The 144,179-nt window shown below is 38.0% G+C and overlaps 1 long non-coding RNA gene across 1 annotated transcript; it reads right to left on the bottom strand.

Moving 5' to 3' along the window:
• Positions 1–56,902: 56,902 nt before the first annotated feature.
• On the bottom strand, positions 56,903–143,893 carry LOC132654548 (uncharacterized). The gene is made up of 3 exons (XR_009592176.1): positions 143,809–143,893; positions 143,460–143,544; positions 56,903–56,989 (listed from the first exon to the last, which is right to left on the bottom strand). It is a non-coding gene; the product is annotated as an uncharacterized LOC132654548 (long non-coding RNA).
• Between the last annotated feature and the right edge of the window lie 286 nt (positions 143,894–144,179).

Genomic DNA, 144,179 nt, shown 5'->3' with positions numbered 1-144,179 from the left:
TTATGTGCTCAAGTTTACCCCTTACTCCAGTTATGGAGGGATGCAGCCCTTATTCTGTAGAGTGTAAGCCTTGGTCCTTAATAAATTTCCTCAGTGTCCTTCCCATAGACAGTGGCTACTTGCATTCCCTCTCCCAACAGCCATCTCCGAAGCTGGCACGTAAGCCATAGACAGTAACAACCTTCACATTCTGGGATCCAAACCAAGTTGATTTTCTTTTCTTTTTTTTCTTTTTATTATTATTATTATTAATTACACTTTATTCATTTTGTATCCCCCCATAAGCCCCTCCCTCCTCCCCTCCCAATCCCACCCTTCCTCCCCTTTCTGCATGCATGCTCCTCCCCAAGTCCACTGATAGGGGAGGTCCTCCTCTCCTTCCTTCTGATCTTAGTCTATCAGATCACATCAGGAATGGCTGCATTGTCTTCTTCTGTGGCCTGGTAAGGCTGCTCCCCCCTCAGGGGGAGGTGATCAAAGAGCAGGCCAATCAGTTTATGTCAGAGGCAGTCCCTCTTCTCATCACTATGTAACCCACTTGGACACTGAACTGCCATGGGCTACATCTGTGCAGGGGTTCTAGGTTATCTCCATGAATAGTCCTTGGTTGGAGTATGAGTTTCTGGGAAGTTCCCTGTGTTCAAATTTTCTTGTTCTGTTGCTCTCCTTGTGGAGACCCTGTCCTCTCCAGCTCTTACTATTTACCAGTTCTTACCTAAAATTCCATTCACTCTGCCCAACAGTTGACCATCAGGCTCAGCATCTGCTTTGATAGTCTGCAGGGCAGAGGCTTTCAGAGGCCCTCTGTGGCAGGTTCCTAGGTTGTTTCCTGTTTCAACTTAGGTATATAGGCTTATGTACATCCCCTGTCCATGGAGTTGACAAAATAGTTCTAAAACCAAAACAGAAAAGAAATTACAAGTTTCTCAACATTTTTCAAATTCCCCAGGCTTCTTGTTTGAACCACCTTCTCAACTTCACAGCCTTCCCCTTGGCAATGCCAGTGCTTTCAGGTGTGGCCTATTGCCTAACTCAAATATAGGAAATTAAAATGGCTGTCAATAACAAAGAGTAATCTCTGTTTGCTCTCTGATTTCTCAAGCCTTCTCTTCTTTTTGTAAGCAGTTTAGTTTAGCCAAGCACAGCAATAATTTTTTTTTTGGGGGGGGGAGGAAGAGGTCTTGCCAAATCTTTTTTCTTTTGTCTACACTGTAAAAAGTAAACATCTTGACCTCTGACCAAAGAAATAAGAGTCATACTGAATTGTTCTCCCTTGGGAACAGTTGTTTGATGGAGTCTCTTTGTGGGGGACAAAAAGGATATAAATTCACCCTAAGAGTTTTTAGAGCAAGCTCAGACACTATGCTTGAGCTTAATTTTTCTTTTTGTCTTGAATGCTCAGCAATTATTCATTGCTTCCAACCATTCTAGCAAGCACATCACGCCAGAATCCCAGGACTGCGGATGTTTTATTTCCCTATTTAGACACCCTACCTAAGCTACTGCTAAGGAAATGCACTCTTTCTTGTCATTTTGGTGAGTCTCTGATTTCTTTTCCTTGACAAAATTTTCATGTGCCCCAGAGTGAAAGGAACCACAGAGATTCCACATTGTGTTTGGGTCCCCAGCCAAAACAAAAAGAAAAACAAAAACAGATACGTTAAACAGGCTGTTTCTATCTGGCACTTTTTTCCCCCCTTGAACCTTACAATATTATTTCCCTCCACCCAGTAGCATTTTAGAATCCTCTTCAGGAGTTTAAGTTTACATTTTATTGTCATCTGCCTGGCACAGACCCTGCAGGTGGCAAACAAGGTTGGGGTGGCAAGAGTTTGGTAGCTGGGTTAATTGCTGGATGAAGGTTTAGACTGTTATCAAACTGCTTAGGTAAATGTATTAGCAATTAACCAGTACCTGCTATTTCTAGTCAGTGGTGAATGGCCTTTTACACTATCTCTCAAGTCCTCCATCAACATTTTAATGGTGAGTGTTTATTAAAATAGAGATTACACACCCATCCGAAGGTTATCATTGTATCCAGTAGATGTTAGAAGACAGAAATGACCTTTCTTTTTCTACTCATTTCTTAAACAATGGTTGTGAGCCAATATATATATATATATATTTTTAACTGGGAACCTCCTCCCTAGATCCTGCCACACTTAGTGGCTTTATGGCGAGGCCTCACCCCACTCCCGCGATGTATTGTTATTAAAAGTGTACTACATTTCTACCACGTTCACTCAGATGAAGTAAACGGAAGCAGATACACTCGATGCCTGTAAATTACCTGTGTTTTGTTTGGCTTTTCAGCCATGGACTCACTCTGTCATCCAAGTTGACCTGGGACTCCTGGCATTTACTGCTACCTGGACTCAGAGGGCTCCTCTGCAGGGGTTCCAGATTTTGTATCCCCAGCAACCAATTGGACAGATACAGATAGCAGCAAGGAAAGCAAGATCGTTTATCAAGAAAGGATACACCCCCACAAAAGAGGGAGAGGACAAGAGCAAAGAGGGTACCCAGTACAAGTGACCCAGCTACAAAAAGGAGTGGGCTTTCGGTCACAGAGTATGGGCTGTCTGTCTGCTCTGCTCCGTGTGGGCTTTCTGTCTGATTTGTATAAGTGCAAATTTTCTGTACACATCCTCTATATGTTTCACACAAGTCTACTACGGCCTCCTGAGTAGATGTCACATTTGGGGTGTGATTTTAGGACTATAGCAAGGCATAGGTCACCTTTGGATACTCGGGATCCCCTCTACATGGACACCAGTGATGCACACTGGTATTGGCCTCGGGAGATGTTCTGTCTTTTTTCTTTGCCAAATTTAATTTCATAAACTAGTTCAGAAGCTTTTGTCCAATGTCTCCAGGACCTGACTCTCCACGATAACCCTAGCTTCATTTTCGCAAATACACAAAGATAGAGATAACCGAGTCTTCAATTAAAATTAAAGTGGCTGGCTTTTTGACCACCCCCACACACACACACTGATGGGGGGGAGCAGCCTTACCAGGCCACAGAGGAAGACAATGCAGCCAGTCCTGATGAGACCTGACAGGGTAGGGTCAGAGGGAAGAGGAGGAGGACCTCCCCATACGTGCACTGGGGGAGGGGCATGGAGGTTGGAAAACAAGGTGTTAGCTTGACAAACCAGCCCGCTCTTTGGAATGCCTTTATCTACTTAAAACTTTCTGTCACACTGACGCATCTATGCTATTCAGTTCGCGGGCAGATCCAGAAGCAGGCTCCATGGCTGTACAGAGATGAGTAATGAGGGGAACAGCCCAAAGCCTTTACTGTAACTTGTTTTCAGTATTTGCTTATTTCACTACATATTTCTGTTTTTCAGTGCATTAACGATATAGGTGCATTATATCAGATGAATTATTTTCAAATATATGTATATATATTATATACATATACAATAAAATATAAATCGCCATCTTTATGTACATGTTTTTATGTAATGTTTATATATAATTAAATACACATTATATAATGCATGTATTAAGTATGACATACATACAATGAAATCAGTGAATGACTTGTTTTTAAGCATAGAAATTGAAACCAGGTTTGAAGTCTATGGAAGAAAGCATGTGGCTTAAAGACAATGTCCAATTTGATGTGTTAAAGATAGGCTTGTTGGCTGTCCTTGAGGAATTGACAATTTATAATAAATAAGCAAACTAATAAACAAAGAAAAAAAACTGGTTCTCTAACTTTAATACAGACAGGACTTTCCTGAAGGTCTTATTAAGATGTAGATTTCTGGGGCAGCGTCTAAGGTCTGAGAGTTCGCTTTGCCGCTGGGATTCCAGGATTACCCTGTATCTGGCAGCGCACCACCCGTGAGAAGCAGCTACCGGCAGAGCGAACAAAGCGCTCGGCAAGCATGGAGCTGCAAATTGCGATGCCTGGGTCTAGACTACAGCTTTGCTGGGGGAGAGTGCAGTAATTCAGGAGCCGGTGAATGGCTGCGGCATGCTGCTCAATAATTTTCAGAATGTGTGTCAAATTTGAGCAAGATTAGCATCCTCCCACCCCCGCCTTAAACATCTGGATTTGAATAAATACCTCTTTTAGAAATAGAAATGTCACAAAATAGGAATAGGAATCGGCCACAAAAAAAAGACAAAAATTATAGAATTCAAATTTCACCTAAGTAAATTATTTTAATTGAAATCCCAGAAAGCAACAGAGCTGAATTTTAGATTAAACTATAAAAGGGCGATGTAGGGTCCTAGTAGTTATTCTAGAGTGAATAAATGTATCATAATTTCAAGTTTTATATGAAAGGCGTTCAGGACAAATATAAGGAAAGTTATATGGCGAAGGTTTTATTCTTTTTGTTTTTCTCCCTCTAATAAACATGGAAAGAAGCAAGGAGAAAGCAGAAGGCTGTTTTTAAAGATCAGGCTGCAGGGCAGAAGGAGAACCTGGTGAGCCTGAGGTCACCAGGCCTCTGCTGGCTGGAGGACTGCAAGAAAGAGAATTAAAGTTAATTAACCCAGCAGTAGCTTTCACATAGAGGAGAATTCAAGCAAACTGGAAATGGCTGGAAGTGGAGCCAGCTTTGCTAAACTATGTGTGGGCCTCTAAGCTCTCAGATGGAAAGTAGACCTGACGTGAAATGAAGCAGCAATGGGCACTGGGCACGGGCTAAAGCAAAAGCCATTGGATGATACTGTACAGTAATATTATCCTTACGGTGTCCTCTAACCTATTGGCCATTTTTGTACATTAACACGTACATAGCAACAATTCTTTAATCAGTCTGAGCAAAATCGCACGTGCAGATCTATATGTGCATGTGCATAAGGACAAACGTTTGTGGTTGATTCTATTTTTGTTTCTTCCAAATCACGGCTTTTTTGAAAGCCCTCTATGGAGGGTCAGAAGCACAGATGCTGAGTCTGCTGAAAATGGCCTAGAAAGCAAAGCACTCGCCTTAATCTGATGTCTAGGCTGCCGTTTTAAAAATTGGATTGAAAAGGATTAGATTAGATTAGACCTTCTGGATTTAAAAATGTTAAAGCTCCATTTATGCTTCAACATAATCTCTTTCTACTCTCTGGAGCCATCAAGCAGAACACAGTCTTGGGCAGCGTTTTTATTATTATTAAATTTCAGACCATCTCTCGAAGCACTCCCCCCCCCACTTCCATATTTGTAATAAAGAGAAACCCTTAGAGACCGAGCTAAAATTTCCTTATGACCTGCTGCTAAAGGGTGGCCTGGGTGTGTGAGCCTTCTGGTTGTTAGTGGCTTTCGTGTCTCTGAACACAGCTACATTCCCCCATGAATATGAATAACCACTTTTATATTCAAATGCCAACACACAAGCCTCCAAATACTGAGCATCTCCTGAAGTGGTAGCCACTCATATAACAATTCATTATAAAGCTTAGAGAAAACACCTTGATAAGACTTTTTAAACCGGATGCCAATTTGACATACCCATTAGTTTCCATCACCATAAATAAAAAGACAAACAACCATACACCATTTTCCAAACTACTGAGGTGCTGCATACAAATAGAGCTGTGCTGTAGCTCGAATGTTTAGGCTTCACAAAACGGAAAATTCAGAAAATCTGAGATTACATATTCTGAGGTAGAAAGCTGAAAAAAATCTTTATAATAAATTGTTAGCAGATTGTTTTCGTATTTGTCAACATTTAATTACTCATCCTTAAGTGTTTTTATTTTGGCTTGGGGGAGGTTATTTTGTTTTGTTTGTATTGATGCTTTTGGGCTGACATGTCTCAAAATGATCAGGATTACAAATTATCCGTTTTGTTCATGAGGCACCAATGATGCAAGCTTTCTGGCTGATATCATTTGTCTAAAACAGTAACATTTCTGTTGTCTAACCAGAGAGTCCTGGGCTATTACAAAAGCATTTTTGACTTGAATGGATTGTTTGTAACTACATTTCTTTAAACTACAAAATACAGTACTGGAAACATGAGCAATGGCTTCCTCTTTGGGCTTGATGTAAAGCTTGATAGCCATGCTGTGATGGACAGTTTAATGGCAGGCCTCAATCCAGATACCGAGCCAGGGAAAACCAAACTCCCAGAGCAGGACTATCAAGAAGTGCAGCAGAATTGAAAACATGAGCAAAATTAAAAACTCCACTCAGGACAGAGCTTTTCAGAGGCCCTCTGTGTCAGGCTCCTGACTTGGTCCCTCTTTTCTCCTTCTTCTGATGTCCATCCTCTTTGCCTTTCTGGATAGGAATTGAGCATTTTAGCAAGAGTCCTCCCTGTTGATTAGTTTCTTTAGGTGTACAGATTTTAGTAGGTTTAATGCAGATGCTGAGACTTATGAGCAACCTTTGGGCAGAGTGCAGGGAATCTTAGGAAAGAATTGGGAAGCAGTAAGATCTGAAGAGGACAGGAACTCCATAAGGAGAGCAACAGAACCAAAAATCTGATCACAGGGATCTTTCCTGAGACTGATACTCCAAACAAGGACTGTGCATGGAGATAGCCTAAGACCCCTGCACAGATATAGCCCATGGCAGTTCAATATCCAAGTGGGTTCCATTGTAATAGGAACAGGGACTGTCTCTGACATGAACTGATTGGCCTGCTCATTAATTACCTCCCCCTGAGGAGGGAGCAGCCTTACCAGGCCACAGAAGACAATGCAGCCACTCCTGATGAGACCTAATTGACTAGGATCAGAAGGAAGGAAAAGAAGACCTCCCCTATCAGTGGACTTGGGGAGGGGCATGCATGCAGAGGATGGAGGAAGGGAGAGATTGGGACGACAGAAGGAGGGAGGGAACCACAGGGGGGATACAAAGTGAATAAAGTGTAATTAATAAGGAATAAAAAAATAGAAATACAAATAAATAAAAACTAAGAAAAAACAAACAAAAAATCCACTCAGTTTCAACTTCCAGAGTTAGTGTTTAGGGTTTTGGTGAATTTTTAAAATTAATTTTTAATTATAGGAAATGAAACATTATAGAAAACATCTTTTCAATTTAAAAAGAAGCAACTGGCATTTTGTCAATCAACTTTGAATTTTGACTAACTGTAATAAATAAACTAACATTTGTACTTTCTTTTTCCACCAAAACTGTTTCCATGAATAACCAAACAATTCCCTACAGTTTGTTCAAGAAGAAGAAGGAGAGAAGAAGAAGAAGAAGAAGAAGAAGAAGAAGAAGAAGAAGAAGAAGAAGAAGAAGGAGAAGAAGAGGAAGAAGAAGAAGGAGTAGGGAGGGTAGTGGAATAACTGGAGAGAGATAGGGGAGATAGGGAAAGGGTGAAAGATAAAGAATGACTATAACTTAGAAGCCAAAAGATCGATCATCCAACTATATTGACCCTCTTAGCAGGTACACTATTTCCTCAACTGATGAATTTTAAGGTTACAACATTCATTTGATTTTGATAAAATAACAACACCATTTTGACAGCTTAAGAAAATGGAGCGCAGTATATAAGAATTTTTATTTTTTGTCTCCAGGAAAAAAAATGTAACATATTTAATGAGGTCTTAGGCTCATCCAGAATACATATTTGTCAAGTTTCAGAGAATCACAATTCTCCCAAGCTAATGTGACAGTCACTTTCACAAGCCCAGTCCTAGTCACTTAGTTAGCGTTGGGAAACAAATACATGTAAACTGAGCACCATTTATCGGCAAAGAACGGCCAAAAAAAAATGTCTAGAAAAACTAATTTAGCCTTTCACAAAATGAACTTTTTGTTTTACATGTATGACTGAATGACAATCTAATATTCAAAACTATAATTAGACTCCAAATCTTAAAAGACAAATAAGGAAATAAAACTCTAAAGTGAGGCACTATTAAAACTTGACATTAATAAATACATGGTAAAACAAAAAAATATTATTAAGATATAATTTGTAACATATAGAAAGTAAAACCCACAATAAAAACAAGAGGAGAAATCTCTTAAAAGCAAGGGGAAATGAAATACTCCCACAACACATTATGCTAAAAGGTACTTATTTCATTTGCAACTTGTATTTATATTTTTTAAATGGAAAAAGAACAGCAAGTGACACATTATGTTAGAAGGTACTTATTTCTTTGTTATTTCTATTTAAAGAAGTAACAGCTTACTTGAAATGCATATGGATTGAATATGAATATCTATTATTAAATTGTACTTTTTTGGGTGAAACAGTTCACTTTTTAAAAGAAACTTAGATAAAAAGAACTGCAATTATTTTGCACTTTTTTAAAAAATGTTAATATGTGAGACATTTTATATAGTTTATAAAGCATCTGCTTCTAATGTTTCAAGGAATTTATTGAATTTACAATTAATTATTTATCAGAGTGTCAAGAGATCACTATGCCAAAACTATAGATAGATCTGTTTATGTCTTTTTGCCATGTCAGAATTTATTGACTAATGGTGAATTGAGAAGTTACATGGCACTTGTGGCTAATTATTATTTGCCAAATAGTCCTGATTTCCAGGGATAGCCAGACTGGGTGAACAAAGGTCCTTTAGTTCCATTCTTAACCACAACATTCACCCCTCCTATCTGACACATCACATGGTAAGAATATCTATGTACCTGTAAATATACAAGATGTAGAATGATTGGAAAAGGGATAAAGAACCACACACCCCCCCCCGGAAAAAAAAGCACTAGAGAGCATTAAAAAGTCAATGGAACAAAAAGGGGGTTTCTGGAATTAAAAAATGAACTACCTTCCCTCTCCTTTCTCATTCTCCTCTCCCACTAGGTCCCTTTGGTCTCCTGGACAATTTTGATTCTACTTTCTTGTCACATTGATATAGGTGCTTTTAGGTATTTTTATAAAATTTAGGAAACACAAATTAGAGGAAACAAGGCATACTTGACTTTCTGAGACTGACTTCTGTGACCCATCCTCAACTAGGCAGAGAACAGTAGTCTTTGGTGCTCACCCATTTGGGTCGTTGCATTTCTCAGTTTTAAAATTACATACTTTTTATATTTATCTGTATGTTTTATTTCTTTGTTATTTTTATTTGTTTCAGAGGTATTGGTAATTGTCATTGACACATCACTGGTGATTTAAACTCCTTGCCAGATGATCACCTCTATCATTTTGTTTTGAATAACTGTCAACTATCTTTTCTGGCCCATGCTGAGATTTTTCTGGTTTTTGGTATAATAAATAGTTGGTGTTTGGGGATGTTTTGTTATATACATTCTGGATATCACTTGAATCTCCTGTTGCAGCAGACTTCCTTTGACAATACTGTTGTGGGGAGAGCAGTGTATCGGGGCGTTGCTGCCCACTGTGGTGGAAACCCAGGTCCCCAGCATCACTTTCATCAACTCTCAAAGGAGGAAGGGCTCCTGATTGCTGATGGATGTGGTGGAGCTCAGGTAACCCACTAGAAAGAACAAAAGTGTCTACATGGTTCCCTATAAGACCTCCATTGCCATCAAGGAAAATGGTGTTTCATCGCAATGGCATAATTTGAAAATTCTGCTAGGATTCCTTTGCTAAAGAAATGATAAGCGTGACAAGTGCTACCGTGGCTTCGGGCTAAAGTTCAGACTGTTCATTCGGTCTCTTCTTCAGTATGTGAAGCATTATAGTCTCCTGGATGAGACCAAAGTCCATTGTTATGACGGATTGTTTTAACAATTCTAGAAAAGATCATCCTGAGTGAGGTATCCCAGATACAGAAAGACACACATGGTATATACTCACTTATAAGTGGATATTAGAAATATAATATAGAATAAACATACTAAAATCTGTACACCTAAAGAAGCTAAGCAAGAAGGAGGATCCTTGGTTAAGATGATCAATCCTCACTCAGAAAAGCAAATGGGACAGACAAAGGAAGAAGGAAAAAATAGGGAACGGGACAGGAGCCTACCACAGAGGGGGCCTCCGAAAGACTCTACCTAGCAGGGTATCAAAGCAGATGCTGAGACTCATAGCCAAACTTTAGGCAGAGTGAAGGGAATCTTATGAAAGAAGGGAGAGTTGAAGGACCTGGAGGAGATAGGAGCTCCACAAGGAGAGTAACAAAACCAAAAAATCTGGGCAAAGCAGTCTTTTGTGACACTGATACTTCAACCAAGGACCATTCATGGAGATAAACTAGAACCCCTGCACAGATGTAGCCCATGGCAGTTCAGTGTCCTAGAGAGCTCCCTAGTAAGGGGAGCAGGTGCTTTCTCTGACATGAACTCGATTGCTGTCTCTTTGATCACTTCCCCCTGAGAGGAGAACAATTTTACCAGGCCATAGAGGAAGATAATGCAGCCAGTCCTGATGAGACCTGATAGGCTAGGGTCAGAGAGAAGGGGAGGACTGTCCTTATCAGTGGACTTGGAGAGGGACATAAGAGGAAAAGAGGGAGAAAGGGTGGCATTTGGGAGGAAAAGAGGGAGGGGGCTACAGCTGGGATACAAAATGAATGAATTGTAATTAATAAAAAAAATTTAAAGACAAAAATCCAGGTTACAATCTGAAGTTCTCTGTTAACACCAGTGGAAGTTTCAGAACATTTTATTGCATCCTGGCAAAAGTCCAAGTCTAGCTCCCCATCTGGACTTTGCTGCTGAGGGTGGGATAAAACTGAGATATTTTCTGTGATGTTCCTCAAGAGTGAAGCAGACACTCCCAGAAAGCTTTCACACTGATGGCCAAGCTTGCCCGGCCTGTACCTGCTCTTGAGCTTCTGGCAGCTTCTTGACACTAAACATGGATCTCCAGAGAGAAAGAATATTCAGGACCCTACCATCAGCCATTACTCATGTCAGTGTTGTTAGCTACATCACTTTCATAAACCACATTTCTCTGTTTCATATAATATTCAGAATTTTCAGTGGCTCTAATGTGCGAAGAGCATGGAAAGTAAAATGATCCCATTTTCCTGTAATTGGAAATCACTGATTATGTGTAATAGCTAGTACTTTAATTCCATATTAACATGCTGAACAATCAAATCGAACTTTTTTTAAAATTTATTCATCTTTTTATTAACTGCAGTTCATTCACTTTGTATCTCAGCTGTAGCCCCCTTCCTGGTCCCCTCACAATCCCATCCTCTCTCCCCCTTCTCCTCCTATTCCAGTGATAAGGGATGTACTCCTCCCCTTCCATCTGACCCTGGCCTATCATGTCTCATCAGGACTGGCTGCATTGTCTTGCTGTGTGGCCTGGTAAGGCTGCTCCCCACTCAGGTGGAGGTGATCAAAAAGCCAGCCACTGAGTTCATGTTAGAGACAGCTCCTGTTCCCATTACCAGGGAACCCACTTGGAGACTGAGCTGCCATGGGCTACATCTGTGCAGGGGTTCTAGGTTATCTCCAAGAATGGTCCTTGGTTAGAGTATCAGTCTCACAGAAGACCCCTTTGCCCAGATTTTTTGATTCCGTTGCTCTCCTTGTGGAGCTATTGTCCCCTCCAGGTCTTTCATCTCCCCCTTCTTTCATAAGATTCCCTGCATTTTTGTTGAAAATTTTAAAAGATTTATCTGTATGTTATATATATAGTATTCTGCCTATATGTAGACCTGCATGGCAAAAGAGAGCACCAGATGTCCTTATAAATGATTGTGAGTCATCATATAGTTGTTAGGAATTGAACCTGGCCCTCTAGAAGAATAAGCAGTGTTCTTAACTTCTTAGCCATCTCTCCAACCCTCAGCTTGAACTTTCAATCATCATTTGTTTGGATCATTTTATAGTCTAGAAAATTATATAGATTGGTACAAGGGACGAACTTTTAAATTAAGCATTTTTTATTTAAATATTTTATTTTTAAATTTATTTTTCTTTTTTAATTTACTTTACATCCCAAGGATGCTACCTCACAGTTACCCCCTTCCTCCTTCCTCTTTCCTATTTCTCCACTTCCAGGAAGGTTGAGTTAACCATTTTTTTTAAATTTGAGTCTCTGATCTTCTTTAGCTTAAACTGTACTCAATGGTAAAAGTAATTTGTACCATGGAATTAATTTAATACAACTACAAAGTATCAGTAGCAATGGCTATCAAATATAATGACTGAAAAGTTTATTGTAACATTATAGGCAGACAGTTCCTAGTACAGTACATGAGAGACATCATGATCATAACATGTGTGCTTCTCTTGAAAGCTATTTTTATTTGAAATGATAAATTACTTCTTCCCAGACTACTAATTACTTCTTTTCTGCTTAAAATGCTAAAGTGGAATAGTTTCTTTTAAAACTTTTTTTTTCAATGATGCGTCTTGAAATCAAGGAATAGAAAGTATCTGGATTGTTTAGCCACCAGCGTTTGACAAAGATGAGCACACTGTAAGGACAGAGAATGCATTTGAAAGTATCTTATACTCTGGCCCATGACTCACTCTTTGACATTAATTCTTCTCTATAAGGAATTAATGTACTGAAGAATCAATATGCTTTCAGACATATTCTACATCACGGAGTTTTTTTGCTAGTCAGTTTTTTTTTTTTTTCATTATTAACAACTGTGTCAGCAATCTCCCAGTTTATCCAGCCGTATTTGAATTTATTCTTTCATTTTAGTTCTGACTGTTACACATTACTCTAATGGTCATTTATAACTTGATTTTCCAAGAAAGCATTAGGATCCTGTATGAAGACTCAGAATCCTGGAAAAGAAACTAATTTAAGAAAGATATGGTCTCTACATACATTCCTATGGGGTAAATATTGTGGATGACTCTGTATTTAATTGAGTTTACATTTGACAAACAATATTCCTCAAGATTCTAAAGGTATTCTAATCCAAATCTGCTCCATAATATTTTTCATTGTTGATAAATATGTTTCAGCATTTTTGTACTAGAATCCCATGTTTCAATAATTTAAAACTTTTAACTGTATGAACTTATCTAATGTCCATTTAATTACATTAGACTTAAGTTTACTTTGTGTTTCATGTGTTACCTAAGACACATGAGTGAGATCAGACTCTCACCCACTAATGAGTCAGGATTCCTTTAAAAAGTTGTTGAGTCTAGGCATGCAGTAGGGGAAGCACAAGCCTAGCCTAGGCTGCATTTTCCTGAAAACCAGGAACTGCTCTGAGAATGAGGATGTCACATTAATAAGGATAACACAAGGATCACGTTTACAAGACTGCAACCAGCCAAGTACATAACAACCAGAACAGGAAAGTTATTTTTTAAAATTATGAAACACTCTGCTTTTCCAGATTTTTTTAATTTTTTTATACTTTTATTAATTATAGTTTATTCATTTTGTATCCTAGCTGTAGGCCCCTCCCTCATTCACTCCCATTCTCACCCTCCCTCCCCTATCTCCTCCTATGACCCTCTCCAAGTCCACTGATAGGGGAGGTCCTCCTCCCCTTCCATCTAACCCTAGCCTCTCAGGTCTCATCTCCTTCTGTGGACTGGAAAGGCTGCTCTCCCCTCAAGGGGAGCTCAATCTCCAAGTGGGTACCCTAGTAAAGGGAACAGGGACTATCTTTGACATGCACTCAGTGTCTTTGAGCATTTCCAGATTAAGGTAAAGGCTTACAAAAAATACTTATGTATAATTGTCAAAAGTTGAATTTAAACTGATATAAAGTAATAGTACTGTAACAATGTTAAAGCCACTACACTGATAGTTGTGTATTGATCTAATGACAATATGCCCTTCCTGAACAATACATACAGCAAGACAGTGAAGCAGAAAGTTCTAAGCATAGCCCTTTACAGAAATAAAAATTCAAGAATTACCCATGCATCAAAATAACTATATGAGAAATCAGAGAAGAGACAGTGTCCTGGGTGACAAATCCAAGAACTCTCTTATTGAAACAGGTAAAAGGACTATTCATTCCATGTTATGGACACCACCCACCTGACCACAGCATCACGGGAGACAATTGTAGGCATGTGACTCATCCCAAGAAAGGAACGTTAAAGGGGCTCACACTTTCAACATTCTGGAAGTGGTGGGGAGAGACAACAGAATAACATAATGTCTAGATGAACATGATTGTAGCAAAATGTAGAAATGTATGTATGAAATCAACAGAAAAACTTTTAAAAAGAACTAATATTCCAAGTTTCCTCATCTTCATAGAAACCAACCTCATGGTGTATTATACACATTGAGCTCATATATATACAAACATTTAATGAAATAATCAGTTTACCCATCATTAAGTTTATTAATAGGCCAAAACAAATTCATAAACATAGATACATAAATATTTTAAAAACTCAATCATTCTTTAAAAAGATCATCCACACTAACTAATTAAAAGTTACCCCCAAAATGCAAGGATGATTTAAAATATCCATAAGTATGAATAACTATATTAACAGAAGGAAGAATAAAAATTGTATAACACTACCAATATATTTAGAAAAATGTGGTCATACTTCAAAAATCTCATGATAAAAGCACTCAATAAATTAGGGATAGAAAAATTATCTCAACATAACGAAGGATATATATTTAAAGTCCAACACTAACATCATACTCCATAATAAAAGAATTAAAGTATTTCCTTCACATTTTCACAAGAGGGCCATTCTCGCTATTTAATATAGCACAAGAAATACTAGGAAGAACAATAGACAAAAGAAAAAACATAAAATCATCTTTGCTTACAATTTGCATAAACTTAAATATTGTTTCCAGAAAAAATTTTAGAGGTTAATAATTTCAGTAAAGATTTCATTAGAATAATCTATTGCACATTAATGCAACAACAACAGAAATAACATTAAAGGATTAGAAATAATGATAACAGAATCAACAAAATTGAATAATTAGAAAAAAATTATATACCTTATATACCGACATAACATCATTAGTAAAGAAAGCATACAAGAGCTGACCAAATAAAAAGATACTATGTGTTCATGGGAAAATTGTTTTTCAGATAGCTACGATACCCCAAATATACAAATGTATCATCGTTTTAGGTTGCAGTTCTGTAGTTTCCTACATAAAAATAAATCCTTAGATTTATTTGGAGCCATGAAGGACTCTAATTAGTCCAAATAATCTTGCTTGTTGATATTTGTTTTGTTTTGTTTGTTTGTTTTTCAGGACAGGATTTCTCTGTGGAATCCCAGCTGTCCTGAAATTTGCTCTGTAGACGAGACTGATCTTGAGCACAAAGATCCACCTGCCTCTGTCTCCCGAGTGCTTAGATTAAAGGTGTGTGCTGCCATGCCTAGCTAGAATAAATAATCTTGAGCTAGAATGAAGATTACATCCTTACAGTGCTTAGATTTAAAATCACTTCAATAATAGTAAGCACAGCAGGTTAAACTAGAATAAGGACAGAAGCACCATCAAGTTTAAGGAAATACAGTGTCTAGAAATAAATCTGTGCATATAAAGGTAAATGATTTTCAATAACTGTGTCATAACACCACAATAGACAAGACAAGGAAACTTTGTTTACCTCTTTTACAAATAGCAATGGCAAAATGAGATGTTATGTTCAAAGGGATGGAAAGATGAGTTTTGCTTTTGTTTGGTTAGTTTTGTGTGAGGAGTTCTGCATAGTTGTTACTGGTGTTTCATAACCTTGATATGTATTTTTCCTTACATATATGTCTAAGAGCTTCATGAATTCAGATCCTCCACCAACTCTTCAATAGATTAAACAGCTTAGACATTCTTATAATAAATTAAAAACAGAACCATGGGTTCACAATCTCATTTCTTGGTACTTGCACAAAATAGTTACAATCAAGACTTCAGATATTTGAATTCCATGTCCATTGCCAGAGCATTCACAATAGCTCAAGGAGAAAGCAAACCAAATTTATGGATGAAGGTATTAAAATATGTGGGGCATACGCATATTGGAGTATTTGGATCAGCATGTTCACTGTTGCAAAGAAAGAAATTCTCCTGTAGATTACAGCCTGGATGATCCTATCTAAATAAATAAACCACTGAAAAAAATGACAAATGGGAGTTGGAGAGACGGCACTTGGTGTTGCAGGGAATCTAGCGTCAGTTTTTGGTAGCCACATGGCAGCTTATCAACTGTTTGTAGCCTAGTCACAGGAGGTCTGAGCTCTCTTCTGACCTGTGAAAGCACCAGGCACAACACTCAAACAAGCAAAACATTCACACACGTAAAATTAAAATAAATAACCCAAACTATTTTTAAAAGAAAAAAAAAACCAATTCAAGGTTTATTTGTTTAAAAATATCTGAAAGAAACCATTGAATGGTTTTACCATAGGCTGGGGAGGAGAGACAGAGAACATGAAGAATTTCCATCACGTGACATGGAGAAGTCCCCTTCAACGTTGTACTGCAATATGCACAAGAAATATTGCTCACATGGTGAAAATCACGGTATCTAATTAAGCGCACATTTCTACATGGAGACATATAAAGAGTTGTGTCTTAGGAATTTGGAGGAAGAGCCTGTTCAGAAGGAGAAGGGATAAACATCTCTGTCCATCTGCAATTTAGATGGAGAAAAAGACCACAGTTTTGACCACAAACAGAGGCAACGTTTTGGGCTGTGAGGAAATCAACTATGAAACCTGTTCATAAATAAGAAGCAAATGGCTGTCCCTAGCTCACCGGGAGCAAACACGTGTGCTCACTAGTGCTACTAAAAGTCAAGTTTCTGGAGCTTAAAGGTACATGTCATAATATTAGCAGCTTTCTAACACCTAGTAGGGTGCCCGACACATGTTAGGCATTAGATAAATACAGTCTGAGTGAACAAAAAGCCTTGTGGGATTTTAGAATATATAATAAAGTGAGGAAGGAAATACGTTCAGTGGCTGAAGTTGACAGGAAAGACAAATTCTGCCTGGGGAACTGATTAAAGTCAGTTGCCTTGATTTTAGCTCCATCTTTTCATTCTTTTTCTTATTCATGAATATGAATTTATAAAATCTCAACTGAATGTACATTTACTTTGACTTGTGTATTTCTGGTTTATGGAGGCTCAGTATGTCCAATAACACAAAGGAAATACAATTTACAAAACCCTCTGGAAAAATTGCACCAATATACTGCTGAACACATCATTAGTAAAAAGAAATATATTCTCATTACTACTCCTGGAGATAAGTGAATAATGTATTTATAAATATGACTTTAAAATAGTAAAATGAGTATTCTTTCTTTTTATATAAAAATATGGCATATTCATTTCAGAAATGCTCTTAAATTTATTGATGCTCAACACATATATATTTCAGATATTAGCATCCTTTTTGCCAATTTAGACAACTCTACTTTGTATTTTAAATTTTCTTTAAGTATTTTGATAAAAGCTATACCAATTTATGGCTTTCATTTTTGCATTTGAAGCCTACTTCATTATTTTATACATAGTAGCTTTCAAATAATTGTAGATTATTTTATACAGTGTGTGCAACTGATCTATTGTTAATGGTTTTTAGTTTTCCGTTTATGTAGTATTTTAAGAGCTAAGCAGCCACTTTGTACTAATTCACATTGTCTTTGCATATAAACATGCAAATGAGAAAATGATATATGTGTGTTTCTATATACACTTATATATGCAGTGACAGATCTATTAATATTTATGTACCTAATTTGCCATGGCCCTACACAACATTCAATCCAAGAGAAAGTGGTTTTATTTCATAGTCCTTATAAAGCTGATATTTCATTCTTACTTTATAACTTGAGATACTAATTCCCATGGATGCTTTATCAATTGTCTTTAAAACAGTATCTTCAAAAATCCAGCTTGTGGTTATTAGCTTGTTTTTGTTGTCAAACTTCATAAAGAATTATAAACGTCAAATAAGACATTCTGAACTTCAAAGAGTTGTCAAAAACAAAGGTAAGGACTGAATTGCTGCTGTTATTTTGTTGTTGTTGGATTTTTCAATTATCTTTGTTATGAAACCTATGGTGAAAATACCTGACATTTCAAAACTTCCATCATCTTAGCAACGGTATCTCTTCATTGTTGGGTGGCTATTGCTGTTTTGACAGAAAGTCCCTCTGTGAAGCGCATTCTGCACTCACACTTAACATTGGTCTTTCTCCTTCAGTCTCCCAGACACAGGATTATAGGTGAGTGCCCCATGCTGTCCAAGGTACCACTTGTTATAGTAAGGAATTATGTCAATTGACAAATTCGGGAAACATCCATTCTGCCACCCAGCCTTCATGAAGTGTTTCCACTCTGTACAGTAACTTCTTTTCTCTTTCCAGTGTTGCCTCCAATATTCAGTACAGAATTCATTACACTTAAAAATTAACATACTTAATTGTTTATACTCCTGTTTCTGGAGTTTAGTGGGTAACTGCTATAATAACTCTTAACACTTGTAAAATCCAGACTGATGTTACAAACACCTTGAAAATTGTGTCCGAAATGATGGACTAGACATGGTCAAAGCTTATTCCAGATCCCCTTAACCTTGAACAGCCTAGAATGTCCTATTGTAATTACTATGTTTGTAAAATTTAGATTGCTGTATTACAACCCTTGAGTTCATTTTCTGTTGGCCCTCTACTGCTGGGGATGTGGCCTACATTTAAGAATAGTTTGTTTCTAGTTCCATCCCTTTGCCTGCAGAAAGACATGCATAGTATACACCACTTATAAGCTGATATTAGCCTGTAATATAGGATAACCATACTAAAATCTACAGACCTAAAGAAGCTAAAAAAGAATGAGGACAAAAGGGATGGTGCTTAAATCACTCAGAATGGCAAACAGGATAGACATCAGAAGCAGTGGAATAGAGGGAACAGGATTGGAGCCTACTACACAGGGTCCTCTAAAGGCCCCACACAACAGGGATAGAAGCAAATGCTGAGACAGCCAAATGTTGGGCAGAGCACAGAGAGTCTTATGGAAGAAGGGAAGATAGACAGAGAATGAGAAGACAGGAGCCCCACAAGGAGGCCAAAAACATCTAAAAATACTGACCCCAGGGTTTCCTGCAGAGACTGATGCACCAACCAAGGACCATGCGTGTAGAGAACCTAGAATCCCTGCTCAGATGCAACCAATAGGCAGCTCAGTCTCCATGTGGGTACCCAAGTAAGGGGAACAGGGGCTGCCTCTGTCATGGACTCGGTTGCTTGATCTTTGATCACCTCCCCTGGCGAGGCGGCCGTGCTAGGCCACAGGGGAAGAGGGTCCAGGCAGTCCTGATAAGACTTGATAAGCTGGGGTCAGATGGCAGGGAGACCTCCTACTTTCAGTGGACTAGGGGAAAGAGATAGGGGGAAGAAGAGGGAGGGTATGGGAGGAGTTGAGGGAGGGGCTACAATCAGGATATACAATGAATAAATTATAGAAAGAAAGAAAGAAAGAAAGAAAGAAAGAAAGAAAGAAAGAAAGAAAGAAAGAAAGAAAGAAAGAAAGAAAGAGAAAGGAAGGAAGGGAGGGAGGGAGGGAGGGAGGAAGGAAGGAAGGAAGGAAGGAAGGAAGGAAGGAAGGAAGGAAGGAAGGAAGGAAGGAAGAAGGTTTGTTTCCCCAGTGAGACTCAGACTCCCTGGAGAAAATTATTTTTTTTTATGTGCAAGTGGTTGCGACTGGAAGGTAGCTTCTGGGTTGGGTTACAGATGGGACATTTGTCCACTTCTCCTTTCAGCTCAAGGACCCCTCTGTTGGAGCCTCGTGCAGGCCTGTGCGTGTCTTCTCAGTCTCTGTGGGTTCACATGTGGATCAGTCCTGTTGTTTTTAAGCCTTATTTTCACCAGCAGCCTTCAGTTTTCAATATATCCTCAGCTAGGGGTGGAGTTTCATGAGGCCTTCCAGCTTCTCTGCTGATTTCAAATAAAAAAAATATTGTTATTATTATTATTATTATACAATTTATTCACTTTGTATCTTGGTTCTAATCCCCTCCCTCATCTCCTCCGTGTCCCACCCTTCCTCCCTCTTTTTCCTTTATCCTTCTCCCCTAGCCCACTAATAGGGGAGGTCCTCCTCCCCTACTATCTGACTCTAGCCTATTAGGTCCCATCAGAACTATATGGATCCTCTTTCTCTATGGACTGGCTAGGTCTCGCCTCCAGGGAGAAGTTATCAAAGAATAGGCAACCGATTTCATGTCAGATTGTCCTGCTTTATGTGCTTTGAGCCTATATCCATGGCCTCTACAAGTTTATGTATTCAACAACCCTGTCAAGCCTGTGAGGTTTTTAGGAAGAAATATCCATAGGTTTCAAAACTGAGTAACCCATACCTCACACTGTTTGGTTTTGTTTTTTATTTTTTGATATCCTATGATATCCGATAGAAGCATTGTCCCCTAGTTACAGGTTAACTCCGTTTGAACTGCTTTATATGTTTGTATATTTTTGCAAACTTTCTCTTTTGCATACTGCATTAGAAGTATTATCACCAGAAGTATGATGCATACAGGGGATAGTACACATCACTCTTAATTATCTTTCTTATACACAACAGTTGAATTCTTATTTTTCTAAATATCTGAACTCATTAAATTATTAGCATATGTGAAAAGTCCCTTAATTTTGTTTGTAAAATTTGCTCTTTCTATAATAGACACAAAAGCGAAATGACAACTTTTCAATTGCAGTTTTAACATAATATATCCCTAAATTTTTGTCATGGTGCATATATTACACATGGTTCCATTCTGCATCCACAGAAAGAACTATACACTTAATTTAATATTATCATTTCTCTTTAAAAACTACCTTGATTCAAATTCAGCTATCACCAAAATGTTTCCCTCGCTACAGTTACCATGTTACAGTCACACAGTCTTCCCTATTCATTTAGCTTCTTTTTTCAAACAAGGTCTGATACTAAGGTGAAAATTTCAAATACAGCACAGATTGGCATATTCAAAATGAAAATATAATCATAATTCAATTAGTGTTTATACCAAAACTCTGACTATGATCAGTGAAGAAGACAAAAAAAAAAAAGCTAAAGGGTAGTAAATGTGATGACAACATGTGAACTGTCATTGCCTGAATTATTACCATTTCACTGTAGTAGGAAACAGAGAAGACAACACTTTTTAAGTTTTTATGGAAAATGAAGAATCAAACAGAATTTTTGAGACTTTAAAGTGTTGGATAATAAACTAAATCTAAAGAACAAAACTGTACCTGTACTTTTGAGACAAAATCTCACCGTATAGCCTGGACTTTCTCAAACTCATGTTGCTCTTGACTCTGCCTCTCAAATGGTAGGATTGCGACCATGTGCCACCATACCTAGACACAGCCTATTTATTAACACCAGCCGCAAAAAAAAAAAAAAAAAAAAAAAAAATTAATCATTATGACACTTTGAATTTCTTAATTCTGATTATCAATTATCCTCTCAAAGAAGGGCAAGTATTTTCAATCAAAACAAAATAATAGTAATTTAAAAATCAGTAATTGTTACACCATAGATAGGAGAGACAAAAAAGTGCAAATTACCATCTTTTTTAATTTAATTTTATTTCTTTATTATTAGTTACATTTTATTAACTCTGTATCCCAACTGTATCCTGCTCCCTTAGTCTCTCCCAATCCCAACCTCCCTCCCTCATCTCCTCCCTGCCCCTTTCCAAGTCCACTGATTGGGGAGGAGCTCCTCCCCTTTCATCTGACCCTGTTTTATCAGGTACCTTCAGGACTGGCTGCAAAGTCCTACTCTGTGAACTAGCAGGACTGCTCCTCCCTTGGGGGTGGGGAGTTCAAAGAGCCTGGCAGGCAAATTACCATCTTTAGGGGAAAAATTTTATCTGTAGCATATACACTAGTACAATGGGTGAAGGCGCGGAATGTCACAATCTCAATTACGTGTGTCTTACACATAGAAGCAGTTGTTCACATGTACTGATCCACGCAGGTGTTTATTAAACATGTGTTTGTTAGCTCCTGCCATGTGTCCATACTGTGCAAACAAAGCCCTGAGCCAAATGTGTTAAGCAGTCCTGTAGAGAGAGCAGCAGCATGGACGGAAAGACATAATTATCATCGGTATACAGTAGAGGAGTTGATGAGCTCATGAGAGAGGTGTAGAGTAGGTGCCTGTTCACAGAGGCAGGAGATTATCCAGAACTCAAAATCGGAATGCTTCCTCACCAGACCAATGTCCTTGGGACATTTGTCAACCCTGATGTATTTACTTCACCAGTGACCACATAGATCATAAAATGATTTAAAAAAAAAGGCTACTTTTTTATGCTCAAAAAAATGTTCTGCAGGAGTAATGATAGAAAACTGCACCCATGAGACATGTCATGAAAGAAACATAGCTTTTTCCATAACTGTATGTATCAGCTCACTGAAACATGTTGATTCTTCTCTTCCTTTTTGTACCAAGTCCTAGCTATCTCCCCAAGTCTGTGATTCTTTTCACAGAATGTAAATTCTTCCGATAACATTTAGTCAACAAAATGTTCAAAAGTGCTCATTTTACTCTTACTTTTATTGTTTTTTTATTATTATTAACAATTTATTCACTTTGTGTTCCATTTGTAGACCCTCCCTCATCTTCTCCCAGAACCACCTCCTTCCCTCTTTCTCTCCTATTCCTCTCCCCAACTCCACTGATAGAGGAAGTCCCCCTACCCTACTGTCTGACCCTAGCCTATCAGGTCCCATCAGGACTGTCTAGATCCTCTTCCTCCGTGAGCTGGCTAGGTTACTCCACCAGGGAGAAGTGATCAAGGAGCAGCAACCAAGTCCATGTCAGAGACTGTGTCTTTTTCCCTTACTAGGGAATCCACATGGAGGCTGAGCTGTCTATGGGCTACATCTGAGCAGGGGTCTAGGTCTTCTCTATGCATGGTCTTTGGTTGATGCATCAGTCTCTGTAGTCCCCCTGGGCCCTGCTGTTTTTGGCTTTGTTGGTCTCCTTGTAGGATTCCTGTCCCCTCCAGGTGCTTTTATATTCCCTTCTCCCATCAAACTCTCTGGGCTCTGTCCAAAGTTTGGCTGTGAGTCTCTGCATCTGCTTTGATACCCTGCTGGGTAGAGTCTTTTAGAGGACATCTGTGATAAGTTCCCATCCTGTACCTTCTCTTCTACCACTTCTAAGGTCTAACCTGTTTTTCCTTCTGAATGAGAATTAAGTTTCTTCCCTAGGTTCCTCCTTGTTGTTCAGCTTCTTTATTTCTCTAGATTGTAAAATGTTTATCCAATATTTATGGCTAATATCCACTTGTAAGTGAATATATACAGTGTGTGTCTTTGCTACAATCATAGGCTCTTGATTAAAATGGTGTGATGAGAAAGAGCAATTCTTTTTATTCTCCCTGTCCTCTCCTGGTCCCGTTTCTGCTCCCCTTTCTTCCTTATATTCAAATGAACTATTCCTAAGGAATTGTAACTGAGGAAGAAGAGTCAAGAGAAGAGCAACCTACGTGGCAGTGTTGTCTTCTAAACTTGGACATAGAGTATTGGCTCGGCTGGGCCTGGAAGCCTCTAGCAGTTCTTCAGAAGCCCTGTGTTGGTGTAATACTCCAGGGCACCACTTACTCTCTCCCTTAGCCTCTGATAGTGCAGATCCAATCAATATAACTGTACTTTCAGTCTGATAATGCCTCCAAATACCAATGACCCCATTTTATGTGGTCTCTGATTCAGATACATCTCCTGGGTACAAGCCACTTCTGGCACAGCCTCATCCCATCAGCTGAGTTTGCTATCACAGTCATGCCACACAGCCTCGCCACACCCCTCATTGTGCCTATATTTCAGATTGTTCTGATCTTTACTGCAACCTATAATAATTACCTCGATCCATAAGTTCACTGGGGTCTTCATTACTGAGCCAGATTATAAATAATAAATTCATTCATGACTAAAGTCAAATTACTACATATTGATTTAAGTTTTCTTATCAAAACATGATATAAATCATTTACAAATCAATGAGTGCCAGTGGGTAGAACGCTAAACTTTTGCATTTTAAGACATCAATATATGAGATAAACAATTTTCTATTGTTTACCTGATGTCATTTGCTGCAAAGATTGAAAGCTACAAGCTCTGTTTGTATGCATACTGTCAAAGTAAGACAAACTTCAGGTAGTGATTTTACTAGTATGTAAAAGCTGAAAATATAATGGCATTCAAATCTAATATTTCCCTCTAACTAAAACTAAAGGTACTTTCTGTCAATGTTGGGATGGCCACTATACTGTCAAGTCTCATTTAATAAAATGAAGACATCAAAGCAAGGTTTTCACCATCCAAAATGTTCATCTTAATTCATCTAAGTTTTAAAACTTAAATATATTTAATTCATGAAATAAAATTCCTGCTTTTACAGAGCTTTCAGAAGGCTGTTTTAAAATACTAGTCATTTGAAAATAAAAGTAGGTTATGTGACATTACATACTATAAAATTAGCATCACTCTTGACAGAGGGATTCAATGTTGTCTCCATCACTGTAGTTCTGGGTGCCATTTACAGAACAACAGTAAGCATATATGAAATATTTTCCTCTGTGTCTTTTATACAAATAAAATAGATATAATCTCATTACACAAGTGCCATCTTTGGAAGATCAATATTTCATGCTGTCATAGATCATCATAAATATTCTTTAAAATATGCTCTGCCTTCCTTACCGTAAAAAGTATTGTTTTCTTAAAACAAAAAAGTAAGTGTGTTCTGGATATAGATTTTAGATTATTTCTGTTCTACATAAGCTAGCTTGTATTTGTCTGAGTATATATAATGAAAATTCACAGAAATTAGATCTGCAGTCTAGTCGTTTCCCTTTCATCTTTTTCACAGAAAGGATAGAAAAGCAGCTTATACTTCATGATGAATCCTATTAGAAAATTAAAAGTTATTGCAACACAGATGAAGAATGGAGTTCTTAAAAAACCTGTTTTGTACTATTAGAATGAAACTATGTAACTATGTAATATAAAAATTTCAGAATTTATAGCAAGAAAGGAATTCACAGACTCTTCATTCTGAGCAAGTGTCAAATTAACAAAACAATCTAGAACCCAAATGAAATTTCATTACTAAAAGAAATGTAATGGAAACCCCATTTACAAAGTGACTTCTTAATGTAAAGTTTGGGCTATAATAGAACATTTGTGTTAGATAATCAGCAGCTTGAATCTGTACCGGTTTATAAATAAATCAAAGCAGAAATTTTTAAAAAATAAAAATAAAGCAGCATCATTCTCTTTGTCCCAAACCTTGGACCATAGAACTATGTGGAGGGCTCAGCAGTCCCCACAGCCCACAGTATGTTTGAAGTATAAACACTAGAAACTGTGAATTAATATATGCTCCTTCCTCTGGAGTTTTCAAATATAGGACCAAAAATAACTTCCTAAAATTTAAAATAGAGAAGCCAGACTAGAAGAAAATCACCATTAAGCATCATTAAATTGAAAAATACATAAATATAAGTTCTTAATAGAATTCATTAGCAAGTCTAATCTTCTGAGGGGTAGATTATGGATGGATATACTGATGAAAAATTATAGATAAATAGATGGTTGATAAATAAATAAATAGATAGATAGATGATATAGATACATAGATAATAGATGATAGATGGCAGTAGATGATCAGAATGATAGATAACAAGATTGACAGATTATGATTTTTGACTAATTGTAAAATTCATATGAGAAATTTCTGCATCAACCATAAGATTCTTGAAAAAAATGTTTATAATCATTTGGTTTATATAAAATTATATTACTAGAACAATTTAATCTTAAAAAACAGTAACATTGTGTAGCAGTCAACCTGAATCTCAGACATGGGAGATGTTCAAGCAAGAAGCTTGCATTCAGTTCATAAACAGATGCTCCAGGAAAGAACCATACTCTTCCGTTTGTCCGACTGTAGCTAGGGAGAAACAGCTGCTATTTGAATCAGGAAAACAGCAGAGAGCAGCCAGTCCTGTTCCTGGGGGAAGACAATTTCCCTTCAATGACAATAGGAAGTTTGATTGAATCCAGTGAAACATTTGTTTATGTGTGTCTCTATTATGCTAGTCAAGAAGTTGGAATCTTGATAAGTAACGTCACAGTGGCACCAAGATTTCCTTCCATAGAAGTTAATTTCCTTTAGCAAATGACCAATCTATCAACTTTTTGCAAAACTCATCTTTACTTTCTTCGTGCAATACTTATAAACATATACATACATAATTTCCCCTTGAACAAATAATTCCTCCTTGTGTTAGTGTGAACTTAGCAAGCATATCATTCAAGTGCAATGTTGAATTCAAGTTGTAGCTTGAATTCAAATAACTGAGAAAACAATCAGGCATAAAATTATACCAAAGAGAACTTGCAGTTGGACCTGAAATGAGATGGCCCATTGAAAAGCACATCTTTCTGTAATATGCACGGTCCTAGCCTATCATTGGAGACTGATATTCACACAGTATATAAGGGGAAATGAAACAATAGTTGTAGAAGGGGACTCATTACTTTGATGAGGTCTAGATTTAATCAAAGAAAATGATTTACACAACTTTCCTGTTTGAAATTCTTACTAAGAGAGATATTGTAGAAGCCTATACTTTGGCTCTGCAAACAAATTTTGAACAGATTGATTTCTTCGGAGTGACAGTTTATAGAATGACCTTGCACAGCTTCTTTTTGGTTTGGTTTTGCATTTACAGCTCCATTATTAAATCTGTCTCATTTCTGAATTCTCTCCAGGACTGAATAAGTTGCTCTTTACAGACACTATGGGAGTTTGACAAGAGAATTTACAGAGTAGATTTTTTTTTTCTGCATGAAACTTGGAATCACAAATGCAATGTGTCTGTATCACAGAAATCTAAGTACAATGTCCTCATGGGTATCATGGGTAATGCAGTTGAAAGAGAAAAATCACCACCAGATGCCGGAATAAGATTGTGTGGAGCCTATACCATTTAATATGAGGACATCTTACCATATTCTTCCAAAGGACAGAAAAAAGGCATAAGGGTCTGCTTCCACGCAAATCTCTCAGACAAGCCGGTTTGAGAATAAAATCTGATAAAGACAAATGTCACAATTAGGTAAGGGACTATTTACAAAGGTGTAGAACCCAATGCATTGGAAAACTGTTGTTTCATGGTTGCTAATAACTACTTTAAATACTACACTTAATTTATTCTACAAAAGTGAAGCTGACGTAAGAGTAAATCAGGACACTTTCCTAGACACTCAGCTCCAATGGAAGAGCACTTATTCATATTAGTTCATAAAAGTAAAAGGCATTGTCTCTGTCCTCAGATAATCCACTGGCTCTTTTTCTTATTTGAGACTGCAAAATATTCACTTAATAATATAATCTGATGTACAGCCTCAAATTTTAGTACACTAAGGATTTTTTTAAAACTCTGGCTCTTAACAGATAAAATTTTTGATCAGAATATATTTGAAAAAACAAAGCAACCACAATTTAATTTCTTAAAAAAACAAGCAATCCTCACCCCCTCACCAAAAAAATACAGAAGTAGAGTAAAACATACAAAAAGCTCTACCAGTTAGCATCATAACATAGTGAAATAATTTTTATTATTATGTTCATTTAATTCTAATTATCCACTTTGTTCTAAACAGAGAAACTGGGCAGTTAGGGAAAATTCTTAATATAAGACAGTTCGGTTTTTTTTTTTTCTTGGTTTGTTGTTGTTGTTGTTTAATATTAGAAAGAGACTGAAAGCTGTTCGTGCTTTGTGAACACTATAAGCCCTTGAAGGGAAGAAATGTGGGCTCAGAGTAGCAGCGGGAGGACATGCCTGTTCACGTGCACCTGATCCGTGCTTTGAAACGCTGGCCCACAAGGCACCTCTCCATCTCCATCAGCCTCAAAGCCTCTGTTCTTCTCCAGTGACCTGAGGTTGATGCAACAAAAGGAAGTTATTCCAAAGCAATGTCAAAGGCCACTTGCTGCCAAAAATAACACTCTGCTAAAACTTGATAGCTAGAAAAGTAAAAGGTATTATTTGTATTGGTTTTTTTTATGTAGGACATCTTAAGGTCAACTGAAGCATTGTTAATTTGTGTTTGTTAATCCAAGGTGCAGGACTGCTGTTGCTAGACTACATGGCTAAGACATGGGAGAAATAGAATTATAGAACTTTTGGTTCCGGCAAGCCATAAAAATCCCTGACACCTAAGGCAAATATATATTTTTTAAAGCTGTCATTAACCCTTTCAGTACTCATGTTTCCTACACTGGGACCTCAGCCAATATTTCCAAGAACTCCTGTTGCTGTTGCTCCAATATTATTGCTAGTTCCTTTTTTTCTTTATAGAAAGTACCAACACATGTTGTATACTATAGCTTTGTATTGCGTGTATCTTTTAATTATTTGCAGCCAAGACTGGTTATAATGATCTTAACAAGAAATGTGAATTGTGAGTATGTATGCATGGTTGTACATATATGTATGTTTGTAATATAAAATACATAAATGATATGTATAAAGGGAGACAGCAATCATAGGAGCTTTCAGAAAAATCACTGTGATAATTACTTTGTGTAGACAACTTCAAGAAGTGGGAAAAGAGCTATCTGATTGAAAACAGTAAAACTCTAAAACTCAGTGCTTTAGTTTTCCAGATTTAAGTTGTGCTAATGCCATTTTCAGTTTTTTATTGTCATAGTAATATTTTTTTTTTGTTTCTCTTTCTAACAATACAGTGAAGCACGGGAAATTCTAGGTCTTATCTACAATTTGATCTGTTAATAGCCAACTGCCGTGATTGGTCACCCTACTATTTTTTTTTCCTCTTATGGAAAATAGTTTTCTTTTCTCACATAATATACCCTGATTGTGATTTTCCCTCCCTCCACTCTTTGCAGTTCCTCTCCACTGTCCAACCCACATGGCTCCAACTCTTTCTCTTACTAGAAAAGAAACAGGCCTCTATGGGATAACAATAAATAAATAAAATATACGATGATAAAACAATTAACACATTGGAATTGAATAAAACAAACAAAAATGAAGGAAAGGAGTCCAAAAAAAAAAAAAAGAGCATAAGAAATAAAGAAGCCCAGGCCTCTCATAAAATCACTAAACTGGAAGCCGTAATATATATGAAAAATAACTGTAGGGTGAAAAGAGAAAAGGATAGATAGATAGATAGATAGATAGATAGATAGATAGATAGATAGATAGACATATATACATATACATATTAAAGGAAGAGCCTGACATGACATTATGAGACAAGGAACCTCCAGAGACACCATTGAGTTGGATTTCTGTTGTCCTCCACTGTGGGGCAAGCAGCCTTCCTTAAGAGTGGCTTGTTTCCCACGTGAGATTTCCTTGGAGGAAACAAAATTTTCATCCCCAAGTGATTTACCAATAAGAGACGACATCTGGCTAGGGCTGGCATGTGATCCCTTCTTCTCTAGGACCCCAAATGATGCAGACCTCATGTAGGCCTTGTGCATGATGCCTGAGTTCATATGTTCATAGATTATGTTGATTTTAGAGGGCCTTGTTTTATTTGGTCACCCTGAAAATTAAAGAAATTATTTTTATAAATAAAAGGAATTTATTTATTTATTTATTTATTTATTTATTTATTTATTACAATTTCTTCACTTAGTATCCCCTCTGTAGCCCACTCTCTCACCTCCTTCCAGTTCCACCAACCCTCCTTCTCAAAAGAAGACATTTGTATATTTTGTCTTTTACTGTCTTTTGTTTGTTTTTTTTTTTGCTCCTGTCTTTGTGTGCTAGTTTGAGAACTGGTGAATTTTCTAGTCTTGATCTCTTTAAAATTTGGAAGTAAAATAGCTCACATCAAAATTTAATATTCATAGGTGTAGCTGATAGGTCTATTTAAAACACTATATCATATTTACAGCTAGCTATCTGGTCTTTTTGAAATCCTTAAGATTTGTAAAAAGGGGAGATGAAATATGCCTTGATTAGACAAGGAACAAATATTTAAATAAACAAAAGATAAATTAAAGAATGTGCTAGTGCAATTGTATTCATCTCTAGCTACCACTTGGCGTCATTAGGGGAGTCATGGAAAACTACCTCTGATGGGGCCCCACCCCCAAAAATCATAATCTCATTGTTCTGAGATGGTGCCCCGATATAGGTTTTTTGGCAGGTTCTTAAGATAAATTTATTATCTAGCCTAATGTTTACCCATGAGTGTTTGTATTTTGCGTGAAAATAAATAAGCTGAACCCAAAACAGGAAAACCAGAAGCACAGAGCGCTCTTTGATTGTTGACTAATGATGTGGCTTCTTGTATTTAAACACTGAAAACATGCCCATATATAATTGGGACCTTGGATCTTCATTTACCTTGGTTGGATGTTAAGAACCATTAGGTCAGCTGATTGAAAAGTTGTATGTTGCAAATTACTTGAGTAGCAATAGTTAATGTTCACAGTACTTTCATTTGTTTTATACCAAATACAATAACTTGCCTCCATAGACACAGGCATGGAACCATGCATCAGAATTGATTTTTTTAATTAGATAAGGAATGAGAACAAATTATCATCAGTTCGGCCATCTCTAAATTGAAACCCAAGGACATGCATAAAGAGAGATGAACATCTGAACGAATCCCTAATAGGATATGAAGACAACCTCTTAAAGGAAACGTTTAAATTCTTCAGGTCAATACGGCCGAATGTTCTAATGTACTGATTTCTCAGTGACCCATGTCAGGGGATGAGATAAAGCTAGTCTTATAGTAGTGAAAAGAAAATCAATACCTTACAGACATCAATGAACAAGTGAACATTCTTAATGAAGTTTAAAAAAAAAATGACACATACTGTTTATTCCTTAAGCAGGTTCTTAAGCTGAACATCCCTAACACCTAGAAACTCTTAACATAGCATTTGTATCAAATGCTAATAAGAAGTTGCTCAGGTTTATTTGTGCTGTAAGATATACGCAAACTATAGAAAACAAAGATGTTAGTGAGTGGGGCCAAAAGGTAAGCAATGAGTCTGTTCGTAAGAAACGGTAAAAGGAAAATCTAAGCCAACTTGACAAAAATAAATTGAAATGTATTATGGATCTATCCCAGTGAATCAAGAATGGAAATTGTTATCTCCTCTGCCATTGGCAAATCACCTTGTTGCTTGTGACTTGATTTTAGATTGTAATATTGAATCAAAAGTATACAAACAAAATTATGTTTGTAATGTTATCACTGTTGTTCATAATGGTTTAGATGGTTGATCTAATTAAAACAAGGTTCAGTATTAAGTTATAGTAACAAACTACAAACTCACAATCTAAGTTTATTAGTTGAAAATGCATTTCTGAAATTTATACCATTGAAGACAATAGAAACACGTGACAAAGTATGTATCTTTTTATTGTGGATCCCAAAAATGTCCTCATGAAATAATTATATAAAAATAGGATCTAATATATCAACTATATACAAATAATTATTGTTTTACAAGAAAAGCCCAATACTACAGTCTTATGATTGGAAATAAGGAACATTTTAATGAAAATTTCCAAATAATAGTCTTTTATTTTTCACCTTTTGAACTGCAATAAAAACATAATTTAATCGTATACACTACCCAAATGTCTTGCACATGTTTCGATTTGATAGTTACCTGCCTGACCAGATAAAGATTAATGGGACATTTCAGCTGAACCCAAAACATAGTTTTAGCTCTGATTAGCAATAAAATGCCTACTGTTTTATAGTCTAACATACCTTGAACTTTCTCAACCAATTTAATGTCTGAAAAAAGATCCTTTTGTTCTGCCTCAGTGTCCATGACATCATCAGCTGTTGCAGGAATGTGTTTATCTCCAAGTCTCCAAGCTTGACAACTGCCAGTCTCTTAGTTAGTGGCAGGGTCATGTTTTCTGTAGGAAAAGGGGGAAAAGAGGAATTCATTCAGTTGTCACAAGAATAGTGAACCAATACGGAGACACAATACCTCACTCACTGAGAATGTCTTCATATCGCACATCTCTTTCTCAAAAAAAAAAAAAAAAACATTAAGAAAAGGTAGAGATCTCATCAAGATAGGTTAGGGTCAGATAGTAATCAAGGAGGACATCCCCATCAGTGGACAGGGGAGGAGACTAGAGGGATAAGAGGAAGAGAGGGTGAGACTGAAAGGAGTTGAGGAAGGGAGCCACAGCCAGGATACCAAGTGAATAAACTGTAATAAATATAAATAAATAAATAAATAAGATTACAAAAAAAAAAAGAAAAGAAAAGGTAAAGAATGAGTTTTAGTCCATAATGATGAGGTATAAATTGACAGTGCCTAACTGATATAGGAAAAGTAGCTAACTCCACCTTGCTGAGAACACTTCCGAGTGCTGACTAGGAAAGAAGAACACACACTAGTTAATCCACAGTGCTGCTCACTGGTGAACTTGCTCAGGAGCTTAAGAAAAAGTCCCGGGGTCGGGGATTTAGCTCAGTGGTAGTGCAAGGCCCTGAGTTCCTGTCCTCAGCTCTGGGAAAAAGAAAAAAAAATAAAGGTCCCTATGTCATCAGCACCACCAGATGCTACCCTATACAAAACAAAAACAAAAAACAAAAAAAAAAAAAAAAAAAACACCTCAGTTTCCGTAGTATTGAGATTCTGCCACATTAAATTAATAGCTAGAAATTCCCTCATGGTAAAATGTTGTTCTCAGTGATACCATTAGAACAAAGACACACAGGCACATCCCAGCTCTGTTGAGCCTATCCATCCGAGTTCCAACCTGGTTCTTCTATTCTAAACTTCAACCCAAAGGAAAACACGATTGTTTTGTAAGTCACCTCATTATTCTTGCAAAGCAAAACCGCTTCAACCTGATCTTTAACATTATTACTTGGACAAATGCATATGCATCTATTTTATAAATACTTGTATATTATGTAGAAGATTCCTCACACGATAGCAGTTAAAGGGAACACAAATCATCTGAAGCAGTCCTGCAGAGCGTTTACCTTTAAAAGCCCTTCAAACTCACTGCCATCTCCCTTAATCTACTGCATGATGCTGAATGATAACGAAGCCAGATGGTTACAAGGTTCGGGAAACAAACAAACAAGAGCGGAGGGGCAAGAGATTAGGAATTGACTAATGCATCCAATACCCAGCAGCAGACCCAGGTAGGCTAGTATCCAGGTGTTCGGTCTAAGGCTCTTTCACTAAGCAACAGATTAATGGGGCTCAGAGCAAATGGTATTTTCCAGGACTTTTGAACATCAAAGATACTTATCTATTAGAGATGGAAAATTGTGAAGTCTCTCTGCTAGCAATAATATTTAAAATGTTTTTGAAAAGGATATTGAGGCTTTGGATAAACCCAAACATTAAAATTATTTGAACTGGTTTTCTTTACACACCTGTCTTATATAATACCTCATTTAAAATTTCAACTTAAATATTGCACTCCTCTCTCCAAATTATAAATACACAAAGGTCAAAAAGAAAGATACTAATATAGACAGAGCACATGCTTTCATGATCTCACACACTTACAAACACACAGAGAACATACACACTTGCACACAAAGCACATACATACAGCACACACACATAAGCACAGCTCTTTGAGAAATGTAACAAGTTCAGTAGGTACTTAGCCTTTGCAAATAGTAACAAATTCAGTAACTACTTGATGGATGATTCTGTGTATTTCTTTTTTTTTTTTTTTCAATGCAGTTTATTCAGGAACCTTGAACAATCATCTGACCCTGGGGAAAGCCAGCCCACAGCTTAAATAGCCTCTGGGTAGCCAACCCCAGCATGCCACGTGGGCAATGCAGATAGGTCCACATACATGGAAGCAAGCCAGATCCTCAGCCTTAGCCAAATGTGGAGTCGTTCGTGACAGAGAGCACTCACCATCGGGAAGGTGGAAGGCGGAAACCAGCTCCATCTTTAAGGCGCAGCATCACGCAGCTCTCTACAGTTCCCCCTTTTTGTTTTAGACGCATCAGGCAAGAGTAGAGGTCTGATCTCTGATATTAGAAATAAATTGGGACTTTGTACTGATGTTCATTTAGGTGTCATCCACCCAAAGAGCATCAGACCCGACCGATACCTTTTTCTCAGAGGTGGGACCTGGGGCATCAACCCGCATGCAACCAGACATGCTCTTCTCTGGGTCCAAAGCGGCTGACCCTGAGTGCAGAGCTTAGCCTCGCATCCTGAGCGTAACATTTTGGCTTTTTATGGTAGCCAGCCATGCTTGGGGAGAGTGTCCTGCTTCAATGGCTGTAAAGGCCTGAATGGTCATATTTTAAGGAAATATGGAGATAACAGATGAAAATTAGATATCTAGGACTACATAAAACTTGGTATCTCCTTTTCTCCTAAAGTCCCAGCATGACGTTTACAGGCTCAATTATGCGTTGCTATCAAAAGCTACTCACCCACAACAAAGCACACATCCCACCCATTCGTGAGTCTGAATTAAGCCACCTTGGATAAACCAAGATATGTAAGAAACTGGGCCTCTACCTCTTCCAGAATAGATGCTGTTTTTTTTTTCTTCTTTGTTCCTGCCCTTCACAAAGAATTCAGATATTGTAGGATACACTGGATGCTAAATGGCAAAAAAAAAAAAAAAAATATTGCCTCAAAGAATGCTTTCTGATTCTCCTGGCTTCCTTGTCAAGAGTCAATGACAATGACTCTTTACAGAAATGAAAGGGAAAATCAGACCAAACCCAAAATGGTCAGTAACTAAAACAAGTTATTTTTTGATTTACCTACATTTTCAATAGAATTATGATTCACTGTTTTACTGTAGATCGAGTGGACATAATGATAGAACACACACTGACTTGTTATATCAACTTTCTATGCTCAATCCTGCATCACCTTTCACCGGAAAAACACAGCATCTTGATAACTCATCTTCATAAATCTGTCTGCATACCCCTAAATGACATTTTCAATCTGTTAAGCACTATGCAATCATAACAGTTTCAAATTGCAAATCATATCACCTGACATTGTCAGGACTTTCCTTTGCAAAGCGGGATTCTTAATGTGAATTGTAAAAAGCTGCATTTTCTAACCATTTTCTGCAAGATCATCTCCATGGTTTCTGTTATCTGTTGTTTCATAACAGGGTGACCAAACTCTCTACGACTGAAATAACATAATCACTCATTTGCTTACAATTTTGAAATATAGGTTGAGCTTGAAAAGAACGACTCTTTCTTGCTATTTATGGCATCATCTGGGGTCACTCAACTGGGTCTAGAAGATCCAGTTTTATAATACTATGTTCACATGGCTAGAAGCATGGTGTTATGTTGGCAAAGCACATCACTGATCCATTATGTGCACCTCTCATTGTGGCTGGTTGGACTTCTTCAAGGCAAGACATTAAGATCTCCAAAAGTAAGAAATTGAAGTGTAAAGTTTGATTTACATCCCTTATGATGAGAAATACATAGAGATGCTGAAAACACTCACATTTGTACACAGAGAAAACCCATTAAAACAAAGTCAGGTCACAATATATATATATATATGTAAGGTTAAAAAAATTCCCAAAGCACGGTAAAACAAAAACCTTTCAAAATATCATTGAGTTTGTTTGGTGGTGGCCATCTACTGCTAGCTTGGAGCCTACCCTAAGTGTGGTTGGTGCACCCAGTGAGACTCTTTTGAAGGAAACTAATTTTGTTAGCAAGTGGGTATCAGCTGGAGATATATTCTATATTAGGCATGGTTGTATGTGTGTACCTCCCCTTGCAATACAGAGACCCCATCTGGCTTTGGACCTGTGCATGCTGCCACAGTCTCTGTGAGCTCATACTGTGTTAGTCCTGTTTTAGCTAGAGGGCCTCGTTTCCTTGATATATTCCATTCCTACTGGCTCTTACAATTTTTTTTGTTTGTTTCCTCTTCCACAGAGTTCCCTGAGCTCTGGGGGTTGGGGTGGGGCAAGACTGATGAACAATGCTTTTAGGGCAGACTGTTCCAAGTTATCTCACTCTCTGCCCATTTTTCAGTTGTGGGCCTTTGTATTTGCTTAGATCTACTCGCGGAAAATTTCTCTGATGGCAATTGATCAATGACTTTAACTAAGTATGACTCTAGCTTTGAATCGCTCATGGGGACATTCTACTATCATCTGACCGAGGGTACTGAGAGGGCCTATAGGGAGATGTGTAAGCAAAGCTACTGAAAAGACGCTTTGTTTCTTTAACTATGTATTTGTTGGGTTTCAGAAACTAATTACAATGATCTTAATATGCCAGGATCTTCCTCACTGTTCTATTGCTGTGAAGAGACACCATGACAACACAACTCTTTTTTTTTTATTATTAATTACACTTTATTCATTTTGTATCCCCCCATAAGCCCCTCCCTCTTCCCCTCCCGATCCCACCCTCCCTCCTGTTTCTGCATGCATGCCCCTCCCCAAGTCCATTAATAGGGGAGGTTCTTCTCTCCTTTCTGATCTTAGTCTATCAGTTCTCATCAAAAGTGGCTGCATTGTCCTCTACTGTGGCCTGGTAAGGCTGTTCCCCCCTCAGGGGGAGGTGATCAAAGAGCAGGCCAATCAGATTATGTCAGAGGCAGTCCCTCTTCCCATTACTAGGTAACCCACTTGGAGGATTTGACTTACCAAAGCTGAATCAGGACCAGATAAATCAACTAAATAGTCCTATATCCCCCAAAGAAATAGAAGCGGTCATCAAAAGTCTCCCATCCAAAAAAAGCCCAGGACCAGATGGCTTCAGCACAGAATTTTACCAGACCTTCAAAGAAGAGCTAACACCAATTCTCTTCAAACTATTCCACAAAATAGAAACAGAAGGAACATTACCAAACTCATTCTATGAAGCCACAGTCACCTTGGTACCTAAACCTCACAAAGACTCAACAAAGAAAGAGAATTTCCGGGAATCTCCCTTATGAACATTGATGCAAAAATACTTAATAAAATACTTGCAAACCGAATCCAAGAACACATCAAAGATATTATCCACCATGACCAAGTAGGCTTCATCCGAGGCATGCAGGGGTGGTTCAATATACGGAAATCCATCAATCTGATCCACCATATTAACAAACTGAAAGAAAAAAACCACATGATAATCTCCCTAGATGCTGAAAAAGCATTTGACAAAATCCAACATCCATTCATGTTTAAAGTATTGGAGAGATCAGGGATACAAGGCACATATCTAAACATAGTAAAGGCGATATACAGCAAGCCTATAGCCAACATCAAACTGAACGAAGAGAAACTTAAAGACAACACAACTCTTATAAGAGAAAGCGTTTAATTTGGAGCTTGCTTAGAGTCTCAGGCACTCGGTCCTTCATCGTGGTGGGAGCATGGTAACATTCAGGCAGACAAGGTGCTAAGGTAGCTGAGAATTCCACAGAGTGATCTGCACACAGCAGGAAAAGAGAGAGAACATGGGCCTGGTGTGGGCTTTTAAAACCTCACCTCCAGTGACACCGTTTTTCCAGGAAGGCTACACCCTCTAAGCCGTCTAAACTTTTCAAATATTTCCACTTCCTGGTAGTTTAGCATTCAAATATGTGAGCTATGGGGGCCATCCTTACTCAAACCACCAAAGTCAGAAAATTAGCTATGGAAGTATATCCATATTAAAGAGACGGTTTTTTTTAAATAGGAATTTATAAACTCTCCATATATATAATAATAATATTTCTTTTGTCTTTTAAACTTTTCTTTTGACAATAATTACATTGCAAGTGAAATGACATACTGATATTTCGAAGAGTGCTTCTGTTTGCCATGTATTAACTACAGTAATAATTTAAAATTATTTGGAGTTGTAAATACAATAAAGAAACTCTCCTAAGCAGTGCTCTGGAGGGTTGCTAAATAACCTTAAAAATGTTTGTTTTATTATAGCTGTTAAATGTGTGGCTGGTTCACAAGTTGTCAAACAAACATGGTTCACTCAGTGCAGCAGATTTTTATTAAATTTTTAAAAAGAAGGTTCTGTCTCAAAGCACACAAATGGATAAGAAGTATATCAAGAATCAACATTTTGGTTAGTAAAAATATAGAGAGGCTTGTCAAACCTGTTTATATTTCAGGGATGATGTTTATAATGAACCAACAATCAACTGAGCTACTGAAATTCTTAATGAAAGATGAATCCCATTTATGAAACTATACCATTCGTAAGTACCTCTTAAAGAACATAAAATGCTCACACTACGAATTTTATGGGTTTTTTGTGCTAGATAATCTTTTATTTCATGTTTATATTGCACACTATGTATGATATATACCATATTAACTTGAATTATGTACTTTTTATTAAACCTGTAAAAATCTGCAGTAAGTTTGTATAGAGAATCTGCAGGAAGATGAACGTGATCACAAACTGGCTCCAGCACCCTTTGAAGGTCAAGTTTGTACAACTGCAGGAACTAGGATTTTTACTACACTTTAAGAAAGTAGTACAGTTATACGCACACACACAAAAAAAATTTTTTCTAAGTCTCAGTCTTCAACAGTTTGGCTACTAAAGTTACACTATATATAGAAATCATTAGAATACCACTCTTCCACTTTTTTGTTGTTGTTTCTTGTTTTTCTCTTCTTTTTATTCTTTTCACTTTGTTCCTGATTGGGAGACCCTGCTAAGAGCCTAAACACACTCCCTCACAGAGTGACAAGCCCACCTATCTTCCTCTTTTACAAGTTTCTACAAGGCCCATTCTTTGAGTTAATAGTTTTTAAAAACAATAATGAGCTGCCATGCGCCTCTGTGGAAAGACAGAAGGAGACTACATGTGTGTTTGCGGAAAGAGGGAAGGACACTACAGCGTTGTAGTGTAGGTAAGGATGAGGACCAAGAGTGTTAGAAGGAAGTGAAACGTTACTCAAGGATGTGGGGAAGCCTAAGAAAGCCTTTATCTCTGTTCCCATATCATCCGAAAGCAAGCTTCCGCATATGCTAATGCCAATGAAACCAGCCTTTTCAGAGGCTGTGTGGTTGCAACAACAACAACAACCAGATCAGGTAAACCAGAAATGATATAGCCAGTAATAAACATGACTAAGACATGAAAAGGGGTATGAGGGGCAGAAGCCCATCTAAATGCTACGACCCTTTCCTAGCAGGAGAAAAGCCCTGAGTCTGATTCTCGATACTAGAAAAGGAACAAAAACTATTGCCATTAAAAATAACAAGATTTAAAATGAGCGTGGTGATAGAATTTCTGCACGTAGAAAGCTGAAGCAGGCAGACTGTTAGAACTCCTAGACAAAACTATGATATAAAACGAGGTTCAGGCCAGCCTGGAGTACAGAATGAGACCCTACCTCAACCTCCTTTCCAAATGAAAAAAAATAAAATAAAATAAAATTAATATTTGGGTCTAGTGAAAAAAAGAAAGCAAAAGTACATTCTAAAGCTATTGCATGTTGTAAATGCATATGTAAGCACATGCAAATAAAAAAATACACAGTAACATCATGGGATGAATTGATGGACTTTTTTGACTCGTGATCAAATAACTTCAAATCTACATTATAAGAGTAAAACAACAGTACATAAATGATCGTTTTCACATGCACAAAAAGGTAATCACAGTAACTCTTTGCAAAGACAGAATAACAGCTCAATGTAGTAGACACCAACATGACTAGCACAGATCCCATTTGGAGAAGGAAAAAAAAAAAAAACAGACAAGTTTTGCAGCACAAGTGAAACAAGAGACTGTAAATTATACCCAAAGTGTTGGCCCAGAGTTCACCCTGGGCATTGTTTGGTTTTTGTTGTTGTTGGGTTTTTTTGTTTTTTGTTTTTTCCTTCCTTTCATTATCTCCAAATCTGCTGTTGCTGAAAACAGCATGCGATATTTTCTCTTCCAGTAAAGCAAAGTCTCCTATTCATCCACCTCCTCCGGCTGAGTCTCAAGTTCAAGGCAAGGTGCTGACTTAGCAGAAATGTCCTGGGGAATAGCAGTGACTTCTATCCCTAACCAAAGACGGTTGTCGTTTATATTCATCAAGGAAGTACTCCACAAACAGCACACTGTGTACCCAGGTCTCAGTCTGTTATTTGATTACTCAGCTTAATCCCATTAGACACTGATCTTTTAGGGAGCATAGAAAACTGCTGACAAGACGCCTCTGTGAACGTTCGAGAGTCCCTCTGCAAGGAGCATCCAAAGACCTGATTAGCCTCGGTAAGAACTGGTGTGTACACGTCCTCATATTTAATCAAAGAAAATATCAAACGGGAATAAAAAGCACCAGAAGTCGTACAGCAAAATCTTACAAGACACTGTGTCCGAGAGGGGCCTGCTTTTCTTTTCCCCTCTGGATGAAAGGATTCTTGATGAGTGTTTTCTCCATACAACGATTAAAAGCTTTAATCTGTCAGAAATCTTAATCTACAATGTATGAAGAACTTCCCATTTCTGTTTATCATAACTCCTCTATTTTCAGGGGTATGGATTAAAGTAGGCAAAGAAGGAAACAGTATGTTTGGTGATGTTCGTAAATTTTAAATGTCTTAAGGAAAAAATAGAGTCCACCATACGTAAGAGACCAGAGAATACGTTGGGGTTAAAGGCAATACTCGACGAAATCATGAAATTTCGTAGATGTTCAACAGTGGGGCTTTCTGTAATGATGAGTAAAGCATTTACTTAGGGATGGAAATGAATTTATCTGCACTTCAGCAACTACTATTAGAAAACTAAGCCAGATTCAAAAAGTCCAAGCTTCATGAACAATATGGATTGCTTGCTCATAACTTCTTTCCCTCACCGTTTACATGGGTCCAATGAATAACCTCACTCAATCTTCTATCACAAAGAGTAAAGTATTAGACAAAGCATTATCATATAAGTGTGTTTGAAGAAGACAAATCTTTTCAAACACGAGACACTTTTCTTTTTAATATAAATGTTCTTTTAACAAAATGGTGAGGAAACAAAATAATAAAGTTTTTGCAATTCTAATTTTACCTGCAAATTTTTTATAAAATTTGACAGACCCCATTTTTTAAAAAAGCTGGTAACATAAATAGTGTTTCTCGAATCAAAACAGCATATGACAAATGTCATCAAACAAAATGTTTATGATTTTCCTCTGTAAATTGTTAAACATATAAAAACATTTTTTGCAGTAGCAGGTAGGGAATCAACAATTAGGTAAACCATGCAAAATTTCCCTAAATATGTGAGGGAGAGAAGCCATGAAATTTTAGGATGAATTGCTTTTCCAGGAAAACAAGAGCAAAGCAAAGGAAGGAAATGTCATGAACCAAGATCCAGACACAAGGAAGTATATGGAACTAAGAGACAGATGAAAAGGAGCATTGGTGAGAGCCAGGGACCTGTGAGGAGACAGAACTCATCACAGAAGGAAGGTCTTTTGTGTCCTGGAAGGATGACATTCTGTACTGACATGGTGACAGTGTGCTTTTCATTATTTTTATATCTTTTCAATTACTAAATTACTATTGTTATGTGTTATATTGTTATCTAGAATTTTTTCAGTCTTTTTTTATTATCATTTATTATAATTTATTCAATTTGTATCCCGACTGTGACCCCTTCTTCCTCTCCTCCCAGTCCCACCCTCCCTCATTTTTCTCCCCCCTTCCCCTCCCTTAGTCCACTGATAGGGAAGGCCCTCCTCCTCTTCTATTTGACCCTACCCTATCAGGTCCCATCAGGAAGCAGGAGAAGTCAGGGAACAGGACAGGAGCCTACCACAGACAGCCTCTGAAAGACTCTATTGATAGAGGTACTGAAAAAGAGGCTGAGACTCAGAGCCAAATTTTGAGCAGAGTACAGAGAATCTAATGAAAAAAGGGAGAGATAGAAAGACCTGGAGGGAACAGGACCTCCAAAAGGAGACCAACAGAGCCATAAAAGCTGGGCCCTGGGACCCCTAAAGAGAATGATACCCCAACCAAGGACAATTTATTGAGAAGACCTAAAACCCCTGCTTAGCTGTAGCCTATAGACTCAGTCTCCAAGTGGGTTCCCTAGTAAGAAGAGCAGGGACCTTTTCTGGCATGAACTCAGTGGCAGGCTCTCTGATCACCTCCCCCTGGAGGTGGAGCCTTGCCAGGCCACAGAGGAAGATAATGCAACCAGTCTAGAAAAAAAATGATATTTAATAAGCATGCTTTGGACATTTGTGTTATCTTAGTTACTCTTCTCTTGCTGTGGTGAAATACTATGGCCAAGACTACTCATTTTTAAAATATATCTAATTGTCCTTTTGATTCCCAGAGAGTTAGTAGAGTCTATGACGACAGGAACAGCTCAGAACTTCTGATTTCTCTGCAAGAAATCAGAAGACAGAGACACTGGGGATGGAGGCTTTTGACACTTCAAATTCATCCCCCCAGTGGCACACCTCTCCAGTGAGGGCACATTCATATTCTCATCCTTCCTTTAAGACACACTAGCTGTGGAGGGAGTAGTCAAATGTCAAAGATTTATGGGGAACATCCATTCAAACCAGCGCTTGTGTCTTTGTTAAAATTCATTTAAATATTTGCTTTTTACGCAAATAACATATTTTGACAGTTGGAGGAACCAGAAGTTAGATTCAGTTCTCAGCTACAAAGTGAATTTGAGACTAGCCTGGGATAAAAAAAATAAAAAATAAAAATAAAATAAAATAGCTCTCTCAAAAAGAGAAAAAGAGAGAGTTGATAATCAAACAAAAACGATTGTTGAGAGGAATTAATAGCCTCAGTCACTTTGTTACTTAACAGATTGTTAAGTGGGAAACATTTAAGGTAGGGAACATGGGAGAAGAGTATTGATGGCTGTGAAGAAAATAAATTATTTTTTATTTTTTATTATTTATTACAATTTATTCACTTTGTGTCCTGGCTGTAGCCCCCCCCCTTCCTTATCACCTCCCAGTCCCACCTCGCTCTTTAGTCAGTGGACTAGGAGAAGAGAATAGGGGGAAAATAAATTATTTTGTGACTTGTTGAGGCTGAGAAGTCTTCAGAGATCTTTGAGACGTTGTTATGCTTGAAATTAGGGTACGAAGTTTAAACAAAGGTTCAAAACCTATTTTCCCTGCTTAGTTATAGCCAAAAATAAGGTGAGATTCTTCACACAGACTGTAAGAACAGAAGACTAAGGAGGGAAGATTAAACTTCTGAAAAAAAAAAAATAGAGATAAAGAGAAAATGGGAGGCATAGGAAAAACAATGAATCCCCGAGTCAAGTTAACAGCATCTTTTGTAGATTTTCTATGTCACAGAACAAAGTTCTTAACCAGGACTTCAGGATTCCTTCTTGTTAAAGGAAAAGAAGTTAAGAATAACACTTAGTTCATAGGGTTGATCTCCACACGCATTTTTACTGCATCTGACAATGTATTAAGGTCTGGAGTATAGTTATCTCAGCCAGTGTTCTATTGCTGGGAAGACAGCCTAACCACAGCAACACTAATAAAGAAAAACATTTAACTGGGACTGGCTAGCAACTTCCAAGGTTTAGTCCATTGTCACCATGGCAGGAAGTATGGCGGCATGGAGGGAAACATGGTGCCATGGAGCTCTACATCCAGATTGATAGGCAACAGCAAGAGAGACACACTGGGCCTGTCCTGAGTATTTAAAACCCCAAAGCCCCAGCCCCAGCGACATACTTTCCCCAACAAGACCATACCTACTCCACCAAGACCACAGCAACTCCTAATGGTGCCACGTCCTGGTGACCAAGCGTTCAAATCTAATTCTAACCGATTCTATTCAAACCAGAAGAGTGGTAAACGAGAATCTTAGCATAAGCACTAAGTTCTAGCCACACAACTAAACTGAAACTCAGCCTGTGTCATAGCCAAAGATGCTGGGCTTAGCTGTATAAATACCTGGGTATCAGAATTAGCAAACACAGTTTTTTTGTTTGAATATCCCTAAAAGAGTATGTTGTTCTTCTACTCATACTACAAAACACTCTCAGTGTGTCTTAGGCTATTGACATCAGAAATCCCCTGACTGATGCCCAGTTTTTCAATCTACACTGCTGGGTGTGTCTTAAAATGTAGCTTACAGGATGATGAACCCTTCAAGGAATATGCTACATTTTTAGTCTTTCTTAAGAAAGTATGTTGAAAACCATGACAATAAATGAGATACAGCTTTAAGCACCTAACAAAGAGTTACTCTCCTATTGAATTTAAGTTTCACTCCTCTTTGGATTAAGTGATAAGAGTCCGAACAATGTGCTGAACATGACTGGAGCTCAGTAGATGTCTGTATCGCCTGTACTTCTGCCTCTGGAAGAAGCAGGAAGAGTCTGCTGCCCCAACCGTCCTGCCTCCCCCTCTCCTGTGGTTGGAATGTACAACTGACAACGATAATGACGGATGGAAGGAAATTTTTATGTTTCAATAAAAAAAAAAAAATGATGGCTTTAAAGCACTAACAGTAGCAAAGGCTCTTTAAGCGTGCTAGGAACAGGCATAGCTTTATATGCCATATTTACTGCATAAAGTGTGCAATCTAGAATTGTTTGTCATCGGGCACCATACTCAAGATATTGCTATAAAAGACAGAGGGCGTGAGTCTAAAAAGTTATAGAAATTTAAATTAAAATTGAGAGCAATAATTTGTCTTAATATAAGGCAATTGGATTGTTTTCTTAGCATTATAAATGATATCTGTATAAAAGACCATTTTCGTGAAGACCGTATGCTTCTGTATAACCTGTCTTTTAAAATTATTGAATATAAATTTTTAATACAATGTATTGTGGTTAGTTTCCTTTCCCCAACTCCTCTGAGACCCCCCTCACTTTCCCATCCACCCAAATCAATGTTCTTCCTTTTTCTCTCTCATTAGAAAAAAAAGTGTCTAATAAAGTAAAAGAAGTTAAAATAAAAAAAAACAAACAGAAGAATAGCCAGAGAAATAAAAGAAAAGAAATACATGTATAAATGCAGACATATGCACATTCTCACAAACACAAAACTGGAACCCATGAGATAGCAAAAGACCCTAAGGTGAAAACAAAACAAAACTTCAGAAGTACCATTTAGTTTGTTCCATGTTGGACGTCTACCACCGGGCATGGGACCTGCCCTTATAGGTAGTTTATAATCCAGTATTTCTACCCATTTTCCACCTAAGAGCCAGTGACAATAAAATTCATGCCACACCTCAAAACCTCGAAGCACTTGACATTTTCAGATATTCTGCAGCTTTTCGTCTTTCCACTTCTCATTCATTTCAAATCCGACTCACAAGCTATGTCACCCCATGCATATATTTAATATTGGCTGTTCCACTGAAGCCTGGGAGGACAACTCTTCAAGTACCTAAAGGACAAGAGTTTGAAGCATAGCATGTGCAAGGGAAATTTTGAAAAGTACCTGCCGCTTCCTCTTTGGGTGTCTGTTCAGGTCTGGATTTGCTTGGAGGAAGCTCAGAAAAGTGCAGAGGCTCAGGAACCCACAGACAGGAAATCTTCACACCAGGCTCACAGAACTGGGCTCAATTCAGATCCAGCTTCTCACTTAAAAAGTTTTCTTTTTCTCCTTTTTCACAAGATAAAAATTTGCTACAAATTGTATTCACCCTGATTAAAAAAAAAAAACAGAGCTGTTTCATCACGTAGTGATGATTTTTTTATGTATAAGGAGGCTATGTGTTCAGTGATTATTTTAATGATATGAAAATAGAGAAAATGAAATGAAAGTGTTTATTTCAGTTGTCACTGAATTTTATTACTATGTAACAAAGAAAATCATAACATTGAAAGCTTTTTATCCTTTTCCAATTTTACATTTTCTGCTTTATAAGAATTTTTTTTTACTTTTTTCTAAACATTTTCACAAGTGTCTTGTTATTTGTTAGATATGTATTTTCTTTTTATACTTTAGCAGTGGAAAAGAATGTATGATATTAAAATAGTAACGAGTTACTCAGAAAAAGAAATCACTAATCAAAGGATATAAATGCACATCAGATGTTTATAAACCAGACTTGTGCTGCCCTCTTTTGGAATAAATAAGTGAGGTGTTCTTTTTTGATTCAGGGCATTTTACTGTTGCCTGTATCTTATCATTGAAAATAAACAAAAGGGTTGCCTTCAATCAACAAATTTCTTGCTAAGAAAATAAATGGAGAATCATTTCAATTTGATGGATTCACACAAATTAAATTGTTACTTAGTAGAGGATCATTTCCTAACATTTGAAATAAAAGTATATTTGCTTCAGGTACTATAAAATCCAGTTTAGGCGACAGTCCAACAAACTACTATATTAATCTTCTCATCAATATTTGAGTTTGTACGTAAGCTTTAAAAGAGTTACATAGTTATTTAAGTGTAAAATTGTATATAAAATGAAATAGACTTGTACTTAATTTCTTTAAGCCTTTTATTCCATTACAAAAAAAAGTTTGGGGGAAATATTAAATATACCATAATTAGGAGAAACAGTGAGTATATTTTCATTTCTGTTATAATTATACCCATTTTATAGATATAAAAACTTGCCAAAATTGTCACTGCCATCCAAAGGTGGTAAGCAAACGCTTGGAGAGTCTGCACAGACCTGAAAGGGTAGGTAATTCAGACGTGGCTGAATATGATCCTTTCCTCCTTTCCACCAGAAAAGCCAGTGCCAACAGAAATAAATAAAGTGCAGCATCTGTCTATGCTTTCGCTGAGTGGGCAAAACACGGCGCCTGTCAAAAGTCACGAGGAACTGAGATCCGGTTGTATTTCTCGGCAGCACGAACTGGCATGGAGAGAAATTGTTTTGCATCTCTGAAAAAGATAATTTGCTTTAGATCATCATGTTAGGAAAAAAAAAAAAAAACAACTAAACGAAAATTATTAGAAAAACCTCTTGACGAGCAAGGCTCAAACAGCAAACAAGGCATCAATGGATTTGGAGCAACAGAAACATGAACCCCAAAATCAGGCTGAAAAAGAATCAGTGCTGAGACAACCCTGCTTTCTGACATCACTTTCAAAGAACTTTTAGGAAATCTTTTTTACAAAATTAAGAGTTGCACAAATTACTACCAGTAACCTCCTGTGTGGAAAAAAAAATCACTTTAATTATTCCCTACAAAGAGAAACATATTAAATTCTTGGCTTTGGTAAAACATTTCAGAAGCAAACTGTCAATAATTCCCAAGAACAGCAAGAACCATTAGTTTTCAACACATAGTAAGTGTAAATAAATTATAGTCATTAAGATACACAACTATCTTCATAATTAATAAAATCTGAGCATTAATAATAATCCATTGAAGTATTGTTTTTAAAGTTGAATTTTATATTATTTCATGGTTTTAAAATATCTACATCAAACATGCTTATCATATATTAAGTATATTTATTGCAATTCAAACCTTCATCATATTTAAAATTTGATATGCATATGCAAATATACATATATAAAATATAAAGTTATATATACATACAGTTTATTCAGTTATAGTTATTTGAGAAAAGTAACACAGTATATTAACAAAGATGTAAAACGAAAATTGCCTGCTCATTGGCTAAAGTTGCATAATCAGAAGTAAATCCAATTTCTAGATAACGAAGATGTTGACTTCTAGAAGGTCATCATGACAAGGAACAAGAAGCTATACTATGTGTTCACGTGGGAGTCAAAACAGCCAGGTGCAGCTAACCGTATTGGATAGTGTAGACTGAACCTAGATCCATAGATAAGTAATTTGTTTGATTTGGGGTAAGAAAATTAAATAGAGATTGTCTAGACAGAATGACCTCATTGCCTACATTTGCTTCTACAGTAGTCTAAATCTAATGAAAATTCCAAATTACTTTATTGAATAAATGTTTTTAGTTATGTATATGTGTTGCTTTCTATGAGATGTTGGCATTTCTACTGTGGCCATATTAACTTCTTCAAGGTGTAACCAAAAAATGTAAAAATCCTATGAAGTAAATGTAAGAAACTGTACAATTTGATCTAGCCCTTTTTTTTCTCTTTTCCTTTCTTTTAAATTTTCTATTAACAATGTATGGCATTTAAAATACTGCATGATTAGACATTACTTTCAGAGCATTATTTTAAACAATTAAGATTTAGAAAAATAAGACTATTTTAAAAAAATTGTTTGCATAGATTATTTTTCATTTTTAATATCAATATTTATTTTAGTAGTTTAATATTTCTGGTTAATATTACTATTTAATATTAATACTGTGTTGTACTATGTTAAGTTTAATATACTTCTGCTGTTCCTTAGAAAGAATTGTCTGCTATGCTTGGAGAATGGAATATTTGAATGATAGAATAAATAAGGGACATTAGGATTGAAGTTTTAGGATTAAGGAGAGGGGGCAGCCTTTCCAGGCCACAGAGGAAGACAATGCAGCCAGTCCTGATGAGACTTGATAGGCTTGGGTCAGATGGAAGGGGAGGAGGACCACCCCTATCAGTGGACTAGGGGAAGGGCATGGAAGAAGAGGGAGGGAGGGTGGAATTGGGAGAGGACTAGGGAGGCGGCTACAGCTGGAATACAAAGTAAAGAAATTGTAACAAATAAAAATAAAAATTTTAAAAAAGATTGAATCTCTCTCTGACCTAGGTAATGTAAAATATTACAAATCAAAAGAAAATTAACAATTGGGAAGGGAGCTGATAGAAAAATATATATATATACTTCAATAGTTTGCCTTGGTTTTCTGTAAGAACAGCATTTATTGATACCTACCTATCACATTAGATAGCTCTTGAAAATTCAAAGTGAGGGGCCAATGGGATTGGAGGTCTTTAAAGCATGAACAAACATGGCATCCGTGGTGAGTGACCCCAATCAGACTATAGAAGACCCCAGGAACTCTAGAAGAAGTACAGATTACTGAGCATAATTTTTTGTGGAACAATTCCAGATTCTTAAAGAAATAAGTAAGAAATTTCCACTGCTCTTTAATTTAAAAATAAAATTAAAATGAAGTTTCCTGAATGTGTTGGGAGGGGGAGTGTTCAGGGGTTGATAGTTCATCAAGAGCAAAAATCTCCTGGGTTTTCAACTTCCCACAGAGCCGCAAAGTCCAGTCCAGGTCATCAGACTTCTTCATTCCTTAGCGCCAGCTCCTCGATGCCTCCCGTCAATCTGATATTGGCCCCTGTCTATAACCAATCAGCTCTCACTACCATTGGCAAATGTGATTGGGCACACATCCTTCTCAAATCTCAGAATAAACACCGAATAGAGGACTTTGCCAACTCCTACCCTTTGCCAGAATTCTGAAGTGAAAGACAAAATGGAAAGATAAACATGGGGACTCAAAGGCAGAGGCAGACTCCAGCGAATGTCTCTCACCGTTTCATGAACACAGCAGCAGAGAACACGACCGGGATCCATCCGAAGGAAACACCATGTGAAGGGCAGATGTGGAAACCGTGCGTACCACACACAGCATGCCCAGGGACCAGACAAAAATGTATATTCTGTTCTGTGAAGAACAGGTTTCTCATTCTGAGATACCAGATTGATCAAAGGAGTTAATGGTGGAAGGTAGAGGCTTGGTAAAAATTGTTAGGGTCCGAGAATCACTGAAGGAGGACACCAGGCTCAAGGAGCATGCAAAAGCAATGAGTGTTTATTCTGCAGAAGTTACCAGCGTGTTGGGATCACCATTAAGGCAAAATGGAGACCCAGAAGTGAATACACAGGGTTTTCATAGACAGTTAGGGGCTTTGTGTGGTAACTCTTAAACTAATTGGTCAGGAATGACATAAGGGTACCAGTGGAGAGATTGGCTGAGGGTTTAGTGACTTTCCCTAGATAATGGGGACTTTGTTGACTCATCAATGCTTGGCTTTTACTCATGCATTGACCTTTAATTTGATTGGTTAGGGCCTGCTGCACTTTACTTTGGGAACAACAAGGCCATGTATTTATAAGCATAGCTCTTGGTCAACTTAACCTGTAAGCTGATTCGTTGTCCTCAGGTTGGGGCTTTCCCAGGAATTCTTTCAACTCAACTTTCAACTGTCATGGCACCAGATTCACCAAACAGATAGACACTAACTCTACCCCCAGCTTATTCAAATATCAACCCGGCCCAATCAGAATAGATCAGGGCATCTGGGATGGGCTGCCAGTAGACTCCAGACCCCTCCACTGATGGACCTCGGTTGGGACTGGCTACTGTCCAAGGAGGAGGGTACGTGACTTCGATTAGAACTGGCTGGTTCCTCAGAATTAAATCCTTTTGAGAATAAGTGTTTTATTTCATTTTTAATGCAGTTATTTTATTCTTTAAGAGCAAAATATTTTTACCACATTAATCTCTCACTTCTCCCCCTGACTCCACCAATATCTCCTCTTCCTACACCATGCTCCACCTTTGCACACTCTCTTCTTTAACACATGCAGTGCTGCCCATAAACTCAGAGTGTTCAGTGATCTGTTGGAGCACAGTCAACATACCAGAGGCCACACTTCAAAGCCAGTAAACTGGCTTTCTCTTCTCCAGAAATCATCAACCTTCCTTAGCTTAAAAGTTTGGGGTGTGCACAAGTAGCTCCCTGTCTGCCACATGCTAGAATGTCTACTGGCTTCATCTTGTGCGAGTGTTAGGAAGACAACCATGGCTGGTGTGAGTCCATGAGAACAGCCATTCTGCCAGATCCTCAAGACACTTTCTTTCTGGATCTTACAATCTTTCCACCTTCTCTATTCAGAGATGGCCCCTGAGTATGGATCTGGGGGTGATACAGATGTCTCATTTACAAATGGGCACTCCATATATGTCCTCTGAACTGTGACCAGTTGTGAGTTCCTGCATTAATCACTGCACGAAGATACTCCTCTAATGGGGCTAGGGACCTGCACTAATCCTTGTTAAAACCTTGATGCTCTGAGCATCGTTTTCTACAACTAAAATACATAAAATCACCATCTAATACTTAGGCACTATACCAGCAAGTTGCCTGAGAATGAGTCATAGAGAGAGGTCATAATACATGTATGTGGAGGGAGGGGGGAGGCAGGTAGGAAAAGTAAAATGGAGCATTGGGTTCTTCATCTTAAGTAAAGGATCTTCCTGGTCTGAGTACAGCCTCCTGCTGTCTGTAGGTCAGAAAATGAATCAAATAAACTGGCCTTTGGGGGCTTTCTTTATGCTACTCGATGCCCAAGAAAAGTCTCTTGACACCCTTGCTACAGAGAATGTGATTCTTTCCAGGAAAGGGTTCATCATTAGCTTCCAGCCATCACTCATTGTGACAATTCAAAAAGAATTTTCTTCTTAGGAGAAGCCCGGTGTAGATTGTGTGGTGACATAATAACCCCAGAGAATATTTAGCAATCTTATTCTCTTTACCCCAGAGATTCATGTCAACTGAATACAAAACTCAATTATGGGAAACTAAATTCAAGAGAAAGTCTGCCCGATGGTTAGGACCTTGGGAAGAACATTTTCCTGGACTGTTTGATGGACAAACTCGAGCACCTGAGTTTGCATTCCCACCGCCTAAGTAAAAGCCAGGCACTGAAGTATGTGTCTGTAACTCCAGATGAGATTAGAGAAAAGCACATCATGGTGGCTTACTGGCCACCTCACTTGATAGAGATAGTGAGACCCAGATTCAGTGAAAACCTTAAAAGAAAATAACCTACACTGACCACTGACCTCTGGTCTCCACATGGGCAATACACAGAGAGAGAGAGAGATACACACATGAGAGACAGAGACAGAGACAGACAGAGAGAGAGAGAGAGAGAGAGAGAGAGAGAGAGAAAGATTTCCCTATTTTTGCTTTCATTGCTTTGTTTTCTAGAGTGCTTCTATGGAGAGGATTGATGCTCAGAGCCCATGCTCTCGAACAAAGACAGGACAATTCCACTAAATAGGGAAAGTGAAAATACAGGAAGAGTGGGACCACTAAGCTATTGAAAATGTCCTTACCACCCACACATTTGTATATATATAAACAAGTGGCAGCATTGTTTAAGCTGCTGATTCCTGAAGCAAAGCTCAGCCCTAACAGTCATATTATATAAGCTCTAGAAGTTTCTCAGATAATATAAATCATTACACTGTGTAGAATTCCGGTTAGGCATACATTAAGTCTGATGCAGGAAAGTAGCAATTATATACAAAGAATTGATGTGTTTTTATTAATTGATATAAAAATTGGTGTGCTCACACAGTACCTCGTTGATGTGGTCCATTTGACAACCTGTATTTTATCCATTAAAACTAATGAATATAAAAATAAAGATAATAATGGCAAGACACTATTACTTGTTGAAAATTAGTGTATACTAGACATAAGACTAAGATATTAATCCTAATAAAAATGACAACCCAGGAAAGAAACTGTCATTAAACTTCTGATCAATGTGGCCTGGTAAGGCTGCTCCCCCATTAGAGGGAGGTGATCAAAGAGACAACCAATGAGTTCATGTCAGAGACATTCCTGTTCCCCTTACTAGGGTAACGCACTTGGGCACTGAGCTGCCATAGGCTATAGCTGTGTAGGGGTTCTAGGTTATCTCCATGCATGGTCCTTGGTTGGAGTATTGGTCTCAGAAAAGACCCCTGGCCCCAGATTTCTTGGTTCTATAGCTATCCTTGCAGAGCTCCTGTCCCTTCCAGATCTTTCTATCATCCCTTTCTTTCATAAGATTCCTTTCACTCTCCAAAGTTTGGCTAGTTCTCAGCTTCGATACCCTGCTAGGGGAGTCTTTCAAAGGCCCTCTGTGGTATGCTCCTGTCCTGTTCCCTGTTTTCTCCCTCTTCCGATGTCCATCCCATTTGTGTTTCTGAATGAGGATTGATCAACTGATGAGACTTGATAGGCTAGGGTCAGATGGAAGTGGAGGAGGACCTCCCCTATCAGTTCACTTTTAGAGGCGCATAGGAGGAGATGAGGGAGGGATGGTAAGATTGGGAGAGAATAAGAAAGGGGGCTACAGCTGGGATACAAAGTGAATAAACTGTAATTGATTTTAAACAAAGAAAAAGAAAAAACTTCTGATCACTGAAAAAAACAGTGTAAATTTTATTAATACCATTTAACAGTTGAAGAACCTTCAGGAGAGAGTTAAAGACTAAGCAGAAAGCAGGTGGGAAGAGTGATTTAAGACTCACACTTTCTAATCCCAAACCTATGCACTTAAGGACAATGCATAGACTGGACCTAGGCCCTCACAACAATGTACCTGATGGGCAGCACACGCTTAATGGAGGATCCATAGTAAGGGGAGCAGGGGCTGTCTCTGACATGGACTCTGTTCCCTGCCTATTGATCACTATCCTTCCCCCTGGGCTGCCTTGCCAGGCCGCAAGGGAATAGGATGTGCTCAGTCCTGATATGACTTGTTGAGCTGTGATGGGTAGATGGGACCTTACCTAAGAAATGGGGGGAGGGGTAGTGGTAGAGGGAGGTAGTGTGGGATTAGGAGGAGGGGAGGGAGGGTCTCAGATGAGGATATAAAGTTAATTAATTTAAAAAAAGAAAAGAAATTCTACCAACATACATTGCTTTCAGATTTTTTTTTCTGGTTGACCAATTTGAACTTACAAAAGGAGATGATGCATCTGTTTTGTGTGGGCTGAACTTGTACTAGATGTTGCAACCATGATGTTCTGAGCACCATTTCTAGGTGCCAAGTATAATCAAGCTATACCACAATGTGACCGCATGTCTTGTTCTGACGCTGGGAGTATATCTGCAAAAACATTACACTCTGTGCGGAGCAGGTTATGGTTTCCAAAATTGTTTAGCTAAGAAGAACATACACTCACCCTCAGCAGCATTTCAGGGGAACATCCGGGAGGCTGCTGGGCACCAAATGCCTCAGCCAAAGGATGTAGACACGGAGCTCAGTCTTGCTTCATGGATGACTGTCTCGATTTTCTTTTCCTTCCCTCCTTTCCTCCTTCCCTCCTTCCTTCCTTCCTTTCTCTTTCTCTTCTGTCCTCCGTGTCCTCTCTCTTTCTCCATTCTCTTTCTTTTTTTCTTCCTGACACATTGTCTTTCTAATAGCCCAGGCTGACCTTGACCTCACAGTACCCCTGACTCAGTTCCTGAAGGTCTAGGATTACCAACTTCTATGAGCCAGAATACTTGACTGTGTTTCTATAATTTAATTTAATTTAATTTTTTTTCTGCATGACCATCATTTCCCCAAGTCAGAAGAAAAGCTTTTCTTGTTGGTCATTGTCTACTTTTCTCACAATTCTTGAGTCTTATTCATTATGCTTACACATTTAAGGTCTCTGTGGGTAACAGTCTTTTGGATCTCAGTGAGGTTTTGCTGAAGCATTCACTGATTCACCAACTCTGTTGTCATGGCCACATCCTGATCACAGCCACTCCCTCCTCTCCTTCCAATCTTACCTTCTCCCCTTCCTCCTTCTCTAGTCCTCTGTCCCCTTCTCATCAGAAAAGGGGAGGCCAGACATGGGTATCAACCTACCCTGGCACATCAAGTCACACCAGGACTAAGCACATCCTCTCGCACTGAGGCCAGACAAGGCAGCCCAGCTGAGAGAAAGGAATCCAAAGGAAGGCAAGAGTCAGAAACAATCCCTGCTGCGAGTGTTAGGAAACCCACATGATGACAAGCTGCACATTTGCCACATATGTGTAGGGGGCCTATGTCCAGCCTATGAAGGCTCTTCAGTTAATGGTTCAGCCTCTGTAACCTAGCCCAGGAGCCTAGGTTAGTTTACTCTGTAGATCTTCTTATGATGTCCTTGACCCCTCCTGCTTTCAATCCTTCTGCACACACACACACACACACACACACACACACACACATACACACACACACACACCCTTTCACAAGACTCCCTAAGCTCTGCCTATTGTTTGGCTGTGGGTCTCTGCATCTCTTTTCATCAGCTGCTGGTTGAAGCCTCTAAGAAAAGTTATGCTAGTCTCTGGTCTACAAACAAAACAGAGTATCATTAATAGTATCAAGTACTGGCTCTCTCCTAGGGCGTTGAAAGTTATTTTTTATTTTCTTTATTTATTTATTACAATTTATTCACTTTGTATCTCCTCTAGAGTCCCCTCCCTTGTCTCCACCCAGTCCCAACACCCCTTCCTCTTCTCCTCCTGTGCACTTTCCCTAGTCCACTAATAGAGGAGGTCCTCCTCCCCTTCCCTCTCACCCTAGCCTATCAAGTCTCATCAGGACTAGCTGCATCATCTTCCTCTGTGGCGTGGCAAGGCTGCACCCCCCATCAGTGTGGGGGGGGGTGGTCAAAGAGCCAGCCACTGAGTTCATGTCAGAGACAGCTGCTGTACCCCTTTCTAGGGCAATGATGCCTAGTTTAAAGTTATTCTTAAAGTTATTCTTAAAGATGCTTATTCAATAAGTTACCAGGAAGCAAAGCCAGAGCTCTGGCCAGCCAGGACCAGTAACCCATCTATCTCTCCAGTGATCCTTCCTAAGTTGCAGCCCAGGAGAATCATGATGAATGAAATGTTCTCATTCCTTCAATTCCTTTATAAGTGTCTCAAAATTATCCTATACTAACAAATAAATGTTTCTATATCTATATAAAAACAGAATTTGTTTAGTCAAAAGATTAATTATTGGAGCAGCTCATTTACTGCCTGAAAATTCAGCTCTAGGATATACTGTGCTGTACTTTTATGACTGCATATAAATATTAGAATAACTTTTTACCATAAACAAAGAAGACAGATACCCAGGAGATCTAGAGGGAACTTAGAAAAGAAGAAGAAAGCATTTGATTTTATTGTTTGTTTCTTCACTATATTTTGCTTTATATTTTTCTTTGTTTTTATTTTTGAGATTAATATAATTGTATCATTTCCTCCTTTCACCCTCCCAAACTCTCATATATGTATGTATGTATGTATGCATGTGTATATGTATACATCAACAGGTTGTAACTGAATAAAACTTAAAAAGATAAAGAGATTTATAACATTATAATATCACAGTTAAACGGATCAAAATCAGAAACAAAGACAGACTCTAGAAAGCAGCAAAAGCTATGCAATTCATCACATGTCAGGGATCTTTGTAAATAAAATGTCTTCTTGGGAATCATGAATAATAAAAAAAAACAGATCATTTAAAATGTTGAAAAACTAAGAACATCAATCAAGAATTCTGTAACTCAGAAAAAGCATATTGAAAAATAAAAGAAAAATCAACCATTCCTAAATTTTATATATATGAAGGACATGTGTGTTTCCATAAATTCTTTACTTTCTAACAGACAAACTCTACATGAAGGATTATAGGTTATCCTTAGGCTAACATTAGTTTTTTTTTTTGTTTGTTTGTTTGTTTTTTTTTTCAATGCAGTTTATTCAGGAACATTGAACAATCCTCGGACCCCGGGGAAAGCCAGCCCACAGCTTAAATAGCCTCTGGGTAGCCAACCCAGGCGTGCCACGGGGGCAATGCAGATAGGTCCACATACATGGAAGCAAGCCAGATCCTCGGCCTTAGCCAAATGTGGAGTTGTTCGTGACAGAGAGCACTCACCATCGGGAAGGTGGAAGGCGGAAACCAGCTCCATCTTTAAGGCATAGCATTCCGCAGCTCTCTACAGTTCCTTCCCCCTTTTTGTTTTAGACGCATCAGGCAAGAGTAGAGGTCTGATCTCTGATATTAGAAATAAATTGGGACTTTGTACAGATGTTCATTTAGGTGTCATCCACCCAAAGAGCATCAGACCCGTCCGATACCTTTTTCTCAGAGGCGGGACCTGGGGCATCAACCCGCATGCAATCAGACATGCTCTTCTCTGGGTCCAAAGCAGCTGACCCTGAGTGCAGTGCTTAGCCTCGCATCCTGAGCGTATCATTTTAGCTTTTTATGGTATCCAACCATGCCTGGGGAGAATGTCCTGCTTCAATGGCTGTAAAGGCCTGAATGATCATGGCTGCATCACACTGTTGTGAGACTCTAATCTTGCATATATACCACAGGCAAACCAAGGAGACCAACACCAGAAGGCCTGCTAACGCTCCCATGCCCGCCCATTCCTTCAGATGATTCATGGCTGCAGCAATCCATGGTGATAATCCTGTGGCTAGTCCTGCGTCCACTCCGGTAGAATTTACTGTGACAATGGCCACTCTCAGCTGCTCCATCGTAGTATCGAATTCTCCAGTCCAATTACCTAAAATATAGCTCGACAATTAACATTAGTTTTTAAGTAATGACATAATAACATAAAAAAATGAACACCAGAAATAGCGTAATTATATAAACAAATAAAATTTGCTATAAATATAATTTTAGATGACGTGTGCCTTCATTTTAATACATTCACTATCATCATGGTGAATGTCCTTTGTTGTTAATTTTATATTTTAATTACAACATTTCTTTTTTCAATTCCTTCTTCCAAGCCCTCCCAGCAACAAAAACAAACATATACATGTAATACCTAACAATGATGATGATGATAATTAATAATGAAGACATTAATGGGTAAAGAGAGGATCAAAATAGACTAAAATAATAAGAAATGCAGAAAAGTGCCAAAGGTAAATTTTGCTTTATCAGAAATTAGATTGAAGGTAAATAGACTATATACTTCACTGGAAAGGCAAATTGCCAAAATGAATATAAAAAGAGATCCAATTATATACCTTGTGATTAAAAAGGGCACTTTTGTTGTTGTTGTTTTGTTTTGTTTTTAATTGACTATACAAGGTCAAGCGAGATTTGGAAAGGCTCTGCAAACGCCACATAAATTATTCTCAGGACAAAACAAAATTTACCTAAGCCAATATATATATATATATATATATATATATATATTTTATATATCTTTTATATAAATATATATCTTTTATATAAATATATATATATCTTTTACATAAAGATATATATATATATATATCTTTTATGATGAGGAGTATCATTCTTTTAGGAAAACACAAGCATGTGTATCCAGCAAAAACTTTCAGAGTAAGGGATTTGATACTAATGGAAATGAAGGATGAAATATGCAAATTAGTGACAGGACAATACCTGTACCTGCTTGTAATATGTGTACTATTTGATTAACTAGACTGTTGGTTAATAAGAAAACAGAAGACTTGAGCAATGTAAGCCAACAACTTTCAAACAGACCAATAGGATTCAGAATCTTCTTGTAATATAGGATAAACATACTAAAATCTGTACACCTGAAGAAGCTAAGCAAAAGGGAGGACCCTGGGTAAGAGGATCAATCTTAACTCAGAAATTCAAAGTCGATGGACATTGGAAGAAGGAGAAAACAGGAAACAGGGCAGGAGCCTATCACACAAGGCCTCTGAAAGACTCTACCCAGCAGTGTATCAAAGCAAAGGCTGAGACTCATAACCAAACTTTGGGCAGAGTGCAGCAAATCTTAGGAAAGTAGGGGAAGACAGTAAGACCTGAAGAGTACAGGAGCTCCACAAGAAGAGCAACAGAACCAAAAAATCTGGTCACAGGGGTCTTCTCTGAGACTGATACTCCAACTGAGGACCATTCATGGATATAACCTAGAACCCCTGCTCAGATGTAGGCCATGGCAGCTCAGTATCCAAGTGGGTTCCTTAGTTAGGGGAACAGGGACTGTCTCTGATGTGAACTCAGTGGCTAGCTCTTTGATCACCTCCCCCTGAGAGTGGAGCAGCCTTTCCAGGCCAGTCTTGATGACAATGCAACCAGTCCTGATGGGACCTGGTAGGCTAGGGTCATATGGAAGGGGAGGAGGACCTCCCCTATCAGTGGACTTGGAGAGGGGTATGGGAGGAGATGAGGGAGGGTAGGTGGGATTTGGAGGGAATGAGAGAGGGGATACATCTGGGATACAAAATGAATAAACCATAATTAATATATAAAAATAAAAATGTAAGTAAAAAAATAAATTCTTTAAGATAGTTCCAAGATATGTTTCATCACAACTTAAAATATTGGACGCTTGTAAATAAGGCTGCAGGACTACTATTGCATAAATTTCTCTTTGAGGTCCTGCTTTCAATTTCATTACATAAATATCCAAGATGAGAATTGCTGAATTATACAGACATACTTTATTTAACACAGAGGCACTGTTTTCATTCTTACCAACTAACTGTGTGAGTTACAGTGTCTCCAAATCTCTGTCAACTCACCAAGGCTTTCTTTTTTTATCTCCTTCCTCCCTTTCTCTCTGTAGTAGTCATTATATTGGATGTAAGGTGGGTCAGATTCTAGTTTTGATTTGCATTTCTCTAATAAATATCAGCACATTTTTTGAATGCTATTGGTGAGAAGGGACACCATTTTCATGTTCCCAAATTCAAGTGGGAATTGCTCAGTAATTACCATTAAGTATCCTATTTTTTTTTCTTTTATCCACTTACAAATTCTGAAAAAAAAAAACAGAAAGGAATTCTGTGTAATAATTTTCATCAATAGGTTTAGTTTGTCAATGGCTATTTCCCTGCGTTTATTAAGACGACCAAGTCATTATCCTTCTGTCCATCTACAAGAAGACACTGATTTTAGATATTGCGGTGACTTTAAACTCGCGCGATGAATTCCTCTTAATTGTGGGGTCATTTGTTACTGTGTGCTCTTTGTTTGCTTGTTTGTTTTATTGCTGGATTCAGATATTCTTCCACTATTTCCCTTATATTTTATTAATTTCCATCTGGAGTTACATAGTTTCTTCTGCTGCTCCTTCTTGAATTTAATTTTCTTTTAAAATTTGTTTTCTATTTATCAAAGTGGATAATTAATGTACTAATTAGGAGCCTTTAGTGTCTCTCATATGAGTACTTAATGATGTTCATAGCTAGTACAGGCTTGGTTCTTAACAATAAATTTAGCGTGTGTTTCTATTTGCATTTGATTTAGAATATTTTTAACTTTCTACATTGATTTCATTTTACTTTTGATTTTTAGACAGTTTTGAAATTATTAGCTATTTAATTATTTCTCTAAATTGCTTCTTTTGTTTTGATTTCAAATTTTTGGTGTTGAAGGATATACTTTTTAATGATTTCAGTCTTTCAATCTTATATTTACTGATTCTTTTCTTGTACCATGTAAAAGGTTTCATTTATAAGGAAGTTATATCTTAAGAAGAATGTGAATCATGTTGAATACAATATTTCTAAAAATATCCAGTTGTTTATTTGATGTATATTAGTTTTCAAAACTTCTAGATTCTTATTGATTTTTCTGGTAATTTACAGAATCTTATGATCCTTCTCTTTACTTTTCCTCATGTTTCTGAGTTTGGTGTGTGTGTACAAATCTAGATTTGTTACATACTTCTCACGTGTAGCTAGTTTTCTCATTCTAAATTAAGCTTCTGTATCTCTAATATTTTCCATATTCACATGGTAGATCTTTTCCTATTATTTTTTGTTTACTCAATGTTCAAATCTGATTCAGGTTTTTATTTAATTTTCAACCTTATATGTAGCTTCTTCAGACTCATGTGATATGGCTTCCATTTTTAATATGCTAATCTATCTTTAGATTTTTATTGTTTAGTATATGTACATATAATTATATTTCAAATTTGTATCTGACAGTTTACTACTATTTGTCAATGTTTCTTTACTATGGAAATGTGGCCATTATTTTATATTTTACATGGTTTTCACTTTTCTTATATTTTATAAAATATTAGATAAATTGCTTTGGTGTATTTACTATTATGAGTGAATAACTGGTATGAAAACAAAAAATTTGAGTGTGTTTGGCTTCAAGGAAGAGGATGAAAAAGGTTGTATCTCTCAGTAAATAATATATTTGCATGTATGAATACATATAGAAACCAAGAACCTGTATTGTTTTCATATATCATTTCATTTTAAATGACATCACTTAAGTTGATAGAAAATCAGTCTGGATAAGATAGTAAAATATGTACAAAACTTTTCAATGTGTAACTATGAAACATATCAAAGCAACTTGACCATAAAGGTTGAGAACATGAAGAGATTTTTCACCTTTAGACTGTGTCTTTCATTTGGGGACCAGTATGTCCACAGCTCAGGTCAGATGCCAAGCATGAAAGCACAGGCACAGATATTTTCTTGTGAGCGCTCTTTCTCTTCCTGTGGTAAACATGAACCTGACCTGAGTTTTAGAGGGAGAGATTCTTGGGATCAACGCATTCTTAACACAACCGTAACTGACAAATCTTCAAGCTGAAATAAAGCAAAGGGATTTCTTCTGAAAAGTAGAATATTTTCAACAAAAGTTCTCTGCACTGCTGCACTGCCCTTTTTTCTCCCCAAGACACAGGCTTGTTCTAGCTCTTTCTGTAGAGTGATGGAGTCATGCCTCCCGTAGCAAGCATTTGCATGCTTGCCATCAGAATGCAGATCTCTTGCTCTAAGTTCTCAACTATGTTATAGGGAAATAGTCGTGTAAGACTAAATCTCACAGAAGGGGAATAAATCTGACCTAAATGCACATATGAAATTCTCAAGTAATTAAAATATGATGTTTTTAAGTTTTACTAAATGGAATCTATAAAAACATAGTTTTAAATAATGGACATCAGAAGAAGGAGAAAAGAGGGAACAAGTCAGGAGCCTGCCACAGAGGACCTCTGAAAGGCTCTACCCTGCAGACTATCAATGCAGATGCTGAGACTTATGGGCAACCTTTGGGCAGAGTGTACGGAATCTTATGAAAGAAGTGGGAAACAGTAAGATCTGGAGAGGACAGGAACTCCACAAGGAGAGCAATAGAACCAAAGAATCAGGGGTCTTTCCTGAGACTGATACTCCAACCAAGGACTCTGCATGGAGATAACTTAAGATCCCTGCACAGATGTAGCCCATGGCTGTTCAGCATCCAAGTGGGTTCCATTGTAATAGGAACAGGGACTGTCTCTGACATGAACTGATTGGCCTGCTCTTTAATTACCTCCCCCTGAGGGGGAAGCAGCATTACCAGGCCACAGAGGAAGACAATACAGCCACTTCTGATGAGACCTAATTGACTAGGATCAGAAGGAAGGAAAAGAAGACCTCCCCTATCAGTGGACTTGGGGAGGGGCATACAGGCAGAGGGTGGAGGAAGGGAGGGATTGGGACCGGAGGAGGGAGGGAACCACAGGGGGAATACAAAGTGAATAAATTTTAATTAATAAAGAAAAAAATTAAAAGATAATACAATATAATTTTATATAATTTTATTTTATACAATTATATATTATTACATACATACATACAATCGTATATAATTTAATATATAGATTTTAGAAATTTTTGAAGAAACTTTATTGTCTGAAATGTATCATTCATACCATGTAATGCTATTTTTCATGCCAGCATTTTATTATAGAGTGAAATGGTAAATTTTTAATTCTCAAAAGCCCTTCTTATAAAAAATAAAATGTTTCCTTCATGAAAAAGAAAAGTATAGGGTGAAGGGTGGTATCTATCATCTGGAATAGCATCATGGATTCTTTATCTAGATAAAATGTTTGTCCTGGGAACATCTTTCCAAGGGCCTTCTATAGCATCACAGTGTGCGCCATATGTTCAGGCTTTCTCAGGGACAGCTCAGGGAGTTAGCAAAACAGAAGGGTGAGAGCCAAAAGTCACGAGTGGAGGGCGTGCTCCAGCTACTGGCTACTTAGCCACCAGTTCAAGTTTCTCGTGGGTTTAAAACCGTCATTCTGATCAAAATGGAAGCTTTCCAGGATAGCCTGGAACAGCACAGAGGACATGGTTTGGCCCCTAATCCCAGCAGCATTCATGTTACCCAGTGTGCTGAACTCGCATGGTTTCTGGTCTAATGGGACATGCTTCCTTACCTTCAAACTTGATAGTAGCTCTTTGCAGGACTTCCAAAATTTTAGCATATAATTTTACATGTTTAAAAATGTTTTTATTCCTTTAACCCATTTCTAATGATGCCCTTGGTTTTTTCTTCCTTCTTGTTCTAAATAAAAGCATATAAAATATACTTGCATTTCTGAAATGTCTTAGTATTACTTAGGAATTTTTGAAACAATGAAGTTCTAGCTATAAAAAAAATCACACACCCCAAGAACTGAACTTTTAGACACCCTGTAATGATATATATTTTTTTTGTTTCGCAAGATTCATTCACTATAAATTTTTATTTGAACATAAGAATGTCTTTATAAATTGATTGTATGAAACAAACCTGCCTAAATATTCGCATTTACCTTCAAGAACTTTCATTCCCAAATACAAATTATCAGACACTTGCAGCTGCTGTGTGCTTTCATCTAATAATTATGTTCAGTAGGCATTAATAACAGCATACTTTCTGATTAAATCCATGTTTCCCTGACAAATACAAATGTTAAAAAGAATAACACACATTTCCAAATTAATTATAGTTCACCTGAAAACGGAGATAAAATATAAAACCACTTGGAAAAATTGCATTTCTACAGTAATTGATGTAACTGCATGAATACAGCATGGTAATATTACAAGTCCTTGTCTGAGAGTCTGCTAACTGTGTAGTGTTCCATGAGAGAAATGTTTGTAAAGGACAGAAAGCATGTAGAGATAAAATGTCACTACAGGTAGCTGCAACATAATGACACTTCATACAGCTCCATCTCTCAACAGTAAAGGGTTAATGACAGTGACATAAATTAATTATTGGGCTTTATCTGCTATTAAAATAAAAATTTAAGGACTGGAGAGCAACTCAGTAGTTAAAAGCACTTGTTCATGTAGAGGGCATGAGCTCAGTTCTCAGGACTCATCTGGCTTCTTTTCTCATTGCATAAGTCCCCTTGGATAACTTATCCTGGAAATAAGGTACCACTCCTCATAGTTGACATTGCTGGTTATAATGTGTGGTACACAGATAAGAACGCCTGTTGCTTCTTTGTCAAAACCATACAATAGAGTACGTGACTAAGTCTTTGTGAAGTATCTAAGCATCATTTATCTAGGTTCCTTTGACTACAAGTGATCTCTAAAGAAAGCCCTTTTCCCAAATACGGTAACATTCTTTATTTATCATTCAGTTTTGGTTTTTTGTTTTTTGTTTTTTTGTCAGTGTATAAAGGTTTTACACATACTCTGCTGCCATTCATCCACAATAAGAAGAAATTCAACTCAAAAAAAATGGTCAAAAGATAAACAAATTTCAACCTAAAATGGGTGATATAAGTGTAAAATTAATCCCCACTGGTGATTGGAGAAGAACCAGAAGGCATTGTTTCACATTTACTGATGGTAAAGAAAGGATTACTAACACAATGCTTTCCAGAATACAGGCGTTCACCCTCTTGTATTATTTTTGCATACATATGAAATGTTACTGCCACATTGCAAAAGAGTTTGATAATTTCTTAAAAAGTGACACAGAGATTTACCCAGAACTCAGACATTTTACTCGAGAGCATATATTTACCAAAAAAAAAAAAAATGTTTTTGTAACATTATTCATAATAGCCAGCCTCAAAGTGGAAGCACACACCCATCAGTTGGCAAATGGGTAAAAAAGCAAAGTGTTGCATGCTCAAATAATTGAATATATCTACCGCAAAGAACAAACTACGTATGCATGGCTACAGTGTGAACAAATAGCAAAAATATTACTATAAAAACCGATACAAATGCCTTTTATTATATGCCTTCATGTACATGAAATACAGGAAGAAATTCAAATCTGTAAAGGCACAGACCAATAAATCTATCACTAATAAGAAGAAACTGATAGAAAATGTGATGGGAGAGCTCTGGGGGGTGACGGGAGCATTGTATCCTGGGTTGTGGTGGTACTGACGCAGTCCTGTAATTTACAAAAGGACCACCAACTTATACAATTATAAATGGTGAGATTTAAAGAATGTAAACGATACCACACAAAACTTTGTACTATCTGAAAAGTGTGACATTATCTACAGGACATTACAAAAGCTTAAGAGATTTCATCTCACTTTTTCAAGTTCATTGTCAAAGTGGTGTCTGAGTAAGTCTTTATAGGTTAGAACCAGCAGATTAAATAGGCCGAGTAAATCTAAACAAGAAGATAGCAATGACAATAATGTGATGGCAGAAAATGAGTGTGTTAAGATTCATGGAGGAGAGGTAGAAAGGGCAGAGATGGACCAGCAGAAACTTGCATACTTGACCCCATAAGACTCTACACCCTACTGGAGAATGATCGGCCAGGGAAAATATTATTTTTTTCTTTTCAATATCATCTTTGTTGACAGTGGACCAATACTATGACTAAAAATTAATATTACTCAGCCTTTGGATGACCTATATTGGATCTTTTAGCATTCTCTAAAAAGAGGGGATTTATGTACAGATGTGAAGCCAAATTGCAAAGAGTAAAAGTCCATCTTGTTTTTTTTTTTAATTCTTTGTTAATTACACTTTATTCACTTTGTATCTCCCCTGTGGTTCCCTCCCTCCTCCCGTCCCAATCCCTCCCTTCCTCCACCCTCTGCATGCATGCCCTTCCCCAAGTCCACTGATAGGGGAGGTCTTCTTTTCCTTCCTTCTGATCCTAGTCAATTAGGTCTCATCAGGAGTGGCTGCATTGTCTTCCTCTGTGGCCTGGTAATGCTGCTTCCCCCTCAGGGGGAGGTAATTAAAGAGCAGGCCAATCAGTTCATGTCAGAGACAGTCCCTGTCCCTATTACAATGGAACCCCCTTGGATACTGAAATGCCATGGACTACATCTGTTGGTTTTTAATAACTATGAAACAGGTTTCAGAAATTAAACAAAATTACCTTCTTCACATGCCAGATATATTCATCTGTATGTAAGTATATTTATATTATGAGGATTGTTTTCTTTTTAAAAAGGAAGTAATTAACTTGATGTATACACTAATAGTATTTCTTTGGTCTTTAATATTTTTTTTATTTAACAATAACTATCAGGAGTAAATTAAGATACAAACCTTTCAAAGAGTATTTTCATGCTGTATGCCTTATATACAGTAATAATTCAAAACAATTTAGAGTTATGACAACAAAGGAACTCTCTGTACTCTGAGATCCGGAAGACCCTTCCCTTGGTTCTAAGATTCTCTGTCATGGCATATTAGTTTTCCAGGACCTCATGAACATTAGAGTCCCTAGAATAACCTTAGAGGATGTTTACTTTTTATTGTGGCTGTTAAATGCGTGGATACTTCAAAAGTTGCCAAACAAACTCTCAATACAGTGGGTTTTTATTAAATATTTTGTTTAAAATTCACTTGGCCCCCAGTTGGAAAAGTATTTGGCAAGGGATACGAAATACACGCCTTTGTTGGAGGAAGTGTGTCACCAGAGGCAGACTTAAGATTTCAAAGAATTCATTATATTTCTTTTTTTTAATATTTATTTTTTTATTATTGGAGCAGCATTCTGCCTGCATGTGTGCCTGTACACCAGAAGGGGCACCAGATCTCACTATAAATGGTTATGAGCCACCATGTGGTTTCTGGGAATTGATCTCAGGACCTCTGGAAGAACAGCCAGTGCTCTTAACCTCTGAGCCACCTCTCCAGCCCCAATTTATTACATTTCTAGTGTGCTCTCTGTCTTCTGCTTATGCACCAAAATATGAGATCTCAGCTGTTCCTGCCACCATGCCTCTGCTCAGATGACATAGACTCTATTCCCTTGAAACCATAGGTCACTAATATTGTGTAGGTTGCTTTGGTCATCGTGTTTGTCACCAAAGTAGAAAACTAAGACAGTCTGTATGAAGAATACTACATAAGGTTAGACATCAATTTTCAGTTGATAGTAAGAGATAGTTTGGACCCTCCACCTCCACCTCTAACTAGGAAAAAAAAAGTAGATACTGATTTAGCATCAGTAAATAGGGGACACAATCAGAAGCATGCTCAGATTATGCACTTCCATGGAGTACCAGATCTGAGTGGCTAATTAAGATAATGCTATACACTAGCTCGTTGGAAAGTATTGTGCAAGTACGGACAAGGGAAGTCCGGGTCAATCTTCCTTCCTGGAGGGAATCAGCTCCCATCTCATCACACAACAACCATGTTGGATTGAGCTTTGTTCAGAAAACTGAGCTAAGAGCTTTGCCATAACCATGTGTTAGGAATGTCCTGAGGTCTCAGCTCTATTGCCCACTGGGGAGATTTTTTTAATTTTTATTTATTACAATTTATTCACTATGTATCCCTGCTATAGGCCCCTCCCTCATCACCTCCAAGTCTCACCCTCCTTCCCTCTTCTCCTCCTGTGTCTCTCTCCTAGTCCACTGAAAGGGGAAGTCCTTCTCCACTATTATCTGTCCCTAGCCTATCATGTCTCATCAGGACTGCCTACATCTTCTTCCTCTGTGGCCTGGCAAGGCTGCACCACCAGGAAGAAGTGATCAAGGAGCCAGGTACTGCTCCCCTTATTAGGGAGCGCCCATGGAGACTGAGCTGCTTATGTGTTACATCTGAGCAGGAGGTTTAGGTCCTCTCCACACATGGTCCTTGGTTGGAGTATTGCTCTCCACAGGCCCCCCCTGAGCCGAGGTTTTTTGGCTGTGTTGATCTCCCTCCAGAGCTCCTGTCCCCTCCAGGTCTTTCTATATATCTCACACTTCTTCCATAAGATTCCCTGCACTCTGCCCAAAGTTTGGCTATGGGTCTCAGCATCTGCTTCAATACCCTGCTGGGCAGAGTCTTTCAGAGGCCCCTGTGGTAGGCTCCTATCCTGGCTCCAGTCTTCTCCCACTTCAGATATCTATCTTGTTTGCCCTTCTGAATGAGGATTAAGTATCTAATCCACTGGGGAGATTCTGAGACTCCAATTCCAGTTTCTATCACAACTCCCAGTTAAAGGAAGGACTCTTGACTCTCTTGTGATTGCTATTGATTCAGTGATTTAGGAAGTGTGTCAATAAACCAGACTGCAGGCACAAGTGTGCAATGCTCAGCCCAGGAAAGCTCAGCTGAATGTGATGGCTTAGAGTGTTCAGTAATACTTTAATATTTCAGCTCCACTTTTATTACTTGTTTTGAACTTTTCCTGTATTTTATATAAATAAATGGCATGATTTTGAAACTCAGAAAAAAAGAACTCCACATACCATAGAACTCCACACACCACAGCATGTCTTGAATATTATTTATGTGATCATCCAAGTAGAATTTGCCAGTTATTTCAAGATAAGCCCCCCCTGAGGCTCCAGAATTCTGTATTCTGTTTTTGGGTTATTTGCTAAATAAGTGACATTAGCGAGAAATAAGCCAAATGGCATACAGTTTTTCTAATAGGTACATTGCCATAATAATGCTTCTGTTACACCTTTTTTGAGAGAGGTGTAGAAAAATTAAACAGAGTAAGAGAGCAGAAATGATGGGAAATAATTTGCATAGTGCACCAGAATGCTCCAGGGCCCTGGTTAAGTGTCCAAGTCTCTTTACAGCAAAGATGATTACTATGCCTTAGTTTCATTCAGTATCCAGTAACTATAGTCTGAAGTGGATGAAAGCATCAAAACTACCATTGCAAAAAAAAAAAAAAAAAAAAAAAAAACAGTTTACGAAAATAGGAAGAAAGGGTCAGTAAGATTTCTCAGTGTCAAATGCTTGCCCCAGACACTTAATTGCCTACTAAATTCAAACCCTAGGAACATGTAAAAATGGACAGAAAGAACTGACTCCTTAAAGTCATCCTCTAATCTCTCTCCCTCCTCTCTTCCCCTCTCTCTCTTCACATACACACAAATACATGGAAATACATCATGGTATGTGTGTTCTCATACACATATAATAATAATAATAATAATAATAATAATAATAATGAAAATATGCAAAAAAGATGTTTTTATAGCAGAGAATCAGGTCCAAGAACTAATTAAAGGCAGCCAGTGTCATTTTTTTTCCTCAGTAGTTATGAACTATTCCAAAGACGCACATTAAAGAAATTACAACACACATACACCCTTGAAAGTTCAAAGAATTCCTTCCTTCTGCATTTCTAAGAAGGAAAAGTTAGGGTTGCATAGGAAATAGTGAGGAGAGAGAGAAAGAGAGAATTTCTCTGTGGACTAGATGGATTATTTTTTTTTCAGCTCTTAGGAAATATCACAAGCAGCCACCGTAAAAGCCTCTGGCTGAGCTGCTTAAAGGTGAGCAGTTCCAGCCTGCAGCCTGGCAGTCTGGAGGAGGGTGAGACGCTGCACGAAAGGACAGGGAGTCATGTGGTCCAACTGTAAAATAGAAAAATTGCATGCAATTATTCTACAAGCAGAGTGCGGTGATGTGAAAGGAAGAACTAATGATGATGCTCTCGGCTTGTTAGAAGCTTTTCCTTCTGGGGAGTTTGAGGTTACGAGGAGTGCTGCTCGCTGCCATTCTTTTTACTTCCCTTCCTCCGTATACATGTCACAATAAATCCCGCACAGAGGGGGTTAATGTTGCAAGGATGTTTTTAAATAATTCCTGTGACCAAAGCCAGAGATACAAGCCTGGCAATAATTCTCCCTGACTCCAAGCATCCTGTATTGATTGATTAATTATTCCACCAATGAACTAACAGGTATTGACCTTATCTGGTTGAGTAGCATTTAGACAAAAGTCAGGATTCTACATCGACCACTTAATGGAACATCAAAGCTCAGCATTCTGACAGGTTCATGTCATTCAGCAAAAAAAGTCTGTCTACATTTTGCTGATACCGTGACCTTTTGCATCAAGCAGGCTTTATAGAAAACGAAAAGCAATGACAAAATCAAATCTTGAAAATAATGCTTTGTTATGTAGAAGGAAGTTCTTCCTTGTTTATTGCAAATAGCTTCAACCAAGATCCCACTGAGGGCTTCATTTTGATTTTTTTTCCATCTGAAGAGTGGTTTTATGCATGGTAATAATAAATCATATTCTCAAGCAAGAAATTATCAAGACAATAAACTATGAGATAACTAATAACTAAAATCACATAAAAATATCTTGGGTCAAAGATGCTTTGCCAAATCCTGTGTGTTACTGACCCTCAAAGTAGCCTAAGTCTGATTCAAATACTCAATTAAATCTACAACTCCCTGTCCCTATGCATTCCTCCCAGACTACGAGCAATTTTCATTAAAAACAAAACAGCGGAGTTTGTTGATGAACTTGAACTTGTCATTCTAATGGTAATTTTGTTTAATATATTAATCTACAAATAATATGAAAAACATGCAATATGTTTTTGCTCCAATTCTGCTTCCTCTCATAGAATACATAAGGAAACCTAATAAACTCCCAGAACTAGTTTCTGCATGATCCCATCTGAAGCCTTTATCTGTAACTCTAGGTTTACTCTTGTCCCATGAGGCCTGTCTCCGTAAAAATGGCCACATCTTCCTTCAAAACTCTCATTTTTAAGTTTTAATTATTGTTCACTCACTGACCTCAAGCACAGTTGTCTATGCTAAGACTTTTTAAAAGGCATTCTTATGTGAATGTGGGCCTGCCCAGCAGTGTGTAACACAATAAAGAAAACGCTGGGCACTTTTTTTTTTTTTTTAATAAATGTTGCTTGATGATTGGAGGATCTTCAATGTGTGCCTGCCTGCAACCGTGATCAGCATTGGGCTTACAGGATTTAATGCTCTTTCCATAAGAAACAGATAGTTTTGCTCAGAATCTCATGTGAAATAATTCTCATGATTGCAAAGCAGAACCCTGGTCATCCATATGCAGTGACCAGCACGCTTTCTCTGTTCTTATTTGAACTCCAGCCATGGACTGTGGCTCTATTATGGTTTAAGAAACAGCTTATGTTCACAGCTTATTTAATATAAAAGAGAAATTTTCCACAAATTTAATATGAACGTTAAAATTTCTCTCTATTCTTTCTAAATTTCAATAATGTGGAATAGCTTCTATATATAAAATAATAATTATTGATTGTAATCAAAATGAAAAAGATATTAGTGCGGTGCTAACTTCCTCTCAACTTTATTGACTCAGTGACCCACAATAAATCAATAAATCAAGATAAGCTTGCTTATTTGTAAAATTTTGTGTTTTGGTATATATTTATTACTTACATTCTATTACCCTTGATTATTTATTGATAATTTGTTTATAAATTGCTAATGGAGAGGCTTACCAAAAAGAAAACAATGCTCTCACTTTCTTTCACTGATCTTAAATGAAATCAGAAAAAAGAACAAAAAGGCAAAGATACTCTTACCTTAAACAGTCAAATAGTAATTTAATTGATCATTAGATTCATTAAGAATCTGATTTAATAGATACAACTCATGTAATGTCAACAGACATAGCAGAAAAAAAGAAGAGAAGAAAGAAAACTATAACTCTCTTAGTACCTTCATGGGAAGACGGGAAATGCACACGTTCACCTGGGAATTTTCTTTCGTTGTGCTTCGTAAGGAAAAGCTAAATTCAGGGAATTAATAAATATTTAAAATGGATAAATCGCATATTAAGACTTGTTTTCTTTTAAATATGAAGTGAATAGACTGAGTCAAGGCATCCAGAGAGAAGTCAACTAGCTCCTATTAAGATTTCTTTATGTATACTGGATATTAGTCCTCTGTCAGATATAGGGTTGGTGAAGATCCTTTCCCAATCTGTAGACTGTTGTTTTGTTCTGACAACAGTGTCCTTTGCTTTACAGAAGCTTTTCAGTTTTGTGAGGTCCCATTTATTGATTGTTACTCTTAGAGCCTGTGGTGTTTGTGTTCTGTTCAGGAAGTTGTCTCCTGTGCCAATGAGTTCAAGGCTCTTCCCCACTTTTTCTTCTAAGTGGTTTAGTGTGTCTGGTTTTATGTTGAGGTCTTTGATCCACTTGGACTTTAGTTTTGTGCAGAGTGATAAGTATGGATCTATTTTCATTTTTCTACATGTAGACATCCAGTTAGACCAGCACCATTTGTTGAAGATGCTGTCTTTTTACCATTGAATGGTTTTGGCATCTTTGTCAAAAATCAGGTGAATGCACAAATTGTGGTATATCTACACAATGGAATATCACTCAGCAATAAAAAACAAGGAAATCATGAAATTTGCAGGTAAGTAGTGGGATCTGGAGAGATCATCTTGAGTAACCTATCCCAGAAGCAGAAAGATGCACACGGTATATGCTCACTCATATAAACATATAATATAGGATAAACCTACTAAAATCTGTACACCTAAAGAAACTAATAAAGAGGGAGGACTCTTGCTAAAATGCTCAATTCCTATCCAGAAAGGCAAAGAGGATAGACATCAGAAGAAGGAGAAAAGAGAGAACAAGTCAGGAGCCTGACACAGAGGACCTCTGAAAGGCTCTGCCTTGCAGACTATCAATGCAGATGCTGAGACTTATGGGCACCTTTGGGCATAGTGCAGGGAATCTTATGAAAGAAGTGGGAAACAGTAAGATCTGGCAAGGAGAGGACCTCCACAAGGAGAGCAACGGAACCAAAAAATCTGAGCACAGGGGTCTTTCCTGAGACTGATACTCCAACCAAGGACTATGCATGGAGATAACCTAAGGCCCCTGCACAGATGTAGTCCATGGCAGTTCAGCATCCAAGTGGGTTCCATTGTAATAGGAACAGGGACTGTCTCTGACATGAACTGATTGGCCTGCTCTTTAATTACCTCCCCCTGAGGGGGAAGCAGCATTACCAGGCCACAGAAGAAGACACTGCAGCCACTCCTGATGAGACCTAATTGACTAGGATCAGAAGGAAGAAAAAGAAGACCTCCCCTATCAGTGGACTTGGGAGGGGGGGCATGCAGGCAGAGGGTGGAGGAAGGGAGGGATTGGGATGGGAGGAGGGAGGGAACCACAGGGGGAATACAAAGTGAATAAAGTGTAATTAATAAAGAATTAAAAAATAAATAAATTTTAAAAAAGATTTCTTAGATTGGATAATCCATTTTTAGATGATTTAGATGGCTGAAGCATTCACATTAATAATGTTGATTGTCCTCTTGGTCACTTGTTTGGATTTTATCTTTATTTTTTGTGAACTGAGATATTTTGTTTCCTTGTATATTTTTTGCACAATATACATTAGTCAGTTGAATTTATCTTAATATGAATTTTTTTACAACAGATGTATGATATCTCTAAGCTCTAGAGAAGACAGATGTTCAGTCCAAGTAGTAAATGATGATTGCTCTTCCAAAAGCCATAATTTTTTTTAGAAAGGGTTTCTCTGTGTAGACATGGCTGTCCTGAAACTTGTTCTGTAGACCAGTCTGACCTCAAACTCAGAAATCCGCTTGCTTTTGGCTTCCAAGCTAAGACTGAAGGCATGGGCCACCACACCCAGCCAAAAGCAGTAATCTTGAGGCCGATGTTTTGTACAATCACATATAACTGTTTTGACAAAGCAAAAGGGTAGATGAAAACAGTTATACAAGTGAGAAGACCTTACTGAAGGCAGCTTAGGAAGCGTCAATTGGTATACAATTGGTACATAAAATATTAATTACATTTAGAGAATCGAGCAAACATATATATTTCAGATTGGAAATTTCCAGAGTTCAAAACACTGAAGTAAATGAGCAATCTGTCGTCCAAGCATGTAAACCCCAATGAAATAAGTGCTATATTTGACTAACATATAGAACACATTGCTCATGCATAGTTCTGAGACTTCAATGTTTTTGGCCTATGAAAATGTTTGCAGTCTTAACAATTCTTGAGGACACCAAATATCATTGGTTCATATCAGTTTTGTCAGTTGCTCATACAACTTCTATTCATAATGTTCAAATTTAAACATTTACAGTTATGCCTCATAAGCTATAACACTTAACATACAGTTGAAATAACAGCAATAAATACACTTTTCCTAAAGATACACAACAAAAAGCCACTGTTTTCCTTCTGTTTTTCAAACTTTGCTAGTGAGTTCTAGTCAAAGATGATGAGATTTCTTGATCTGTTGCAACATGTTTTTGATGGAGTAAATACAAACAGTAAGACTTCACTCAGATTTGTAGTGAGAAATGAAAGGAACATGTTATTCGATTTTAGGCAGCAATAAATGTTCCTCTTTAATATCACAGCAAAATTAAGTGGTAGTTTCCCAGTCATTGGCTCCAGTATAGCAATGACTGTATCTATTACCTTCTTACTCTTTTTTTTTTATTCTTCTGTTATTCAATACTCCCAACAGCAGCCTCTACTCCTCCCCTCCTTGCAGTCCTGCCCATGTTCCCCCCCCCCGCTCTGTTTCCCTTCAGAAAGAGCAAGCCTCCCAGTGATACCAACTGAATTCCGCATAACAAAATGCAATAAGTTCAACATATACCCTCATATCAAGGCTGGATGGAGAAACCCATGCTGGGGGTTGGTCTGATGCTTCTATTTTGATGCTAATAACTAGCCCTCAAGTTCTGGTTACTTCCCTCATACACCTATCCTTGTTGTGTAAACCTGCCTAAGACATTATACATGATTGATTAAAAGGCCTAAAACCTGGGCAGGGCAGAATGGGGTAGGCATGGTTAAGGTTTTTGATCTTTGGGAAGAGGAGGAACACAGAAAGAAGAGAGACAGAGGAGGAGAGATAAGGAAGGAGGACACCACAATGGACTAATGTGGAGAAGAAACCACATGGGCCAGTAAGAAGTACGCCAAGGACAACACAGATGGAATAAAAAACACCAACTATACGCAAGTACTTGTAAGATTATGGATAAAAAGTAGCTCAGACAAGGATGGTTAAGGAGGATGGCATTGGATGGGGGCTGAGAGGTAGACGGTGAAGTTATTGAGACAGAGTAGTTGAACTATCTGCCCAGCCTAAGGTAAGTAAGACAATTATAAAATCTAACAGGTGTCTGTGTCTTTTTATGACAGTGGGTTAAATAACACAGCCACAATCATTTAGAATAATAAATGATTATATAGCCCAACACTCATTTTTATGAACAACAAACCCAGTAGGAATAGGCCCCACAAGCAAGTAAAAGAGTCAGAGACTCCGTCCATTCCCATTGTTAGGAGTCCAGTAAAAACCCCAAGCTAAAGAACCACAGCAAGGATGCAGAGGGTATGGAGTAGATCCATGCAGGCTTCCTTGCTGCCACTTCCGTCTCTGTGAGCTCTTATGAATGGTGCTAAATTGATTCTGTGGGCCTTATTCTCCTGGTGTCCTCAAGCCTTCTGACTGCTACAATCCTTTCTTCCCACCTTCTATGGAGTTCTTCAAGCTCGGCCTGATGCCTGGTTGCGGGTCTCTGTAACTGCTCCCACAAGCTGCTGTAGAAAACCTCTTTGGTGACAATTGGGCTAGGCAAAGATCCTATGGTTGTAGTGGAATGTTATTAGGAATCATTTCATTGACTTTTTTTCAGTCATGTTTAGTTTTAACGTAGGTCTCTGAGTCATCCAGCTTCCAGATTGTGGCCATCTTGCCAGTGTCAGACATGGGTTCTCTCTAGTGGTGAAGACTTCAAGTTAGTCTAATTATTGGTTGAGCACTTCTATAAGCTCTAAGCTGTCAAGAGAATCATTGTTCTTCTGTATGCAGCATGAGTTATTTTATGCACATTTCTGATTTCCCATGCAGTATAGAACAAAACATACTAACTGGCCAAGGCTCAGTCAACTAAGTAATTGTGTGTTCCATCACTGGTAAGGTGAACTAGCCTTTGAAAGAAACTGTTAGCATGTGTCAGTAGAAAGGATGCTGAGTGCTATAGTTTACATGCTGTACATTTGCTTTTGTTGATGAGATTTCGGTTTTAGTCATAATATTCTACACCATACAAAACAAAGTACTGGTTCTCAGATGAATAGATTTGGGCTTTGGATCCCTACCAAGAAAGGAAGGGGGGAGTCACATTGCCCTAGATCTTCATAGGTCACGCTTTAAAAACTACACAGTATATGGTTACCTATCAGTTACAAACGTCTTGATGACTTGTTGAAATGTTTATAATTACAATGTGGGTAGATTTACAGGCAATTTTAGGGGTTCATGAACAATTCTCTTCATGAGTAAGTATAACACTGTCAACGGATTTTGAGATATGGGTTTCATCAGGCTGCCATCTGAAGTGGAATTTTATGTCATGAAACTAAAAATACTTGAAGTTTGAGTACGTTTTTTTTTTCAAATGTATGATTCTGTCCATATCCCATGTGTGCTACATAAGATATTAAATTAGAAGAAATCAACATTATTAATGATACTGTTGTAAAGCAAGGTTTTAAAATGTGTTGATTTATTTTATCATATTTTATATTGTGTGATTATATTTATATCATGTGTATGTTGTAGAGGGCAACTTGAAGAAGCCAGTTCACAGTGTGGATCCTGGGCTTCCATATTAGGATTTTAGGTTTGGAAGCCAGTACCCTTTTTTTAAAATCATTACTTTTGCTCCTTTAATATCTTTCCTCTGTTAAGAAACCCAACCTCAATTATTAATAAAGACTGTTTTAATGTATGTAAAAGTCACCTCAGATAAAAATGACCAGATGTCCTTTTTCTAGAGGTATCAGTTTTTACCTCTACCCACTGGCATACAAGCAGCATAAATGAGACTACTTCCCATTTAAGCTTACTGCTGCTAGTTGCAGAACTCAAGAGAGTGTCCCATTTAGTAGTTAGCCTAAAGTAACAAGTTTCAGAAGCATACCTAGAAGATTAAGCCAAGCTGATGGTGCCTGCCTGGGCTCTGGAAAATTGTAGAGCATTACTGAGATCTGAAAATTTTAAAAACCCTCAGCATGGCATTAATCTGACTCATACAAACAGACACACATATCATACCTTAATAGATGCATTATCGAGGAAGAAGGAAAGGAGCTTTTTAGTGCCATGTTGCACATAAACTGGGCCTTATGTACAGAAAGTTACTTTACACAGATAATGAACCTAAAGTAAAATGGTTATCTCTGGCAGCTAATTCAGCTTTAGAGTATATAGAGGTACATTCTTCATAATGGTACCTTCTGATTCTACTCTCCCTGAGTTCAGTAATCAGTGTCAATTACTGCGGTTTCCATAGAAACAAGACAACTAACGGTTTTTAAATCTTCATTCATGGAGTAGTTTTTATAAATAATGTAGACTTGGGGATGACTGCTTTCTAAAGACATAATGCTGAAGCAGACCCCAATAACTTTAACCCCTTCAAATGACGGTTAAAGTTTTGTATATGGTTTCACTAATATTGGACCCACATGTTTAAATACAGTGATCTTTATTTCAAACAGTAAGAAGAGATTAAGCCACCCTTCCCCGAGGGGATGTTGAATAATTTGCAAGCAGCTGCTGAGCAGTTGGGAAACCTCTGTTGTTACATCATTAATTACAGTATCGCAGGAACTTAGCACTGTTTCCCAAGATAAAGATGCTTTCGGTTCTCCTTTAAAAGATTCTGGCATTTAGAAAGACTTTTTGGCACCTGAATTAGTTACATTTGTCCCTGTGAGAAACTGCCTGACAGGACAGCTAACAGGAGAAATTATCTTTTAGCTCACAATTTCAGGTTTCCACCCACAGTCCTTGGCACTAGTGAGACAGAAAGGTATGAAGGCAGGAACATGTGAAAGAAGGAAAAGTGTTCTCACTGGACAGGAGGCAGAGCAAAATACCTAGACAAGGGACCAGGCTCAGTCACAGCCGAGTAACGTCCTTCCAACAAGGATAAACTCCTAGAACATCCAGGGGCTGCAGAAATATCACCGCTATCGGGGGAAGAAGAATTCAACAGCTGAGCTTCTGTAGGACATTTCATATTCAGATTATAACACCCGTGTGTCCACTCACTAAGGACAAAGAAAAACAAGGCAGATTCAATGCAATATTGTTAATTATGTGGTTTTGAAATATACTTTAACTATTAAGTATTGATGCTTACTATATAAGTAACGGTTTTCTTCATTGTTTTGGAACCCTTATTGCTAACATAGACTTAACGTACAGAGCTCCTTCTGTATTTGTTTTCTCTGTCTGCAGTGCTGTAAGGATGGTGATTTCACACTTTGTTTATGGTACTTACTGCCTCATTTAGAAATTAAAAAATGATGACAGAGAGTAGTACCATTTGGGGTTTCATTAGCTAAAGTGTTTCCTTTCTTGAGCTCTGTTTTCATCTCCACAACGTCTTTCAAATGGTTTGCCAGGTTCTGAGTGTATTCACTTTCACTGTTTCACATTGTTGAGATCCCAAAAACCATGTTTTTTTTTTGTTTGTTTGTTTGTTTGTTTTTCCTCACGCTGTCTCTCACATCAGTTTGATGCAGCAATACAACAGTGAACTTCGGAGTGTTCAAGGAATTACAGTGTAACAGGTTTGTTGGTATTGTGGCATTAGATTTTTTTTTAATCTAAATTCTAAATACTTTCTTCTCCAATAAAAATTCTCTCCCTTCTTTCCTTAAGTGCATGGCGTCACCGCTCTCTTGTAGGACCCTAACCTCCAGAAGGCCCTCCAAAGCAAGGGACCTCACACTTCACTGCAGGACATAATTCACAAACACCAAATATGATTTATCTGTGGCACACAAATTAAGCTAAATCTCACCTACCTTTAGACTGGATCACGTCTCTCTGCATGTGCTGGGTGTGGAGTAAAATGTCTGTATCATTGTCACGTGCCTCAGTGCAGTCATTTGTCCCACATTTGTTAATGTCAGTTTGCCATAGATTGAACTCATTGTTATGTTGCTTTTCAAAAGCAACTTAAAAAAAAAACAGCAGGGCTCAACTGAAATATTTCCTTTCAATATAGCCAGGCTGCAGGCATAAAACATAATAGTAAAATATACAATGGGGCAAAGTAAAAGGGCTTTATAGTGGATCTTTGTCATGCCACTGTAAGTATTTCATAACATCAGCAACTGCTTTTCTCAACAGACATCACATAGGTCTCAGTTAATGAAAGGAGACATGGAGCATATTGCATCAAATAGATTCCGGACAGGCCACAGAAAATGGATCATGAATCTAGGCCCCTTAGCTAAAATAGTCAGACCTCTGACTAGCAAAAGGACTAATGTGCTTTAGCTCGTCTCCCTTCCAGCCATAAACTCAAGAGCAGTACTGAAAATGTTTTCCTTTCTAGGCTGCCCACTACCCCCAACCCCAACACACACACACGCATACACACACACACACACACACACACACACACACACACACACACACACCACCACCACCACCACCATGAAAGACAGTCAGCAAGGATCAAAAACATTTTCTTTTAAATGAATCATGGCAGTCAAATAAAGATGCCACACACAGATTATGTTAAAATCAATGGCCTAACTGTAGCCAGTATCAGCAAGCACAGAGCACATGCCATGGACTGAGCACAGTCCCTCCATATTTTACAGTTCCCATTTCCTTAAATAACTTTTGAGTGATGTAGTATTATTCTCACTCACAACTTCCATTAATTGGCCAAAACAAGTTAGCCCAGTTATGCCACGGGGTCTTCAATGATGCAGCTACATCCAGAAGGTGCAGCTGTAACACTGACATCTAGAAACAAATGTTAAAATAAATAGGGGACAGAACTGATTTAAAAGAATAGGTTACTTGTAGAGCCATTTGGAGCCCTGCAGAATAAACGTGGAGGTGATTTTTAAATATTCAAAGCACTTGCAATCAATTGTCATTGGTTTCTTGTGTGGTATTTATTTCAAATTTGTTAAGAAGATTTTCTTTTATTACATGGGGTTTTTACATGCCCCTCTCTATATGAGGAGATAATATATTTAGGCCATATTCCCCACAACCTTCTCTCAAGTCTCCATTGCTCACGAAACAGCTTCATTTCCATTTTCATGTTCTCGGTGAATATTTTTATATGTCTATAAGATCTAGGAGCCAAAAATGACATAAAACATGATATTTATCTTTCTGAAGCTGACTTAATTTTCTTAATAGCATTAAGTCCACTTGCATCTATTTTCCTGCAAATGACAGTAAAATGTTGTTGTTTTTTTTTTGTTTTTTTTTTTGTTTGTTTGTTTGTTTTTCAATGCAGTTTATTCAGGAACCTTAAACAATCCTCGGACCCTGGGGAAAGCCAGCCCACAGCTTAAATAGCCTCTGGGTAGCCAACCCAGGCGTGCCACGTGGGCAATGCAGATAGGTCCACATACATGAAAGCAAGCCAGATCCTCAGCCTTAGCCAAATGTGGAGTTGTTCGTGACAGAGAGCACTCACCATCGGGAATTCCGCAACTCTCTACAGTTCCCCCTTTTTGTTTTAGATGCATCAGGAAATGTTGTTTTTTTTTATGTTTTGGAAACAGATAAACAGAATTTGGTTCTTGTGAGTATAATCCACAACATTTTTTTACTCCCTTAATTCCCTTCATTTTGTTTGTTGTTTCATTTTTCAGTGCTAAGGATTAGAATCTAAGCTTTGTGCTTGATAAACAAGCACTCTACCACTGAAATAAGTCCCCACAAATTATCATTCTTTTAGAATATTTAACAGGAGTCCAGCAAAATGGTACATCTCAGAAATCACTGTAATCACGGGGCGAGGCAAGAGGACCATAAATTTGAGGCTAGCTTGAAATACATAGAGACACAGTGCCTCAATTTTTGTTTTTCCATTTTTCTTTTTGCTATTTTGAGATTATATTTTAATTACATTTTTCTCTTTCCTTTCTTTCCTCCAGAATCTCCCAGCTCTTTTCAAATGCATAGCCTCTTATTTTCATCAGTTGTTATTACATGTATATATATATATATACATATATATTGTAAATATATATTCCATATAAAGCCTTACATAATCTATATGTAATCTCTCTATATAATCTATATATAACCATATATAACCTCTTGAGTCCATGTGCTATTACTTGTATATATGTTGTAGGGGCTGGCATTGGCTCTGGACAAACCGTTGGTCTGCTCTTTCCACCACTCTCCTGCTCCCAGCTTTACTCAGTTGTGTCTAGGGTTCTTTGTGTAGGGTGGAGGCCTCATGGGTTTTCCCTGGTGCATTTTGACTGTTGTTGTCCTCCTCATTCAGGTCATATTTGAGCCATCATGTTGTTGAGACTTCACAGATGTTATTTCAGATGAAGATGAAACTAGGACTTCAGGCATCATTAATAGCTTATACATCTCCTTTGGAGCACCTGCTATTGTTCTTCCCCTATAACACAGTCACTTTCATATTGGCATTGCAAGTCTACAAATAACAACATGAAGTTTAGTCTAACACAGTGAGAAAAATGAAAGAGGGACACCAACAAACAGAGTCTGAGATATTGCTTAAGAAGAGATGGGTTTTCCTGCAGAATTACTTGTAAGATTTCACACAAGTTATTTGTCTTTTTGAAGTGGTAGTTCTTCAGCAGCCAAAACTTTTCATCTCTGTATTTTCAATTCAAAGAGTATGCTTCCAACTAAGAGGAAAGCAATCCCAAGCCTTTCAGAGCTAATCAAAAGAAAGGTTGCAGCCTCCAGACCTTTCCAAGGGCATCTTCTTTGCTGTATTAAGATTTGACAACAGTTGATCTACCATGGGCTATTTTTCTTCTTTCACATTAAAAAAAAAAATTATATGACTGTGAGTCACCTCATTTAATCCATTACCTGCTAATAGCCTCCTTTATGATTAGCCTAGAGGTCTAAAATAATAACTAATAATCATCTGCTTGTTAGAAAGCGATCTTGCTGGAGACACTCCTTCATCTAAACTCAGCAGCCCATTGTATTTCATGGCCAGACCCCTGGGGTCTGCTGATCTCTGTGTGCAGTCAGGGCATATGGCACAGTTATCCTCCGTGGGAGGATAGAACCAATTTATTCCAAATAGAAAGGACTTATCAGATCTAGACAGATCTTTAAAACACCTGTAAGATAATTTGGATTAACAGCAGTAATAAAACAGCAAGCAAGTTTCCCTCCCTTTAAAATGATAAATGACTGTGTTTCATTGAGCAGACTTTTCCTTATCTGATTTGTTTTTAAAATGATAAATAGGTTTCCATAAATCTAAAGGAAACTCTGGAGTCACCATCTACCTAATTGAATCAGAGCTTATATGATTCAAAGAGATAAGAACACATTAAACAAATGAGGAGATTTTACATGCCCAAAGTGGATATAAAATTCACCTTTGAAGAATACAGAATGAAACCTTAATATCTAAAGCAGACAAACTATCAAAATTAAAGAGACATTACTTGAAGCTATCCCTTTTATGAGCAAGTTCTGCTTCATGTCTCTTTTAACATTTGCAAATATTCTGACCAGTTTTATCATGATTCCCTCAAAAAGTTTTTAACCAGTTTTTCAATTCTTTGTACTTTATAGGAAACTGTTCTGTCAGTAAACTTCTCTTTTTGTTCATGACATTAAGGTTTCTAGAGTCAATTGTCAAAGATTCTGTAGCCTGAATTCTCATCTCTTGAGAGGGAAATCCTTGCTGCCTGCTCTAGTTTTCCTCCCATTTCAGTTTGCTCTCCTCATGATCCTTCCCCCCACACTGGTTGCAGTCTAATTGACTGTCTTGCTATACTTTCTTCTTGTGTTTGTTTGTTGCTGTTGTTTTTGTTTCCTACTTTTTCTTCAAATCTTTTCACAGAAAGCACCACCATAAACCCATGTCAGTGGCTCTTCTGAGTCACTATCATTCAGGAAGGCAGGCGGAAATCTGAAATACCCATGGTATCTAAAGAGGAAGAGGATGGTTTCACTGAACAGGCAGAAAATAGGTTTCCACGTGATTTTCATGAGTAAAGACATAAATTCCTTTTGGAATTAGGAACACTTGTCACAGTGTCTTGAGACATAAAAATAAAATCTGCTTGGCATGAAAGTGGAAGATAATTGTTTAAATTTATATCTGTAAATCCTTCAAAACAAAACAGAATACATTTTTTTCAAAGATGGTTAAGCGAATACAATATAAGATTAGTGAATGCTTTTAAGTTTATGGTTGCATTCATGTACCCTTTCATTTTACCAGAAAGAAAAGAAATTGAAGAGGAGAATTTTTTCTGAATACTATAATGTATAAGGGATATGGTCAAACAGATAATTATGTCACAATAATTCAAAGTATTTTGAATATGTAAATTAGAACATATTATTTATAACACACTGGACTCATGCCAATCTCCTATTCACGGAGCTTGGGCTTTAATCCCTATCACTTCAAAAAGTAAAATGAAAATAAATGAGAATGCAAAACTTCATTTTAAAATTCTTTAAGGCGTTTCATATTATTTATAGCAAAATCCAAACTCTTATTAAGATTCCAAAGGCCTTTCATGAATGGATTTTGCCAGTGCCTACAGCTCCACATTGTCTCTACTGAATAAGCAACACCTTTCGTTATGATGAGTCCATGTGTCTTCAGACACATTCAATCTGTTCTTGAGTAGGTGACATTGCCATCTCAGTGAGCTAATACTGGACAATGTTCTTGATCTAACCAAGGGTCACTCTGCTTAAAGATACTTCTTACCTTTTTATCATGTATTAAACAGATATATTCCTATCACCAATCCTTTTTATTCATACACACATATACAGTGACATACATTTATATGCATGTGTGTATCACACTATGTATTAGTGATCTATATCTATTACAATAGAAATTATGTGACAGTACAAAATGATTATCAGAAGTTTCTTGTGAAGCTGAGAATGTGGCCCAATCACAAAAGTTCTTGCTGTGGAAAGTCAGATTCCCAGCACCCATATAAAAGGCTGGGCATGGTGGCACTCATTGGGCATTGGGGAGCAGAGCAAATGAAAGCAGATACCCAAAGTTTTGTGAGCAGCAAGTCTATCCAATCAGTGAGATCTGGCCTCAGGGAAAGAGCCTGTATCAAAAAATAATATAGACAGCAATAGGAAAGGACACCTGACATCAACCACTGGCCTACACACACACACACACACACACACACACACACACACACACACACACACATGCAAGTGCTTGTACCTGCCACATTTGTACCTACCACATGTACACACAAGCACACTCTCAGATGCATACATGGAAACACACACAATATATGATACATACTTATTAGAAGACCTAGTATATGATGAGACCTCCAAATACCTACTTCTTCTATTATCATTCACTAAGTCTGTCTTTTTCCCTATATACTGAGCTTCATAAAGCAATCAGTGTGTGTTTGGGGGAAAATGATACATTTTCAGCACTGAGGACAGTTCCCGACCCAACTAGGAAGTGCTCCTGGAGTTTTTCCTTGTATAACAGGAAGAAGTAACATTGTATTTTAGACAACACAATTGTTACACATGAAGACCTTAATGCTGCAGTATCAATTGCCAAATATGTGGAATTAATGAAGTATTTAAATTTCCCTCAATAAATTACATTCCCTACTATACATAAAACTTGATGCTAGCTCAGATGTGGCTAAGAACACATTATATGGTATGGAAATGAGAGTATAGTAGACAAATTAACAAAATTCTTCACTTGGATAACAATTTGCCTAAATATAAAAAGAAAATAAAGCAAATGGATATTCATTGATCCGCAATATAAATGTGGAGTAGTTGTTTGTAGCCCAAAGATCAGATGCAATTAACGTTAATTAGGAAATCCTTTATGTGGCTGATTCTGACAAATCTACAGCTTTAACTACTGTTGATAGAGTTATTGTTACACAATGGTGTTATTTTCATTAACATTTTGTCAATCCTGGATGGGTTTAAACATGTGTACCAAAGTCCGTAACTAACCAAAAATTGATAAAGATAAATCCATGATACAAACAAAGCAAATACACGAAGAAAAGATAATTATTACTTATTATACACAGCAAGCAACTTTGTACACATATTATCAGTCTCTTTCTTAAAACCAGAAATAACTTTTAGTGTGTTAAATAGATTTTGTATTTTAAAGCTTAAGAGACTAATTTACATCATATTAACAAGACCCACCTCTTAAAATGCATGCGCTGAACTCACAATCATAAAGCAAACTAAACCTGAAAAATTATTTCAAAAGTGTAGACCAAAATTTTTCTTTACGTATATTAAAAATAAATATCTTACTATTATAACTATAAGCCTTTATTTTATAAGTTTGTAAAACCTAGGGAAATATTTCTCTGTGAACTATCCTTTGTTTTTTAAATTCATCTTCAATTTTACTTCTTTCTGCATTCCAGACTTTTACATGGTGTAGTATAGTGGGACAAATGTATTTTATGTAGACCAAGAATTACAGTATTTATGACATAAGGAACCATCATCACGAGCCAGGTGGTGGCGCAGGCATTTAATCCCAGCACTTTGGAGGCATACACAGGCAGGTCTCTGTAAATTACTGAATGAGTTCCAGGACAGCCTAGGCTACACAGAGAAACACTGTCTATAAAAAGAAAAAGGAAAATGAACAAAGAAAAGACCAATTTTCACTGAGGAGAAAAACGTTTTGTTTTGTTTTCCTTTTGAGACAGTTATCCATTTTGGGTCTGGAGATGTTCTTAGCTGAAATCACTGATAGGAGTCTGTGAAGGTTCCTTATGGGATCCCTGCTCTCATGCTCTAGCACTGTCTTTGATGAAGATGGATCTTCCACGGATTTTGACACTCAGTAAACCCAGTCTTTTTCTGTTGACAGTTGCAAACATTACATTCAAGAACCCAAGCTGCCTTCTTCCTGATTGCCTCTGCAATGGGACCCATAAGTTTTCAAACAGTTTTCAGTGTTAGAGTACTTTTATGAGATAGCAGTTAAACCAAGCATGTTTTACCTTTGCAATTTCTGGCAAGACATCATCCTCTGTACATTCCAGATTCTTCCATCCTTAGCTGCAAAGCTATCTGCAGTGAGCTGAGCATTAGAATGACTCCACCTAATTCCTGTCTTACGGCTGGAGCCAGGAGGTTCTTATATCACAGATTTTTCTTGCAAAATAAACAAGCCTTACCCTTGCCCATAAAGGCTTCTAGCTATTTCCTTTTTTAATATTAAAAAAAAACTTTGCTCTCAATAAGATAGGTGAGTTAAAGAACAAAATCTCTCTCTTTTTTCTGTTCTGCATATATAAGCAGGAGGTAAAAAGTTGGTTATATTGCCAACTGTCACAGTGTACGCTCAAAATACGTGAAGTCAGGTGACACTAATAGCCTAGTTACATCACAAATGATAAGAAAATAATTTAAATATTACACACAAACACACACACACACACACACACACACACACAGGCACACACACAGGCATCCCTGAAAATGCACACTGTATTTATTCCTGGTCTTTGTGATGCTAAGCTTTCCAACAGGAAAGCCTCTCCACAGTGGTTGTACCTCTACATCATGTACATAAAAACACAATCAATTTTTCAGCTCTCTCTACAGCAATTTGCATTGCTGGGGAAAGGACATTAAGTATTCTAAGTTTGGGGCTGCCACTGAGGTTATTTATTCTCAATTATGTATCAAGCGACAGCACAACGCCGTGTTGGGAATTGAACTGCTTTGATTCTCCATTAAGTATAAATTCAAAGCTCAAATGTAGATATAACCAGCCATGATCAAGGTGGAATCCAATGGGGATTTCTTTCAGTGGTGTAATTTCATTCAAGTAGAATCATTTTCATTTTGTATTCTTCCTTACTCTGCACAAGTAATGATCATTATAATTAAGAACCAAATGAACTAAGAGGGGCTATAGAAGGAAAGGCTGAAGTGTCACCAACATTTTTATCACCTATAATTATGGATTTATTGAATTAATTTTTAAATCTTTTGTCTGTGTTACCAATATATACGTATATATGCTGATAGAATAACTCTCTTTTTCTTTGTATTGATCATATATTATCAACTAACTAGAAGAACACTGTCCGGAAGAGAGTATTGTTTTAATAAACATTTGAAGGGTTGAACTATACTAAATAAAGAATGAATGAACTGATAGAAAATGAAAATTCGAATGGATATTGGAATTATTCTACCAGTAGAAAAGGTTGGACTTTTTTATATTTCCCTAGTTAATGCATTATTAAAGATGCTGATGTTAGCTAGAGGTATTCTAATCATAAGAATTTTCATTTGTACTTGATTCCCAGAGCTTTAGAGGGTATGGGTAACAATTGGGGTTTTCAGGTTACTGCAACCAAAGCCACAAACCAACGTGGCTCAGTTCAAGAGGGATGTGTTTCGTGCTCATTCTGGATGCTGGAAATGCAGCATCAAGGTGTTGAAACAGTCATGTCTCTGGGAATGCTGAGCCGTAATACATGGCCCATAACCATCTAGACCCTGGTACATCCCATCCCGTTGGCTTGTAGATGCATAATTCAAATTTTTGTCACATATTTTCTTTCTGTATCTATACATCACTTCTCGTCACTTATAAGCACAATTTTATTAGATGTAGAGCTTATTCAAAGTCAAGAATGATCTCACCTTGATATTTTTATCTGCAAAGACTATCTTCAAATAAGGCACTATTCATAGATACCAGGGACTGTTAATTAAGCATAATGCTTTAGTACAATACTCAAAACACTACAGTAACGTTTAGCAACTGGTTAATAGAAGCCAATAATAATGGTTTCCGGAAATATGCTCACCTGTTTTCAGGGCCTGAGTGATCAAACTCAGGACCTTGAACTCTCTCATTATACCTCACTTTCGTATTTTGCATTATCCTTTGAAATGAGTGACCTCTGACTGATTGATCCAAATCCCCAAATAATATGGTTTTCTCATTAAAAATAAAGAACTAAATCCCTGCCTATAAGCTCTTACCACACTGGCCACTTGTGAGAATGGCCACCTGCTTTTCCTAACCTTAATGCCAATTTCCTACCTGCCAATGAGCAGAGCCTGTCTGGCTCCACTGACCTGCAGCTCTCTTTAGCACCCTCTCTAAATCACAAAAGAAGTCCTGATACAGACTTTCTCAACGTTAGCTTTCTGTTCTGTCTGTATAGTAGATTCTGGTCCACCACAGACAACTCATTTCCCACTGAGTATACAAACCTCCGTGTTGCCAGGAGAGTCACGTTGTTTTTCTCTACAGAAAGTCAAACCCTGTCCTAATATTCATTGTTCAATGAGTTATATAGTCACCTGAAATTCAGCATTAAAATGTTAGAGCCTCAAAAGTTTTCTTAGAATTGCTTAAGCTGGACTCTCTTCTGCCAGTAGAGGGAAAAGAGAGTTAGAAGCCACGGAGTGCCATGAAGCAGAAGGGATCACACAGTCCTGGTAACAACTACAGGCCTCCAAGGAGAAGGATTTTTTCAATGTTGTGTTTAAACGTGTCCTACACCTTTCCTGTCTTCACTTTTTAGTCTCCCTTGTAATTTTCACAGCCTCTTTCTCTAGTTATCTCAAGGTGATGATGCCGATCGCAGAGACAGAATGTCACATTTTCAAAAAAAAACAAACAAAAAAAAAACCAATGCAATTAGCATTACATTACAACAAGCCCTATAAAATTTTTAGAACAACAATCATAGTTCTAACATGTACTTGTTATGTATGCAAAAAATAATCTTTTTTAAAAGATATGAAATTCAGTTGGAAGTTAAAAACCATCATAGTTTTCTGCGTAATCTAATGAGCTAGATTGAAGAGGCCTGACTTTTTATCCTAGATAGGTAATCATCACAATTTGTGGGCTCAGACTTTTGAGCGTTTACTTCCCTTATTCATAACAACTACTGCAGATATTAGGTTCATTCACATTCTAAAAATGTTTAGGTACAGTCTGCAGACAGATTCCATGCTGCACAAAGAAAGGTGAACTGCAGTGGAGACCTACTCTTTATTGCCAATATCAGCCATTAATGGCACCCATCTGTATGTTGACACTGGTACTGGTATGTACATCTTGCCACCATATTGAAACAAGATACTGGCATTCATCACCTTCAAAATAACAATAGTAATTTCTCAGGACCTATCAGATTTCAACTAATTTCATATTAAATCCAGATTTCCAGATTTTTTTTAAAAACCATATTCTTACGTACTTCACTGAACATGTATGCACACAGCGCATTGAATAACTTGAGTTGGGCATAATGCTTACTGTTGATTGGTATTAGAATTGTAGGTAGCATAGTTTCTACCACTTCCTATTTCCTTGAAGCTGGGTACCAGGAGCTTGCTAATTCCAGATTTTTTGTTTCCAACATTCTTTTTATTGTGGTCCCAGTAGTGATCTTGAAAAAGGCAATGCAGGTAGAGAAAAAAAGTAAGCATTTTATCTTTATTTGCTCATGTAGCATCCCTTCTATGCTGACCCTCAACCCCACCATTGTTTTGTTGAAGAGTAGCATGAAAGCTTTGGAAATAAGCCCTGTAATGTTTATTTGCCTTTGTGTTTATTTAAGGTTGTCTATCTTCTTATATGCTGAAGAAAAGTAAGTCTGCATCTTTGAAGGAAGCTCTGTTTATGAGGACATTTGTGCTTCAGGAGACTGGAACTCTCAGGAAGTGTTGATTTGTTTGCAACACAATACATGTCAAGATGACCAAAGATAAAAACCTCATAGATGAAAAAAAAATAATATATATATATGTATATAAGGTCTCATCTGCACTTCAGCTAAGTTTTACTAAAAGTGAGCTTCATATACTCTTTGAACTCCTGCAGTTATGGTTGAGATTTTCCATGCAAGGACTGAAAAGAAAAGTAGAAATAATTTTATAGTCATGAGTCTTACTGAAGCCCATTTTGTCTCCTAATACAAGAAAAGATGAAAGAAAAGTAAGGGGAAACAATGAAAATATAACATATTTTGATCACTAGACGATGCATAAAGTGGTTTCCAGTAATTTCCCATATTACCATCAGAATAAGGCTATGTTTCCTCTCCTTTTATGAGCATTAGCGTATAGTTAATATGATGGAGCCATTTGTAAATTATGAAGGCTTTCAGACAGTGGCAACAGTTAAAATCAAAAGGGTTTGCTTGTACAGGCAAACTGATAAATGAAGTAAGACAGTTGTATCATTGCATTTTCTGAATGATTTAGACAGTCTTTTCTTCAACCAATGGAAAGAATACAAGTTTCATAACCTAATAAAAGCATAGGGGAAAAAAAGACCCTGGGAGTTTTAAAACCACTTAAGTGGTCTCTCAGACTTCATCTTTATTCCTCTAACCTTTGCGGGGAAGGCGGTATGATTCATCACACTTTACAGTTTCCATTAATCATTCCTCACCTTGACATTTCAGACTGCTGGGACAAATCGGAACTTCCTAATTCTAAATAAACTTTGCTGACAGGATGATTATAAATATAATCACTATTGTAATGGTAAGTTTTCCACCTTGGTTCACAAATACCTGATTCACATATGGATTCATCACAAGGGCCATCCACCGGTTGAGTAATGATCAGGCAAATTTAATTGTTCCATGGGTCAAAGTCCAAATACTAAATATGTCTTCAGTTTGAGCATTATTTTTAAGTTATAGGTAAATATCAAACGATAGTTAATGATTTAGGTATGGAAACGTTTATGGGTAATGTCTTCCACTGTTGACTGAACAAAAGAGAAATTGATGATCCCCTAAAGGATGATGGATATAATGCGATTAAGCAAATGTGGCAAAAATATAGGTAAAGAAAAACAGATCTAACTGTTTTACAAACCTTTTTGACTTTCCAATTTAAAGTGTTTCTTAATAAAATTTGGAAGTGTAAATCTTCTGGGTTATAGTATTGCCTTTTTCCTCCTTAAGGTAGGATCTTAAGAATACTTAATAAGGAGGGTTTCCTCAAAGCCCATCAGCTACTGCCAGATAATGACATTTCCTGCTGACCATCTTTTTTTCCATCTTGACTCCCAGAGCACAACCATTCTCCCACACCACCCCCCTTCCTCATTCCCCAGCCCCCGCCCCCCACGGAGCTACCTCAGTTAGCCAGAGACTTTGGTAGAGATTGAAGTCACACACCTGACCCTCCCAAAGGTTTTACAAGAAGGTACAAGCACTGCTTCATAATTGCCATTCCAGTAACATTTGAAGGAATTTAAAACAGAGGACACAAAGGCAAAACGCTCTGAAAGAAATCAATAATTAATCTTGGGGGCAGGGGAGGGCTGCCTAACTTCCTAGATATATCAAGAGAATAACAGATTTGACCTCTGGTACAGAAGAGAAAAATGCATGGTGCTGAACCACACGAACAATATACACTTTTACATAGTCTTCTGCTCCACTGTGTGTTTAGATATTTTTACCCTTGATATCATCCCCGGGGGTATTTTTAATATCATAGTATGAAAGACCAATGCAGAGAGAAATTATCTCTGGGAGGAGTTCACTGCACTGCTTATTTGTCTGTTCCTACACTGCTTATTTGTCTGATGCAATTAGGAACCCAGGAATTGCTAGCTTGAACAGCATAAAATGAAGAGAAACATGAGGAATGGCTGAGTCCACCTGCTTGCCTTCTGCCTTCCCTTTTCTGTTAAAAAAAAAATATGCTAACCATCACAAGAGAATACATTCTCAGACGCAAGTGCCAGCTTATGTAATTTCTTTTGTAACCTATTTTATAATATTAAAAGAGTCAGGCAGTATGTAGAAAAATGTGACCAATTTAAAAAGCAGAGTGAAATATGTCATTTGCTCTCACTTATCTTAATAGGGATTTAAAAGGACACTCATGAGCCATTGGGACCCATGAGTTAGTTGAGCTGAACAAGTGGTTTTGCGTAAGATCTATTCCTAAGTCATTTAGTGCCTCCTTACATCATTAAAAGCAAATATACTTTTAAATTTAAAATTGCAAGAGTCATAACAACTTGTCATGAAGACAATTTCAGTAGTACTTATCATGCTTACAGGGGTCAAGAGGAGTACCTTTATCCTAAGTTTTAATCTCTCTGAGATGCCTTAGTGGAATTCCTCCTTACCTATCTGATGAGGAAATGTAGCTGGCTTGGTCCCTTCCCCTCCTCCTTTCCCTATTGGGCTACATATAGTCTTTCAAAGGAGCAAAAGGAAGAAGCCTAGGTGCCATTCAGAGATGAGTAACAGGGAACACAAAGCAAGAGCCCCAGGAAAGGAGAGTGAGGGACAGCTGGGGGCTCTGTGGGTCAAACATATTACAAACAAGATCTGGCTTTCTCATGGGTGCTGGGGCATTTCCATGAGGTCTACCATAGGACGTGGTAACAGACCAACCCATCATGGGTATGCTTGTCCTTCTCTGATGTTTACCATACAGAGTGATTCCTGTCTCTGCACCTTGACCTCACCCCAGCTAACATCGGAACCCAGAATAGCATCCCACATTGCTATGAATCAGTGTTCCTGTGTGAATAAGGAGATGGAGCTCTAGGATGAAGGGATGATTTGGACCAAAATGCTTCTGTTTATACAATGTACAGAAATACAAGTAATCATAGACACTACTGTAAGCTTTTGAGGGCTTAAGCCGTATACACGTTTGCTTTGTATTCATTATAAGCCAACGATGTAGGCAGTGGTTCAGCATTTTATAGGTGGGGGCCCTGAGGCACAGCAAAGAAAAGCTATGATAAATGAACCAAGAATCTGAAATAGAAAAGAGAAAATATGAATAGATACTGCTTCACTCAGCATTACCCTCTCTCCCCTGACTATTCTACTATTTTAGTAGGGCTGTCTCTGACATGAACTCAGTGGCTGGCTCTTGGATCACCTCCGCCTGAGGGGGGAGATGGGGCAGCTTTGCCAGGTCACAGAGGAAGACAGTGCAGCCAGTCCTGATGAGACCTGATAGACTAGGGTCAGAAAGAAGGGGAAGTGGACCTTCCCTATCAGTGGACTTAGGAAGTGGCATGGAAGGAGACGAGGGAGTGAGGGTGAGATTGGGAGGGGATGAAGGAGGGGGCTACAGCTGGGATACAAAGTGAATAAATTGTAATAAAGAAAAAAGAAAAAGAAAAAAAATACTGAAATTACTTTTAAAGCAGGATATTTGTGTACAAGTAAAATGGATTTTGATAGCAAGTAAAAACTGAAGGTGATATTCTACACTGGGGAGGGTCAAATACTGCACAGAATGTTTAGTGCTTAACCAATGTTTGCCTGACTATCCTGTGTACAGCTAGTGACTGCAAACCAGACTTGTGTTTCATACTCTCTTGATAACTTGTCATACATTTGACTTGCTTTTCTAAAATAACTATATTCCAAAATTCTAATATAAATTCCAATTAATTTCTTTTTAAAAACATGTGCAATTGCAGGTGTGGTGGCTTAGGCCCTTAATCTCAGCACTGGGAGGGCAGAGGAAAGTAGATCTCTGTGAATTCGAGAGCAGCCTGGTCTGCAAAGTGAGTCCCAGACTGCCAGGTCTACACAGAGAAATCCTGTCTATAAAACAAACAAAAAGAGGTTCAATTATGTTACTTTAAAAATATTTTGTTTGCCTGCACAAAACTAAAGTCCAAGTGGATCAAAGACCTCAACATAAAACCAGATACGCTAAATCTGTTAGAAGAAAAAGTAGGGAACAGCCTAGAACTCATTGGCACAGGAGACAACTTCCTGAACAGAACTCCAACAGCACAGGCTTTAAGAGCAACAATCAATAAATGGGACCTCATGAAACTGAAAAGCTTCTGTAAAACAAAGGACACCGTCATCAAAACAAAACGACTGCCTACAGATTGGGAATCTTCACCAACCCTCTATCTGACAGAGGGCTAATATCCAGTATATATAAAGAACTAAAGAAGCTGAAAAGCAGCAAAACAAGTAATCCACTTAAAAAATGGGGAACGGAGCTAAACAGAGAATTCTCTGTAGAGGAATATAGAATGGCAGAGAGACACTTAAAGAAATGCTCAACCTCATTAGCCATTAGGGAAATGCAAATCAAACCGACCCTAAGATTTCACCTTAGACCCATCAGAATGGCCAAGATGAAAAACACAAATGACAACACATGTTGGAGAGGTTGTGAAGAAAGAGGAACCCTCCTCCATTGCTGGTGCGAATGTAAACTGGTACAACCACTTTGGAAGTCAATCTGGTGCTTTCTCAGACAATTAGGAATAGCACTTCCTCAAGACCCAGCTATACCACTGCTAGGCATATACCCAAAATTTGCTCAAGTACACAATAAGGACATTTGCTCAACCATGTTTGTAGCAGCTTTATTTGTAATAGCCAGAACCTGGAAACAACCCAGATGTCCATCAACGGAGGAATGGATACAGAAATTGTGGTATTTCTACACAATAGAATACTACTCAGCAATCAAAAAGGAGGAAATAATGAAATTTGCAGGCAAATGGTGGGATCTAGAAAAGATCATTCTGAGTGAAATATCCCAGAAGGAGAAAGACAAACATGGAATATACTCGCTTATATAGACCTTAAAGGTAGGATAAACATAATGAAATCTATATACCTAAAGAAGATAATCAAGAAAGCAGACGTGGGGTATGATGATCAATCCTCATTTAGAAAGACAAATGGGATATGCATTGAACGTATGACAGGAGTCTACCGCAGAAAGCATCTGAAAGACTCTACCTAGCAGTGCTCCAAAATAGATACTAAGACTCACAACCAAACCTTTGGCAGAGTGCAGGGAATCATATGAAAGAAGGGGAGTTTGATGTGGAAAGGATAGGAGCTCCACAAGGACCAAACGTATCTGGGCACAGGGTCTTTTCTGAGATGGACACTCAACCAAAGTCCATGAGAGGATAAAACCTAGAACCTCTGCTCAGATGTGACCCGTGATAGCTCGGTAATCAATTGGTTTCCCATAGTAAGGGGAACAAGGACTATTTCTAACATGAACTCAATGACTGGCTCTTTGACCTCCCCACCTCCCAAGGGAGGAGCAGTACTGTTAGGCCACAGAGAAGGACTTTGCAGCCAGTCCTGAAAATACCTGACAAAAGCGAGTCATATGAAAGGGGAGGAGGTCCTCCCCTATTAGTGGACTTGGAAAGGGGCAGGGAGGAGATGAGGGAGGAAGGGTGGGATTGGGGAGGGAATGAGGGATACAGCTGGGATACAGAATTAACAAAATGTAACTAATGAGAAAAATAAAATTATGGAAAAAAAATATTTTGTTTGTCCTTTGAGAATTTCATACATGTATATAATGTAATTTTTACTATATACAACTCCTTACTTATCCATGACTCTCCCTGAACCCCTGCATTGTGTCCACTTCCAACTTCATGTCTTCTTTTCTTTATTTCATTTTCTGAGATTATAATATAATTACATCATTTTTCCCTTTCCTTTCATTTTTCCAAGATCACTCATATACCCCTTCCTTTTCCATTCAAATATATGAGAATCTCCTTTTTCATTAATTGTAGTTTCATATGGACATGTGTATAAATATGAGTTTCCAAATACATAAATACAGCCTTCTCAGTATTAATAATTTTACTGGTATGCATGTTTTCAGAAATTGTCATTTGGTATTGCTGGGTTCTTCCCTGGTGAAGACTATTTCCCCTGCTCTCAGCCATTTCTATGTGAATGAGCCTGTGTATTTTTTCATTAAATGCCTTTAGAATATTTGTAAAACCTAAGGCTGCATATGTTTTACTGATTTATGTTGTCATATCTGTATACTTAAGCTATTAAAACAAGTGAAAAACACCTCTTATAAACAGAAAATATTATGGGACTAGAGTGGACTGTGTTTTGACTAATAACAACAGAAGTCTTCATTAGCGCATATCCAAAATGTTTCAGATTAGGACATCAGCGATTTTAATTTTTTCAGATTTTGTAATATTTGCCTATACACAACAACATACATTTTGTAAAAGACACAATTAATTTATGTCTATATACAGCTTATACAGAGATCTTGAAGGTATTTTTACATAGATTTTTAGCATGCCTGTGTTTTGACTGTCACATAAAAGCTGGCATAGAATTTTACACTACTGGTATTATATTGGAAGCTCCAATTATTTCTAATTTTGAGGCATTTTATATCTGGCTATTAAGACCCAGAATATCTCTGAGGAGAATGGAGAGATGGGGAGAGAGGGCTTGGAGAGAAAAGAGAAACTGAGCACGGGGCCATTGCTGAGACAGCTGGAGACCTGCCACAAGGTAGTCTCCAGCGACGATATAGGGATATCTCTAACTGAGCCGCTTAGCAGCAGGGGACATGGAGACTGAGAAAGCCACCTTCCAGCCAGGCAGGACTTACAATGGTGGGGAAGGAACACTAATCCACCTACAAAACCTTCCACCCAAAACTTACCGTGCCTACGAGATGTGCAGAGATACAAATAGAGTGGAGACTGAAGGGATGTCAAAGTGGCGCAACCTGCGACCCACCCCATGGGAGAGAGCCAACCCCTGACATCATGAACAATATTCTGTTATGTTTACAGAGGGGAGCCTAGCATGACCATTTTCTGAGAGGCTCCACCCAGCAGCTGATCGAATCATATGCTAAGACGCACAGCCAAGCATTAGGCAGAGCTGGAGGGGTCCTGCGGAAGAGTGAGAAGGATAGAAGGACACAGGGGGAACAAGAATGACACAGGAAGGCCAACAGAATCAAATAGCCTAGATCCATGGGGGTTACAGAGACAGAAGCACCAACCAAAGAATATGCATGGGCTAGACCTAGGCCCCTTACACATATGTAACCGATGGGCAGTTAGATCTTCAGGTGGGTTCCTAGGAGTTGGGCTGGTGCTGTCTATGATATGGACTCCGTGGCCTGCTTTCCATCTCTTTGCCCTGACAGGCCTCCTTGCCTGGCCGCTGTAGATGAGGATAAGCTTAGTTCTGATGTACTTGATGTGCTGGGGTGGGTTGGTTGTGGGCATCCCATTTTCTGAGGAGACGGGGAGGAGAAGAGGGAGAACGAGGGAGGGACTGGACCAGGAGGAGAGAACGAAGGGGGCTAAGACTGAGAATGTAAAGTGAATATATAAATTAAAAATAAATTTAAAAAAAGAATGCCCACAGTGTAATATGTAACACTTGAAGGCTGATATATATATATATATATATATATATATATATATACACAAATATATATGTATATATGGATATACACTATATATGTCTTTAAAATTAGATATATATATAGATATAGATATATATAGATATATATATATAATAAATGGAAAAGAGAATGAGTCCTGATTCTGCTAAAGAGACAATCACATGAAAACAGTACGTTACCGAAGCAGTTAGTGCTGTAACATTTAACATGGCAAAGATTCAATACCAATTATACCTCTCAGTGATAGAAATGGTAAAGCAGTTCTGTGTTTGTATATCACATCGCTTCAATGAGTCATAGTTAACTGGTAGATTCTATGAGCATTTGATAAGGAATACTCTAGCATCCACCAAAATCTTAAAGAATATTTTTTTCTCAATTCCAAGGAGAACTAATTCTTATGGAAATGCGTACATTTAAAAGTGGTCACTATCAATGATAGGCTCTTTGACTCCCCCCCCCCAGGGAGGAGCAGTTCTGCTAGGCCACAGAGGAGGACTTCGCAGCCAGCCCTGAAGATACCTCATAAAACAGGGCCAGATGAAAGGGGAGGAAGTCCTCCCCAATCCGTGGACTTAGAAAGGGGCATGGAGAAGCTGAGGGAGGGAGGGTGGGATTGGGAGGGAATGAGGGAGCGGGATACAGCTGGGATACAGAGTTAATAAACTGTAACTAATAACAACAAACAATAAAAAAAGTGGTCACTATCAACTGTTCACTGAAATGAAATGTCGTTGTGCTCAGTCTTCCTTCAGATGCCAAACAGAGTCTAGCTGCCTATCACGAGTCCTACCAACACTCTCCTATTCTGAAAATTGTGAGAAATCAAAACATGTCTGATGCATTCAAGAATCATTACATATTAGTGTTTACGTGCTAAGGTACAGAGAAGTCTATTCTCCCGTACAGCTTTCCAAGGAAATAATTACCTCATGTCACCACAAATCACTAGGTAACTGAATTCAGAAGAGGTCTGGTACCACACCTTGAATAAGTGACAAAAAAGTCCATTCTTTTTTAACTTAAATTTATTTTTTATAACTTACTCACTTTACAGCCCAGTTGTAACCCCCTCCTTGTATTACCCTTCCTCTTTCTTTCCCTGTATTCCTCTCCCCTTGTCCTAAAAAATGGGGAGCCCTCCTCCTCTACCATCTGACACCAGTCTATCAAGTCTCATTAGGATTATCTGCATCCTCTTCCTCTGTGGCCTGTCAAACTCCCACACTCCCACCAGGGAAAAGTGATCAAAGAGTGGGCAAGAGAATCCATGTTAGAGACAGCCCCTCCTCCCCTTACTAGAGAACCCACATGGAGACTGAGATGCCTATTGGCTACATCTGAGTAGGGGTCTATGCCCTCTTCATGCACGGTCCTTGGTTGGTGCATCAGTCTCTGCAGGCCCCCTTGGGCCCAGACCTGCTCAACCATGTTCGTAGCAGCTTTATTTGTAATAGCCAGAATCTGAAAACAACCTAGATGTCCCTCAACCGAAGAATAAATGCAGAAGTCGTGGCACATTTACACAATGGAATACTACTCAGCTATTAAAAATCAAGGAAATCATGAAATTTGCAGGCAAATAGTGGGTACTAGAAAAGATTATCCTGAGTGACATAACTTAGAACCAGGAAGCAGATACTAGCCATATAATACAGGATAACCATCCTACAATCTACACACCTAAAGAAGCTAAATAACAAGGAGGGCCCTAGGGAGGAAACTTAGTTCTCATTCAGAAGAGCAAATAGAATAGACTCTGGAAGGGGATGAAGAGAGGGAACAGGATAGGAACCTACCATAGATGTCCTCTGACAGACTCCACCTTGGTCAGAGCACAGGAGTCATAGGAGAGAGTCGGAGAATAGAAGAACCCAGAGGAGACAGTAGCTCCATAAGAAGACCAAAAAAAAAAAATCAATTCTTCTCTGACCTGATATGCATCCTTGATCTCTCTCAGTGGTCCTGGCAGTATCTCTGAGTACTTCTCTGGAAATGGCAAGTAAATTCTGCACTTCAAACTTTTACATTGCCATTCCATATGAACCAAGATAAGAAAGAAAATGTTTTGGAAATAGAAATAATTTTCTCATGGTGTCCTGTTGACTCTGACTAACAATTGGTATGACAGAAAAGGGAGTAGTTGGCAGTTCAGTCAATTAAGAATTAAGACTGCAATGAGAAGAACTGTACTCAAACCACTGGGCTATTTGGTGATTTAGCACCTCAAGGCAAAATTGTGCAATGTGTCAGTAAGAGAATAACTGAATGTCAGGCAACAACAGGAACAGCAACCCTGCAAACACCCACAAGGAACACTGTGTGTAATGTTTTAGGAATATGTCGAAGAGACGGAAAATAACAGTCTCATGGCAGCTCAGAAACGGAGATCATTGTAACACCTATGGACTGAGAAAAATGTAAATCATACAACTTCACATGTCTACAAATATGATTTTAGGAAGGCTACTCTTTCACTTTTCTGAATGGTGATATATAGTATTCTCCCATCGGTAATTACATTAATCAATTTTGAGATAGTTATTCAAGTCTCAAAAATTAAAATGCAGGTCTATTCTTCAGAAATGCTTCAAACATTTGAATAGGAGCGGGGTGTCTGGAAAGTAGTTGGTAATCAATGATGCACCTGAATGAAAATTTCATCATTGCTCCTAAGGATGGTTGCAGAGAAAAGTTTTATTGTAGATGAAATAGCCAGATGGAGACAACAGCCAGAGTCATCTGGAATGGTCTGGACTAAACCGTCCACGAGAGGAGAGAGAGGAGAGGGAAAGCAAAAGAAGAAGAGAAAAGAGAGAGGATGAAGAGGGCCAGAAGAGCTGTGTGATGTAGTTAAGGAAAATGTTAAGGTTAGGAAAGGGATGCCCAGTCCTAGCGTTGGAGAAATTTAGAGTAGGGGCCAATAGGAAGTGCTGGGAGGAGCCACAGGCACTGAGACACTTGTCCTAAGTTACTTTGGCAATATAGATACATTACAACCACAGGAAGAAGAAACTCAGATTCATTGTAAATAGGATACAAATTTATTGTAGAAGGCAAGTCTTAACGCTACTTTGAGAGAGTCGTTAGTAACTGTTTCATCAAATCTCCGGCTTCCCACAACATACTTGTGTCGATTCAAGCCATTCAAGATATGAGAAATCACAGAACTCAGATGCTTAGAAGTTATTAGTTTATTGGCAATGACTTAGAATGATAAATTTAATAAGAGACACACCCACCAAAAGTTAGTAGTTCTCCGAATCAGAAAGTGGATTATGAAGTGGGATGGGTCCATGACAGAGAATGCATGCTAACCTATAGTGATCTTTTCATAGGGTGAAAAAATGAACAATGAATGGACAGTTTTCATGATGCTAAAGAATGAGAATGAATTATTTTCCACAAAATTCCACTAACAGCGTCCTCCAAGGTGTAATTGACCATCTCCTGAGGAATGTTCCATTGATAACATTGGAAAGCTGCTTATTCCATGCAAGTTAATGGCATCTGCCAAGTCAAATTATTTTAAAGGAGGATTAAAACGATACAGTGGAAATATGCTGCATTCTGGTAGTGGAATACGATTTTTTTATATAAATTTCCTGCTTCTCATAGCCTTTAGTCAATCTTCCTTGATTATAATTTCTCAAAACCAAGACTTTGGGAAGAACTGAAGAGCATAAAATTCAAAATTACAACGTGTAGCACTGATATTCTGAGCTGCTGATTAAAAGCAAAATCACATTCTTTGACAATCAGTGAGTAGGCTTCATATAGTAATTAAAACACCTAATCAAGAAGTTACTGAATTGATGACTACCCCCTCTCCACATTGGGGTAGGTCACAGAAACCCTTATTGGCAAAAATAAAAAAAAAAAGAAAAATTCCTCGGAATATGGTTCTGGGTCCTCTCCAAAACACTGACAAGAGCACAATCAAGGCCCAAGGACTCTGTGTCATAGAGTGTGGGCAGGGTAAATCATCATAACTTTTATTTGGAACAGTGGAATACAGCATTCTGTTTTACTCCTAGCTTGCCAAATGCGCTCTTGTATGGTATTTGCTCTGCTGAATAGAGTTACATGGTCTCAGGCAATTATGTGCTGGGTTACATTTGCCAGAAGTACCAATTTTTGTTCTGAAACCATTCAAAGATGATCTTCAAACACTATCTCTTGTAATCAGAGTGCGCTGAAGACATTCTTAATACATTCAACCACATGGAGAAAAAAAATGAGTTTCTGTTTTCCACAATATGGGAGCAAGATGGGAAGGATGCTGTGTCCTTCCAAAAAGTCTGAGCAATCCCATGAAGAAGTGTGTGTTCTGTATGTGACATGTTTAAGGTACTAGATTGATTTCACCAGAATAGAGCAGATGGATAGTAGGTGCATACCTTGTGGGTTAGAGCCTTGGTTCTGATGGGAGCTTTACCACTGTGCTGTGTCGTGACATTTCCATTTGACCCCTTGTGTCTCTGTTCTTCCCTTCTTTAAAAAATAAAAGTGTATAAGAAGTCTAAGAAGACACATCAGTTCTCAAGCACTTTAAGGCAGAGATTTCTTTGAGAAGGAACACGCCGGTCTTCTCAGCGTGTAACATGGTAAAGGTAGAGGTGGGGCCAGTCTGGCTTAAACGAGGCAGAAGATATACCTTCTTATGTGTGTGTATATAAACTGACATCCATATATGTGTACAGATACTTAGGTGCACGGTGTAAGTGCCTAGTTTCCTTGGGCATCTGATGGTGAGAATTGGAGCTGCAGGCAGTTGTGGGCCGCCATATGGGTACTGAGACCTAAGCCTAGATCTTCTGAAAGAACAGCAGGTACTCTCAACTGCTGAGCTCTTTCTCCATTCATTTCCCTTGCATACCAGGGCAATCTTTGTACAGTCAGAGAAAAGTCTGCAATCATGTAAAACACACACATGAGAACAAAACAGCTGAAAGGAGTCTTGAAGGTTAGCTTTAGACCATACATTAGAGATCTACCTAGCAAAAGCTCATTGTTGTATGTTCAGAAAGCTAAGGAGGTGGACTCCGTGATGCTTCCTGTTCCCGGGGCATTCCAGACCTCTATTTTTGAATATATAATTGCCGAATTCTTGTTAAAAGAGAAGAGAAAAAGCTTTTCTGGATGGAGTCATCTTTTACAGCTAAGTTAAAGCAACTTTTGTTTCCTTGCAGCTTCATTATTGTGTGAAAGCTATTTTGATCTTCCGAAGTTAATTTACCTTTTCAGTCACAAAAATGAACATGCAGCCATTGCATTCTTTATCAGGAGAACAATGGGCAGTACCCGAAAAAATGTGCAATGTTCCTCTACGTATGTGAAACTCGTTTTGTAAATTTCAAGCGTTCTCAATCTTTTAGATAAAGTTCCTGTGTCCTTATGCTTTAAGATCACATTGTCTAATTATATAGGGTTTAATTTATGAGAAACAATCCAATTTAAGATTTTTGTCACTATTATAATTTAACACAGATTGCATCGGCCAAAGTGAAAAAAAATGTTGAAATCTATTTCACACTCTCATCTTCACAGACAAGTGTGAAGCCTGAAAAAGAACCCACTCCCTGACATGTATCATGTCAACGAAGAAGTGAAAGGAAACTGACTTAAATTTGTTTCAGACAAAACACAGTTATGTGATAAATAGGTCAAAGTTGCGACTTCCAGGAGCATGGACGTTGAAGAGCACTTGCGTGTTGGGTGTGTACAGACCGACAACGCTTAAAACTGCCCTGAACCAGCTCTGCAGGGAAGCAGCTAAAACACTACTAAAACTCCATTCCTACAGCAGCCCGGTTAAAGAAGAGAAACGTGACTCCAAAGGTTAATACTCCCATCTGGTGGCCGTGGGTGTAATAGCATCTGTCAACTGAGGAGCTCTTGTCCCACAAGATGTCACTCACATACCATCATCACTACCATTTATTAATCTCTTTATGAAGGGTGGAAATAACAAGATAACGTGTCATTTCATTTTTGCAGGAAGTTATGAAGTGCTACGATAGTACAACAGTAATCCTGCATTCAAAGTTCACGAAAGAGAACAAGAAGAGTTGTTAAGGGTTCATAGTCATTGCCACTGGAATAGATATTCCAGTGGTCTCAAACTTTTCATTTCCAAGTCTTAGAAATTCACTCCATCTCTTGCATCCTACTATTTTCTGTAAATGGGGGATTACAAACAAATAGTCAAAAACCATAGTCTGGTGTGTTCTTTGTTATTTCTTTCAAAATAAGTGATATAATTTGTTTTTCTCTACTCGTAATTGAGTTCAAGTTTCTGCTCGCGTCTTAGGAGGTTGGCTTTGACATCAATAGCATATGAGTGGGTGAAAATGATAGTGGGAATTAGTCAAAGGCCAATAAGAATACAGAACAACTGCAGTGGGTCTCAAACAATTGTCACAAGTCCCTTGCATAAAATTCCATGGCTATAAAAGTATATTATTAACAAATCTCCTGAAAAAAATGCATCAATCTCTGTGATAAAGAGCACAGATCATTGTCACCTAATTATAGAAGAACAATGGGAGACAAGGAGGCTTATTGTGTTCACTTTTCTTTTTAGCTTTTAAATTTTATCGTGTATACCACAGGTTCAGACCGTGCCTACCCTCCATCTCACCCTTCATGCTCCCCACATGCCCCATCACAGCCCTTCCCAACTTCCTGTTTCCTTGTTCTTTTTAGTTATTCTACTGCATCCAATTGCTACTGGGAACGTTGCACTTTTGACAAATTTTCCTTAGAGGGCATTTGTCCTCCTAGTTAGAAGGCAGAAGAAGACATTACTGTGAGAGTTCTCTACTGCAGAAACTCCACACAGGAAATGCTGGTTTAGAGGCCTCGTCCTTAGATCAGGGGAGTGAAAAGCCCCTACCTATGGATGCTCATCTTTAAAGGATTGCTCCATCTTGGAAAAAAAAAAAAATACTGACCAGGTAAAGGCAACTGTCACAACCCCTTGTGTTTGGGTGTTTCCAGCCAGTCAACATTCTCCAGATACCACAAGGCCAGAAGTGAAAAACAGTGGCTTCCTTGGTCCTCCACAACTCCAGGGCAACTAAACAGCAGATTCTTTGCTTCTGTTGCTCTCCTTGTGGAGCTCCTGTCCTCTCTAGGTCTTTCTATCTCCCCCTTCTTTCATAAGATTCCCTGCACTCTGCCCAAAGTTTGGCTATGAGTCTCAGTATCTGCTTTGATATCCTGAAAATAAATAAATTTGATTTAAAAAAGAGAGAGAGAGAGAGAGATAAAGAGAACCTTCCTTCATGAACTATTACAGGAAGGAAGGATGGAATCTGATGATCTAGTTTTGTGGCCTTATTATGAAGGAATTTTTTCCCTGTTACAATGAATTTGAATACAATATCTTTGTAAATTAAGAAACCCCCTGTGCTCAGATCTTTTAGTTTTGTTGGTATCCTTGTGGGATCCTGTCCCCTCCATATCGCTCTATGTCCCTCTCCTGCAGAGACTGATGCACCAACTGAGGACCATTCATGGAGAGGACCTAGAACCCCTGCTCAGAAGTGGTCTATGGGCAGCTCAGTCCCCATGTGGATCTGTGATTGAGGGGAGCAGGGGTAGCCTCTATCACGAACTCAGTTGACTGTTCTTTGATCACTCGCCCCTGGCAATGTAGCCCTTCCAGAACACGGAGGAAAAGGATCCAGGCAGACTTGATGAGACTTAACAAGCTATGGACAGATGACAATGTTGAAAAACTCCCCCTTGCAGTGGACTAGGGAAGGTTATAGGAGGAAGAGGGAGGGAGAGTAAGAATGGGTGGAGTTGAGGGAGGGGGCTTCAATTGGGATATATGATAAATAAATTGTGAATAAAAAAATAAAAATTAAAATTAAAAATAAATAAATAAAAACAAAAATATACTTAAAGGAAATACTGTACTTATCCAAAAGCCTATTTCTGGGGGGTGGGGAGACAGGGTTATATAGTGTTTTTATTGATTACTGTATTCAAGGAGCATGACCTGATGCTTAGTCAATAAAAAATAGCTAACTTGAAAAGAAAGAAAGAAAGAAAGAAAGAAAGAAAGAAAGAAAGAAAGAAACCAGAGAATTCTGTGTCCTTACTAAAATGAAAGTAAAAACAGGAAAGAATTGTACTTATATCAATAGAGGAAGATTTGAATTTTAAGTAAATTTCATGTTAGAAAAATATATCTTTTTAAAAAAACTGTTAAAGTTATGGTTTCCTTAATGCATGAGTTGTTTTTAATATTTTAATACTGAAAAAAATCTGAGGGAAGTAAATGGCCCAACTAAAACTAAGTATGTATAAAAATGCCACAAGTGGACCTGCTACTTTGAATAGTAAAATAAAAAATCAAAATAAAACACTTTGAACATTGTGGCAAAGCTTCCTGTTTAAGCAAACTATGATTCAATGTTCAAATGTAAGCAATACTGTGAATTATATCAAAATTAATTTTAATCAATTTTTATATTTTAAAATGAGCCCATTTTCATCTTGGCATGTTTGTGCATGCACAATCTGTCATAGGACAATCTTTTTATTTAAATTTTATACAATCTTTTTATCATATTCTTTCCCCTCCCCCCAGTGCCCCACAGATCTTCTCCATTTCTCTCTGTCTCGCTGTCTGTCTGTTCTCCATATATAACTCTCTCTTTCTTTCCCTCCCTCCCTCTCTGTCTGTCTCTCTTGTTTCTCTCCTCAAAAACTACCCAAATACAAAATGAACAAACACATAAAACTTCAATAAGACAAAATAACAAAACAAAAGAAAACAAAACAGAAGGCCACAAAAAAAATGGAGTCTATTTTTTTATTGTCCCATTAGTCCTGGGCATGAGGCATGCAATCAAGTGGGGTTAATATTCCAAACGATACTGTATTGAAGAAAACTGATTTTCCTGTGCCCAGCAGGTGTCGTTTGAAAATTGTTTCTTCCTTAGCTGTGTTCACTCCTCCTTCCCAGAGCTGGAATCAGACAGCAATCTTAGGTGTTGGCATTCTTTTTAATCACTGTGCATATCAGGCTAGCTAGCCCACAAGCTTCTGCGGACTCTCCTGTCTCTGCCTGACATTTCACCTCACTAGTGCTGGGATTACAGACAGGAACCACTCTGCATATTTGGGCCTTTGTGTGGATTCTTGGGATCTACACGCAGGCCTTCATACTTGCATGGCAATTGCTTTACACACTGATCTGTCTCCTCAACCTGAAAGCCAGATTTTAAAAGTAGGCTTACATTCCTGTATATTTCAGATATATGGTTATGCTTTAGTAAATACAAATCTACATTTACAAGTAAGTTTGTCTCCAAACACCCATACTGTATACACACGCCCATATAAGATAGGCAAACTGTATCATTTTGTAGTCTCTAAAGTATCAAAGGTTGAATATAGAGACTGACATTCCTCTTTGAAAGCCTGCTGTAGGAACTGTGTCTATTCTGTCACTCCTGGCCAAGAATCTGTACAAATTAGCTGCTGACTGAGGGAGTGATGCTCTCAGTATCAAAATGCACTCAGCATAATAGCCTTCACAGCCTGAAAGAGTCCCTGAGGTCGTATCTTCAACATCTGCATGCATGACTTAGCACTTTAGCTATGGTTGAAATTGAGATGCCAAGCTGAGATACATACAATGACCAAATTAGCACACCACTGCTTCTTGCTACTGTCAAATTCCACTAGGCTTTCTTCTTCATGAATTATGTTATTAACTCCTTCCACTAAGAAGAGCAAGGGAATAAAACAGACACATAAGCACGTAGTGTCAACTCTGATTGTCCCAATCTATATTAAGCTCTTAAAATAAAAATAATACCTACAGAATGGTTTGGAAACAGTATTATGTGGAAAATAACATGATTAATTTTATGAAAAAATAGTAAACTTGTACTGTTTTGATTACCATTAAGAGACTGTCAGAATGTCTGCCAATTTCCAATTCTCTCTGCACTCTCTAAGAACATACAGAAAGCACATAATACCTCTCTTGAGACGAGAGGACAGACCACACGCAAAGGAAAAGGAGACTTACAGTACACACAGAAGAAAGACCTAGATAAAATGTGGTCAGCCACCGGAGTAATGCCATGGTCATTCAGAAATATCAGTTTCTCTTTGGAGTCAATGAACTGACAGAGATCTAAACTCATTAATATTTTTACCTTCGAGGAGTTTATTATCAAAAGGGCACAAGTATATGTGCCTGTATATGATAACATTTCCTTTTACTTGTTAGCAAAGTTAGGACTCATTGAAAATATGCTATAAAGAAGTTTTTAGGTTATAGAAGGAGGATGCAAGACAGTGTAAATAGAGAAAGCACAGATTTCTTTTGAAGTACGATTTGATTAGCATCTAACTTCTGGTAGGGTTGCTGTTCCACTCTGTTATAAATAAATGCCAAGTCTTTGGACAAGGGTCCACATGCTTTCTAATTGTCAGCTATGTGATAAATTTCTCGTTTGGGTAATCATCGTTCTGACCTCTGTCGCTGAGATGTGTGCTAATCTAATTATCAAGGGCATCGTATCATTTTTGTATTTTATATTTAAAAAAATAAATACATCCCCAAACAACCAAGAAGTTAGATCTTATCTTGCTTGATTCCTTTTGTAAATGTTTTGCTTTTTACTGTGTTGAGAAACGTTTCTTTTGCTATCAAATGGGATATACTCCTTGTCCTCGAGAGGCAGGAGTACCCCTTGCTATGTCCAGATCCTGTTGCCTTGTTTTGTAGAGCTGAAGGGCCCCTCTTGATCATTACCAAGTTTTCACCTTTGACTGAGTTATGTCCCAGCTGCTTGACCCTTCCATGTGGGTTGAGAGCTAAATCTCTTTCTAGACCAGTATAATAAAGGAGTAATGTGCAATTTAAAAAAAAGAAAAAGAAAAAAATGTTTCTTAAGCATTCATATTTTCACTCACTGAATGTCCATTCTTAAGGACAATTACATCGCACAACATGGACCACTTGGTTGCACTCTGAGGAGCCTGTTGATTTCCAACAAACATGAGAAGTAATCACTGAAAGTAGCAGAGGTGGTGTCAGTTAGAAAGATGTTCGTAAAAGGAGAAACCATATAGCTTTTCTAGGTAGGCTTCCCTGTTTGTGAATTTTGGCTAATGGCAAAGCGTTAGCAATTTCCTTTGAGTTTTCTTTGCGACAGGTCTGATATTTACTGAGTCAAGTTCCTTAACAGCCCCTGGCCTACTGTTACCTGTGTCTCAAAGTGAGAAAAACCATTGATGAAGCAGTAATCACAACATAAAGAGGAGAAATTTCTCACATTTGTTTAGTGAATAAACTTCATTAACTACCAACAAGTACCTTGATAGCACCCTAACTCCATGTTACTAGGCTTTTCCCTTTGAAATGCGTGCTGCCACTAAATACGTTTCTTTTTCCAGCTAAAATCCAGATTTAGTTTGGGAAAGTAACCTAATTTGATATGATCCAAGTAAGAATAATTACCAAAGCCTCTAAGATCTGGAAAAAAAAATTCTTTTCCCCCTTGGATTGAAGCATTTCCAACTAGGTACAACAGACTAAATAGTTTCTTGCCGGCTTAATGAGACAGATACTCACTGAAGTTTTTGTTTTGAATTTCTTTGATATTCAAACTTTTCAGTATTTGTAGCAATTTGTAGTTCTTTTTTTAAAAAACTGTTAATCTCACTTGTTAGGGAGTAAATTTTGAGCTCTTCGTATGTCTGAATATTTATTCTTTGTCAAATGAACTTGACAAAGATTTTTAATCTGGCAGAGATTTCTAATCCATGTGGTCTTTATCCTCATGCATTTTCTTTTATTGTGCAGAATTTTATAATTTTTCGAGTTAACGCAATTTGTCTGTAAACCCATCTCACCAGCTATCAGAGCCCTTTTCAGAAAGTCATTGCCTATTAGTTGCATTTTCAAACGTAAATTGAGCATAGTAGAGCAAGCCTTTAATCCCAGCACTCGGGAGGCAGAGAAAGGTGAACCTCTGAGTTCAAGACCAGTCTGGTCTATGGCAAGAGCTTCAGAAGAGCCAGGGCTATACCAAGAGACCCACTATCAAAACAAACAAACAAACATCATCAGCTATTCCCCCTATGTTTCATCTAGTACCTCAAAGTTTTATGTCTTACATTAAGAACTTTGATCAAAGTTAAGTAAATCAAGTTTTTAGATAGGTGAGAGTTAGGGGCTCTAGTTTCAGTTTTCTACATGTGAAAATCCAGTTTGTTAGCACCTTTCATTAAAAAGATTGTTTTTCCTCCAGTGTGTGCACCTGGTGTGTTTGTAGGGATCATATGTATGCAGAAACAGTTCTGAGAATTCCTTTGGACGGATTGCCTATTTTAACGTGAGTTTCATGATGTCACTGGCTCTACAGTATGTTTTGATCAGGTGTTGTCATATTTTCTACATTGTTCTTTCTTGGCCAAGTAGCTTTAACTATGTTGAATATTTTGCGTGTCTTTCTGCACGTTATATAATTCTTTCTTGTTTTGTGAAGACCATTATTGGCATTTTGATGGGACTGCACTGAATCTGGAGAATTCTTTCAGTAATATGGCCATCTTGAGAGATTAATACTGAATTTACATTTTCCTTCAGTAAAGAATAAAGACTTAGCCTATAATACAGAAAATTTCTGAGACAAATGTAGTAAGTAATTGTTTATACTAGGAAAGAATATTAGAAACTTTAAAGTTTAAAATGTTTTATCAATTATTTTATCAGATAATAGAGAAGATACATAAGATAGATATGAATATTAGACTAAACTTTTTAATATGTTAAAAATTTCTAAAGTACATGTCATTTTCATCACAGTATGCTAAATTCACAGCACTTTAAATTGTGGATTCTCAGTCATTCAGTCAACTTCTGCTTTGGTAATCACTTTTATTTGCTTTTGACAAATGCAATTTTTGTTTTAATGTTTGTTTGTCTGTTTTGATTTGTTTGCTTGCTTGATTGATTTTGGAAAGGAAAACTTGAATAGACTTAGAAACACCAATATATTGAATGGTTTCTACAGATACTGTGGTTTCAAACCATAAGTTAGATGTGTATGAGATAATTTAGTCAGAATTGAAAAGTGATCAGAACAAAGTACAAGGCGACAGCAATCTGATCAACTCTTGCATATCTGAAAGCTCTCTTGAGACTCTTGACTCTCTTGAGTCAAAGTTGCACCTGAACTTGCACTTGCTTCATATATTACTATAATGTCTATAAAAGCTTGGATCACTTCCTGCAAAGGATATTGGGATCTATCCCAGAAATGCACAGTCTAAACTCTAAACCCTAAACTTGCCTAGGACACCTGAAGCCCAAAGATCATGTGAATGAAGGTTTCTACTACTTAAAATTATCACTCTCTTTATAGATTTTATATTGTGCTAGGGGCTGGAGCTAACATTCAGATATAGCACGTCCTGCTCTTCCAGAGGGTCTGAATTCAGATCTGAGAATGCATGGGAAGCAGTTTAAAACTGCAACTGCCTAACATCCCAGATCAAGAGGTTCTGATATACTCTTCATGACTCCATGGACACCTCACACACATATACACACCTATAAACATAAGAAATAAAAACAAATCTTTTCAAATTTTATGTCCACCATTATACATAATTCCTAAGATGTCTGTGCATAATGGGAGAATCTGAAGTAGGTGAGTATCAGAATCTAATAATCTCTATATTTTCAAGGAAATAGTGTTAATACTGGTTAATGAATCTTAAAGCCTGTGGACATAGGATTCAGCCTTAAGAGGTTGAACTATCAGACGCCCAAAAAGGAAGTTTTTCTTATTAATCTCAACAAAACATCAAACAAAGAACACCAAAATGGACAGGCTCCAGTCCATCTGGAGCAGGCAAACCATGGGACAGGTTTCTAGTTTCACACTGAGGATCAGAAACAAAAGCTCAATCAAGAAATATAGTCATCTCCTTCCTCCTTGGCCTCCCCTTTCCACCCACTCCCTTACCCTGTGACCTCAAATAATCCCAAGCCTGGGAAACATTAGTAGAGCTGCTTTAGCTGACCCCCATTACTGTGCACAGTAGGTGAAGGTAGCCTCTGAGGTAGTGAATGTCAAGGTTTAGTGTGAACTCCAACATTCATCTCAGACACAGAGATGGTCCATAGGAAATAAAGACACCATTGATGGAGAAGAGCATAAATGTCTTACAAACGTAGAACAGTGTCCTGGGTGAGGAAGTGATAAATAAGAAGGCTTTCTCAACACACCTGCTACTCATTACGAGACAGAAGCCTCTTGGCCACCATTAATACTTTCAGTGTCTGCCAGCGGAAACAGAGGGCTTTGCAAAAGAAAAGAAGTTTTTTTGTTGTTTTTTTATTTAAAAAAAAAAGTGGTGGTAGAACTGAACAGATGTGTGTCTATTTTGTGGATTATACTACAATGAAATTTAGTGAATAGAGTTTCAATGATTAAAGCAGACACATAAACAACATCGGTCAAATACAATTATCAAGAAATGAAGGGTGATCAGTTCAACTCAGAAAAACATATATGCTTCAAGTAGCCACTTTGCAGTTTATATTGCATAAACTAAAAGATTTTTCTTAACTATAGAGGCATTCTCTGTACCGCGCAAAATGAAGCTTCTTGCTAGGAATTTCAAGCTGGGGATTTGGGCTGGAAAGATGCTTCATCTGTTAAAGACAAGGCTCACAACCAAAACATCAAGTTGGGGAGTTAAATAAATACTTATTTATAATGAAGATTATAAATAAAAGCTAATATTTCTACAATATGAAAAAAATGAGCTGCCTTAAGGATCTAAGCGATAAAGACAAATGTCCTCTTCCCCTTTTCAAGAACCACTCAGCCTGGAGGAAGAGGAGAGGTAGGAAACTTCATCTTCTGAGGCTCAACATGGAAGGTAACCCATCAATAGATTCAAACTGCAGCTGACTGTGGCTAATGAGAACAGCCAGCTCTGAAAGTGCTGGAGGCAGTGGTTTCACTAACTCTATCCCTCCTTTTCTAACAGGAGTCTCTGCCAGAACCAAAATAAAGAAAAGAAATATAGAGCGTACACAGAGTACCATAGCTTCTGTCTTTCTGAGGCTGAATCTAAAGGCCAGCTTAACTTTGGCTTGAATGAAAAGGAACAAAGTAATTTTCATATGTGCATGAAGAATTATTTCATTTATTAGAAAATCATTCATTTTGATTTAACGGATTCTGAATTTCTGAGAGAAAATTACTAGGAGCTTCAATTCCTCAGTGTCTGTAAGGAATCATCAAAACCTATTATTACGTATCTGCTATCTGCCCCACACCCATCCTCAGTCACTTTTACAGCGTGACTGGCATTTTCTGGTGTCTTTCTGAACAGAAAGGAAGTTAAAATTGATAATCACTGAGGTTTTTATTTGGATCACGTGTTTTGTTGTTGTTGTTTTGTTTTGTTTTTGCAGGTACTGGTTTTGTTTTCTTATCTTAACAGCTAAGCTTAAAGTCTTAAATCTCAAATACAATATTTGCTATTTCAAATTGCAGCCACAAGGTAGCAGAATAACTTAACTTTAACTCCTTCTAAAACTGATTAAAACTAATCAGAAATATGATAATGATGTGGTACAAGAAAATATGAAATTGTTTACATGGCTTTTTTAGGAAAAAGGAATTTTAAAATACAATGCATAAATAGTTTTGTAAGAGGATCAGATATTTTCTTGTGGATGAAGGATGAGGTTCACTGAACATGTGAAACTAAAACTACAATCATATTTGTCTTTTCCTAGTTGTCTTCTTTGCTAAATTTCCAAACAAAAAGTCATGATGAATAAAAAATATATAATGAATAAATTATATTTATTAACAGTTAATAATCAGGGACTAGTATATAAAAGTCTAGAAATTTCCAAACATACTTTGTTTTTATAAAAAAATGACAGTAATTAGTATTAAAACCCTCTTCAAAAAATGATCCACATGTATATATGTAAATCTGAGTTTTTAAATAATTCCCCAAACTTATTGTTTTGAATATATCACTAAGACCTATAGCTTGATTATGAAATGGACATAAAAAGGAAGAGAATATTGTGTTCTTTTTATTAACTAGTAGATGCAATAAAAATGTAGTAATGAAATGTTCCCCAAATATATTTAAAGAAAATAAAATGCCTCATCTTAATAACTGGATGGGTCTTCACAGAGCCGAGCTATAAACCTGTCTCAGGAAGCCTGTCCCTGAAGGCTTCCCTCCATTCATTTGTCTTCCTTGGTGGCACTGAGTGAACCGCCCAGACTCGGGAGAAGCCTATGAAGGGCCAAGGGCACTGCCCAAGGAATGCCTTTCTTTCTTTGCCCGAGAATTCCAAGCAAAACCCTAGTTCATGCAAAACCCTGATACTGAGTGTGTTACATTCCAACAGTGCTAAATGTCCCATTAGACTCACCATAAAAGACAAAAAGAAAATGTAGGTTACACCAGGTGGGTAGATCAACCACTTATGAGACAGACACATCAAGGAAAGGGACACAAGATACACCTCTGTATAATTACGGAGTGACTGCAAAGAGAAAATAAATTTTAAAGTTAATTCCTCAACAGTGAGAATGGAAAACAATGTCCTGAGCTTGAAGTATGCCTATAAGAATGAATAGTTAATACCACAAGGGAGAGTTTACTCAATCTAGGGTGTAATGACATGCACTCAAATATGTTCTCAGTATAAGTAGTTTTGTACTAACTCTGTGAATAAGCACAGTGGTTCCTCAAAAATAGAACTACCAGATTATCTAGTTATATCTCTCCTACGCCTTTACCCAAAGGCACCAAAGTCAGGCACCAGAGTTATCAAGCTAGCATGAGCACTGGTCATCAATCAAGAATCAAACAATGTCAATTATAGGAAAATGGATAGAATTGGAGACAGGCGTGTTAATAAAAATAAGTCGTGCCTGGAGAGATGGCTCAGCGGTTAAGAGCACTGTCTGCTCTTCCAAAAGTCCTGAGTTCAATTCCTAGCAACCACATGATGGCACATGACCATCTATAATGAGATCTGGTGCCCTCTTCTGGTCTGTAGGCACAAATTCAGGCAAAATGCTATATAAATAAGTAAATAAATAAATCTTAAAACAAAACAAGAAGAATAAAAATAAGTCAGTTGCGGAAAAACAGTACCACATGCTTTTCTTATGGGATCTAAATAAAGGAAAGAAGAGACAAAGGATAAGGATATTAAAAATCACATATAAAAAAGATAGGAAGAGATCCAGAAGAAACAAGAATGAGGAGGAAAGGAAGGCAGGGAGCATAAAGAAGCTCAAAGCATCTTATAAACATACATGAATGTGACATAACCAACCCCAGAATTTTCTACAGTTAATACACAAAGATATAAATGGAAAAAAATTTGTAAGAATGAGCAAACCTCCATAATTCTGCTTAGGAAAAAAGTTGGGATGCAGTAAGCTACTGCTAAAATGATTATAACCATCTTAATTTTTATTTTTGTCTTTCAAAAGACTTAATTTCTTAAGGGAGAAATAAAAGCAAAACAAGAAGTATTTGAGCCTTTGACCTGCTTTCGAGAACCACAGACGGAAGCTAGAAGACGAATGATCTCATTCCACTTTCACTAAAAATATTGGGATAGTGTCTCCTAGGCATCTCAGAAGATACACCCATAAAGTCTCACTACCATGACTGCTCAAACATGAGCCAAACCACGTTGACAGTGCTGGACATGCCAAAGTGAACAGGAGAAAGCCCACAAGCCCTCAACCTTACACAAGGAGCTGCAGGCAACTAAGGAATGCTGATTCTCTGATAGCAAATGGTTAGCCCTGAAAACATATATACAAGGAACAGTGTATGGACAGGAATGTATATACATGCAATAACAACAACAACAACAACAAAAGAAGCCATGAAAGGGTATAATAAAAAAGAGCTGGAAGAGCTATATGACAGGGTTTGGAGAGCATCTTCAAATATGCATGAGCACACATTAAATCGTGATTATTGAAGAGCCATTTCACCATCATTCAATAAGTGCTATGTCTTTCCTTTCTTTCCTATAAAGCCTAGAACAGAGAGGTAAAAGTGCTTCCTTTTAACTATACACATTTTCATTTCAACACAAGAAAAAAAAGGACAAAGCATTTGGACAAATCTTGGGCTTGCTTCTCCTTGTATGCTTTTCCAAGATATACTTAGGTTTTAACTTAAAGGATATTAAATGCTATTACATCCCAATCCACTTATCAACATTGTAATTCTGTGTTCTGAGTTTGCCTGTTTCCTGCACTCATCCTGAATGGCCAGAGAGCCCACAGACTCTGACATTCCAGAGAGTTAAAATTAAATGAACCAATGGAAGCTGAGTATAGAGAGGCTGTTTGGAAAATGATTACAATATGTCACGCAAACCATTGTGAAGTAATTGCAATCTGTGTCTCAGAAACAAGACCATATCTGGGACATGAAACAGGAAGAACAGCCCCCATCTATTTGGAAATGGTACAGGCCATGATTTCATACAACCAGATGAAAGGGATGTTCACCCAAAAAGACTCAGAGTCTTTCAACCCACAAAAGAGAAAGGCTGTTGTAGTCATTGGTGTAAACAGGAAGGGTGGATGTGAAGATTTTGGAATGGAAGAAGACTTGCTTGAGTCACATGTTTCTGTTCAGAGGTGCATCCAGGTGAAAAAGGAAGAGGAAAGTGTCTAAAAAGTCAAGGGAAGATTGTGACTGGAGACAAAGATTTAGGTCATTTATACAAAGATATTCTAAGACACTACAATGAGCATTAATGTCAGAGATAAATGTAGGAAAGGAAAAGAGTTGGAAAGACACGTGGAAGCAATTTGCATGGACCAAATAGAAGAAATAAAAGAGCACAAGGCAGGATCACAAAGGAATAAAATAATGAGATTAGGGTCATTGACACTTGTGAAAGCATCAATATGAAGGAGCTATTGACAAAAATCTCATAGAACTGAGGTACTAAAACAACATATGCCTACTGAAATTTCAAATAAAATTAAAACTGTTTCTTTGTTTCAATAGCACTATCTGTATTTCAAGTGTATAAGATTCACATTTAGCAAGTGACTTCTTAAAAAGAAAGAATTTTACTTATAGAAAAATTCATTCCAGCAGAAAGTTCTTTAAAATAATATGAAAGCTAGGGAAAAGTCAACCCAAAAGCTGCAAGATAGTTAAGGCTTTAGAGTTAAATACAGCCCTTGATCTGTTAACATTATTCTGCTATGCCTGCAGACAGGAGTCAAGCAGAGCTGTCCTCTGAGAGGCTCCACCCAGCAGTGTCAGATGCTGAGACTCACAAACAAACACTGGGTGAGGCATAGGGAGCCTTGTGGAAAGTTGGGGGAAGGAGAAAAGGACATGAAGGTGATAGGAGCTTTGCAAGAAGACCAAAAAAGACAACTAACCAGGGCCAGTAGGGACTTGGTGAGACTGAAGCACCAACCAAGGAATTTACATGGGCTGGCCCTAAGCCTCCTACAAAGATGTAGCTGATGGGCAGGTCAATTCTCATGTGGATTCCCTAATAAGGGAAGCAGGGGCTCTCTCTGAAAAGAGCTCTCTTGCCAGATTTTCAATTACTTCCCCCTGGTGGGACTGCCTTGCCAGGCCACAGGGGAAGAGGACACACTCAGCTCTGATATGACTTGATGAACTGGGGTGGTAGGAAGGGAGGCTCCCCTTTGCTGAGGAATAGGGGAGAGGGTGGGAGAGAGGAAGGGAGGGTAGGACTAAAAGGTAAGGAGAGATGGGGCTAAGACCAGGATCAATTAATTAATTAATTAAAAGAATTAGACCCAGGTTAATTACTCCTTGTATTTGTTTCTTTACATTGTTCTGTAGTGCCAGTGTTGAATGTCTTTCCAATACCCTAATCCTTAAAGGTATGGTCCCCAAGATGGTACTGCAAAGAATTAATTGGAAGTAGAGCCTTACAGAAGACCTGTAGGTAACTGAAGACATGTCTACAGAAGAAATTTGAGGATTCTGGCCTTGGTCTCTTCCTATCTGTTTCTAAACTCGTAAAATGAGCTGTTTGTCATATGCCTGTGCCATAGTGGACCATCCTAGCCAGAGACTCAGAACAATAGGTCACCTATTCTTGGCTTATAACTTCCGTGACTGTGAGCCAAACCAAACATTTGGTCTTCAGAAGCCAATCTTAGGTATTTTGTTGCAGTTATGCTAAGGTGACTAATATGCCCAGTTATTGTTTTGCACTTATTTCCTGATCTGATGTTAATATATGCCTTTTATTACTATCCTTAGACTACCATTTTTCCTAAGGGAAAACATCAGCAGCAGAGTTTAGAGAAGACATCTGCCTGCTAAGGATAAAAGAGACACAGGTGATCACTGTATGACTGTATCAGGCCTAGAGCACACCAGGAGCCCAGGCCACACAGTGACTGTATGGGAAGGTTACTTTCAGTGTCCTGGAGAAGAAGGACTGAGTTTAATAGGGTAGCACTGATGAGAGCTGAGGAGAGGTGGGATAGGAAGAAAGCTAGAAGAAAAGTATCAGCATCAATTTAGTCTTCCAGTTTTTGAAAGGATGGGTGCATTGCCTGTTGAAGGTACCATCACTTATGGAAAGGTTCGATCAAAGAAATTTTATTGAGGAAAGACAAGAAGGCATGTAAGATGGGCTTCCAAACTTTCTAGGCACTGCTGACCCTACTCTTGAAAATAATGACAATCTTCCTGTGTACCATCCACAGTCACTGGACCTTGCAAGGCAAAGAATAGATACCAGACATTGATGGTTGAGGACACTGATGTCATGACAGATGGAAGGTGGTATGAAAAAAATAAAGATTAATGCAGCAATGAAGTTAATACAGTTTTTTTGTTGTTGTTGTTTTGTTAATCTCCACATAGGAGCAGAAATAACAGTGAACTGATACTAACTAAGAAATGACTCACTAATTTAGTTTTACAAATTGAGAACTAAGAAGAGGAAGAGGGAAATATTGTGGTAGCCAGCCCCAAACGCAATTCAGTTTTGCTTGAATTTCATCATCAATTGTTTCACATTAATGATCAAATTATAAATAAGGTCTGACTAGTAACTTAGAGACAATGAAGGTCTTGTGCATACCAAGTACATGATTTACGATGGTTTTAGATGAGTTGCAAAGGATAAGAAAAGGACATTACATATAGTTATTATGTGACCTTCTTCGTATATTGTGTCTCCAATCTTCTTAGAACAACAATGATGTGCTGATAATTAAGTGTGAAATAATAACTTGTTTATATGATGTATTTGATTAAAATATTAAGTCCCATTTTGCAAAATACCTAAATAAATTTTAGGCAGAATAAAAATGATAATATCCTTCATATCCCAGATCTCACCTAAATAAAACCTCTGTATTGTTGCATATGTCCTAACCATTTCCCACTGACTGTCGACAGCAAAAATCTTGGGAAGAATATAAAGTTTGACCTGAATTCATACAAAGTTTGCCAAAATTCCAGAAAGCAAACATTATCACACATTTAGCTGCTCAGCTCTAATAAAATCCCTCTTCCTTAAACTGATCATGTATGACGGGTTTATGGAGAACTTGGAGCAATGTGAAAGGGTGGTTTGTGGTGGGGAGCTGGCAAATTGCTAATCTTTTTATTCACCGTGATGCATAACTAAGAAATTAAAGAGTCTGGAAAATCAGACAAGGATTATTTAAAGCAATGTAGGGACTTCTCATCAATTTGTTGGGCTACATCCCTTCTCCAAAATAGGGTAGCAAGACATTAAGATCTTTGCTCTCCGAATCACACGTGGGTACACGGGAGCCATGTGGCTTCTGGGGTCCAATATAGCCTTTGATTTCTCCTTGAGGCAAATTGTGCTGTGTGGGCATAAGAGCTCCCAATAAATCAACAATTGCTTCCCAAGCGCTGGGCCAGCTCTGTCCCTTCTGTTTATGTACATTAAGCATGTGCTTCCTGTAACTACTTCAAAAGAAATATAATTTTCTTAAACAGTATCTAAGGACAACTCTATAGCATGAAAGAAAGTATAGATGACCTTGAGTCTTTTACTACATGAGTGGAGAAAGAATAAGGAGTGATTGAAGTGTTACACTGACCAGTCTAGGAAATGGGTAATAACTTGTGATTTAACACAGATGTCAACCTGGAAAATTCAGTTAATCACAGGTATAAAACCTGTCTCAGAGCCATAAAAAGGCAGGGAGCAAACCAATGAATAAGCTGCTTCAAAGTACGATAGTGACATACAATTCACATAGGGGAAAAAAAATAATGGACAAAATTTATACTACTTCAACTTTTCCAACTTATACAAATGTTTATGCACAAACGAACAGGCTGTTACATGGCATAGTGACCAGGAAACACTGGCAACATGAATAAATCAACATCAGAATACAGAGACGGGTGACTGACAGACACTGAGAGAAAAGTGAAAAATGTTCCATTTGAGAAAGCGCAAACCGCCCTGGAATCATAGTCTTTAAGATGCATTTTGCTGGATAAATCCACAGATGAGGCCGTCATACAGCAAAAGATTACAGTCTGCACATCAAAGGACACGTGATCACAGCATAGTTTCACACACTTAAGGGTCCACGGTTTGGGCTTTGGCATTCAATTGGCACAAAGTAAGGGTTGGCTGTGATTTATAGGTAACAGTGCTCCTTGGGGGGGGAAAAACCTACAGAATGTTATAGACATGAGAAGACTTCAAACAGAACAGAACTCAAGTGAGCGAGTGCAATTTCTACTACAGCGCCTATGTTTATGCCCCTTCAGGCAGTCACTGCTCTCTGCCACCTCCGGTAACCAAGGAAACGTTGCAAAGGAGCTGTTTTTCACTCTGAGCTCCCACAGTTGCCTCTCCATCCTTCCTAGCGGATGATTTATCACTGTGAGTGACTGGTCCTGCAAAGCCATTTTCAGGAGCTTGCTACAGGATCGGCGAAGTATATCCACAAACACAAGAGTGGATTTTTAATTTTTACTTCTTTTAATGTAATTTTTAATCTTTTTTTATTTCTAGTATTATTGATCTTATTGTTTAGACTTTTATCGAAAAGATTTTTAAAAAGCTGATAGACTTCTGTTGGCCTAAAGAGTTTTATTGACTAGTGGAAAAAAAATTAAGGGATTTGGAGAAAGAAAAAAAAAAATGAATCCTTTCTAACGGAATACAGGGTGCAGCTTAGAAAATGGAGAGGAGTGGGGCTGTGGGAAGCTTGTATTTGTAACATTCTGACTGAGAAGAAGTCACAGAGCAAAGACAGTGGGAGCCGGAGGGCCTTGTCCTTGTTCACTCACGTGTGTGTTAATGTGTTCGTGTCTGTGCAATTTCATCACCTTCAAATTTACAAGATCCACGATAACATCTTTTTTGTTTCATTTTTGGTCCTGTGTGTGTGAGCTCAGGATATGAGCACTCATGTTTGCATGTATGTTCAAATACGTAGTCTAGGTGGGTGAGCATAGATCATGGAACGAGGAAGGGAGCTGCATAATAAATTTTAAAGAAGGAACAAGGAGGCAAAGAGAAGGTAATGCTATATGTACAACATGAAGGAGAAGGAGGAATACTGGGGGGGGATAGCTACTAGGGAAAAGGGGAACACAGAGGGGGCCAGGACACAAATAAGATAAGCATACATATCATAGTACCGTAATGTACCCATTGCTTTGTGCTTTAGCTGTAAAAGCTAATAAAATTTGGGGCTTATTTTGGTAAATTAATAATGAAACCGTATCTCGTAGGTATGAGCGAGGTAATGTTTAAAGGTAACATTTCACATACGCACACATGCACACGCACTCACAGTTACACGCATGCTCACATGCACAAGTTAACTTGGAACTGACCTCACTTCTTCAAGTACAAAAGTCAGAGCATCGGGACCACACCGTAAAATTATTGCCTGGTCGTGGTTAAGGAGGTAATACCATAACTGCTATCACCTGCAAAGGGCTATCGTAATTGGGGAACTGTTGTGTTTATAGAAAAACACTATAGAATCCATCTTTTCTCCGCACTAAATTTCAATAGCAGAGTTATCCTCTCTGGAATTGAAGCTACATATTTTCTTCTTCATGAAACTATAGATTTATCACTAAAGCAACATAGTGAATTTCAAGACGCCCTGAACTACAAAGTTAAACTTCTCACAAAGAAGTAACTACATAACAATTAATATTAAACACCAATATTTTTCCTCGATGTAGCCTTAAAATATAGGTCAGAAAAAGCAAGAACTTAGAAACACCCTGACCTATGGCAGCATGTGGAGGTGTGCCACAAATAAATGTAAATCCCATCTTTGGAAATGCCCTAACAGGGCAGGGTGCCTCTGAGAGGTGACTTGAATTAAAACTGTAACCAGCCATTTAATAGCTAACTATGGGCCACAGTGGGGACAAAACTGCAGGCTCAACAGCAGGCAAATTTTGTACCCCAGCCCCAATTTTTTTTTAAACAGAAACTTCAAATACATGATTTTAAAATATTTTAATAAAGAATGGAAACAGCATTTCTCTATAGCAATAGGAGAATGTAAAAAAAAAAAGTAAAAACTTAACAGCATGTAATAACAATGAAAAGATAGATATTTTATGGGTGAGAAGTCCTCCAGATCATCCTTAGCTTAATGATTCATTTGATAGATCACAGGACTCAAAAAGGCCTTTGTTTATGGTTACAGATTATTAAAGTGGAGGAATGCAGATTAAACATTAGCAATAGAATAAATACAGGAATGAAGTCCAAGGCAAATGAAGTGCAAGCCTCTAAGAGTCTTGTGTCCAGGGTTTTCCCTAAGGCTTCATCTTATGGCCATGCAGAGTCTTCAGGACTCACCTCAGATATTATATTCCAGTCCTGCATGACCACAAATAGGTACTCGACACAAATGATATTGCTGTAGTTGTCCAAAGGCAAGTTCTGATGATTGGAAGGTATAGAACTACTGTACACTTGTAGAGGTAATGCTCTCCTAGACACATCTGAAATATTGAAAGCATGTTGATAAGCAAGTTGAACACAATAATAGGCACAAGGAAAATACAAATAAAGTCAGAGATTAACTCAAGAACATCTTGTAGAACCCACTATAAATTAACCACAATAAACGTAGAGACAGGAAGTGCATAATGACTTTCTAGAAAACATTATTTAAGGACGAAACAGATGAGGAAGGTCTTGCAGTTCCCTGAGATTCTAAGACACATGACTTCTATCTTAAAGGAAGTAGCAACACATCAACAGGACAAGAACAGCAAATCCATACCCAGCCCTACCTAAAGACTCCTGCAGAGTTCAGATGCAACTTTCCCACCAAAGAGAAAATGACTAATTGTCTAAGAAAAGAGAGTAATTATTCATTTTTGCATCCTGTCTGCTCTGTCATTTCCTATTTTGTCAGCTATGAAGAGACTTTTAGAGGAGTTACATTTCCCTTAAGCTGTGTCATTCCATTGCCTCAGGCACTTTTTGTTGGTAGCTTTTATGAGTTTTCCTGTCTCAGAAATTTATTTAGCCACTCTGTGACTCAGACTCTTTTATTTATAAAATGGAGATAATAGTTTTGACTTTTTCAAACAAAATCCAGACATTGTCAAATAAATAGATGAAAAGTTTGTAATTTGGTAGTTCTTTCTTTTGTAAAGGAAATACTAAAAGAAGTGATTCAGTGAGAAGTGAATAATAATGAAAGAATAGGACGGGAGGAACAGAAATCTTGACATATCTATTCAGATAAAGTCTAAACTTTGAGTTAAATACTTTGAGGTCATGCGTAGCTTCAGTGCGTGGTTCTGTCTGGTCCTTTTGGCTGTCAAACACAGCTATGCCTGCACATTATTCCTAGTTAAGAACTGTAATTCCCTACGAGGTGATTCGCAACTACTTACTGTCCCAGGAGTTCACCTATCTGAGACAAAGAGACAGGCAGAGAGAAAGGTACAACATACACACTAAAAAGTCATGTGTCGTGGGCAATGCTACGGCTCAACTTGACAGAATTATACAATGCCAGTTATCTGAAAATTTTATTTATGGCCATTTCTATAGGTTTGCTCTGAAAGAGACTGCCATTTGCATTGGGAGACAGGAAAGATGGTCCGTACCACTAGAAGCACCAGCATCTGATCACTCCTGGCCTAGGTAGGTAGTTCCCTAGTTCTTGAGCTGAGACAGTCATTGTTTCCTGCCAGTTACATCAGATCTCTCCCTGGAGGAATAAAAAATACATGATTGAGTATGTCCCCTTTCCCTGAGCATATCTCTAGATAGATAGATAGATAGATAGATAGATAGATAGATAGATAGATAGATAGATAGATAGGGGAGATGGAAGTGTATATTCTTCAATAAATATTCAACAAGGTTTTAGCAAGACAAGAGCTCCAGGGTCTAGGAAATTTTTAGACTTTAGACTCCAGAATGAAAACTATCCCAGACCACATAGGTTCCTAGACCCTTGGCCAACAAACAATACTACAAAATCGTTCACTTGGGTCTTCAAATTCCAAACTTCTTTTTTAACATGGGACTTCTTTTCTTTTCGTTCTTAGATGTTTATTTTAAACTGATATACAAAAACTTTACTCATTACATTGTATGGATAGGATGTATGGATAGTATGAACAGTTCCTACCATGGTATCATTTTTACATGTTTAAATACATGTGTCTGTTTGCTAGGTTTTTCTGAACAGCCTAGACCAAGACACAAAAGGAATGCATTGAAGAGAGAACCACAAAGTAACTGGGAATTGTTTGAGCTGAAGATAGTAGAGATGCTGCTTACCATATGTGATGCACAAGGATGGAGGGTAAAAAGATCCTCATGTGCTTCAATAGCATTTTAAATGCAAATTTTTAAATAGATAAGTTGCACATGAAGTATCGAGAAAAAGTGAGAAATCAAAATAAGGAGAATAGTCAGCTGACAGAAAGGGCAATAAAGATTAACAGCCATTTGTTTTCAAAAAAAGCCAACTAGGAAAATTTGAAAAAAGTGTAATTCAGAAACGGACTATACATACACCTTAACAAACATGTGCAGTAGTGTTATATATGTGTGAATGTGTGTGTGTGTGCTTAAGAATGGACAGTAATTAAAAATATTCTTCCTCTCATAGAGAAAAGTTTCAATAAATTGTGGAATATTGATAACATAGAATATGAATAAGAAGTTCAAATATGTGGACTAGACTGGTGTATATCATGAGCAGATAAGGTAACAAAAGCCACAAAGAGTAAATGGCAGGATATTGCCTATAATACAGTATTCATTACATACTTTTTTAAAACATTAAACTCTACTGCTTTAGAATATCTGTGTGTGTGTTAAATAAAAGCTGTTCGGCTATATATCTACAATAATAATAATAATAAAATTTCCTTCTGAAAAAGCACAAAAAAGGAAAAGAAAAATCTCAGAGAAGTAAAAAGTTCATATATCTACATAATTCTGTTTCTTTTGTTTAAAAATAGGCTAGTATCAGAGTAGGGGAGGAAGACTTCCCCTAACAATGAACTAGCAGAAAGGAATGAGGGGAGAAGAAGGGAAGGGGGCTGGGGCTGGGAGGGGTCACAACTGGATACAAAGTGAATGAATTGTAAATAATAATAATAGTAATAATAATAATAAAGAATCAAGCACTTGTCCAATTGGCTGTTCTCAAAGAAACATCTTCAAATACATGAGATGTAGGCTTTTTCAGAGTCCAGTACAATGATCTTGGTTACCTCCACTATTTCCTAAACTAATTTTTAATGCATCTTCTATAACAATGACTCTTACTCCTATTGACCTGATGAACCACAAACCTTTAAATATAATTATTATAATATGCAATCCTAAAACAAAATTGTTAAATAACATAGCTTCTCCTAACCCACTTTCCAAGACCACCAACAAAAAGCACTAAAACAAAAATACTTTAAAACAAAACAGGACATATTTAAATATGTGACTGTTCAGTTACTATTATAAAAAAATGTAACTCCAGTTGCTTAAAAGTATTAAGCTATAAACTAGATCTTAAGAAAAATAGATGAGTAAAGAATGCTGGATGGCACCTTGGGCAGTGTGATTTTTCTAAAATCATTCACCCCTCTTGCTAAAAGCCTCAAGAAAATACTGTACAATCTTTTACATCACTGATATTCTTTGGAAAATGGTTTATACAATTATGTCTGTTGTTAAATGAAATCAGTGGTTCTCAAATGTTCCTGTAAAAGAGAGGACTTGATAAAAGAGACTTCTTGGGCCCACTCCCTACATTTTTGATCCAAGATCTGTCTTGCAACCTGAAGAACTGTATTCAAAGCACATTCCTAGACAATGCTGAGGCTGTCAGTCCAAGCTGCATTTGAAAAACCACAACCAATAGAAATTATAGACTTCCTGCTGCCTCTATTGAGAGGTGGGATCTGTCTATATTTTTCCTCAACGTTTGCCAGCAGCTTTGACTCCATCCATGGATAATAGAACAGAATGAAAATGCCAGTTTCTTGCTCACAAACTTGGGCCTGTGACACTGAAGCAGTGTATAAGAAAGTCAGTTGCTGGGCTAGAGAGTTGGAGAGTTGGCTCAGAGGTTAAGAGCACTGGCTGCTCTTCCAGAGGTCCGGAGTTCAATTCCCAGCAACCACATGGTGTCTCACAACCATCTATAATGCCCTCTTCTGGTGCGCAGGTGTTCATGCAGACAGAACACTGTATAGACAATAAATAAATAAATCTTAAAAAAAGAAAAGTCTTTTTTTCTTTTCTTCTGTGACGCTGGGCAGCCCTGAAGACTGGAGAAGAGTCACGGCTTTCGGATGTTTCGTGAAGGACCCATTAGTTTATGAGGGACAGGTAAATATTCTCTTAGAAAGCATAGGCAAACATCGCTCGTGGTGAATTGGGGCTCAAGTGACAACTCCAAGAAAGAAGGAAGGAAAGCTGTGTTCTATCAGCTAAGGCCACAAAAGTGATGTCTTTCCACTATCAAGCACTTACAAAGCTCCTACATCTCATTTCTGGGCAAAGATATAAATTCCAAATATCCATAGAAAGAGCAGAGGAGAATTTTATCTACAGCGCTTCCCCCATCACTGTCAAAGTCAGCAGTGTCTCTCTCAGGAAGAAAAGCACACCCAGCAATCTGTCATCTACAAAATGTATGGATTTCACATGACTCTGGGAGAAATGACGCATATCCCAATTCCCTTTTGTGAAGGAGTGGTCACGCGCGGGAAGTGGTCCCTTCATGATTGTGTTAGGCATACTTCTAAGGGTCAAGAGAAATTGCAAAAGCAACAAGCAGTCTTTTTGTTGCTCAGTATTAATTTTGACTATTCATGAACTATTATTTAAAAGAAAAAAAGACGAAGTAAAACATGTTTAAGAACTTCATAAATGGCTGGAGAAAACACCCTGGGCCATGTCCAGGGTATTTCCAAAGTGAATTTCCTATTTACAAAGCTCAGTGTCCAAGCTATAACTGTTTCTCAGATTTCTCCTGAGAAAGACTGGAACAGAGACAATGGTAGCACAAGAGAAAAGTCATGAGGTGCCTCCACGGATTCACACAAGGAGAAAGGTGCCCAAGCCATGAGGGTATGACTGCCAGAGCTAACGCTGCAGGCATGGTCTATGAAGTCAACTGTGCTGTGAGTGTTTCCACAATGCTGACGAAGAATCTTCGAATATTTTCTCCAGTTTCTCAAAACTTCTACTAAACGACGAACTCTCTAAGCTACTTTTCTAAACATAAATAAAAGTGAACAAATGAACTACATTTCAGCCTTGTTGAGTTTTCCTAATACTATGACCAGACATTTGTATAAAGGCAGAGCCTTCAGAAATTGGGGTCTTTATTAAAGGTATGTATTTTATAAAATATCAGTGATACGTGTCTTCAATCCGTATCTGTAAGCTGGAAGAAATTTCCTAAGCCTTTGTCATTCATGTAAGTTAACAAAAAAAAAAAAAAAAAAAAAAAAAAAAAATTCCATCGAAATTTCTCCATCTCCCTCTGCTTAAAATGACTTTATGATTTCTAGCAAACTGTTTTAATATGGAGGCCAGCTGCCTCCCTGGCGCTTGAAGTAAAGCCTGTGTCCCTGCTGAGAATTTGCAACATTTCCTCTCAGTTCGTATAGTTCATGCTGTGAATGATAACCACTGATATTTCTAAGTTGTCCATTAATCCAGGATTCTGTTTTTGTAAACCCATCTCTCCTTTATGAACTTTACCCACTCCACACTAGGGCCTTTTCAGTGTGTCTCAACCCTACATGGCTCTTCTGTGATCCTGATACCAGAACCTTAAACACATAGGGCCATATGGGAATATTTGTTCGTATGTGTGTCTCTTTGTATCTCAGCTCCAGAGTTCAGCTGTACCATGCATGTGGTCCACAAACACAAACATGGAGTGAGGTGGGGAAGGAGTGATCTAAAGTCAGAGTACAGAAGCATTGCCTTCACTCCTTCGATGGAGAAAAACCTTTTTTCCTCTTCCATGGACTCTCAGGCATTCCCTAAGCTCTCCAAAGCATGAGTTCATCATTTATCAACACAAACTGTGAGAGTGAACTTTTATATTAACTTAGTCCCTGCAAAGTAGCAACAGACTGCGTGAAAAACGATATGTTAGATTATTTCTACTTTTTTGGTAAAAGAGCAGACTGATTCTTTTCAAACCAAACCCAGATGAGGCATCTTCCAGGAATCTACAAGAAAGAATTGTAATAGAATACAGGGGAGTATCTGCCAATTGGTCCCCGGACGGAAATAACTTGGAATTACTTGTCTGTTTGTGAGGGTCATGTTACAATACTTGCAAAGAAAAAAAAAATTCAAGATTCAGTGTGAGTTTTACAGTAACATATTGAGGCCAAGGAAGGGAACGCTGAGCTGGTCAAAAGCTGTGTCCTCTTTCATAAGGTCAAACAGTAGGAAATGTAACAGCTAATATCCTAGACAGTGGGAATGCAGCAGAGGGTTTTTTCCCTTCTTTCCCAAGAGAGTAAATAAATACCAAGCAGTCATTTTGAAATCCAGAAAAATCACAGCTGGAAACCCAAAATAAACCTTCTTCAATCCTTGGATTCTACCATCAGATTTATTATCTATTTGAGAATCCAACTAAAGTAAGACATCAAGTGCACACATAATTTATTCAGTTTGCTAAACCTGGAACTCCAACCCAAGGTAATTTGCCGCCTAGAATAAGGGATACAGTGTAGCATTTCAAGATTAATAACACTCATGTAAATGATTACTATCTGTTACATTTTATTGGATGAACTTTCATCATCTTCTTCAACTTATCAAATAAGCCTGCTTGTCTTCTATCCTTGGTATGTTCTGGAATTTCAGAAGCTGTACCTTATTACATGTTTCTCTGCTGCTCTGCTTCCACTGTAGAAGCACCTGCCCCAGTTCTCATCTTTTACCTTAGAAAGCAGAGATGAGACATAATGGTCCTCAGAGTCATTGTGTAGCCAGCCACCTTCTTCCTGCCTCCTTTGTCTGCTCCTCTGACTGCCTTAGTTTTGTTTGAGTGCGTGAAGACAGCAAAAGAAACATTGGGTAAGGAAGGACGCCTATGTACTTTCGTGCTACTACCACCATACAATCATAAGAGCAGAGTATGCAATTCACTCACAGGGATCTGGGTCACACTTTGTCTCCAGTGAAGCTGGCCTCAGTGTCCATTAGTCAGAACATAGAACATATGGTGGAGCCAAATCCAACTTCACTGCCTCTGTTATGAGCAACTAAAAATTTTTTCTAGCACATTCTTGTGCGTTCTTCCAATGAGACTGTAACGTGCTGAAAATATTTCTCTTCCAAAGAAGCTATAGAAATCATTGACTAGAAAATCCATCAGAATAAATCATTCTCTCTGAAATACCAGCCTGTGGTTGCACAGCACCTAAGATGCACTGGGCACTCTTTGTGCTTCACACACATTTGACCACTGCTACATCACTGTGAAGTAGGCATGGTTACACCCTCGTGCTATGCGAAGAGGGTAGAAAGTGAGGTTCATAGAGAGCAAGACAACACCATTCCAAATCCATATTCTTTAGCACCGTGCTGACCTGCCTATCTGGCCACCAGGCCTTAGCTTCCTTTGTTAAGATCTAATTGAGGCCTGCTCACAGAGGAAGACTATGCAGCCAGTCCTGATGAGACCTGATAAGCCTAGGGTCAGATGGAAGTAGAGGATGACCTCTACTATCAGTGGGCTGGGGGAGGGGCATAGGGGGGAAAGAGGGAGGAGATGAGGGAGGGGACCACAGGCAGGATACAAATTGGATAAATTGTAACATATGATAATAATTTTAAAAAAGAAAAAAGATACAAAAAAGAAAAAATCTAATTGAGGTAAAATGACTTCAATGAGAGGACTATCCCTAGAAAGTCAGTGATTTTTTTTTTTTTTTTAAATCTGGGCTCTACACTTGAAACAAATAGTAGAACAAAAGTATCACACTCGATTCTAAAATTCTCTGATGTGCACCTCTGCCAAGGCTTGTTTGTTTGAGAAAGAAAAAAAGGAACCATAAGTGCTGAAAATGTTAAGCAGTAAGAGGTACCCAGATTCCATAGATCAAAGGCTGCATAAGTATCATTATTCTTTTGTGTATTATTTGCCAAACATCTATTTCACATAGTAATTCTTACCACCCATTATGCATGAATCACTGGGCTGTCAAAGAGAACTGCCATGTGTTCAGTGGCTAGAAAGAGTGTCTCATTATTAGGCACAACATGCCCAGCATTTGTTCTTGAATGTTGCAAGATATTTATTCAAAACCCTTCATGATTTCCAATGTAAAACTAAGGTTGAGAATTCTGAGGCCCGCAGCTTCATGGAACCCATCACACCACTTCTCGGATGCCTAACCACTTTCCTTTCCATTTACTTCTCCAAGTTGTCAGATGATGGGCTGTAGACCTTTATGATATTTTTTAACCCATTTAAAATAGCTATTTTGGGGAACATTTGTTTGTTGTTCATCAGAGATAATGAACTGTGGGGAGGATGGTTAGTTCTAGTTGCTTTACACTTTGCAAAAGTCAGTAGAAAGTTAGAAGGGAAGCAACATAGTGTGTGAAAAGATGGTCAGTTCTTGTGCACAATATCATTAGCTTGGCGTCACTGAAAAAGTCTTGGTTCCTGCATATCAAATAGTGTTAAGGGCTAGGAATGGAGGCCCACGCCTTTAATCTCAGCACTCAGAAGACAGAAGTAAGTAGATCTCTGGGAATTCAAGGCCAACCTGGTCTACATAGTGAATTCCAGAGCTCCAGGCTAGCCATGGCTATATAAAGAGACTCTCTCAAAAAATAGAAAGAAAAAAGAAGAAGAGAGAGAGAAAGAAGTAAACAAAAAAACTAGGGCTAGCATGCCTTGGAGCAGTGCAGTGCGACCACCATTTGAGTAGATGATCAAGAAAAAGCAACATGGGTCTATAACACTGATCTTGCTAATGAGCAGGAAGCCCGGCTCTTTATGAGGCCCTTCTGCTCACCGACTTGTTGGGTGATGATACTGAGGGACGCTTCTTCTCTCTATTCAGAGGGAAGCCTCTGAGCTTTTCCATTTCCTGTCCTGGCAGTTTCCCACACTGGGTGACTTAAGTTTTATCATGGTTTCTTCCTACCAGTTTTCAATTCTTCACATACTTTTTGTCTCTTTCATTTTTTTCCCATGTTCTAAACTTCCACTTTCAAAGAAGTCTGTACTTGTGATAGTGTCCAAGATAGTTTTTTTCCTGATAGCTGCCCTCCCCCGCTCTGCTCCCTGCACTGAATCCCTGTTTATCCTCTCACCATGCTTTCATACATATAAAACAGACACTAAAACTCTTTTTATTCCAGCTTTTTACTGCAGCTTTTACTTTTAAGATTAAGGCTCTAAACCCAATGAATATTTCATGTGGAACACGTCTCAGCTCTCATTTGCTGAGATGGGTGTAATAACCAAGAGAAAAGCTGTAATAAAATAAACTTGTAAGGATAACCAGGCAGTATATATTAAGAGGGCCAAATTTATGACTGCTTCGTGAGTCAGAATGTTCTAGAAAAAGAATTGCAATTTTCCTTTTTTTACCTTTCTTAATCTTTTTTTTTTCCCCAGAGCTGTACAGTGTGGACCTTTGCTGCTAACTTTCGCAGCAGGTTTCTTTTCTGAACCTGTGAGCATGTCTTATGTCCATTCTTAATATTTTGTTTTTACTTTATCAGTCACAGACGAGTTTAAGTAGTGTTTCGCTGTGTTTCCCTCCAATTTCTACAAATACTGCAATCCCTCTCATTTTTCATACATCAGATCTGTTGCTCCACATTTCCCATTTTTTTCAACAGCTTCTAGCCTCAAGGCAGCTACAAAATCCACCCCCCCCAAAAAAAAAATATTGCTTTCTTGCAGCGTACCTCGCAGTCTTCGGTGGGAAGTGTGGCTAAACCCTGAGCTTCCCGTTTCACCAACACAACACTGAGACACTGACTTGTGAGGCTTCATGAGTGACTGGCTCTTTCATAGCAAGAAGCTCATAGTCACCATTTGAAAGAAAGCTACATCATTCACCTGCCTTGTGCTTTTCAGCTCATTAATCTTGACATGCCTATATCACCACCTTTTCTTATTTTCCATTTTTGTTGTTGTTGTTGTCATCATTGTTTGCTTTGTTCAATTTTATGTTTTTTTAAATATTTTTATTATTTTCTTTTCTGTGTGTGGGGGTGTTTTGCCTACATGTGTGTTTGTACATAACAAATGTGCCTGGTGACCATGACAGCCAGAAAGAGGATCAGAAAGAGGATCAGAAAGAGGATCAGAAAGAGGAGCTCAAGTTACAGATATTTGTGAGCCACCATGTGGGTTCTGGCACAATCAGTGTTCATAAACATGGAGCCATCTTTCCAGGCCCTAGCTTTACAGGTTTTTAAGATGGTCAATCCAGGATTATTTAAATTACTAAAATTGTTCTCCCCAGAATCACTACAAAATCCATAACTCCCAACGCATAGATAACACTATTTTCTATATCTGCATGGTCCAAAACAGGGGTGAATAATCAGAGACTTTGAAATACATAAGAGAAAGAAATTTCAGTTGGGAGATGTTATTATTAACATAGCCAAATGTAAGGGGGAAAATGTTGAAGCATTAGATTTGAACAATAATATCCCAGTCCAAACAAGTATTTATGAGAAGGTTAGCATCCACTCACTTAATCTGTGATTTTTGTAATTATGTTATTACTTTCAAATTAAAAAAAAAGACAATTGATATTATCAAGTTCAGTCACCATAAATTTTAACCAAAACAAGAGTTGTAAATTTTAACCAAATTTAACCAAAGCTGTGTATTGGTGCGTGTGTGCAAGTACCCATCCCACAATGCAGATGTAGAGGTCAGAGGACAACTTGTAGGATTCATCTCAAGCTCAAGGCAAAAGGATGGCAAAAAGCTTTATCCACTGAGCTGTTTCCATGAATCTACCCTTTACTTTTTGAGACAGCATCTCTCCTGGAACACGGAGCTCATCAATTCAGTGACTCAGCTAGACTGACAGTCCAACAAGCTTGCAAGACCCTTCTATCTCTTCACACCAGGGCACTGGAGTTACAGGCATGAGCACCAGAACTAGATTTTTAGTGGGTATTGGAGTGAAAGGGTCTGAACTCAGATCCTCTTGTTTGGATGGAAAGGACTTTATCCACAAGGCCATCCCCCCTACCTTGTGATAGTGAATATTCTTATACTTATTTTATTGTGGGTATGGGAGAGGCACATGACACAGTACAGTGTGTAGCAGTTAGAGGATGGCTTGTGAGAGTCAGCTCTCTCCCGGCACAATGTGGGCCCTGAAGATAGAACTCAGGCTCGTGAACTCGTGACAAGCAGCTCTACAGGCTGGCCTGAGGGCAGATGTTAGGTAAAATTCTTTGCAACATGTTCACAAGTCTTGTTTACAAGTTGGGTCATATTTTAAAAATAATTCAAAATATTTTGTTGATGATGAACGATCATTTTGTACTCTAACAATAAAGACTGCGGGGTTGCAAAGCCGCATTATATAAGACTCTAGATGGAAGCTCGCAGGACTCAAATATCAATCATTGAAAGACACAATTTGATATTCAAGAGACTAGAGCTGCTCTGCCTTCTAGACAATTATTTATTGGATACCCTACTACCTAAAATCACTGCCTTTTAACCCCATTTTGAAGGAATATAATATGGCTTAAAAAGATGGAACACTATGTGGGAGTAAGGCATAAATTCTGTAAAATTTACATTTGTTGTTACATATCCCCTTGTATTTTCTTCAAAAGGTATTTTTTTTAAATTAATTTTTTTTCAAAAAATTGCCAAGAATTGAATTTATTAACATTAATAAAAAGTCCATTCAAAGTGAAGATACACTTTACTTAGAAGCAATCAAAGTACTTAATTTAAAACACAAGAAAATTCTGCCTTTTCAGTGACTTTCTGCATTCATATGCATCAGTTTGAATTAGGTTAGCATTAGAGGAATAAATGGGAAACAATTCATTAGCATGACCAATCCTGAGGAAATAGAACCACACAAATAGTTCAACTCCTCTGGGAGTATCCTAAGTCTATTTTTAATGTATGTACTTCCTTTTCACACACATTTCACATACTGAAATAATGTAAATTAAATAAAAACAAATGCTTTTGCACAGTCACAAGCACTAAGTAAATTATCTCATCTCAATGACTTACATTTTTCAACTTTTATTTCACTTTTACTGAGCTGGTTTGTGAGATTTTCTTTTGCTAGATTTTTATTTTATTATACTTAAATTGTACTTTGCATGACATTCATTAACTTAAGTGCCTTCTAGGGATATACTAAGCACATACATGTCAGTGGCATGTCACACTTTGATTCACTTAGCTGAATGCCAAAGCTTGATCCAGGCTAGCCCAACCCCCTTCCAAGTCCCCTCTTCCACCAGTGGCCTAGGGATAAGTTCAGCTGTCCTGAGCTAGGAGCTTTCCCAGACCCCCATTGGTCAGCCCCTGTGGTCACCAAACCTAATACCCCAGCTTCATCTAGATTAGTCTGTCTCCCTTCTAAGTCCCCTTTTCCAGCCAATGGCCCAGGGACATGGTCAGCTACACTGAGATGCACACTGTTCTCCAAACACATTGTGGGGTGCTCCCCTATGGTCACAAAGCCAGATACCCCAGCTTCATCCAGGAACTCCACCTGAGGTCACCACGCCAGACATTTCAGCATCCAAACATCCAGGGACAAGCAGGTGCCTGGAGGATAGCAAATGAACACATACAAGGGTCAGGGCAAGATAGCACCTTCAGAGCACAAGGATCCTGTGGCAGCGAGCCCTGAATACCCTAACACAACTGAAGCACAAGAGAATGATCTCAAGTCCAGTCTATAAAGATGATAGGAACCTTTAAAGAGGAAATGAATAAATAAAACAATGCAGAAAAATACGACTAAACAGGTAAAGGAGTTGAATAAAACTGTTTAAGACATGAAAATGGAAGTAGAAGCGATAAAGAAAACCTAGGGTAGAGAACAGAACAAAGATATAAGAATTGCAATCAGATTACAAGAGATAGAAGAGAGATTCTCAGACATAGACAACACAATGAAAGAAATTGATTCATCAGTCATAGAAAATACTAAATCTAAAAAATTTTGACACAAAACATCCAGGGATTCTGGGAGACTATGAAAAGACTTAACTGAAGAATAATAGAAACTGAAAAAAAATGAAGGGTCAAAGCTCCAGGGACCAGAAAATATTTTCAACAAAATCAGAGAAGAAAATTTCTCCAACCTAAAGAAAGAAATGCCTATAAACATAAAAGATTACAGAATACCAGTTAGATCAGAATAGAAAATAAAATCCTCCCACCACATAATAATCAAAACACTAAATCTACAGGAAAAAAAAAAAAAGAAAGACTATTACAAGCTACAAGAGAAAAGGGTCAAGTAACATACAAAGGCAGACATATTAGAAAAACATGGGACTTCTTAACAAAGACTCTAAAAGCTGGAGTCTGGGCCTGGACAGATGACTTGTAACCCCTGAGAGACCACAGATGCCACCTAAACTACTATACCCAGCAAAACTCTCAGCCACCTTAGATGAAGAAAACAAGGTATTCTGAGACAAAACCAAATTTAAACAATATCTATCCATAAAACCAGCTCTACAGAAAATACTAGAAGAAAGAAATCTAACCCAAGGAGGTCAGCTAGAAAACACAAGGTCAGAGAAAACACAAGAAATAAATAATTCCACACCAACAAAAACCAAAGAAGGGAAGCACACACAAACACATATACTAACATTTCCAACATCAAGTTAACAGGAAGTAATAACCACTGGTCATTAATATCTCTCAATATCAACGGACTCAATTACCCAATAAAAGACACAGGCTAAAAGAATGGATGAGAAAACAGGACCCACCATTCTGCTGCTTACAATATATGTACCTCATCAACAAAAACAGACATCACCTAAAAGTAAATGTCTGGAAAAAAGTTTTCCAAGAAGCAAGAAGCAAGCTGGAGTAGCTATTCTAGTATCTAGTAAAAAAGACTTTCAAGCAAAAGTAATCAAAAGAGATAGAGAATGACACTTCATACTCATCAGGGAAAAAATCCAGCAAGATGATATTTCAGTTCTAAACCTCTATGCCCCAAATGCAAGGGCACTCACATTCATAAAAGAAACATTAGTAAAACCTAAATCACACATTGAACCTCATACATTAATAGCAGAGAACTTCAACAGCCCACTCTCACCACTAGACAGGTCATCAAGACAGAAACTAAACAGAGAAATGATGAAACCAACTGACATTATGAATCAAATGGACTTAACGGATATCTACAGAACGTTTCACCCAAACACAAAAGAATATACCTTCTCAGCACCTCACAGAACCTTCTCCAAAACTGACCATATAGTGGGCCACAAAGTGAACCTCAAACAACACTACAAAACTGAAATAACTACTCCTTGTATCTTTTCAGACCACCATGGGTTAAAACTGGACCTCAACAACAGAAACAACAGAAAGCCTACAAACTCATGGAAACTGAACAACTCTCACTAGGTGATCACTGAGTCAGGGGAGAAATTAAGAAAGAAATCAAAGACTTTATGGAACACAATGAAAATGAGGCTACAACATACACAAACCTATGGAAAACAATGAAAGCAGTGCTAAGAGGAAAGTTCACAGCACTAAGTGTCTTCATAAAGAAATCTCACTCTAGTGACTTAACACGCGTAAAAGCTCTAGAATAAAAGGAAGCAAACACACCCACTGCTATGTCGTGTAGGCAATTCAACTGGCCTACCCACAGGGGCCTTTAGTGTCCTGACAATATCTTTTGTCACCACCTGTATCCTATGACACCACCTGTCATCACCTGGGCCACGTGCTCCAGATATAACCCATCTTCCACTCCATCCACTCTCTCTGCTTTGGTTTCTCTCTCCTTTTCTCCTCTCTGACTTTCTCTCCTGGGGCCCATAACCCACCCTCCTTTCTCTTCTCCTGTGCTCTCACACTGTCTCTCTCTATCTCTGTCTCTTTCTCTCTCTACCCTCATGGCCCAGTCAGGCCCAAATGCCTTTCCCCTTTTTTTCCTCCAAATAAATCTCTTCTTATCAGATATGTTGAGTGTGCTACATTTTTAAAATATATCCTAACACCCAAGAGAAGTAGACAACAGGAGACAATCAAACTCAGGACTGAAATCAATAAAATAGAAATAAGAACAATACAAAGAATCAAAAAACAAAACAAAAAACAAACAAACAAAAAAAAAACAAAAACAAGAACTGGTTCTTTTAAAAAATCAAGATAGATACACCCTTACCCAAACTAACTAAAAGGCAAAGAGACAGTATCCAAATTAACAAAATCAGAAATAAAAATGGGGACAAAACAACAGACATTAGGGAAATCAAAAGAATCATAAGGCCTTATTACAAAAACCTGTACTCCACAAAACTGGAGAATCTAAAAACAATTAATGAAATCCTAGATAAATACCACTTACCAAAGCTAAATCAAGATCAGGCAAATTATTAAAATATTCATATAGCCCCTAAGGTAATAGAAGTAGTCATTGAAAGTCTCTCAACCAAAAGAATCCCAGTGCCAGACAAGTTTTAGTGCAGAATGCTACCAAACTTTCAAAGAAGAGCTAACACCAAAACTCCTCAAGCTATTCCACAAAATAGAAACAGAAGAAAGATTGCCAAACTCATTCTTTGAGGCTACATTTACCCAGATACCATAATATCTCATAAATACCCAACAAAGGCAGAGAATTTCAGTCCAATCTCCCTTATGAACATTGACACAAAAATACTTAAAAAACAAACAAACAAACAAAAACCTTGCAAATCAAATCCAAGAACACATCAAAGATATTACCCACCATGATCAAGTAGGTTTCCTTCCTGGGATGCAGAGATAGTTCCATATATAAAAATCCATCAATATAATCCACCATATAAACAAACTGAGAAAAAAAAAAAAAAAACATGATCATCTCACTAGATGCTGAAAAAGCCTTGACAAAATCCAACACACCCCTTCATGTCTAAAGTCTTAGAGAGATCAGGCATACAAGGCCCATACCTAAACACAATAAAGGCAATATAGAGCAACCCAATCATCAACATCAAATTAAATGTAGAGAAACCTAAAGCATTCACACTAAAATTGGGGACAAGGCAAGGCTTCCACTTTCTCCATATCTATTCCACATAGTATTTGAAGTTCTAGCTAGAGCAATAAAGCAACTAAAGGATATCAAGGGGGTACAAATCGGAAAGGAAGAAAACAAAGTATCACTTTTCACAGATGATATGATAGTATAAAGAAGTGATCCCCAAAATTCTACCACAGAACTCCTACAGTTGATAAACACCTTCAGCAAAGTGGCTGGATACAAAATTAACCCCCCCCCAAAAGTCAATAGCTCTCTTGTATACAAATGATAAATGGGCTGAGAATGAATGAAGGAAGGAAGGAAAAGAAAATCAATTAAAAAGAACCAACATACAGATAGTAGTTTCCTTTCCTTAGTGTTATTCAGTATTTTTATTTGCTTTATTTTACAATGACATCAACATAATGTATTAAAATGTCTAAAAATAAGTGTGTTTTCCCCCTGGCTATAAAAACATGGCCACCTACTCTATTCTTCACGGTATCTGCCAACTGTAAGTCTGAAAGACCTTTTTGAGTTACGGCTGGGTTCAGGTCAAAACAGTTGGGGACTAGCTTACGAATTTTAATAAGCTAGATGATGCAGGCATTTTGTAGCTAATTACTACAAAATGCAATAGTTCTCCGTTAACACAGCTAGATAGCCAGTTCCACATAAGAGTTCCCTGTCTTCTGGGCTCTGCTTGTTCCTCACAACTCTCTATAGTTAAATAAGCTAGCTTCAGCATTTTACTCCACTCTCCAACCCTTCAATGGGATCATCCCTGCTTTCTAGGACCCCAGATCACTCTCAAACAAACCACAAGAAATTCACTCCAGGATGCTGGTTTCACTTTGCCCTCTCCCTGACAATACCTTGACTAAGCAGATTGAATCCTTTCGAGTCTCTAGCTCCTCAATTCTGATGGTTATTATAACAATTAGAAGACAATCTGGACCACCTTCATACTGGGCAGAAGTGTGTCTATTTTTTTTTTCTACTCTGGGAGATATCTGTGTGATTTTACAATGCTTTCTTGCAGCTTTAACCCAAAGACTCAGTGGAAAGTATTTAAGTGTATTCTAAAATTGTATCAAATCCACATTACCTAATGACAAAGATTTATACCACCAAAACTAATCAATGGAGCAAATAATTAAAAGTAGTATTCCCACTAAATGATGCTTGTTCAGTTATGTCCAAGAAAACCTCAGGGTATGTAATAGTATGAAGGGTTTAGGGCTACTGCTAATGCATAGAAGGCTTAACCTGTCAAAATTTCTTAAATTATCCCTACATACCCTGTTTTCCAAGGAAACTTAAGAACAAGTAATGGAAAGGGACTTTCAAAATATATTTCTTGGTTTATGAATTTAGTCACATATAAAAATGTATTCTTAGGAGCAAATGAAATTTGTATGCTCGTGTTCCTTTTTCCTTCTTATTCTCTCACCCTGATGGATGTCAGAAAGCTGCATTTTCCAGGTAGGTTGCAATTTCTTCATAACTTGAGCACACACTGTGATTATATGCTGCGGGGTCAACAGCTAAAGTACTGAATGGACATTTTGAATGCTAGTGGCAACTCTATTGTCCTTTTGTGCCTGGAATTCAGGTACCAGTATTCTACCATAATTATTACTTGACATTTGGAATGGGCTGGGATTTAGGTTCTTTATTTTTAACTACTGATCATCAAAAGACCACATCAGTGATCATTTCAAACATCTTAGGAGCCCTGTTTCTCTCTACACGCTTGATCTCCTGTAATTATAGGTTAATACTCTATTTAGAAAGGCCTTGGCAACTATAGTTTGAGGCATTCACAGATATACGTGATGCATTGTACTAGACAGCTCATCTCTAGAAATGTAAGGTTAATAATGATAAACGGTAAAGCACGTGGCAGTTTAAGGGATAACAAGGTGCTGAGTGAAATGAAGGTGGAGAGGGAGGAAACAACAAAAATCAATGGTACTTTTTCTGAAGTAAGCTACTACTGAATAAACTGTTTCCTTCACTGAAGTGAGTTAAAAAAAATCATATAAAAATGACAGAAGTATGTGTTATAGACATAACTTCTTTGAGCTCTTCTTCCCCTGAATGACATTTGTTTTTCGTTCAGAGCTTGCAAATGAACTCCTTTCTGCTGACACTAAAGGAAGAAAAGGATCTTTTTCCCACATGATTACCACCAATGATGTTTTATGTAGGCAATAGTCCCACTGCGCATTACTGAAGAATATTTGGCTGGTTTTCTTCTGTAAATTGTTAGAGGATATAAACTTCCAGTTTTAGTGCTTTTATGAGATTTTTGAGTGTGTCTCTACTTCTGGTTCCTTCTCTTGCGCTCTTTTTCTTCTATTTATTTGTTTTGACCAATTCCAATGTGTTAGTTTTTGTTCTATCTTGGTATATTTTATCTTATTATTGTCACTAAAAGGCCTGTTTTCTTCTGTTGTTTGTTTTGGGGTTTTTGGTTTGTTTGTTTTTTTTAATTTATTTACTTATTCCCTTTCATCCTGGTTATAGCCTCATCTCCTCGCAGTTCTCCCCCTTTGCACAGCCCTTCCCCCCATTCTCTCCTCTCCTTCTTCTCAGAAAAGAAGGAAGTCCCTGTGTGTACCAACCCATCCTGACACATTAGGTCACTGCAGACTTAGGCCCATCCTCTCCCACTGAGACCACACAAGGTAGCCCAGTTAGGGGAATGAGATCCAAAGGGAAGCATCAGAGTCAGAGAGAGCCCCACCTCCAATTGTTAGGAGGACCCACACAAAGATCAATTTGTGTAACTGCTACATATGTGCAGGGGGCTTAGGACCCGTCCACGCATGCTCTTTGGTTGGTGGTTCAGTCTCTGTGCGCCCCCATTAGCCTAGCTTATTTGACTCTGTAAGTCTTCTTGTGGAGTACTTGACCCCTCCAGCTCCCTCCATTGTTCCTACAACTCTTCCATAGGACCCCCTGAGCTCTGTCTAATATGTGACTGTGGGTCTCCGCATCTGTTTCCATCAGCTGCTGGGTGAAGCCTCTCAAAGGACAGTTGGGCTCCTGTCTATAAGCATAGCAGAGTGACATTAATAGTGCCAGGGATTGGTTCTCTCCCATGGGATGGGGCTCAAGTAGGGCCAGTTTTTGTTTGGCTCTTCCCTCAATCCTGCCCTATCTTTCTTTGTCCCTGTACATCTTGTGGGCAGGACAAACTCTGAGCCAAAGATTTTGTGGATGGGTTGGTGTCCTTGTCTCTCTACTGGAAGTCTTGCCTGGCTACAAAAGGAGATTACTTAAGTCTCCATATCCCCCTCTGCTAGGATGATTGCATCTCACACAGAAAGGGAAATAAAATAGGCATTGGAGGTGGAGTAAGGGAGGGAACCGGGTAGGAAAGGAGATGGGGAGGGGAGAAGTGGAAATTAGAAGTAGGGAGGTTGGAGGAGGCCAGGGGAAAGACTGGGAATCAAAGGTGGGGGTCATCTCTGGGATTTGCCAGACACCTGGGGTAGGGGAGGCCTCAGGAAGTCTATAAGGGCTACCCTAGTTGATCTGCCTGTTTGATTTTTAAGGAGAGACAGAAAGGAAGTGGATTTGCAGTGAAAGAAAAGTGGGAGGAAGTAGAGGAAGAAGTAGAGGGAGAGAAAATATAGTTAAGATATGTTATATGAAAAAAAAATCTATTTTCAATGAAAGGAATAGAAACACAGAAGCAATGTGGAAACATGGGCCAATATTTAATTTTTGATAAAAAGACTTCTCAGAAGCAAAGCTTACCTCCTAAGATGGCCCATGCCATCTGATCAATAAGAGACCTGTGTTTCACTGGACTCTCTGCTGACTTACTGAACTCACCTAACTCACCACTTAGCTCTTCGTGCAAAGGCTTTCTAGATTCAAGTAGCCCTAACATTAAGAGTATAAAGTTCTATCTGGTGATTCTGTCAACACAGGTCAAAGAGGTACCCTTGAAGTACTCTCTGTAAAATAAAAACTTAGGAGACAGGAAAATGCCAAGACAGTCAAAGGATGGGATCTAACAGTGATAACCCATTGAATCAGGTACCAGTCAAGGTTATGAATAGCGTTTATAAAAGTTCAGAGATGCACACTCAGGGCACATGTTCTTGGGCATCAATTCTATAGTATTTTCTGATCAATAGGAGCTCATAGGATTGTTTCAGTTTCTAAACTCTAGACTCACGCGAGAATGTAGCTGTAGGCATAGCACTCGCAGAAGCACAAGACCTGTAAATCTTGTTCAGGCTAGGAACAGGGGCAAATACTAAATGTCATCATGGCCAGAAATGCATCAAGTCAGATTCATGTGTTAGACCTGCAATAATGCTGAAACGTCAAACACATGTAGGCTCTTCTAGCTGGGTATTTTGTATGTCAGCTGCCAACATCCTGTAGATATATCATCATCACATGGTAAACATCTTTACAAAAACTGTCAGTATTTAGGAAAGCCAAAGAGAAGAGACAACTGAGGATAGGGGTGGGGGAGAAAGTGAATCCGAGGCAGGAAATGGGGACATAGGAGGGGGCGGGAGCAGAGAATCGACAAGAACAAAGCATATGTGAGAATGATGTTGTGAAACTGTCTTTTGTGTTATTCTTTAAAACTAATACCGAGGATCAAACAAAACTTGGAGAAACCTTGCCTCTTTGTTCATACATTACTAGTGCCAACTAAACTAAGTTAAATCTCCATATGTTAGCACCACAAAACAACCAACCACTCAATCTAAGTCTAAACAGGAAGTTCTAAGTAGAAACAAAATTTGAGTATGAATGACAGATAGCCTTAGCAGCTCATGGTCATTGTGGAAACTACATTTTTCTCACACCTCTGCACTTCCAATTATGTTAACAGCTGACCATGGAAATGTTCAAATACCAAAGGCATGAAACTTTCATGTTATTTATGGCCCAGCCAGAGCAGGAAGTATCAGAAACCTCATGGGGATTCTCTCCCTCCAGTTATTTTTATCTCTATGCTTGTGTTTGTAGAGGTCTGAATAGTTCACAGGCCTCTCCTGAAGAAGTCTGATTCTTTTTAAAAGAAAAAAAAAAATAGCTCTAAGAGTTTGTATTTCCTAATAGTGGTAGTTTTTAAATGTTGTAAAAAGCTAACAGGATTATATCCCAGAACATGAACAGTTTGTGATCTGTAAGCTAGATGTGGTAAAGAGTTCTGTCAGGGACAAAAATGTTCTAATCTAAACGTTACTCAAACTAATCGCATGTCTATGAATGAGCCTAGGGGCATAAGTTGCTACACAACACATATACCTATCTGCGCTCTGGTTTAACTAAGCAGCTATTTCAGCCATGTCTAGGCAAGAGGGGGGCCTCTTTGACTGGCAGCAGTAACACAAACCTAGTGCAAGGATAGGTTAGGTAGGGACAGCCATTTCTGGTCAAGGTGCTACTGTCATGCTGAAGAAAGGAGCTATCTGGAAGGAGGTGTGAGAGAAGAAATGTTTTTCAGGCAAAAGCATTGGCACCCTAACCCACAGAGAGGCTCCCAGGCTGTAGGACTACAACCTGGCCTAATTCTCCAGCAGTGCATTTGTGGCTAGCGGCACACCACACAAAAAGCTCTGTTTCCTAGTAAGGGGGACAGGAATTGTTTCTGACATGAACTCCTGAGCTTCCCTTCCCCCCTGAGGGAGGAGCAGCCTTGCTAGGCCACAGAGAAGGACATCCTGAAGATACCTGATAAGCTAGGGCCAGATGGAAGGAGAGGAGGACACCCCCTCTCAGTGGACTCGGAAGGGGGCAGGGAGGAAATGAGGGAGCGAGGGGAGGATTGGGAGGGAAAGAGGGAGTGGGTTACAGGTGGGTTACAAATGAATGTATAAAATTGTTTAAAAATAAAATATTAAAAAAAAGCAAAAAAAAAAAAAAAAGCTGTTTCTACACCCACCTCGTATCATTGTTGCCAGGTTACATATCCAGGCCTATGACAAGCAGCCAGGTAATTTGTTTTAAATGGTGTTCTGCTTTTACACCTCCCATTAAAAAAGAAAGAAAATGCAAATGAGTTTTCTGTTGAACAAAATCTGCGTTCTTTCTTTCAGCCAAGGTAGAAAGAAATACAAGTAAGACAGAAAAAAAAAAAAGATGAAACACTCTGTAGAATCATTGGCACCATGACATTTTTTGAGTAAATACAACTATTTCACAAATATTAAATTTCATAAATAATTCATAAGCCTTAAAAAAGTCAATAAAAACTTCTCATCATATAGTCTGGTATATTATCAAATACTTACGATATTTAAGAACATAACATAGGAGTATTTTTGTCACATACATTTTCAACGGCAGAATCACACGAAATCTGTGTCAAGAGCTTCTTATAACCCAGCACAAGTCACTGTGAGCGTATAGGCAGCCTGCTTCTAGGTTGCCTAGCAACTTATGTTGGCATCACACGCAGCTGCCAGAGGCATATGCAGATAAAGGCAGCCTGCCAAGGGAGCATGCTCACTCCAACATTCTCTCCTTCCCTCTTTCCTCTTTCAGTGTGCCCCACCATCCCCTTCTTTCTCTTCTCCTACACTCTCCCACTGTCTCTCGCTCTCTCTCTCGGTCTCTTGGTCTCTGGGTCTCTCTCGCTCTCTTTTTCTCTCTCTCTACCACC

Source organism: Meriones unguiculatus, chromosome 6, assembly GCF_030254825.1.
Source record: "Meriones unguiculatus strain TT.TT164.6M chromosome 6, Bangor_MerUng_6.1, whole genome shotgun sequence".
Classification (NCBI taxonomy): domain Eukaryota; kingdom Metazoa; phylum Chordata; class Mammalia; order Rodentia; family Muridae; genus Meriones; species Meriones unguiculatus.
Note: the sequence above shows the minus strand (reverse complement) of the source record. Positions and strands in the feature narration are given on the sequence as shown.